This window comes from Dendrobates tinctorius, unplaced genomic scaffold, assembly GCF_039654945.1.
Source record: "Dendrobates tinctorius isolate UK_male_01 unplaced genomic scaffold, ASM3965494v1 ptg000022l, whole genome shotgun sequence".
Taxonomy (NCBI): domain Eukaryota; kingdom Metazoa; phylum Chordata; class Amphibia; order Anura; family Dendrobatidae; genus Dendrobates; species Dendrobates tinctorius.
Genome location: NW_027361690.1, coordinates 70,078,764 through 70,222,942, shown reverse-complemented (window position 1 = coordinate 70,222,942; position 144,179 = coordinate 70,078,764). Strand labels below are relative to the sequence as shown.

The 144,179-nt window shown below is 45.3% G+C and overlaps 1 long non-coding RNA gene across 1 annotated transcript; it reads right to left on the bottom strand.

Annotated features, from left to right (window-relative positions):
• Positions 1–26,157: 26,157 nt before the first annotated feature.
• On the bottom strand, positions 26,158–134,537 carry LOC141083973 (uncharacterized). The gene is made up of 3 exons (XR_012230878.1): positions 134,419–134,537; positions 67,271–67,375; positions 26,158–26,342 (listed from the first exon to the last, which is right to left on the bottom strand). It is a non-coding gene; the product is annotated as an uncharacterized lncRNA (long non-coding RNA).
• Positions 134,538–144,179: the final 9,642 nt, after the last annotated feature.

Here is a 144,179-nt window from a genome sequence, read left to right as displayed (position 1 = left end):
GTTTAAGCATACTAACAGACGCGGATTCTTTACTGTACGAGCAGTGAGACAATGGAACTCTCTGCCATATGATGTTGTAATGAGTGATTCCCTACTAAAATTTAAGAAGGGACTGGATGCCTTTCTTGAAAAGTATTATATTACAGGGTATATACACTAGCTTCCTTAATATTGCGTTGATCCAGGGAGCTAGTCTGATTGCCGTATGTGGAGTCGGGAAGGAATTTTTTTCCCCAATGTGAAGCTTACTGTTTGCCACATGGGGTTTTTTTGCCTTCCTCTGGATCAAAATGTTAGGGCAAGTTAGGATAGGATATGGGTTGAACTAGATGGACTTAAAGTCTCCCTTCAACCTTAATTACTATGTTACTATGTTACTATGTTACTATTTAGTGTTGGATCATATAATATGTGATCTCAGTATTACCTACACACCTACTTCTGTGCCTCAGCATGTCGATCACTCTTTTGCTGCTTCACAGTTCTTTGTTTTCTGATCTTTGCTTCTGCACACTATGTTATATTAGTCCTATCATCATCCTGTCCTTTGATGAGGGCATTGCATTTGCCATACCCTTCATGGACGCTCCTTTATTCATTCAAATTTTAGCTTTTCAAGCATTCAGTTATTTTTGGTGTGTAGTCTTAGTATTTTGCTATGTATGTGCATGCACTCTTTCCTGTTTATAGCGCCTTCTCACCATATTGTCCCAATAAAGGTGTTTTACTTTTCCATCTAAGTCTTGGTATCATTACTCCTGGCCACATATTTGGATTTCTCGCTCTTGGTTCTATTGCCCTAACCCAAATTGTCTGCCATTCTCTTCCATGCACGTATATATCACTATCACCAATGCTATATATATAAAATTATTAGATTATATATATGCATTGCTTTGGTCATGTATGTATCTGTTTCTCACCAGGGCAAGTAGAGAAAGATGGGCAAAGTTTCAGAATTGGCGCATCTAATAGATGCGCCTTTCCTTGTGTGGCTGGGAACTGCAATTTTTAGGATGGAGAGAGCCTATATCCTTGGCCCCTTCTCAGTCTGAGACTGCCAGCCCCCAACTATCTGCTTTAGTTTGGCTAGTTGTCAAAAATGGGGGGTTCTAATGCCATTTTTTTAATTATTTCTTCAAATAATTAAAAAAATGGCGTAGAGAATAGAGACCCTTCTATTTTTGATATCCAGCCAAGATAAAGCTGACAGCTGAGGGCTGCGCAGCAGTCAGCTTTAACAGCGCTGGTTATAAAAAATAGAGGGGACCCTACACCATTTTTAAAATTATTTATTTATTTCTTAAAAAACATGTACTGAAAAATACACCCGCACTGCACTGAAGTTCAGGGTCTGTATTGGACGCCTAGTTTGCAGTACCGAACCCGAACACGGACTTCACACAGGATGTGTATCGGCTGTGCCTAATAAAGCTTGGTGGAAGGCTGCATTGCAGTCAATCATCAAGCTTTATGACTGTGGGCACTTCCTGCTCCATCACAGCCATGACAAGTATTGACATGGCTGTGATTGGGTGGCGCAACACATAAGACAGTCAGTAAAAAAAATGAGTTGAGCCGCCATTCTCAGCATTGTGTGAAAGGAGAATAGAATGCAGTACAGCCTAGTGCATACAGTCACTGTTTTCTGTTTTTACAACCTGATTACAGTGTAGTGCACAATAAATACCAGCCTTGTGTATTTTGCCAACCAGCCTGGTGTACAGTGCAATACCAGCGTCATGTATAGTGCCTGTCCAGCCTGGTGCACAGTGCACTTCCAGCATCATATATAGTGCCTGTACAACCTTGCACACAGTCCATTTCTAGCGTGGTGTATAGTGCCCGTCCAACCAGGTGTACTGTGCGCTTCCAGTATGGCTTATTGCTCCCATCCAGCCTGGTGCACAATCCACCTCCACTTGGTGTTTTGTGTCCGTACATCCTAGTCTACTTCCGGCGTGGTGAACAGTGTCTGTCCAGTCTTGCGCACAGTCCGCTTCCAGCATTGTGTATAGTGACCGTAAATAGGAGGAGATCATCAAATAAGGATGTAGTCGTGGTGCTGCTGATTGTAACGGTGGAGTTCCTGCAGGGAGAAGCCATGATTGTTTGGTGCCTTCTGAGTGCCCAAGTGACAAAACACCTTCCTTTGGTGCACGCAGGCACCGGGACATTTGGCATCTTTTTGTAGGCTCGAGTAAAGCAGGCAAAATAGTGAGGCCCCAAGATGCTAAAAAGGTGGTAGGTTGGATGTTTGACAGGGGCTCCAGTTCCTTGGTATTGTCTTCCACCCATTCCCCTGCAGAAAGCACAGATTTGGCACCTAAGGACCATCATCATCATTATTTCAATTTACGCCCTTAGAAAGCAACAACACTGTCTGAACCCAAAGTGTTGTGAGTTCATTTTCCCCTTCACTACTTAGGCCCGAGGAACTCCCTCTTCTGGTGAAGAAAGGTAGTGAGCCTGATTATCAAACACCTGAGCCTGATGATGATGACTGGCTGAGTGGAGTTACTGACTGGATATAAGGGTGCCGACGCCCTTCTGCCCTGCGGGTGATTTCTCTGTGGGATCCTTGGAGACCAGTCTGAATTCCTGCTCTTCTAAAGCTAAATTTTCTACTCGGCTTTTTGCATTTGTGCTTTGACTTTGTTTTGCTTTGTTTTTCTGGATTTCTGCCATTCCCTGCTGGGGTGAGCTGAATTCCTTTAGCTCTGTCTTCTGAAAATACCTGAGTGCTGATTTAGTTTTTGAAGCCTAGCTGCTTCAGGGTCTTTTCCATATCAGCTTGTTGGCTTATGTCTTTGATAGGGTTTTGGCAGATTGCAGACAGCAACCTTCCTTTCCTGTTCTGTTTAGTTAGCTTGGGCCCCATCATTTGCTCAGCCTATCTTTCTATCTGTGTGAGTGTTTTTTCATCTTGCTTCACTGTCATTATATGTTGGAGGCTGCCTTTTTACTTTGGGGTCTGCTCTGGGGCAGTTTAGATATCCTTTTCTGTCTTTAGGCTATTTAGCTCTCCGGCTGTGATCGAGGGGTCTAGGGCACCGTAGGAACCCCCCATGGCTACTGCTAGTTGTGTTGATAGGTTCAGGGGTTTGCAATCTGATAGTTGCCAACTTCTCTGGTTTTCTGGACGTAGCTTCTATTTTTGTGTCTGCCTCCTACGGTGACTCAATCATAACACCAAAGTCTTGCACCAATCTCTTCTGCTATTTAATGACTCTGCTGTTTTGGGTTCTGCGGCCCACCACCTGGCCCTGCTCCACAAGTGGAAGAGACTGAGCGCACAGATGGCCAACCACTTATTGTAATGGAGGATGAGTACATGGGAGGGACCAGTGTACATGGTCTGCAGACCACTGCAGCACATATCTGAGGATAATGAAACTCAGTTGACAACTGCTGCAGATTCCTGCAGTGTGCTGACCTGCAAGAAGGGCAGGGTTGTGGTATGGGCAGAAGATGATGGGGAGGATGATGAAGTCCTAGTCCCCACATAGTGATGTGCTTTGCTTGGAGAAAGAGAAGGTGGTCACCCTGCCCCATCAACACATCAAAAAAGGAAGCATGGTGGAAATGCATAGGAACCAGCTCCTAGAGCAACAGGTTCTTTTCATGCTGTGCATTCAGAGCCTGAAGCAAGGGGTAAATCTTTTGAACCTGAGCACCACCTGCATGCTGAGGCAACTGAAATCTAAGCATGAGTTGCATTAGAGTATACATCTTAAAAAGCATGACAGATGTAAGCCTCCTCCTCCCTCTTCTGCTGGGGTCTCAGCCTCTTCCTCCCACTCATGATCAACAGGGCAACCTGTCTCCCTGCAAAAAAGAGGATGAGACACCCCCACAACCTTTGTCACTGAGCATCTGCACTCCATCTCATGGAAGTGTTCACATCTCCATCCCTCAAACACTCAAAAGAAAGAGGAGAAACCCACCTAGCCACCCACAAGCCATGGTCCTGAATGATAGCATTTCAAAATTACTTGCCTTCAAAATGCTGACTGGTGGAGGCGGACGGTTTCAAATAACTGATGGCAGCATACGTGATTACATAATTGCATATGTGCCGTCACCAGTGCATTACATAAGAGGTTGGAGTGACGCCCTTGGAGCTGCACGGCTGTTCCATGCAGCTCCAGGAAGGCTCCCTACCCTGGCACACAATGCTTTATTATACCTTGGGGCCCTGTGATTAGACCAGGCCCCACACAACAGTAAGGGCAGTAATGTGCTTATTGTGGTGCTGCTAGCACATAAAAATGTTTTACTTTAAAGATAGGTCCATCCTGATTTTGTACACCTTGTTGTGGTGGGATGACTTATATTGCTCTTTGATCGAAACAATATCAACCAAATAACCTATGTTATTTACATGTACTATTACTATTTTCTTATTTACTTATTGCAGCGTATTTATTCATTTTGTTTTTATATTATGTTATTTTTGTTAATGTCCACAGTGTAAATGTGTACCTACACATTGCACTTATATCAAAATGTGTTCCAGTTCAGGTCTTTTGGTGTTACAAAACTAAGTGTATAAGGTAAATTTAGTGGAATATTAAGAATTATTATTATTATTATTATTTATTCCATTGATTCCATGGTGCTGTACATGAGAAGGGGTTACATACAAATTACAGATATCACTTACAGTAAACAAACTAACAAACACAGACTGATACAGAGGGGAGAGGACCCTGCCCTTTCGGGCTTAAATGCTACAGGATGGTGAGGAAGGAGACAGTAGGTTGGTTGGTTGCAGCAGTTTCGGTGTTGGTTGAGGTGATATCACCGGTAGTGGTGAGAGAGAAGGAGGTAGCGGGGTCATTGCAGGTTGTAGGCTTTCTTGAAGAGGTGGGTTTTCAGGTTCCGTCTGAAAGATCCAAATGTGGTTGATAGTCGGACGTGTTGGGGCAAAGAATTCCAGAGAATAGGGGCAGTTCGGGAGAAGTCTTGGAGGCGGTTGGGTGAGGAGCAAATAAGTGTGGAGGAGAGAAGGAGGTCTTGGGAGGACCGGAGATTACGTGAGGGAAGGTATCGGGAGATTAGTTCAGAGACATATGGGGGAGACAGGTTATAGATGGCCTTGTAGGTCAGTATTAGTAATTTGAACTGGATTTCTCTGAGGGAATGGGAGCCAGTGAAGAGATTTGTGGAGGAGTAGCGAGGAGAGAGATGAATTAGTCGGGCAGCAGAGTTAAGGATGGACTGGAGAGGTGCGAGGGTGTTAGCAAGGAGACCACAGAAAAGGATGTTGCAGTAGTCGAGGCGGGAGATGATGAGGGCATGCACAAGCATTTTAGTAGATTGAGGGTTGACGAAAGGACGGATTCTGGAAATGTTTTTGAGCTGGAGGCGACAGGAGGTAGAAAGAGCTTGGATATGCGGTTTGAAGGACAGGGCAGAGTCAAAGGTTACTCCGAGGCAGCGGACTTCCGGTACTGGGGAAAGCGTGATGTCATTAATTGTTATAGCTAGGTCAGGTAAGGAAGATCTGTGAGATGGAGGAAAGATGATGAGTTCAGATTTGTCCACATTGAGTTTGAGGAAGCGAGAGGAGAAGAAGGAAGATATGGCTGATAGACACTCTGGGATTCTAGACATGTCAAATATGTCAATGTCTAATATTGAGCTTTGGAGATATATCTCATGGCTCCAGCTATCTTCTTAAATATGTCAACATATCCAATATAACTAATGATTGTAAAAAAAATTGCAATAATGGTAAAGTTTATTATTATGTAGTAGAAGTTGCGACAGAATTGAAAAAGGAAAGAATAATGCTCTGTAGTCTTGTCGTGGGCAGCCAACGGGAAACAATTTGTTTGCAATAATTTATCACTGATCGGAATCATCTGGCGATTCCTATTACAGCTTTCTCTCTAGATAGGGTTATAATTTCATTTATTTCCAACTTTTTGAATAATTAATTTTCCACCAGAAAATTGCCTGTTGTGTTGCATGAGCCATATCTATAGCCAAAGCTGCTCTTCCAAGAAATGAGCGACTATGTCTTCCTATTGATAACAACACCGTCCGTCTGTCAGCTGTAAATGGGATAATTGTTTCTCGTACTGTATGCTGCCTTTTATAGGCCATCTACTGTAAGTATATGTTGCTAACCTGATCACTTAGAAATGTGACAACTGCATTCTTCAAACCACCATAGTTTTCTATGAGCGGGCACTACGTCTTTCTTTTTAAGAAGATATGTGTAATATCCCAAAAGTAATATAAAATGATCTGCCTCCAGAAACACCGATACTTTATCCCTGATGGATTTTCTCTCACTTCTTCATAGCTAGAAACATTGGGACTCATATCTTGTATCTGTATCATAGTTTAGAGAATTTATGAGGTGAAGAAGCCTTAAGGACTTCTATTAAACTATATTCACCATTGATGACATTCCTGCAGGTTATGCACATGGTGTAGCTATCACTGAAATGGCAGTTTTTAGCTCTTTCAAGCTTATTTTCTTCCTTTAATGAGATTTATGAGAAACCTGTGAATGTTCAAAGAAACACATGTAGCTATAGGGTGTGCAGGGGTAGCAGATGAGAGATGCAAAGGCCATGTAATATGACATTAGAAAAATATACAACACATTTTCATTAATTTCTTTTTTTAAATAATATATAAATTATCCTCTTCTTGGGTCTGTAATTTCCATATGTTGTTAATAGCAGAGTCACAGTTTACTATGAAATTGGCTAATGTGTCACTCACTGTCAGAGTGACAGGCACACACACACATACACCACCGCAGAGCCCCCTGCACAGGCTCACAGACCCCCCCGCACAGCCCGATGACCGCCGCACAGGCCCACAGATCCCCCACACAGCCCCGGCAGACCCCATGCACAGCCCGATGACCCCCCCATGGGCCCGCAGAACCCCGCAAGACCCCGTACAGTCCCGGCAACCACCACACAGGCCCGCAGACACCCCGCACAGCCCTGGCAGAGCCCACGCACAGCCCGATGACCCCCGCACAGGCCCGCAAACCCCCCCCACACACACATAGGCCCATACACGCACACAGTCACCGCCCACACATCATACATGCACATAGTCACCACCCACACACCAGACACGCACACAGTCACCGCCCACACTCCACCCATGCTCTTCCCCCTCCTGATCTGCAGCATTTCATCTGCAGCAAAACCGCAGATCTTTTTTAGACCTGCGGTTTTGCTGCCGATCAATGCAAGTCAATGGGTGCAGAAACGCTGCAGATCCGCACAAAGAATTGACATGCTGTGGAAATGAGAGAGAGAGAGCGAGAGAGAATGAATATGAATTGTTTATATGTCCCGGACCATACAATGCAGCTGCGGTTCTGCAAAAAAGAAGTGACATGCTGCGGAAAATAAACCGCAGCGAATCTGCGCGGAATTTTCCACAGCATGTGCACAGCGGATTTGGTTTTCCATAGGTTTACATGGAACTGTAAACCTCATAGAAACTGCTGCGGATCCCCAGTACCAAATCCGTTGCGGATCTGCAGCAAAAACTGCAACGTGTGCATACACCGTAAAGCCACCAGAGCTGACAATCAGATAAACGAGGATCAGAGATGGATGCAAAACACGTTGAGAAGGTACATTGAACTTTTCGGTCGCACCACGGGTGCACTGAGCATGTGTGTTTGTTCTGAACAGTCATTTTGTGCTGACCGTAAAAATAAAATACAAAGAAGAAAACAGCAATTTTAATTACATGATTCATCCATGAAATGATGCACTATGACAAAAGGTAACCTATGCAGAAAATGTTCATATATATCATATGAGCCAAGGGAAAGGAAGCCATCATAAAACTCTTTCGAAATGATATAGAAAAATTTTCAAAAATGAGTCCTTAGGTTGCTGTAAAACACTTTGGATTATGCTACATATACACAGCATCATGAAAAATAGAAACTGTGGCATAAAACATAAGGTATGATAACTGTCACTAGCTGATTATTACAAGAAATGGATGTAGCAGGGTGACTGAATTTGGGCCCGGCACCACAAGACGGCTCGTGTTACCATCCATCTCTGCATAAATGAATTCCAGTATGTCACCAGCAGACACGACACGGCTGACAATGAAGATTCCAGGCAGACACTTTCCTCCTGAGAGATTAATAAACATTGCTTAATCTGGGGAATCTGGCAGAAATAGCCTTCAATTTACCCATTATGCATTTTCCATTTGCTGTTACAGATGACGGCTGCAAACGTTTTAATATTTCTGTTTTTTCTTTTCTCTGTAAATAAGAAGCCATCTGTCCATCACCAATGATCATTTTGTGCAGCTTTTTGGCATCACTTTCTTAATTTACGTTCATTAAATATTTATATTTTCCATTGTTGGAAAAGTTATTAATATTTTTTTATACTTGGGTTAGAAAATTAATATACTACGATGCTGCTTGCTTCCATTTTTGAAACTTTCTTTAGGGAAAAAAAGTACACAATTTAATTTATATTTTATGTTTAACTTATTGTCTTCATTTGATGATTGAATGTAAATGTCCTTTATGGCTCAATATGAATGAAATCTGTCAGTAGGATCAACTATCCTAAGCCGACTATATGGGCGCCCAGGTCATAGAAAGTCGTTACCCTGATATCTGTTACAGGTAATGATGGCATTAATATTACATTATTATTACTATTATTACTGATGTACAGCGATCAACCAGTGCACTGAGATATCACAACCATAAATTATGTAGTTGATATATTGAAGAGCACATGATGCATATTAATCTCCGATCATTTGATTGAAATGTAAATTATTATTTAGTGCCCTGGTATTGACAGTAGTGTAACTAGACAATTCATCAAAGTGAAACACACAAGGCCTAAAGCAAACTTTTCAAGTTTTCAACTAATGACATTTTGTTTTACAAGCGTAATTATTTCTCTGATATAAAACAAGGCAAAAAAAAACAACAGAAAGAACATAAATCGCGAACAGAACCCATTGCCAGTTGTCATTCATACTGTACAAATGCTTCCATTAAGCTTTCATTGTCTTCTCGGGTCCAGCCCAGGACAAATGTGATTATGTTATAAAATACACACACCTCAGGCTTTCTTGAAAGGCTAAAAACTTCTTTATTAACATCCATTATCTAACAAATTAAATAATGCATAACATTTACTAATAATAGTATTCCATACTCAAAATAATGACATATTTACTAAGGCAACTTTACCTCTAGTTTGTGCATCCAGGAACCCACATGATGCCTTAGTATATATGTCATTATTTTGAGTATATGGGATACTATTATTAGTAAATTGTATGCATTATTTAATTAGTGACACAGTCTGTCATTATGATATATGAGGCCTATGAGTGGGTTTTATATTGTCACCATTTGTTTGTATATATATATATAGAGTGCATCATATAAGTGCATCACAGAAGTGTGTGGAGTTATGGAAGAATTAATCCAGAATTCAATATGACGTATACAGACTGTAACCTGCCATCTGCCACCATCGCACTCCAATCAACATGTCCATTTCTCTATTCTTCCTACAGGTACCTTACCCAGCTTTTACACATTGACTTTCCCATACCTCAGCATCTTGCAAACAATTTGGCACATTACGCAGCTTTTCCACATTGATTTTCCCATACCTCAGCCTCCCTCTTGCAAAGAATTTTGGTATGCTTTTCAGCTAACTCTTGCTTTACTCCAATGTTATTTATGACCTTGTTTACTTTGGCATGATCATATTCATCTGGCTCACACTTAATTATCTGACCAAGGTGAGCACAGAAAACTCCCCTCTGCTTCACACCTGAATGCACTTTGTAGCAAATATATTGCAAATCATACATCTGTAAGACGTCAGTCTGCAGAGTGCATCATAGAAGTGCATCATAGAAGTGTGTGGCATTATGGGAGAATTCATCCAGAATTGAAACAGAAGGGAACTGAAGGTAACTGGATACAGTCACTATAAACAATGTTTCTATTTGTCTTCACTCTGACCCCTATAATCCTTCACTTTCTGCTAATCCCCCTAATCCCTACACCTAGTAAGGAACTGTCTGTCTCTCCCTCCATCTTAACCATCAAACTCCCCTCCTCCTAAGAACTTTTCCTCAACATACAATCCTCTGTCTCCAAACACAGACAGCCACCTCATGCCCTCTCCTGCTTCCATCTGCTAAAACTTTCTCTGCTCCTCCTCACTGACGGTGATATCTCACCAAATCCTGGCCCTCCTCACCACATCCTCATAGTCATTTCTACCTCCCATCCATGCTCTATCACAAATTTCCGTAACATCTCTAATGTTATATCCATTTGCCCAGCTCCCGCTTCCCCAGTCCCACTAACAGGAGCTTTATGGAACGCTCACTCTGTCTGCAACATATTTTCCTACATCCATGATATTTTCATTACTAGCAAACTTTCCTTCCTTGCTATCACCGAAACCTGGCTCACCCTATCTGACACAGCCTCTCCATCTGCACTTTCATATGGTGGATTCCACCTTTCCCACACTCCCCGCCACAGCAGCAAGCATGGCGTAGGAGTTGGCTTTCTCCTGTCAGATAACTGCTCCTTCACCCCAATCCCACTGCCACAATCTGTTACTCTACCTTCCTTTGAGGTCTACTCTGTGCACATCTACTCCCCCACCAACCTCCAACTGGCTGTCATTTACCGCCCTCCAGGGCCAGCCAACAACTTCTTCGACCACTTCACTTCCTGGCTACTTAATTTCCTCTCTGCTGACATCCCCAATATCATCATGGGTGACTTTAACACCCCCATTGACACTTCCCTCTCAGCTGCCACTAAACTTCTATCTCTCACATCCTCCTTTGGCCTTGCTCAATGGTCTTCAGCAGTTACTCACAAAGATGGCCACACACTGGATTTCATCTTCACCCGCCTCTGCTTCCTATCTAACCTCTCTAACTCACAAATACCTCTTTCTCACCACAACCTGCTTACATTATCTTCCCTCTTCTCTTCAGGTCGACAATCTCCACCCCACAAACTTGCACACCCTTGCAAAAATCTCAAACACCTAGATCTACACTCACTCTCTGAATCTCTTCTCTCTCTTACAAGCATAAGATCCTTACACAATTCGGATGCCGCTGCCGCTTTGTATAACACCATAATAGCTGAAGCTCTTGAATCGGTCGCCCCTCTCACACATACCAAATATCCCAAAATCAACAGACAACCCTGGCACACCTGCCTGACCAAAGAACTGAGGCAGGCTTCCAGGGTTGCAGATTGGAGATAGAAAAGATCACACTCCGATGAGGACTTCACCGCATTCAAACAGTCGCTCACTACTTTCAAGGCCACACTCGCTGCAGCGAAACAAATCTACTTCTCATCTCTCTTACCTCCCTGTCTCACAACCCTAAACAGCTATTCAACACCTTCAATTCTCTCCTCCGTCCCCCAGTACCTCCTTCCTCTCCACTCATCTCAGTTGAAGACTTTGCCTCATTCTTCAAACAGAAGATTGATAACATCGGAGAAAGCTTTTGCCTACAATCCCAACTACCGCTCTTCATAACTACTCAGCCCTCCTCCAAAATCAGCTTCTCCACCATTATAGAAGACCAACTTTCGGCCCTACTCTTGAGATCACATCTCACCACCTGTGCACTTGACCCGATCCCATCCCACTTCATCCCAAACCTCACCACAGACTTCATCCCAACTCTAACCCATCTATTCAACCAATCAATAACAACTGGTGTTTTCCCCTCATGCTTCAAACCTGCGTCAATCACACCCATCCTCATAAAGTCCTCTCTTGACACATCCTCTGTCTAGCTGTCGCCCCATATCACTTCTCCCCTTTGCCTCAAAACTACTGGAACAACATATCCATTTCATATCCTCCCACCTCCCTTCCTGCTCCCTCTTTGACCGCTTACAATTTGGCTTGCAGCTGCATCACGCTACTGAAACTGCCCTAACTAAAGTCATCAATAACCTGCTGACTACCAAAGCCAACTGACACTACTCTGTCCTTTTTCTCCTGGACCTGTCCTCTGCCTTTGACATAGTAGATCGCTCCCTATTACTACAGACGCTCTCATCTCTTGGCATCACAGAATTGGCCTTATCTTGGATCGCATCATACCTAAAAGACCTGACATTCAATGTCTCTCACTCTCACACTCCTCATCTCGCCCCCTATCTGTCAGAGTCCCGCAAGGTTCAGTCTAGGGCCCCTGCTCTTCTCAATTTATACCTTCGGACTGTGACAGCACATAGAATCTCACGGCTTGCAGTATCACCTCTATGCTGATGACACGCAGATCTACCTCTCTGGACCAGATATCACCTCCGTACTAAGCAAAATCCCAATATGTCTGTCCGCTATTTTATCCTTCTTCTCTCCTAGATTTCTAAAACTTAACATGGACAAAACAGAATTCATCATCTCTCCCCATCTCACTCGACTCTCCCAACAAACCTATCCATTAAAGTAAACGGCTGCTCACTCTCCCCAGTCCCACAAGCTCGCTACCTTGGTGTAATCCTTGACTCTGATCTGTCTATTTCAAATCACATATCCAAGCCCTTTCCACCTCTTGCCGACTTCAACTCGAAAACTTTCCACGGATCTGTACATTCCTCAACCTAGAATCTGCAAAAACTCTAGTGCATGCCCTCATTATCTCCTGCCTTGACTACTGCAACCTCCTGCTCTGAGTCCTCCCCTCTAACACTCTCAAGACCCTCCAATCTATCTTAAACTCTGCTGCCTGTCTAATCCACCTATCCCCTGCTACTCCCGCTCTCTCCTCTCTGTCAATCCCTTCACTGGCTCCCCATTACCCAGAGACTCCAGTTCAAAACCCTAACCATTGCCTACAAAACCATCCACAACCTGTCTCCTCCATATATCTGTGACCTAGTCTCCCAATACCTACCAGCACGCAAACTCCGATCCTCACAAGATCTCCTTCTTAACTCCCTTCTTATCTCTTCATTCTACAATCGCATACAAGATTTCTCTCACACACTCCCCATCCTCTGGACCTCTCCACCCCAAGATATCAGACTTTCACATACTGTAGAAACCTTCAAAAGGAACCTGAAGACCTACGTCTTCCGACAAGTCTACAACTTTCAGCAACCACCGATCCACAAAATTGCTGCAGAACCAGCTCTACCCTCACCTACTGTATCCTCACCAATCCCTTGTAGTTTGTGAGCCCTCATGGGCAGGGTCCTCTCTCCTGTACCAGTCGTAACTTGCATTGATTAAGATTATTGTACTTGTTTTTTATTATGTATACCCCTCCTCACATGTAAAGCGCCATGGAATAAATGGCGCTATAATAATAAATAATAATAATATTTATATGTGAAATCACATCTCTGTATATGATAAATACTTTTATATATTTTTATATCTTACACCTACTTATTTATACCATCTAAAAATTTTATTTGCAACACTTATTTAGGATTACTACCAAACAATATTGTATTACCGTACATTATCCTCCACGAACACCCACCTTTAGCCTTATCTGTACTGTCCCATTTTTATCTACTTATATACTGTTTCACACACACATACTGTATATATTTAATATTGGATGTTGATAAAGATGTTTTTAGCATTTCAAGAAAGCCTCATTTCTTTAGATGTGTGTTTATGGTATGGTTTTAGGCTTAAAATTACAAGAATTGAGGGAATTGGTGTTTTTACATTCTAAAAAAAAGTTTTACATACATTTCAAGGATTTGCGGTACTCTATTAACCCCTTTGTGACATACGCCTAACTAGTACGGCGCATGTTGCATCTCGCCCTTTGATGTGGGCTCCGGTAGTGAGCCCACATCTTTCCCGGGACATGTCAGCTGTTTTGAACAGCAGAAATGTGCCCGCAATAGCTGGGGATGAAATCATGATCCAACCTTGGCTATTAACCGGTTAAATGCCGCTGTCAAAGGCTGACAGTGGCATTTAAAGCACGCTTCTGGCCACTAGGCCAGAAATACGCTCACCAGTGACCCCCGTCATGTGATTGCGAGTCTCTGGTGAGTTGGCATGACAACCAAAGGTCTACTGGAGGCCTCTATAGTTGTCGGTGCTGGCATGGCGTGAGCGCCACCCGGTGGTCGGTGCTCATAGCAAGTTACTACTTCAGCTATTCTGAGGCGATCTGATTATCGCCTCTATGTAGCAGAACCAATCAGGTTGTGGCAGCTTCTAGTCTCCCATGGAGCCTATTGAAGCATGCCAAATTTTAAAAAAAAAGTTTTACAAATATTAAAAAGATAGAAAAATACAAAAGTTCAAATCACCCCCTTTCGCCACATTTAAAATAAAATAATTAAAAAAAAAATCAAACAGACATATTTGGTATTGCCGCATTCATAATCGCCCAATCAATAAAAGAATGGATTAACCTGATCGGTAAATAGTGTAGCGAGAAAAAAAGTTAAAATGCCAGAATTAAGTTTTATTGGTAACCATGACACTGCGTTAAAACGCAACAAGTGGCGATCAAAAGATCGTGTCTGCACCAAAATGGTATCATTAAAAAGTCAGCTCGGTGCACAAAAAAATAAGCCCTCACTTAACATGAGATCACGAAAAATAAAGACACTACGGGTATCAGAAAATGGTGCAATTTTTTTTCACAACTTAGATAAAAAAGAACCTAGACATATTTGATGTCTATGAACTCGTAATGACCTAGAGAATCATAATGGCAGGTCAGTTTTAGCATTTGGTGAACATGGTGAAAAAAAAGCAAGTGTGGGATTGCACTTTTTGCAATTTCACCGCACTTGGAATTTTTTTCACATTTTTGAGTACCCAATATGATAAAACCAATGGTGTTCTTCAAAAGTACAACTCGTCCCACAAAAAACAAGCCCTCACACGGCCATATTGACGGAAAGATAAAAATGTTATGGCTCTGGGAAGAAGGGGAGCAACAAAAAGAAACGCAAAGACAAAAATGGGCAGCGGGCCGAAGGGGTTAATCCTATTATTACCATGTTGTTAAACTGGCATTATTGGAATACTTTCACAGAATCATACTGTATATCTTGCTTTGGAAACATATAATTTTTTTTCCCAATGCACACTGATAACTATGTCCAATTTTTCCAACCCACTTCAAAACTTTTTAAAAGAAAATTTCTCATTTCTTTTTATCAACATTAACCAAACAAGTTATTGAGGTTTCTATGGAGTCTCTGGGCATCAGCTTATGATTTTTCAATTGTTCTTCTGCCCTTGCACTTACTCCAATGTGCCATTGGAAACAGAGCCTTAAAGTGGTTTCTACAAAATTATAAGTTTTCCATATGATAGGGGATAACTTGCTGATCACTGGGGTCTGACCTCTGGGACCCCAAATATTCTGAAAATGGTGCTCTAGAACCCTGAGAATGAGGCTTTGCAAAACCCAGTCTTGAAATAAGTAGGGTTATACATGCTCAATCTCTGTTGCATTCATTGTTAATGGGAATCCCAGAAATAGTCTAGTTCTGAATTCAGCTTCTCCCGCAGTCCCAGAAAACAAATGGGGCTGAGATTGAGCATGTTTACCTATGAATATTTTCTATTTGTTTCTTGGTATTGCTTGCGGAATGAGATCTAATTGCTTTGCCTGATATGCTCTGTGTGACTGTTTTTAAGAACTTTCATAAAAAAAAACAAATAATAGGTGGTATATATAAATACAATGTAGGTATGAATTTAAAAAAAAGTCCTCATCTTTTCTTAACTTCTTACCTCTGTTGCCTAAATTACCCTTGAAACAGATAACTTATTTCTAGTATGGAAGACATTGTTCTAGGTTTCACCAATATTATATGAGTCCATAAAGTATATGAAAAGGATTCTGCAACAAATATGTCTAGATTATTTATTGCCCCTGTAAGGCAAAGTTAGCTTTATGTATGTCTTCAAAAATTCAAGGACAGGTGAAGATTACTGTAGCAATTGCCATATTTGAGTGAAGTAAATATATGGCCTTTACTGCTTTCAGCTGTTTGAACAAAGTCCATACAAACGAAGGGGAAATTAATTCAGCTATAGCACTTACATGGAAAGGCTTTTTATTGTCCCATATGGATGCATGTTCGGTTATAACCTGTGGCTCAATCTGGGAAACTATAAATTCTCACAGTAGGACGTGACACAACATAGATCCGTTCTGCAGGTCAGCACTCCTAGCCAAGCAACACTCATCTTCCAGCTCCTTGAATGAATTGAAATGAAACATGCATAAAGTTAAGGGTTCTGTTAATATTGATTTAGCTTGCCATGTCACATGCTGCACATCTTATTCACCCCAAAAACTGTTGCAAGCAGGCCATTTCTTAAACACTTCGTGGTGACACATGGCAAATAGCTGTCTGGGATGAGCAGTGATTGAAAGATGAGAAACTGCATATGAGGTTTGTATTTGTACTTGAGAGAACCAGGTGGCCAGAAATACATTGTACCAATATAAAAATTAAAGTGATTTCACTGCCAGACGTGCCCATGTAATTGTTAACAGTTAATGTCTATGAAGTATGGAAACTACTTAAAAAATACCATCTGCTAGTAATTGCTTATGCATACTAAGTTGGTTACACTGGTTACAGCAAATATGTTTTCATTGACAACTTATTCTAGTCTAATCCTCCTTCCCTTTAAATAGGGCAACTATAATGCAATAAGAAAACAAATTATTGCGTACACCACTGTTACTCACTATTGCCCAATTTAGCCCCATATCCCTGAATGCTTTTGATGGTTGTACCATTTTGCTAGCTATCCAACTTTTGCACTTTGCATCGCAGGCAGTATCTTGGTCTATCACAAGTTGGATGTCATGGATTTTACTCAATTCCATCCAAGGTCTGTTCCTGGTTTCATCTTAGGGTTGTTCCTTGATGCTCTTTTTTGTATCTCCTAGTCCATCCAAAGTATGGTCCTGGTTATTGCTTGCGATATTTCCAGCTTTCTTCTGAGGTCTGTTTCTAGCCACTGGTACTGGTATCTCCTGGATTCAATTAAAGCCTGCTCCTTTTTGCTTCTCTTTTTATATTCTGTCTTTTTCTCTGACCTGTTGTCATAAACTGAGCTTGGTATTACCTAGTTCTGACCTGTCCTGTCTGTGGATCCTGTCTGTAGTACCAGGTGCCTGTCTTGTGACAACATTGCATTTTGTCATATTTAGAAAACTTTTATTGGATAATCCTTAAAAAATTCAAAGTGACAAAACAGACATCTCAGATGGCTCAGATTGTAACCAGTGTTCAAGAGCCGTGTTGCTCGAAACGCGTATGGTCTCATTACACACCACCCCCTGTCATTGCTGTGCTTTCTGAGTTGTCTGTTTTGTCACTTTGAACTTTTTAAGGATTATCCAATAAAAGTTTTCTAATTTTTAAATAAGCCTTGTGAGTGAGCTGGATCCACTTCTGTTTTTCCTATTGCCTTGGACGCTGTGCAGCAGTGAGGAAGCCGTGCTCCTTCTTGTGCTTGGAATTACATCTCAGGGGTGACCTGAAATGTTCTCTCTTTTTTTTTGCTTATGTTGTCTTTTTTCCATGTTATAGCTTACTCAGTGACTATCTTGACTCTATAACTAGGCTGCAAGTATGGAGCTCTTGAGATACCATTTCAATGGATGTCTGTATGGACTACTACTTACACAAAGTGATTTCATCAGATAGTTTATCTTGACTGCAGTGGGCACTTATGAAGATTCAAGAAGATTTATTGTGAAACTGAACTCTTGTATCATGCAATTCCAGGAGGAAAAATACAATTCTGAACCAGAGCTGCATGCATATTATACTAGCAAGATGGATGACAAACACTGACTGAGGGAGAAGGGAGGGGTCAGTGACATCAGAGCTTGGGAAACAGACTGGGAGAGACACAGGACATCTCTAAAAAGCAAACCTGATAGCATAGCAGTGAAACAACAAAATACAATGACATTATAATACAATACTGTATATTTCCAAGTCATGGGAATCACACAGTATTTTGAGAAAGCAGCCTCATGCTTCCGCAAAACGCACGTCGGGGTACATCATCCGACCTCTCTCCTCCTCATATACTGACTGGTAAGCCCTGATTGTTTTTTACCATCTACTATGGCATTATGCTTATGGAGCTGATTGATATGATTCTTCATGGCTATGTGACTTATTTGTATTGATCCTTATGGGCTTACTGGGAGTCTGTTATTACCCCTTCACTAGTCACTTGCCTTATATTATTATATGGGTTTTTTTCATATGAGGTGATCAGAAGGGGTGGGGGGTTAACTATTCTGCATTGAATTGGCACTTTTCACAATGATGTGATGTGATTTGTAATTTTTTTGTAATCTTTTATATTTATACAGTGACAAATAAAATTGACTTTTGATCTTACTATATGTCATCATTATGCTTCTAGTTCTCCTATTGTCTTCCCATGTATTTTGGAGCTGGTGTCATGTGCTTGGGGGCTGACGCTACCATTGGTCACCACCCTGGTCTTTAAATATGTATTTGATATTTCTGTTGCCACAATACGTAGTTGCAGCAGTTGACCACATTATTTTTTCTTTGGGTGAAAAAAATTACTATATTGTCATCAAAAGAGTATTGCGTTCTTTGTTGTACATTTCGGTGTTATCCAAGTGAAGAAAAGATAGCGCAAATGAAAATTGCACACACCATGAGTTGTAAGTGAAAAAAGACTTTATTGGGAACAAGTTGTGCCAAAAAACACTGAAACCATTTAAAATATAATTATAAAAACATGCAGACATGAGAAGACTCACGATATGAGTACAAGTGAACAGGCTTAATGGGGCAAATAACCCCTAAACAGATATAACTCCAATGTATATAAAAAATGAGTGGCAAGCACAGAGTAAATATGTTGGATCAGCAACTCTCATATGAAAGCCCCCACTAATGAGGTATATCCTAAAAGATTATGGACAGAGAGCTGAGACTCAAATTCTCTTATACAAAAATACCATATAAAATGATTAAATGATGAAAATAATTTAACCACTAAATTGTAATATTGGCTATATAATAAAGCATCACAGAAAGTGCAGAGCTTAATAAATAATCACATATTGATCCATGTTGCCATAAGGAGAAAGGTATACAAAATGAGACAGTTAAGTGACAGCAAGTCTGTCACAAATACTTACCACCACATGGAGTATAAAGGAGCCTGTTAGTCTCAACACGTATCACTAGTCCATGTAGCTTCATCAGGGAAAGTCAGAGTATGGTCAGTTATGTGAAGTATATATACAGGTAAGTGCACTTTACTAATATGCCCATGATCGCAAACACTAATGTAGTTACGGGGATTGTTCATTTAACAACCGACTTGTGGACAAGCGCTTATGGCCAAAGATGTTACATTTCCCTGATGGTACATTGGTTGAACATTGTGGAGGTCAGGGCAGAGTACCAACCTGGCACGGCACATGTGCTACCGACTCAGAGGATTGCTGACCCTACAGTACTTCTTTCAGAGCTTTCTCCACCTCCTCCACCAGTTTCTGCACCCCTTCCTGCTCCTCCTCATCCTCCATCTCTGATGTGCTATCACAGAGCAATTTTTGTCTATATCAGCCGCAAGCTGGAATCTCTGCAACCCTTTCTCAGCAAAGCAGTAACAGGCTTTGCTGAAGCCAATTTCTCTAGCAGACAAACCGCACACTGCAGCAGAGTTATTGAAAGGAATAACAAGCCAGACAGATCTATGGCTCTCACCGCTAAACCTCCAACCAGGCATAGTTGTGTGTGATAATTGCTGCCTATGAAGCTTAGAAAGGTCTCACTTGTACCAACTTTACCCACGTGCTCAACTTGGTAGCTCAGCAGTTTCTTAAAACCAACCAGGTTTTCTACAGCTTCTGGTCATGGTACGCTGAGTCAGCGCACATTTCCGCAAGTTAGCTACAGCTGCCGACGCTCTGTCATTACTGCAGCAGCACATGCATCTGCCAGCTCACCAACTGGTGTGCGACATCACCACAGACTTGAACTCCACACTGCACATGCTGGCAAGGCTTTATGGGCAGCAGAGGCAAGTTTTGTAATATCAGCTCCAACATGCCTGTTGGTATTCTGGTCAGCCTTTGCACATAACAACTGAAGAATGGGGATGGATGTCTGACATTTGTGCAGTTCTCCATGACTTTGAGTACTTCACAAGGGATGGTAATTGGCGATGATGCAATAATCAGCACATGGATCCCACTTCTGTGCCTACTTAAACAGTTGTTGCTGATAAAGAAAAATGAAGCTTTGCATGCTATCCAGGTGGGGATGGAGGAAGACATGAGACAGAGAGATACTACCCAGCCCAGCCTCTGAGGAAGAGGAGGAAGAACGGGTGCTGGCTGATAGAGCAAAAGAGGCTAGTACACGCAAAAGCTTAGTCTCGTCTCTCCTACGTGGATTCGCTGATGAGGACAAAGAGATGGAGGAGGAGATGGTGCACAATCATAATGGAGGAGATGGGGAAGTTTTGGCTGTAGGGACCTTAGCACATCTGGCAGACTTTATGTACCATTGTCTTTTCTGAGATCATCTTTGCCGAAAAAGAGTACTGTTTGTTCACCCTGCTAGACCCACGCTATAAGGAGAACATTGTATCTCTTCTTCCTGAGATGGAGAGGTCTACTAAAATGAAGTTAGAGCAGAAGGCTCTTGTGGAAGATATGTTAAAAGCATTCCCATCAGACAATGCTAGTGACAAGGGGCAGGCTTCCTTTCCCAACCAAGGAGGAGAGGTGAGGGAGACACACACCAGGTACAACAGAGTGAGGGGTACACTGTCAAAGGCCAGTGGCTGATAACTGGGTATTTTTGACAAGGAGGGAAAAGTTTTAAAAGATAGTCAAGCAATACCTGGCCAACAAAACCAGCATACTCCCTAATTCCTCTGCGACCTCCAGCTATTGGGTCTCAAAGCTGGACTCTTGGCATGAGCTGTCCCTCTATGCCTTAGAGGTGTCGCGCCCTGCCACTAGCATCTTGTCTGAGCAGGATTTTAGTGCCATCGGGGTTGGTCAAAACAGACAGGTGCTTTCAACTGTCAAAAGAAAATGCTGACAGGCTAACTCTGATAAAAATGAACAAAGAGGAATTAGCCTCAATGCTTCCACCCCACCAGATGACTGCAGCTTATAAAGTATTTTTAATGTTCAATATTTGAATGAGGTCTACCAGTTGTTGTCTTTAAGGGACTATGGAAGACTAGATAACCATACTTTAATTTTTTTTCCTGGCTTTGCACTGTGTGAAGAGCCTTTATGAGTGTAAACATGCCACAACTACACTTTCTTAATTTTTTTATAAGGCATGCAAGTTGATTCATTCAATGGTGTATGGATGAATCTGCTTGTAATTTTTGGCAGGCGTTGCAATGTCTGCAGACCTTTTATGACCGTAAAAGCATCAAAATCACACTTTGTTTACAATATTTGAAAGAGGGACTACAGTTGGTGCTTTCAAGGGTTTATGGATGACCTTGATTGCAATTTTTGGAGGCTTTCCACTTAGGGCATACCCTTTATGAGTCTAGAAGTATCACTATATAACAATTTGAACAGAATATGTATGAGGTCCTCCTTTATGTCTAATACAGGATGAATCTGAGTCCCTTTTCCATCATATTTTTGGCAATTCTTGCTTCCTTCAAAAGTTATACTGACATTTCTATTGTTTTAATAAAAATTTAAATTTTGATTGGCTTAAAATATTTTTTTAAAATCATTTTTAAATTTTGCCTTATATACAAGTCATTATAGAGGAAAGAATGTTTTTTAACACCTTTTTTAAGTAAACTCCAATTTCTTGTTGATTTTGAATGTTTTATTGTCAGTCCTTAAGGTGGAGTAAAAATGTGACACCATTGTTCTCAGTAGCTATCTGTGAGTCAAAGATACTTCCAGGAGTTGTTCTCCTTCCATTCAGCACTTTTTTCATCGAATTCAACATTTTCAATGGCCCCAAGATTTCTTTGCAGGGTCTTCTTGAAAAACGCTCGGATTTCCCATTAACTTCAATACACTTTTTAATCGAATTGAGCATCCGAGCATAAGGAATTGCTTGGTTCGAGTAACGAGCATTTTAGTGCTCGCTCATTTCTATTAACCCCTTTGTGACAATGGATGTACTATTCCTCCCATGTGCCCTGGGATTTAGTGCCCATGGACGAATAGGACGCCATATATGGGATCGCGCCTGATCGCAGAGCCAGATGTCAGCTGATTCTCACAGCTGACACCCGGCACTAAGTGCCAGGAGTGGTCAACGACCGCTCCCGGCGCTTTAACCCCTGGAACACTGTGATCAAACATGATCGCAGCATTCTGGGAGCAGACAGAGGAGCTGTCAGCTGTGATGGCCCCTATGCCTTTGGATCGGAGACCCCGTGGCATGAAGAGGGGTCCCGCTCGCTCTCATGGTAGCCCAATGTCGTCATGATGACATCCGGGTTACCAGAGCTCAGAGACTTCCTGTCATGCTCAGTGCATGTTAGGAAGTCTCTAAGGTCAGTGTGTACAGCATGCAGCGCTGACAGCTTATATGCATGCAGATCTGCATGCCATATAAGCGATCAGCCTGCACAAAATTAGTGTCCCATAGTGGGACACAATATAAAACATAGAATGAAATAAAAAAGATTAAAATAATTGTAAAAATATAAAAAAAGAATAAAAATAATAATAAAAAAATCAATATTTAGTCTATCATTAAATTAATCTTTGAATAAAAAAATAAAAGTACACATATTTAGTATTGCCACATCTGTAACGACCTGACCTATAAAACCATCCCAGTAGTTAACCCCCTTAGTGAACACCATTAAAAAAACAAGGCAAAAAACAATGCTTTATCACCATACCGCCGAAAAAGTGGAATAGCACGCGATCAAAAAGACGGATATAAATAAACGTGGTACCGCTGAAAATGTCATCTTGTCCCACAAAGAACAAGCTGCCATATAACTCCATCACCGGAAAAATAAAAAAGTTATAGCTCTCAGAATAACGCAATGCAAATATAATTATTTTTTCTATAAAATAGTTTTTATTATATAAAAGCGCCAAAGCATAAAAAAATATAAATGAGGTATCGCTGTCATTGTATTGACCTGAAGAATAAAACTGCTTTATGAATTTTACCACACGCAGAACGGTATAAACACCCCTCCCCAAAAGAAATTCATGACTTGCTGGTTTTTGTTCATTCTGCCTCCCAAAAACCAGAATAAAAAGCGATCAAAAAATGTCATGTGTCTGAAAATGGAAACAATAATAACATCAACTCATCCTGCAAAAAACAAGACCTCACATGACTATGTGGGCCAAAATATGGAAAAACTATAGCTCTCAAAATGTGGTGATGCAAAAACTATTTTTTGCAATAAAAAGCATCTTTCAGTGTGTGACAGCTGCCAAACATAAAAAACGGCTTTAAAACCCAGCTATAAATAATAAATCAACCCCCCTTTATCACCTTCTTAATTAGGAAAAATAATAAAATAAATACATTTATTTATTTCCATTTTCCCATTAGGGTTAGGGTTGGGGTTGGGAATAGATTTGGGGATAGGGTTAGGGTTAGGGTTGGGGCTAAAGTTAGGCTTAGGGTTGGGGCTAAAGTTAAGGTTAGGGTTGGGGCTAAAATTAGAGTTAGGGTTGGGGCTAAAGTTAGGGTTAGGGTTGGGGCTAAATTTAGAGTTATGGTTGGGATTAAGGTTAGGGTTGGGATTAGGGTTAGGGTTGGGATTAGGGTTGTGTTAGGGTTAGGTTTGTGGTTACAGTTATTGTTAGGGTTGTGATTAGGGTTAGGAGTGTGTTGGGGCTAGGGTTGGAGTTAAAATTGGGGGGTCCACTGTTTAGGCACATCAGGGACTCTCCAAACGCGACATGCGTCTGATCTCAATTCCAGCCAATTCTGCGTTGAAAAAGTCAAATGGTACTCCTTCCCTTCCAAGCCCTGCCATGCGCCCAAACAGTGGTTTACGCCTACATATTGGGTATCAGCATACACAGGGCAAACTGCACAACAACTTTTGGGGTCCAATTTCTCCTGTTACCCTTGGCAAAATAAAAAATTGGGGATGCAGTTTTTAGAATGGTGTCACTTTTGGGTATTTTCTATTGTATAGACCCCTCAAAGGGACTTCAAATGTGATGTGGTCCCTAAAACAATGGTGTTGTAAAAATGAGAAATCGCTGGTCATCTTTTAACCCTTATAACTTCCTAACAAGAGAAAATTTTGGTTCCGAAATTGGGCTGATGTAAAGTAGACATGTGGGAAATATAATTTATTAACTATTTTTTTGCGACATATTTCTCTGTTTTAAGGGCATGAAAATAAACGCAAGTCATATCAAAGAAATTTTACCACTACCATGAAGTACAATATGTCCCGAGAAAACGTTGTCAGAATCACCGGCTTCCAATGAAGTGTTCCAGAGTTATAACCTCACAAAGGGACAGTGGTCAGAATTGTAAAAATTGGCCTAGTCCTTAACATGCAAACTACCTTTGGAGGTAAAGAGGTTAAGGATAAAAACCAGGGTATCTCTTAAGCCCCTGTCACACATAGCGATCTCTCTAGCGAGTTCACTGCTGAGTCACAAGTTTTGTGACGCAACAGCGATCTCACCAGCGAGATCGCTGTGTGTGACACTTCTCAGCGACCGGCACCCCTGCTGGGTATCGCTGATCGTCTTGGAATGGCCAGGACATTTTTTTGATCGCTGGTCTCCTGCTGGCCAGCACGCATTGCTGCATGTGACAGGCGGGAGACCAGCGATCAGCGAGCTGCTGCTGGTAACTAAGGTAAACATCGGATTTATAAGCGGCGGTTACCAGCTCCCTGCACCAGCGCACAGGTAACTAAGGTACACAGTGGGTAACTAAGCGACGTGCGTCGCTTGTTACCCACGTGTTGCTGGTGCTGATCGCTGGTGAAGCTGCCTGTTTGGCAGCGATCATGTAGCGACACACCAGCGATCCTGACAAGGTAATATCGTTGTCGGGATCGCTGGTGCGTCGCTATGTGTGACGGGGGCCCTTAGACTCTGCACTCCAGTCTAATCAGGCCTAAAATGAGTTTGACCAATTTACTTTCTCAAGGAGCATAATGTAAAACTAATTGCTGTGATAGCTCCTAACAACTATCTTTCAATGATTTTTGGAATACTTGTATAGAATTTGATTTATCTTATTCACTACTTAATTTTGGCAAAACTAAAACTATCTATGCACATTTGATTGAAATTGCATTTGGCCCATTGGATTCTGAGCATTCACATAAACTATCAGTTCATTATTATGACAAATGGACTGTATCAAGGATCATTTTTCATATTTCATACATATATGAAGTTCTAACACAAGTCTGACACTCTCATTGGATTTCCCACTAGACGCTGAATATTCAACATTTTTTAGTTATATTGGATAGAGACTGTAATCATTATAGTTGTATGACAGATAATTGGCCCATATGGCATCCATAGAAAGCTGAATGTGTCTGTATGGTTATTGTTCGCAAAGATCACATCAGAGGAGTTGATGGAGTTCTTAGAACAATACATCATTTGAAAAAGTGATGTTCACACATAATACATAACAACGTATGGTAAAGTTTGATCGAAACAGACTTACTTTTTACACATGGCTATTCTTGGATGGAGTAAAAATGACATAACATTTGGGGATGTAATCAGGAGTGTTACTTGCTGCATCTGGCAAATTCTAGGGAAAATACAGTTCAAAGTCAACTGAATGGATGGTTTCCTTTGGAGCTCATGTCATTATTATGCAATGAAATGGAATTACAAGCTCTGACTACAGCCAGAAAAGATCATTGTCCTCGTAAGTATAAAACCTGTTGGTTTCTTAAATTACACCCCCACCGGACAGTTTTCCGCTCAAAAAACAATGACAATACAGGATTATTTATTTTATTCAATAAGTAAAAGGGAGGGATGAGACAGCAAACATTGTATATTACTGAAACAGCCAAATAGATTAAAAAGACAATTACTTTGAGTTAGATCAGGGAAAACATTCAGTCCATTAATGAGCATCTGTCTATGACTCTATTATCCATGTGTTTCTTTGCTGATAAACTTCTGCGAGGATTAACATTGCCAAGAGTAAAATAAAGGAACAATCAGCTGTGCAATTATAGTACTATATCTGTCCCTGGTGAGAGGTTTATTTTATGTTTGCGATTAATAATAATACAAATTTAGTTTTGGTAAAGTTTTGGTTCCCTCCTCTTCCATTTAGCATTCTGTAGACAATAAGAAATAGGACATTTGCATACAAGAGTTTAAAACATAGATAAGTACAGTACAGTTGTCTCTATACTCTATACTAGTGTAAGGGTCCACGGGCCGAGGTGTTCTGTTGCGATCATAAGCCCAGTGACATACCGCTAATAGCGCACCACCAATAGTGGCAGACCATGCAGCCGCTATGAGACCTGTGAGTCTGTGGGTCCTGGATATAGATACAGGTGAAAGCAATGATGGAGGAGGGAGCATCAGCTGGCGCTCCCTCCTCCACCTTTCTTCCTGTGCATTGCAACCACTGAGCCAAGCATTGCAGGCCACACGCTGCAGAGCATGATTAAAAGGAGGAGCAGAGAGAGGTGAGTATTTTTTTAATCAATGAGTATTTGGTAGGGGTCGTCATGCTGCAACATGTTTCTGAGAAGCTTCCTCTCCTTCATCAGGGATAGTTTATGTGTTTACCGTCTCCATATAAAGACGTACTTCCTGAATGAGTAGTTGGTTAATTTGGATAACTAATTTAGATGTACAGATTACAATAGATTACATATAGATTACATACAATAGATTACAATACATATTCTGCTTTACCCCATCAGCAATTAATAAACATTTAAAATTAAAACAATTACTAAAATGCAAATAATTCCCTCTCATTATTTAACCTATGAAAATTCAGCATGTCCAATTCAAAAATCCTTTTGATTTCTATATGGGGCATACTTTTTATATAGTCACCTCCTCTCCAATGGGCTTTTACCGATTATACAGCCCATACCTCCGTTCCTGAAAATTGGCCTTGGTGTTTATTGTATAATGCTTAGACAATGGGTGACTAAATAATTTTTTTTTACATATTATTAACATGTTTAGTTAATCAAAAAAATGTCCACAGGACCAGGGAAGAAATATCAAAAGTGCAATCATATAATCCCGTTAAAAACATGAAACTTTAATAAATTGAGGTAAAAAACACCCCCCTAGTGCAATAACACAATTAGCAAACTCTATACATAAATAACCTATGATAGCCCTATGCTAGCCTGCTATCCCTTCCTGACAGTGGAGGTTGGTACCCTAAAAGATACAATTATTTGGCACCCCCACCCTGTGGCGGCTGTCCCAGACTCACCCTAAATGACCCTTATAAACTACAGGTGGGAAAACAATAAGCAAATAAAAGAGATGAAAAAGATAATGCTTAATATAATATACAGGCTATTAATGTACAATATATAAAAGACAGGCTATTACATGTAAACATAGAGAAACCTCTTGTATAACCAATAGATAGTAGCAAGTAGGGATGAGCGACTTTGCCTTTTTTAGGGTCGAGTCGGGTTTCATGAAACCCGACTTTCTCAAAAGTCGAGTCGAACTAAATCGGCCGACTATCGTGAAAAGTCGGAGGTCCGACTTAAACACGAATCCCAATGCAAGTCAATGGGGAAGCAAAGTCGTCAGGGAGTGGAGGACAGTAAACACACCTACAGTGCCCATTTCAATGCCAATGACACCAATTCTTATTACTTAAGCTTGTCAACCTTAATTTACTTTATAATAATAGTTACACATTGAAAACTGGGGGTTATTTGGCTACAGTTGTGAGGGGGTAGGGCTGGCTGCAGGTTTTCGTGTGCCCCGGGCGAAAGAGTGTCAGTGGGCCCCTTTAACACATAACACAATTCATGATGCTCCGATACGGCAGAGAAATAGTGGTATCGTGCAATGAAAAATACTTCATTTCTTACATGACATGACTGATATCTATTTTAAATTCTACAATAGCTCAAAAACCGGACAGTATATTGCTCCATACAGTATTATGGCCACCACATAGTGTGCCATACAGAATAATGAGCCCCATATATTGCTCCATACAGAATAATTGGTCCCAAATAATATTCCATACAGTATTTGATGAGCTCCACATAATGCTACAGTATATGATGGTCCCCATATAATGTGTCATACAGTATAGGACGGTCCCCATAGAGTAGAATGAGCCCAACATATTGCTCCATACAGTATAATGAGTCGCATATAAAGCTCCATACAGTATATGATGGGCCCCATATATTGCTCCATACAGAATGGGCTCCATACCCTATATGATGCCCCATAAATAATGAACCCCATATGATGCTCCAGTATATGATGGGCCCCATGGATGATGCTCCATTGTATGATGGGCCTATATAATGCTCCATATATAATGGGCCCCATATGCTGCTCTAGTATATGATGGACCCCATATGATGCTCCAGTGTATGATGGACCTATACACTGTGTGCACAATTCTAAGACAAATGAGTATTTTGATTACATCATCCTTTTTATACATGTTGTCCTACTCCAAGCTGTATAGGCTTGAAAGCCAACTGCCAATTATGTAAATCAGGTGATTTGCATCTCTGTAATGAGGAGGGGTGTGGTCTAATGACATAAACACCCTATATAAGGTGTGCTTAATTATTAGGTAACTTCCTTTCCTTTGGCAAAATGGGTCAGAAGAGAGATTTGACGGACTCTGCAAATTCAAAAATTGTGCGATGTCTTGCAGAGGGATGCAGCAGTCTTGAAATTGCAAAACTTTTGAAGCGTGATCACTGAACAATCAAGCGTTTCATGGCAAATAGCTAGCAAGGTTGCAAGAAGCGTGTTGATAAAAAAAGGCTCAAAATAACTGCCCATGAATTGAGGAAAATCAAGCGTGAAATTGCCAAGATGCCATTTGATATCAGTTTTGTCATATTTCAGAGCTGCCACGTTACTGGAGTATCAAAAAGCACAATGTGTGCCATACTCAGGGATATGGCCAAGGTAAGGAAGGCTGGAAAACAACCACCTTTGAACAAGAAACATAAGATAAAATGTCAAGACTAGGCCAAGAAATATGTTAAGACAGATTTTTTTAAGGTTTTATGGACTGATGAAATGAGAGTGACTCTTGGTGGGCCAGATCGATGGGCCCGAGGCTGGATCAGTAAAGGCCAGAGAGCTCCACTGTGACTCAGACACCAGCAAGGTGGAGGTGGGGTACTGGTATGGGCTGGTATCATCAAAGATGAACTTGTGGGACCTTTTTGGGTTGAGGATGGATTGAAGCTCAACTCCCAGACCTACTGGCAGTTTCTGGAAGACACCTTCTTCAAGCAGTGTTACAGGAAGAAGTTGGTATCGTTAAAGAAAAACATGATTTTCCTGCAGGACAATGCTCCATCACATGCATCCAAATACTCCACAGAGTGGCTGGCCATTAAATGTCTAAAAGAAGAAAAAATAATGACATGGCTCCGTTGTTCACCTGATATGAACCCCATAGAGAACCTGTGGTCCCTCCTAAAATGTGAGATCTACAGGGAGTGAAAACATTACACCTCTCGGAAAAGTGTCAGGGAGGCTATGGTGGCTGCTGCACGCAATGTTGATCGTAAACAGATCAAGCAACTGACAGAATCTATGGATGGAAGGATTTTGAGTGACATCGTAAAGAAAGCTGACTAAGTTGGTCCCTTTTTTTGGGTTTTGAATGTCAGAAATTTCTAAATTTTGTGTTGTTATATTGGTTTACCTGGTGAAAACAAACAAGTGAGATGGGTATATATTTGGTTTTTATTAAGTTGCTTAATAATTATGCACAGTAATAGTTACCTGCACAAACAGATATCCTTCTAAGGTAGCCAAATCTAAAAAACCCCACTCCAACTTCCAAAAATAGGAAGCTTTGAAATTTATGATAATTTTTTCGGTTGATTGACAACATAGTTGTTGTTCAATAATAAAAAGAATCCTCTCAAATACAACTTGCCTAATAATAATTATGCAAATAGTGTGTAATGCTCCATGTATAATGGGCCCCATTTATAATGCTCAAGTTTATAATGGGCCCCGTATATGATGCTCCAATGTATGATGTGCACCATGGATGATGCTCCAGTGTATGATGGGCCCCATTTTTAATGCTCCAGTGTATGATGGGTCCATATAATGCTCTATATGTAATGGACCTCATACGATGCTCCAGTGCATAATGGGCCCTATCTATGATGCTCAAGTGTATGATGGGCACCATATATAATTCTCCAGTGTATAATGCTCCCCATGTATTGCTCCAAACATTAAAAAAGTGAAATACCTCTCCTCGTTAGGCACTGCTCTACTCTAGACTCCTCAGCGTCGCTATCTTACAGCTCTGTGCACTTGTACTGTTCAGGCAGAGGGCGTACAGACGTGACATCATTGTGCTCTCTGACCTGAATGTCACTGTCAGGAAACGCGGAAGAGGTCACAGCGGTGGAGCAGGGAGAGGTAAGTATTGCAAATTGCAAGTGCTGGAGCCCTGAGCAAGCAGGGGGGCCCACTTGTGGGCGATCGCGCTGGCACAGGGCCCCTCATAGTACGACGGTGTCTGTAACGGCGAGTGGGCCCCCCACCGTCAGAGACACTGGACTACTGTGCCCCTGTGCCAGTGCCGTTGCACACAAGTGGTCCTCCCCACCTGCTCAGGGCCCCGGCACTTGCCTGGGTGCGCCAGGTGCTAACTCTGGCCCTAGGGGGGACAGCCCAGTTAGGGAGGTGGAAAAACTGGCATATGTTGAGGTGTAGGCTCTGATGTTCAGCAGCTGCAAATGGAGGAATTGGATAAGTCCGAGGAAGAGGAGGACAAAGCGAGCCATTTTGCTGGCAACCTATGTGTCATCAGGGGAAGGTGGGACAAAATCCTTTGAAACCCATGCATGGTTCATTTTAATGAAGGTGAGATTATCAACAGTTTGGGTCGACAGCCGGGTCCTTCTTTCTGTCAGGATTGCCCCAGCAGCACTGAAGACTCTTTCTGATAGCACACTACCAGCAGGGCAGGTGAGCTCCTGTAAGGCATATTGTGCCAATACAGACCAGGTGTCCAGTTTATAGGCCCAGTAGTCAAAGGGGAATGAACTGTGAGGGAGAACATCGATAGGGGAGGAGAGGTAATTTTGAACCATAGTTTACAACTGCTGTCTCCTGTCTGTTGCAATCGTTTCAGTATTATCAGTCGTGTGAGTGGTCCTCAAATCAGTCCACAACATGGTCATGAGACCCCTGCCTCCAATGCCAGTTCGGCTGTGTGCACCACGAACACCTCTTCCATTTGGCCCAGTACAGCTCGTGGTAGAACCTGCAACGCTGCTGTGTGCTGGGAATGCCTCTAACAAACAGCTCACCAGAGTTGCTTGTTTGCTCACCAATAATAGCTCTAGGTTCTCCTGTGGCATGATGTTCTGTAATTTGCCTTTACAGTCGTGGCCAAAAGTATTGACACCCCTGCAATTCTGTTAGATAATACTCAGTTTCTTCCTGAAAATGATTGCAAACACAAATTCTTTGGTATTATTATCTTCATTTAATTTGTCTTAAATGAAAAAACACAAAAAGAATTGTCCTAAAGCCAAATTGGATATAATTCCACACCAAACATAAAAAGAGGGTGGACAAAAGTATTGGCACTGTTCGAAAAATCATGTGATGCTTCTCTAATTTGTGCAATTAACAGCACCTGTAACTTACCTGTGGCACCTAACAGGTGTTGGCAATAACTAAATCACACTTGCAGCCAGTTGACATGTTTTAAAGTTGACTCAACCTCTGTCCTGTGTCCTTGTGTGTACCACATTGAGCATGGAGAAAAGAAAGAAGACCAAAGAACTGTCTGAGGACTTGAGAAACCAAATTGTGTGGAAGCATGAGCAATCTCAAGGCTACAAGTCCATCTCCAAAGACCTGAATGTTCCTGTGTCTACCGTGCGCAGTGTCATCAAGAAGTTTAAAGCCCATGGCACTGTGGCTAACCTCCCTAGATGTGGACGGAAAAGAAAAATTGACAAGAGATTTCAACCAAGATTGTGCAGATGTTGGATAAAGAACCTCGACTAACATCCAAACAAGTTCAAGCTACCCTGCAGTCCGAGAGTACAACAGTGTCAATCCGTACTATCCGTCGGCGTCTGAATGAAAAGGGACTGTATGGTAGGAGACCCAGGAAGACCCCACTTCTTACCCCGAGACATAAAAAAGCCAGGCTGGAGTTTGCCAAAATTTACCTGAAAAAGCCTAAAGCGTTTTGGAAGAATGTCTCAGATGAGACAAAAAAAGAGAGCTTTTGGGGCAAAGGCATCAACATAGAGTTTACAGGAGAAAAAAAGAGGCTTTCAAAGAAAAGAACACGGTCCCTACAGTCAAACATGGCAGAGGTTCCCTGATGTTTTGGGGTTGCTTTGCTGCCTCTGGCACTGGACTGCTTGACTGTGTGCATGGCATTATGAAGTCAGAAGACTACCAACAAATTTTGCAGCATAATGTAGGGCCCAGTGTGAGAAAGCTTGGTCTCCCTCAGAGGTCATGGGTCTTCCAGCCAGACAATGACACAAAAACACACTTCAAAAAGCACTAGAAAATGGTTTGAGAGAAAGCACTGGAGACTTCTAAGGTGACCAGCAATGAGTCCAGACCTGAATCACATAGAACACCTGTGGAGAGATCTAAAAATGGCAGTTTGGAGAAGGCACCCTTCAAATATCAGGGACCTGGAGCAGTTTGCCAAAGAAGAATAGTCTAAAATTCCAGCAGAGCATTGTAAGAAACTCATTGATGGTTACCGGAAGTGGTTGGTCACAGTTATTTTGGCTAAAGATTGTACAACCAAGTATTAGGCTGAGGGTGCTAATACTTTTGTCCGGCCCAGTTTTGGAGCTTTGTGTGAAATGATCAATGTTTTCCTTTTTTGCTTCATTCTCTTTTGTGTTTTTAAGACAAATTAAATGAAGATAATAATACCAAAGAATTTGTGTTTGCAATCATTTTCAGGAAGAAACTGAGTATTATCTGACGGAATTGCAGGGGTGTCAATACTTTTGGCCACAACTGTATATCATGGATCGACGATGCTGGCCAACCAGTAGTCGTCATCCTTCATAATTCTGACAATGCGGGGGTCCCTTTTTAGGATCTGCAAGAGATAATCACACATGTGGGCCAATGTTCCAGGTGTCAATGATGCACTGACAGTGGTGGGTGGAGGACCACTTTCTATCAAATCCACATCCCTCCAGTCATGCACAAACCCTGTACCTGACCTTGGCAAGCCAACATTTTCTCTTGCCCCCCGAGAAGCATTCTCCTCCCCAAAATAATCATCCCCCTCATCCTCCTCCTCTTCCTCTTCCTCCTCCACCTCATCCAGGACAGTTCCCTGAGCAGACAATAGCTAACTGTCATCAAGGCTACCCTCTTCCTCCTCCTCCTCCTCCTCCGCTGCAGATGCCTGATCCTTAATGTGCAACAAAGTTTGCACGAGCAGACGCATAAGTGGGATGCTCATGCTTATCATGGCGTTGTCTGCGCTTACCAGCCATGTGCATTCCTCAAAACACTGAAGGACTTTACGAAGGTCTTTCAGCTTTGACCACTGCACACCCGACAACTCGATGTCTGCCCTTAAACTGCCTGCCCATGTATCCTCCCACAAATGCATTAAAGCCTGCCTCTATTCGCACAGCCTCTCAACCATGTGCATGGTGGAGTTCCACCTTGTTGCAACGTCTATGATTAGGCGGTGCTTGGGGAGGTTGCAGCCTCTGCATACGACTGGAGTCTACAGGTGAGCGACGGATGTGCAAGCACAGTCTTCGCACCTTATGGAGCAGGGCTGTTAACTCCGGATAATTATTTAGGAAGCACTGCACCACCAGGTTCAAGGTGTGAGCCAGGCAAGGCATGTGTCTGAGTTTTGCAAGGGCTATGGCCGCCACAAAATTACGGCCGTCATCACTGACTACCTTGCCTGGCTCAAGATGTAGACTGCCCAGCCATGACTCAGTTTCTCGCAGCAAGTAGTCGGCCAGTACCTCCACGGTGTGTCTGTTGTCGCCCAAAGACATCATCTTTATAACAGTCTGCTGACGCCTACCACTATCTGTTCGATAGTGGGACACCTCGTGTGCAACACTGGCAGCTGCGGATGGAGTGCTCGTGCGACTGGGCTCTGTCGACGAGCTTTCGCTTCTGGAGGAGGAGGGTCGAATGCCTACAGCCAACTGTTTCCTATACCCTGGGCTAGGCAGCACTGTTCCACCGCCGCTGTCCCCTGTGAAGACTGCATCCACCACATTAACCCAGTGCGCAGTGATGGACACGTAACGGCCCTGGCCATGCCTACTGGCCTGTGCATCTGTTGTGAGGTGCACCTTTCCACTCACTGATTGTTGAGTGCATGGACAATGCGGTCTTTCACATGCAGGTATAGGGCAGGGATGGCTTTTCGAGAAAAGAAGTGCCGACTGGGTAGATCATAGCATGGGACAGCATAGGCCATGAGCTCTCGGAATGCTGTGCTTTCAACCAAACGGTAGGGCATCATCTCTAATGAGATCAGTTTGGCAATGTAGGCGTTCAAAGCCAGTGTGCGAGGATGAAAGGATGAGTACTTTCTTGTCCTACTCAGAGTCTCTGCTAGGGTGAGCTGGACTTGAGAGCTGCATATGGTGGAACTAGCGGAAGACATGGCGGATTGAGAGGGGGTTGGTGATGGTGATGGTGGTGGTGGTGGTGATGGCCTAGATGCAGTCTTTCATTGGAAAAACATTGTGATTCCCTGACTACTTTGGCCTTGCGATGACACCTCAACATTTCTTGCTGGTGGTGTGCTAACCGGTGGGATTGCAGTGGCGGAAGTGATGTAGCGTTGCTGGCTACCTTCAGTTGGAGCAGGTGCACGTGTGCTACCTGAGGTTTTGTAGTCCATCCATGCTTGCAAGTGCATGTTGATTAAATGTCTAAGCATGCAACTGGTATTCAAATTTTGGAGATTTTTCCCTCGGCTAAAGGTCCTTCCGCACTTCTTACAGGTAACCTTTGCCACACTGCACTCTTCCTACTATGGTATACATTTTCTGGCCTTGTACACTGTTCTAAGTTGACCGTCTGGCCAAGCTGTCCTGCAACTCTTTTAGTTTTTGGTCCACATTTTGGACAACTACGGGCCTGCCAGATAACTGCTGCTGCAATGTCAATGCCTGCTGCGGATCCTTCTCCTTATCTGAACTATTGCCAGCGCCACCCTCCTCCCCCAATGGATGCCATCAATAGGATTTTGGTCAAAAAAGTGCCACACTGCACTCTTCCTACTATGGTATAAATTTTCAGGGCTTGCACGCTGTGCTAATTTGACCGTCTGGGCAAGCTGTCCTGCAACTCTTTTTGTTTTTTACCACGTTTTTGGACAGCTACGTTCCTGCCAGATAACCGCTGCTGCGATGTCGATGCCTGCTGCGGATCCTTCTCTTTTGAGCTGTTTCCAGCGGCACCCTCTTCCCCCAATGGATGCCAATCCGGGTAAACAATTGGGTCATCCTTCACCTCCACTTCAATTTCAGCTGCACCTTCTTCTGTGTCACCGTGTAAGGTGGCATAGTATGCGGGAAGGGGCACCTGAGTTTCATCAGCATCAGATTCTGGCTCAGTAGACTGAGAGGGCAATGTAGTGCTCTGGGTCAATGAACCAGCAGAATCATCTAGCAGTGGCTGTGCATCAGTGCACTCCATGTCAAATTCATCTTGGACTAGGGAATTCAGGACTTGACTTGGTAACCCAGGCCTGGTATGTGAAAAGAGCTCCATGGAGTAATCAGAAGTGTGGCCTGCCGCATCCTTCAATTTTAGTGCGGGTGAAGGACACAAGGAAAGGTGTTGCTCCTGACCAGAAGCCTGCACTGACAACTCGGTGCTTGCATTTTTGGACACTTCAGAAGAGGAGGCGATAGAGCTGGAGGCTGTTTCTGCAATGTAAGCCAAAACCTGTTCCTGATGTTCTGGTTTTAAAAGCGGTTTACCTACTCCCAGAAAAGGGAACCTTGCAGGCCTTCTTGAGCCAGACGATGATGCAGGATCAACACCTCCTGCCTTAGCTGCTATTATGCTTTTGGCATAACCAGCAGATGCACAGCCACCACCATCAGTACCAGCTGCCCCCCCGCCCACGTCCACGGCCTCTTCCACCAAACTTCCTCATGTTTGGGAAAATGTACCAAAAATACCAGCAGATATATGGTACTGTATGAGGAGCGTACAGCTGTATACAGTGTAGGGGAAAATTTAAATGTTGGTATTTATTTCCGTAGTCACACCCAGACGCTCTCCCAGTATATATTTGACCGCAATCCAAACAGCAGATATACGGTACTGTATCAGATACGTACAGCTGTGTAAAGTGTAGGGGAAAATTTAAATCTCCTTTTATATATTCCCTTAGTCACATCCAGACGCTCTCCCAGTATGTATTTGACCGTAATCCAAACAGCAGATATACAGTACTGTATCATAAACGTATAGCTGTATAAAGTGTAGGGGAAAATTTAAATCTCCGTATATTTATTTCCAGAGTCACACACAGATAGTTAGCATGTATTTGTCCGTGATACCAGCCAGAACACGGTAGTGTGAGAGGAGCGTACAGCTCTATACGGTGTATGGAAAAGTTTAAATCTCCGTATATATTTCTGGTGTCACACACAGATGCTGTCTCAGTATGGATATGACCGCAATCCAAACAGCAGATATACAGTACTGTATCAGAAGCGGACAGCTGAATACGGTGTAGGGGAAATTTTAAATCTCTGTATATTTATTTCCGTTGTCACACACAGATGCTGTCTCAGTATGGATTTGACCGTAAACCAAACAGCAGATATACGGTACTGTATCAGAAGCGGACAGCTGAATATGGTGTAGGGGAAAATTAAAATTTCCGTATATTTATTTCCGGAGGCACACACACACAGACGCTGTATCAGTATGGATTTGACCGTGATCCAAACAGCAGATATGCGGTACTGTATCAGAAGCGGACAGCTGAATACGGTGTAGGGGAAAATTTAAATCTCGGTATATTTATTTCCGGAGGCACACACAGATAGTCAGCATGTATATGTCTGTGATACCAGCCCATACACCGTAGTGTTTGAGGAGCGTACAGCTCTATACGGTGTGGGAAAAAATGAACGCTCTGTAACTGTGCAGAAAAAAAGAATAAAAGTATGAGTGCTGTGTAAAAAGTTATCAGGCAGCCTAATAACCAGCGCTGCTGCACACAAAAAAATCCTCCCCTTTCACTGCACACTAACTGTACAGCACAATTGCTATCAGCAGAAGCACATATTCTTTTTTCTTTCCTGCCTATCTTTTTTCTTTCCTGCCTAACACTCTCCCTATTGAGAAACAGCAGCAGCAACCTCTCCCTATGATAAGATCGGCAGAAGTAAAATGGCGGTCGGCGGTCAGGGCTTTTATAGCCACTGTGACGCAACACAAAGCAAGCCAATCACTGCAATGCCCTTCTCTAAGGTGGTGGTGGCCGCTGCCTATGTCATCGCGTTGCCCACAGTGTGCGTCCTTGCTCATTGGCTGAGAAAAGGCGCCTGTAAGCATTATGGGAAACGTGATTTTGGCGCTCGGGTCGCCGACCGCATGGCCGACCTCACGCTATGGTCGGGTTTCTCGGCGAAACCCAACTTTGGGGAAAGTCGGCGACTTTTGAATCTGACTGACCTGTTTCGCTCAACTCTAGTAGCAAGTTTTGTCTTTTTGGGTATTATAGGAACCAATATGGATACAATTCTGATGTTTCTTTATTGAACAACGCTATTTTTTACCTCTTGTTTGTGCTTGTCTGATTTACTGCAGAGATATTGTTTTTGGCTCTATCTAATAATGTATTTGGAATCTATGTTTTCTGTAGTCTAGTAATACCCAAAAATACAAGCTTGCTACTATCTACTGGTAGCTTATGGAATCTATATTTTCTCTGGTCTATTAATACCCACGACTCTGGAGGTAGTATCGATCCCTGAAAGTAAAAAAAATTATGTGTAAGGATGAATCGCAAGAGCCTCAACACCAGACCCCTCACCTCCACATCAATATTGCTGGATTCCAGAATGAAAGAGACAGCCTCCAGTCCATCATCATGGCGGATGGAGGCATACAATGCCTCAACATCCGCCATGACAAGAAGCATGTCAGGCTCAAGGCTAAGACCATCCAAAGGTCTCAGGACGTCAGTAGTGTCTCTGACATAGGAGGGCAGTATCTCAACCTGTGATCTAAGGTAATAATCAATGAACTTACAAATGGGATCACACAGCCCTCCTATGCCAGAGGCCCCTTCTTTTTCCCTTATATAAGATGGTGTCTCCAGCGCGTGCACATGCTCAGTGCGGCAGAGTCTTTGATGCATTTTCCCGGCTGCTGACAGTGACACGGGAGGCCTGTGACATCATGAGGGATTTACCTCTGCCTTCCGGTCACATGAGCGGCTGTGGGCGATGTATTATATGTGCCTGCTATGCAATGCGCATGCGCTGATAATGGCACTGGTAATTTACAACCGCTTGTTCTCCAGCAGAAAAACACACAAATTTCACACACAGGCACAGCCCCCCAAGGAAGCCCACGCGAAACGTGCGTCGGGGCTGCTTTTTGAACACGCTCACTGGCAGATACATATGGGTAAGAAATGCGTCCCTTCTCTAATTGTTATTTTTACATGATAGGTTTATAATATACATTGATATCTTCATTTTTTCGCACTTGGAGATAAAGTTAGGGTTGCCCACTATTGACATTCACTATGCAATTTTTTCAGGTCACTATGATTAATTATTGGAGGTAACTCTGTATAGGGTATGGCTATCATTATCTATACTGCTACAATAGTGTTGCTGTGTCCCTCACACTTGAGCTTTGTATAGTGCTTTGTCTTTTATCTGTATATCACATGTAACTTTTTCTACATTATATAATAAAAGCATTGTGTTTTATATAGTTCGTACTATTTGCTCAGTTGTTTTTTGTAGGATTTATGCTGTATTGGAGTGTCTATAGTTATACTATGTCTAGTGGATTGGTCTTTTGACCCTGTATTTTGTTGATATGTATCAGTGGATCTTGTTCATAGGCGAGGAGACGTCCAGCACAGAGAAGACGACCACTGAGAAGAAGGTACAGCTCGCATCCCGCCTTAAAGAGACACCTTCTTCACCGACACGGTACTGCACAGACTATCCGGAGTCAGAAGTGTCTTACAGGTATGGTGATGCACCACACACTAGACATGACTATAACACACCGGCTCGTGCCAGCACTGACCGAGCCACCATGGATCTTACATAGTTCCTTGCCTGCCGAGAACTGGTTACAAAGGGACTTGTAAAGTTCACTGATAAACCCGAGAACTATCGGTCATGGCGAGCCTTGTTCCAGAACGCCATTCATGGTCTGGACCTTTCTTGTAGTGAGGAGTTAGATCTCCTGGTAAAGTGGCTCAGAAGTGAGTCAGTCGAGCATGCCAAAAGACTGAGAGACATTAATGTAAAGCATCCTCGCACAGCCCTACATAAAATGTGTGGGAAAGACTTGATGAATGCTATGGGACAGTAGAAGTCATAGAGAATGCTTTATGTAAAAGATTTGATGATTTTCCTAAGATAGGACCTAAAGGTTATCTAAAGCCTAGAGAACTGAGAGATTTATTTAATGAGTTGCAGGTTGCCCAGCAGGAAGTTACCTTGCCCGGATTGGCATTCTTAGACACCGCTAAGGGTGTCAATCCGATAGTACAGAAACTTCCTTACAACCTACAAGAAAAGTGGATTACATGTGGTTCACAGTATAAATGAAATCATAATGTATCATTCCCTCCTTTCATTGTATTTGTTGATTTTGTCACCAAACAATCTAAGATCAGAAACGACTCTAGTTTTGACTTTACTCTGTCATGTTCCACTGCCCCTGGTGTCAAACTCGGTAAGACACCCGTGGCAGTCCACAAAACTAACATTGTTTCCACAGGCTCTCCTCTCAAGGTGAATAAACCCCCTCCAGATGAGAGCAAGCCTCGGGATGTCAGTAAATATTGTCCTCTACATGAGAAACCACATCATCTACTAAAATGCAGAGCCTTCAGGGAGAAGACTTTGGAGGATTGCAAAGGTTTCCTCAAGGAGAACAACATCTGCTTCAAATGTTGTGCCACAACCTCTCACTTCACCAGGAACTGTAAAGCTAGTGTGAAATGTGCAGAATGCAGCAGCACGGATCACAAAACAGACTTGCACCCTGGATCACCTCCATGAGCATTGTCGCAAGCAGAGGAGCAAGATGGAAAGCAGGAGGACAATGACGAAGACACCCCTGTGGTCAGCTCTCAATGTATGGAGATCTGTAAGGAACTCACAGGAGGAAGGTCCTGTTAAAAAATCTGCCTTGTCCGAGTCTATTCTGCAGGCCTTCAAGATTTATGCAATCCTGGATGACCAAAGTAACAGGTGTCTAGCCAGGTCCATCTTCTTTGACAACTTCAGCATTGTAAGCCCTGGTTCTCCCTACACCCTGAGGACGTGTTCAGGTACCGTTGAGACGGCGGGGAGAAAAGCAACCGGATACAAAGTGGAGTCCATAGATGGCCAAACCTGCCTATCATTACCGACCATCCTTGAGTGCAACCAGATTCCTGACAACATGTCAGAAATGCCTTCATGAGAGGTGGCGAGACATCACTCCCATCTAAAGCGTATAGCCCACCTGATACCTGAGATGGATCCAGGAACCCCAATAGCTCTACTCCTGGGAAGAGATATACTATGAGTCCACAAGACTAGCGAATGTTTAAACGACTCTGGGAACGCTCTGTACGCACAGAGACACAACCTTGGATGGGTCATCATAGGAGACGTCTGTCTAGGAGGAGCACACAAGCCGGCCTCAGTCAACAGTATGCTTACCAGCACACTAGAAAATGGATGTCCATCTCTCTTCCGGCCTGCCACAATAGTCTGCTGGTAAAGGAATTGCCAAACAGCACTCCACTACCTTGCCCTTTCTCAGCACCTACCAATGAAGACCACACCTGTGAAGGTGAACAAGACCACATGGGAGGTACAGTCTTCCACAGGGCAAAGAAGATAAGATGTTCCTTGACATTATGGGTACACAAATAGTCAAAGACAACCTCAACAAGGGACAACCTATTCCTGGAGACAGCATGCTAAAGAAGCTCAATTCAATTGTTGACCAAGATGGGCTGCTGAGAGTAGGTGGCCGTCTTCAAGAAGCTGAGGTAGAAGTTTCAGAGAAACACCCGGTAATAATCCTTGGACGTCATCACCTCACAACCCTGGTCATTCAGCATCATCATGACTTAGTGAGATACCAAGGCCATTTGTTCACCGAAGGGAATCTGCGGATGGCTGGTCTATGGATAGTCGGTGGAAAAGAAGCGTGAGCAAACTCATCTTCAACTGCATTACGTGTCGCAAACTCTGTGGCTCGTTCCAAAATCCGAAGATGACCAATCTTCCATCCGACAGACTCAGTACCGAACCCCCCCTTCACCAATGTTGGACTAGACGTATTCGGTCCTTGGTTTGTGGCTACTTGACGCACAAGGAAATCCAATACTGAAGCAAAGTGTTGGGCAGTTCTATTCACTTGTCTTTCCATCAGAGCTGTTCATATTGAAGTAATCGAGTCTATGGACACTTCAAGTTTCATAAATGTGTTTTGACGCTTCACCGCAATCAGAGGCTTTGTGAAGCATATTCGCTCTGACATAGGCACGAATTTCATTGGATCGGCAAGAGAACTCCAAATTCCTTCCAATTTGGACATTGTTAATGTTGAAAGGCACGCAAGATACTAGACTCTATCTTCCTCCAAGCGAACACCAGACTCACACTTGAGAGTTTAACTACGTTCTTGGCTGAGGTATCGGCTATCATCAATGCCAGGCCACTGTCAGCACTTTCCAGCGATTCCAGAGATACGAAGTTCATACTCCGGCAATGCTACTCATGCAGAAAACCAGTGTCCCGAGAGCTCCACTCGGAGAATTCAACGATAAAGATCTCTTCAGATGCCAGTGGAGGCAAGTGCAAAGCGTGTCCAATGTCTTCTGGGACAGAAGGAAGAAGCAATATCGCTTCACTCTACAATCCAGGACAAAGTGGCAAAAAGACCTCCCAAACATCCAACCAGGCGATGTAGTACTTGTCAAAGACACTCAGTCACATCGTAATGAGTGGCCACTCGGTCTAGTCACCAAGCCTCTTCCCAGCAAAGATGGGAAAGTGCGCAAGATAGAGGTCAAAGTGAGCAAACTTGGGGAGAACAAACTGTTCTTCAATCCAGTTACTGAACTTGTATTGTTATTATCCCCCAAAGTGCCAAATAGTAGCATCCGTTGATGCCAAGCAGGGAGTGTTCTGCCGATTCTGTGCAGCTAGATATTTTTAAGTGCTGTTACAGCTATAGCCATTAGGTGCCATATGTTGCCCTTCTCTTTTATTCATGTGTTTGGAATTTTCTGTTCCCCAAATGGTTATTTGTTCAGAACCGCCCATTCTTTCTGCCCTGGTCAACAACATGTAACCATTCTCCAGCCATCTCCTGAGTAGCTCATATCTGCTCAGCTCAGCTCTGCAAAACCATTGCTATACCTCTTCAAGAAAGCCTATAGCCTGCAATGACCCCACTACCTCCTCACCACTACCGGAGATATCACCTCAACCAACACCGGAACTGCTGCAACCCACGAACCTACTGTCTCCTTCCCCACATCCTGTAGCATGTAAGCCCGAAAGGGCAGGGTCCTCTCCCCTCTGTATCAGTTGTAAGTTTGTTTACTGTAAGTGTTATCTGTAATTTGTATGTAACCCCTTCTTATGTACAGCACCATGGAATCAACGGTGCTATATAAATAAATAATAACAATAATAATTAGTTATGCATCTGTGTTAGCAGCCATAATGCATCCCCCCATGATGTTTGCAATGCATACTCAGCTCCTGTGATGTTATTTCACTGCATGTTTGTTATAAGCATCCTCTAGTTAAGCATCCTCTGTTCAGTCAATGCAAGCTTGCAACCCTTAGGTGTTTTAGACATCTTTCTCTTCGCTGCTGGGATTGTTATATTGCTCAGCTCTTATATAATGCATGATAACATCATCCTGTGTCATTGCTACTGTTGTGATAATACCCTGCATTGCTATTACTTGCCAGTATTTGTGTATTGTATACTGAATACCAGTACTGACATGCTGTATGATCTGTCTCTTGTAGTTTTTACCTGAATCATCCACGTTTTGTACAACAATCTACTGAATCATCCACATTGTGTACAACAATCAACTGAGTCATCCATATCTGTGTTCAGCAACCTCTGATCTCATCTACTACGGTATTCTACTATACCATCTGTTATAATCTCCCATTGTTGTCCATATCATCCCACTAATTAATAGACTTAAGTATTAGAGATGAGCGACTTTGCCTTTATTAGGGTCGAGTTGGGTTTCATGAAACCCGACTTTCTCAAAAGTCGGGTCGAAAGAAATCGGCCAACTATAGGGAAAAGACGGAGGCCGACTGAAACACAAAACCCAATGAAAATCAATGGGGAAGCAAAGTCGGCAGGGAGTGGAGGACAGTAAACACACCTACAGTGCCCATTTCAATGCCAAGAACATCAATTCTTATTACTGAAGCTTGTCAACCTTAATTTACGTCATAATAATAGTTAGTTACGCATTGAAAGCAGGGGGTTATTTGGCTAAAGTTGTGAGGGGGTAGGGCTGGCTCCAGGTTTTTTGTGTGCCCTGGACCAAAGAGTGTCAGTGCACCACTTTAACACATACCACATCTCATGATGCTCCGATACGGCACAGAAATATAGGTATAGTATAATGACAAATACTTCACTGCTTACATGACATGACTGATCTATATTAACCCCTTCACCCCCAAGGGTGGTTTGCACGTTCATGACCGGGCCAATTTTTACAATTCTGACCACTGTACCTTTATGAGGTCATAACTCTGGAACGCTTCTATGGATCCCGGTGATTCTGACACTGTTTTCTCATGACATATTGTACTTCATGTTAGTGGTAAAATTTCATTCAAATAACTTGCGTTTATTTGTGAAAAAAATGGAAATTTGGCAAAAATTTTGAAAATTTCGCAATTTTCCAACTTTGAATTTTTATGCTCTTAAATCACAGAGATACGGCACACAAAAAACTTGATAACTAACATTTCCCACATGTTTACTTTACATCAGCACAATTTTGGAACCAAAATTTTTTTTTGTTAGGAAGTTATAAGGGTTAAAAGTTGACCAGCGATTTCTCATTTTTACAACACCATTTTATTTTTAGGACCACCTCATATTTGAAGCCACTTTGAGGGGTCTATGTGATAGAAAATACTCAAAAGTGACACCATTCTAAAAACTGCACCCCTTAAGGTGCTCAAAACCACATTCAAGAAGTTTATTAACCCTTTAGGTGCGTCACAGGAATTTTTTTGAATATTTAAAAAAAAATGAACATCTAACTTTTTTTCACAAAAAAAATACTTCAGGTTCAATTTTTTTTATTTTACCAAGGGTAACAGGAGAAATTGGACTGCAAAAGTTATTGTGCAATTTGTCCTGAGTACGCTGATACCTGATTTGTGGGGGGAACGACTGTTTCGGCGCATGGCAGAGCTCAGAATGGAAGGAGCGCCGTTTGACTTTTTCAATGCAAAATTGGCTGGAATTCAGATCGGACGCCATGTCACGTTTGGAGAGTCCCTGATGTACCTAAACAGTGGAAACCCCCTACAAGTGACCCCATTTTGGAAACTAGACCCCCCAAGGAACTTATCTAGATATGTGGTGAGAACTTTGAACCCACAAGGGCTTTACAGAAGTTTATAACGTACAGCGGTACAATTAAAAAATCATATTTTTTCCACAAAAATGATCTTTTCACCCCAATTTTTATTTTCCCAAGGGTAACAGGACCCTAAAAGTTATTGTGCAATTTGTCCTGAGTATGCTGATACCCCACATGTGGGGGTAAACCACTATTTGGGCGCATGGCAGAGCTCGGAAGGGAAGCAGCGCCATTTGACGTTTTTGGCTGGAATTGAGATCGGACATCATGTCGCGATTGGAAAACCCCTGATGTACCAAAACAGTGGAAACCCCCCACAAATGACACCATTTTCGAAACTAGACCCCCTAAGGAACTTATCTAGATGTGTGGTGAGAACTTTGAACCCCCAAGGGCTTCACAGAAGTTTATAACATAAAGCCGTACAATTAAAAAATCATATTTTTTCCACAAAAATGATTTTTTTCACCCCAATTTTTATTTTTCCAAGGGTAACAGCACCCTAAAAGTTATTGTGCAATTTGTCCTGAGTACGCTGATACCCCACATGTGGGGGTAAACCACTATTTGGGCGCATGGCAGAGCTCAGAAGGGAAGCAGCGCCATTTGACGTTTTTGGCTGGAATTGAGATCGGACACCATGTCACGATTGGAAAACCCCTGATGTACCTAAACAGTGGAAACCCCCCACAAATGACACCATTTTGGAAACTAGACCCCCCAAGGAACTTATCTAGATGTGTGGTGAGCACTTTGAACCCCCCAGTGCTTCACAGAAGTTTATAACGCCCGGGCGTGAAAATAAAAAAATCATATTTTTTCCACAAACATGATCTTTTAGTCACCATTTTTTTTATTTTCCCAAGGGTAACAGGAGAAATTGAACCCCAAAAGTTGTTGTCCAATTTGTCCTGAGTAAGCTGACACCCCATATGTGGGAGAAAACTACTGTATGGACACACGTCAGGGCTCGGAAGGGAAGTAGTGACGTTTTGGAATGCAGACATGGAAGGAATGGTCTGCGGGTGTCATGTTGCCTTTGGAGAGCCCCTAATGTACCTAAACAGTGGAAACCCCCCACAAATGACCCCATTTTGAAAACTAGACCCCCTAAGGAACTTATCTAGATGTGAGGTGAGCACTTTGAACCCCCAAGGGCTTCACAGAAGTTTATAAAGCCAGGGCATGAAAATAAAAAAATCGTATTTTTTCCACAAACATGATCAATTAGTCCTCAATTTTTTTATTTTCCCAAGGGTAACAGGAGAAATTGAACCCCAAAAGTTGTTGTCCAATTTGTCCTGAGTACGCTGACACCCCATATGTGGGAGAAAACTACTGTATGGACACACGTCAGGGCTCGGAAGGGAAGTAGTGACGTTTTGGAATGCAGACATGGAAGGAATGGTCTGCGGGTGTCATGTTGCCTTTGGAGAGCCCCTAATGTACCTAAACAGTGGAAACCCCCCACAAATGACCCCATTTTGAAAACTAGACCCCCTAAGGAACTTATCTAGATGTGAGGTGAGCACTTTGAACCCCCAAGGGCTTCACAGAAGTTTATAATGCCAGGGCATGAAAATAAAAAAATCGTATTTTTTCCACAAACATGATCAATTAGTCCCCAATTTTTTTATTTTCCCAAGGGTAACAGGAGAAATTGAACCCCAAAAGTTGTTGTCCAATTTGTCCTGAGTATGCTGACACGCCATTTGTGGGAGAAAACTACTGTATGGACACACGTCAGGGCTCGGAAGGGAAGTAGTGACGTTTTGGAATGCAGACATGGATGGAATGGTCTGCGGGTGTCATGTTGCCTTTGGAGAGCCCCTAATGTACCTAAACAGTGGAAACCCCCCACAAATGACCCCATTTTGAAAACTAGACCCCCTAAGGAACTTATCTAGATGTGAGGTGAGCACTTTGAACCCCCAAGTGCTTCACAGAAGTTTATAATGCTCGGACGTGAAAATAAAAAAATCATTTTTTTCCACAAAAATGATATTTTTGCCCCCAATTTTTTATTTTCCTAAGGGTAACAGGAGAAATTGGACCCCAAAAATTGTTTTGCAATTTGTCCTGAGTAGGCTGATACCCTACATGTGGGGGTAAAACACTGTTTGGGCGCATGGCAGAGCTTGGAAGGGAAGGAGCACCATATGACTTTTTCAACTCAAAATTGGCTGGAATTGAGATCAGACGCAATGTTGCATTTGGAGAGCCCCTGATGTGCCCAAACAGTGGAAACCCCCAATTCTAACTCCAACCCGAACCCCAACACACCCCTAACCCTAATCTCAGCCCTAACCCTAGCCCTAACCCTAACCCTAATCTCAGCCCTAACCCAAGCCCTAACCCTAGCCCTAACCCTAGCCCTAACCCTAGCCCTAACCCTAGCCCTAATGGAAAAATGGAAATAAATACATTTTTTTAATTTTATTATTTTTCCCTAACTAAGGGGGTGATAACGGGGGGTTTGATTTACTATTTATGGTGGTTTTTATTTTTGGCAGCTGTCGCACGCTAAAAGACGCTTTTTATTGTAAAAATAGTTTTTGCATCACCACATATTGAGAGCTATAATTTTTCCGTATTTTGACGCACCGAGTCATGTGAGGTCTTATTTTTTGCGGGACGAGTTGATGTTTTTATTGGTACCATTTTTGGGCGCGTGACATTTTTTGATCGCTTTTTATTCTGATTTTTGTGACGCAGAATGAACAAAAACCAGCGTTTCATGAATTTCTTTTGGGGGAGTGCGTTTACACCGTTCCGCGTGCGGTAAAATTGATAAAGCGGTTTTATTCTTCAGGTCAGTACGGTTACAGCAATATCTCATTTAGGTCGTTTTTTTATGTTTTGTCGGTTTTATGCAATGAAAACTATTTTATATAAAAAATAATTATTTTTGCATCGCTTTATTCTGCGAGTTATAACTTTTTTATTTTTTTGCTGATGATGCTGTGTGGCAGCTCGTTTTTTGCGGGACAAGATGACGTTTTCAGCGGTACCATGGATATTTATATGCGTCTTTTTGATCGCGTGTTATTGCACTTTTTGTTTGGCGGTATGATAATAAATCATTATTTTTTGCTTCGTTTTTTATTTTTATTTTTTAAGGGGTTCGCTAAATGGGTGAACTAATGGGACAGTTTTATAGGGCGGGTCGTTACGGACGCGGTGATACCTAATATGTGTACTTTTATTGTTTTGGTTTTTTTTTATTTTCAAAAAATGAATTTATTGGGGAATATTTTTTTTTTTTTTACTAATTTATTTGGCGATTTTTTTAAAATTATTTTTACACTTTTTTTAATTTTTTTTTACTTTATTACATAGTCCCAGGTGGGACATCACTGTCCTGTGACAGGTCGCTGATCTGTCACATCACAGATCACTGTGACAGATCAGCAATCTGTCCCAGGCAGTGCACAAGGCTTCCTCATGCCTGCGCTTTGCAGGCACTGAGGAAGCCAGCTTCCTCCAGGCCCCCGAAGGCCCCCGTCGCCATCATGGATCCGGGGGAAGGAGGAAAGGAGTCCCCCGCAGCAGCGCTGCACATTGCGCTGCCGTGGGGGGCTCAGGGAAGCACGGAGGGAGCCCCCTCCCTGCCGATGCTTCCCTTTAACTCCCGGCACACCGCGATCATGTTTGATCACGGTGTGCAAGGGGTTAACGTGTCGGGGGCGGTCCGTGACCACCCCTGACACATAGTGCCGGGTGTCAGCTGTGATAATCAGCTGACACCCGGCCGCGATCAGCGGCGCTCACCACGTGGGCGCCGCTGATCGCGCTAGACGTACTATCCCGTCCATGGGCATAGGGGCCCGGCTCCCATGGACGGGATAGTACGTCTGATGTCAGGAAGGGGTTAAATTGTACAACAGCTCAAAAAAGGACAGTATATTACTCCATACAGTATTATGGCCACCACATTGTGCGCCATACAGAATAATGAGCCCCATATATTTCTCCATACAGAATAATTGGCCACATATATTGTTCCATACAGTATATGATGAGCTCCACATAATGCTACAGTATATGATGGTCTCCATGGACGATGCTCCAGTGTGTTATGGGCCCAAATAATGCTCCACATATAATGGGCTCCATTTCTAATTCTCCAGTATATAACGGGCCCTGTAAATGCTGCTCCAGTGTCTGATGTCCCCAATCTGGAATGCTCCAGTATATGATGGGCCTCATGGATGATGCTCCTGTGTATGATGGGCTCCAATAATGCTCAATATATTATGGGCTCCATTTGTAATGCTCCATTGCATAAAGGGCCCCGTAAATGCTTCTCCAGTGTCTGATGTCCCCCATTTGGAATGCTCCAGTGTATCATGTGCCCCATAGATGCTGCTCCAGTGTCTGATCTGCCCCATTTGGAATGCTCCAGTATATGATGGGCCTCATGGATGATGCTCCAGTGTCTTATGGGCCCTAATAATGCTCCATATATAATGGGCCCCATTTCTAATGCTCCAGTGTATCATGTGCCCCATAGATGCTGCTCCAGTGTCTGATCTGCCCCATTTGGAATTCTCCAGTAAATGATGGGCCTCATGGATGATGCTCCAATGTCAGATGTCCCCCATTTGGAATGTTCCAGTATATTATGAGCCCCATAGATGCTGCTCCAGTGTCTGATCTGCCCCATTTAGAATGCTCCATATATGATGTGCCTCATGGATGATGCTCCAGTGTCAGTTGTCCCCCATTTTGATTGCTCCAGCATATGATGGGCCCTATTTTTAATTAACCCAGGAATGGTATGTGAATAGAGCTCCATAGAGTAATCTGAAGTGTGTGCTGCTGCATTCTTCACTTTTGGTGTGGGTAAAGGACACAAGGAAAGTGGTTGCTCCTGACCAGAAGCCTGCACTTATGACTTGCTTGCATTTTTCAAAACTTCTGAAGAGGAGGCGATAGAGCTGGAGGCTGTTTCAGCAATGTAAGCCAAAAACAGTTCCTGATGCTCCGGCTTTAAAAGCAGTCTACCTACTCCCAGAAAAGTGAGCCTTACAGGAGTTCCGGAGCTACACCATGACGCAGGCTCAATACCTCCTGCCTTAGCTGCTATTGTGCTTTTGGCACTACCAGCAGATGCACCACCACCACCATCAGTACCAGGTAGCCCCCCATGCCCACGTCCACATCCTCTTCCACCATACTTCCTCATGTTTTAGAAAATTGACCCAAAATACCAGCAGATATATGGTACTGTATCAGAAGTGTACAGCTCTATACAGTCTAGAGATAACAGTAAATCTCCGTATATATTTCATGAGTCATACACAGACGCTCACAGGCTCAGTATGGATTACCCAATAAAATAAAGTTGAAAAAGAGTACAGTATCACCAGATACAAGGTATATATAGTATAGTGTAAACATTCTGAATCTCCGTATACATTTCAGAAGGCAGACACAAATGCTCTCAGGCCCAGTATGGATTACACAAGAATATGAAAAGCTGTAAATGGGTAATGTAACACAAGCGTACAGCTGTATACAGTGTTGGCCAAATTTGAAATCTCGGTATACATTTCCAGAGTCACCCTCAGACGCTCACTCAGTTTTGGTTTGACCATAAAAAAACAATGTTGTAAAAAAGGTACTGGATAACAAGATAGCAAGTATATATGTTATAGGGTACAATTGAAATCTCCATATACATAGTCCCGTAGTCAGTCTCAGACGCTTACTCAGTATGGATTTGACCGTAATACTAAATGTCGAACAAAGGTACTGTATAACAAGATACAAGCTGTATCGAGTATAGGGTAAAAATTGGTATCTCCAGTTCACCATATAAATAGAAGGCATAAACAACACACGCTCACCCACTATGGATGATACCGTAATACAAAATTTGGAACAAAGGTACTGTATCAGCACATACCAGGTGTATCCAGTCTAGGGGTAATTGTAAATTTCTGTCTACACTTCCGGAGTCAGACACAGACACTCACAGGCTCAGTATATATTACACCAGAATTTAACAAGTAGAAAAAGGGAAAGGTAGTCGAAGCATACAACAATATACAGTGTTGTGGTACTTTTACATCTTCATATATATTTCAATCTCAGTAAGCCAGTTCAGACCCTCCACTACTGGAAACTACATGGATACAAGTACAGACGGAAAGTCGAGTGTTAGCAGAAATTTGGGAATTACTCATCGCGGGAAAACCTCCCAGAAGATGTTGCAGAGGCGATGCAGACCCTCAATTACTGTGTCTGTGGAGACAGCGAAAACGGTCCTTTGTGAAGAAAGGATTGCTTTAGCGCAGTCGCGTGGATCACATCACCGTTACTCGTCTCAATCAAACTGTGATCACAGGGAGAGATGTAGACATGGTCCTCACTGCCTATCATGATGTGTGTGGTTATTTTGGAGTGCCAAAGACAGAAGGCACAGGCCGTAGGCGATTCTATTGAATTGGCATGAGAGGAGTCATTGAAAAATGGTGTGAGGAATGTCACACGTCTGTGACTATCACAACTGTGAAAGGTGATCATAAAGCACCACTGCATCTGCTTGTAAGTTTTCGTCCATTACAAATGGTAGCCATTGATCATCTGAAGGTAGAGGCCAGCAGGAAAGGGCATAGCTACATCTTAACCATCATCAATCAATACACCAAATTTATAGTGGCCGCCACTGTGAGGGATTTAACTGCCCAGACTACAAAGCGGTGGAGCATGGAGAGGTAAGTATTGCAACTTGCAAGTGCTGTGGCCATGACCAAGCAGGGGGGCACACTCGTGGTCGACGGTACTGGCACAGGGCCCCTCATAGTACGCTGGTGTGTCTGACAGCGAGTGGGCCCCCCCACCGTCAGAGACACTGTATTGTACTACGAGGGGCCCAGTGCCAGTGCCAGCGTTCAGAGCAATGGAACTTGCCCAGGTGCACCAGGTGTTAACCCCAGCCATTGGGGGGGTGGGAAGACCACTTAGGGAGGTTTAAAAAATGGCATATGTTGATGTGTTGGCTGGACATTCAGCTACTGCAAAGGTCGGAATTGGGCAAGTCCGAGGAAGAGGAAGCGAAGCAGTTTTCTGGGAACCTATGTGTCATCAGGGGAATGGGACAAAATGCTTTACAAACCATGCATGGTTCATTTTAATGAAGATTAGATCATCAACATTTTGGGTTGACAGATGGGTCCTTTTTTCTGTCAGGATTGATCGAGCAGCACTGAAGACTCTTTCAGATAGCACACTACCAGCAGGGCAAGCGAGCTTCTGTAAGGCATATTGTGCCAATTCAGGCCAGGTGTCCAGTTTAGAGGCCCAATAGTCAAAGGGGAATGACTTGTGAGGGAGAACATCGTTATGGGAGGAGAAGTAGTTTGTAACCATAGTCGACAACTGCTGTCTCCTATCACTTTTAATCGATGCAGTATTAGCAGTCATGAGAGCGGTACTTGAGAAATCATTGCACAACATGGTCATTAAACCCCTGTCTCCAAAACCACTTCGGCTGTGTGCACCACGAACACCTCTTCCATTGTGCCCACTACGGCTCATGGGAGAAACAGCACCACTGATGTGTCGTGGGAAAGTCTCAAACAACCTGTTTACCAGAGTTGCTTGTTTGTTAGCCAATATTATCTCTAGGTTCTCCAATGGCATGATGTTGTGTAATTTGCCTTTGTAGCGTCGATCGAGGATGCTGGCCAGCCAGTAGTCATCATTAGAGTTGAGCAAAACGGGTCGAAAAAATTCAAAAGTCGCCGACTTTTGGCAAAGTCGGGTTTCATGAAACGAAACCCGACCCTAGGATGAGGTCGGCCACGAGGTCGGTGACTTACGCGCCAAAGTCGCGTTTCAAAAGTTTGTTTTGCGCTCTTTTTCAGCCAATCAGGATCCACGGACACTGTGGGCAACGTGATGACATAGGCACGGGTCACCACCATCTTTCAGAAGGGCATGCAAGTGATTGGCTTGCTTTGGTGGGCGTCACAGGGGGTATAAAAGGGCGTGCACACCGACCGCCATCTTACTTCTGCCGATCTTAGTATAGGGAGAGGTTGCTGCTAATTCTGTAGGGAGAGCGTTAGGCAGGGAAGAAGACAAAAAAACTGCTTCTGCTGCTAGCGATTTGGCCTGCACAACACACCAGTCACTGTGTGTGCAGTGCAAGGGGAGGCTATATAGTGGTGTATCAGTGGTGTTGGTTGTTGGGCTGCCTTCTAAGGCTTCCTGACATTCCTGCATTGCTGTTTACCCACTGATCCGCAAACTGCTTTTTTAAAAGCAATCCCAATTTTTTTTTTTTGTCCTGCTGAGAAGAAAAAAAAACTGCTTCTGCTGCTAGCAATTTGGCCTGCACAACACACCAGTCACTGTGTGTGCAGTGCAAGGGGAGGCTATATAGTGATGTATCAGTGGTGTTGGTTGTTGGGCTGCCTTCTAAGGCTTCCTGACATTCCTGCATTGCTGTTTACCCACTGCTCCGCAAACTGCTTTTTTAAAAGCAATCCAATCTTCCTTATCCTCTAGTCATTTTTGTCACAGCTGTGCCATCGAGCCTGTCACATAGCGCTCAGATATTCATTGGGCCTCACACAATCCAAAAGTGTCCAATGTCAAAAAGTGTGTGCAGAGATTCAAAATCTCCCTTATCCTCTAGTCACTTTTGTCACAGCTGTGCCATCGAGCCTGTCACATAGCGCTCAGATATCAGTGGGCCTCACACAATCCAAAAGTGTCCATCCAGTGTCCAAAAGTGTGTGCAGAGATTCAAAATCTCCCTTATCCTCTAGTCACTTTGGTCACAGCTGTGCCATCGAGCCTGTCACATAGCGCTCAGATATCAGTGGGCCTCACACAATCCAAAAGTGTCCAGTGTCCAAAAGTGTGTGCAGAGATTCAAAATCTCCCTTATCCTCTAGTCACTTTTGTCACAGCTGTGCCATCGAGCCTGTCACATAGCGCTCAGATATTCATTGGGCCTCACACAATCCAAAAGTGTCCATCCAGTGTCCAAAAGTGTGTGCAGAGATTCAAAATCTCCCTTATCCTCTAGCCACTTTGGTCACAGCTGTGCCATCGAGCCTGTCACATAGCGCTCAGATATCAGTGGGCCTCCCACAATCCAAAAGTGTCCATCCAGTGTCCAAAAGTGTGTGCAGAGATTCAAAATCTCCCTTATCCTCTAGTCACTTTGGTCACAGCTGTGCCATCAAGCCTGTCACATAGCGCTCAGATATCAGTGGGCCTCACACAATCCAAAAGTGTCCATCCAGTGTCCAAAAGTGTGTGCAGAGATTCAAAATCTCCCTTATCCTCTAGTCACTTTGGTCACAGCTGTGCCATTGAGCCTGTCACATAGCGCTCAGATATCAGTGGGCCTCACACAATCCAAAAGTGTCCATCCAGTGTCCAAAAGTGTGTGCAGAGATTCAAAATCTCCCTTATCCTCTGGTCACTTTTGTCACAGCTGTGCCATCAAGCCTGTCACATAGCGCTCAGATATTCATTGGGCCTCACACAATCCAAAAGTGTCCAGTGTCAAAAAGTGTGTGCAGAGATTCAAAATCTCCCTTATCCTCTAGTCACTTTGGTCACAGCTGTGCCATCGAGCCTGTCACATAGCGCTCAGATATCAGTGGGCCTCACACAATCCAAAAGTGTCCAGTGTCCACAAATGTCTGCAGAAATTCAAAATCTCCCCTGTCCTATAGACACCTTGTACCTTGTTTTACATTACTATATAGTTTGTTGGAATTTGTTTACCTTTCTACCAAAAATGAGGAAGGCTGGTGGAAGAGGCCGTGGAATTGGGCGGGGGTTGGCAGCTGGTAATGTTGGTGTTGGTGGTGGATCTGATGGTAGTGGCAAGAGCAAAATAGGACCGAATGCAGGAGGTGCTGACCCTGCGTCATCGTCTGGCTACATAAGGCCTCGAACGCTTAGTTTTCTAGGAGTTGGCAAACCGCTTTTAAAGCCAGAGCATCAGGAAAAAGTTTTGTCTTACATTGCTGACTCAGCCTCCAGCTCTATCGCCTCCTCTTCTTCAGTTGTAAAAAGTAAAAGCTCTGAGTCGTCATTGGAGGCTCATGTTCATGAACCACACCTTTCCTTGTGTCCTTCACCCCAACCACGATTGAAGGATGACGCAGGCCATACTACTGATTACTCCATGGAGCTGTTTTCACATACCATGCTTGGATTATCAAGTGAAATGGTGAATTACCCAGGCCAAGATGAATCTGACATGGAGTGCACTGATGCACAGCCGCTGATGGATGATTCTGCTGGTACATTCACTCAGAGCACTACATTGTCCTCGCAGTGTACAGAGCCAGATTCTGACCCTGATGAGACTCAGGTGCCCCTTCCCGCACACTATACCACCATACACGGTGACACAGAGGAAAGTGCACATGACATAGAAGAGGAGGTGATGGATGACCCTGTTGTTGACCCAGATTGGCATCCATTGGGGGAAGAGGGTGCTGCTTCCAATAGCTCAGATGAGGAGCATCCACAGCAGACATCGACATCGCAACAGCTGTTATCTGGCAACCCGGAGCACTCCAAAGACAGGTTCCAAACATCAAAAGAGTTGCTGGACAGCTTGTCCAGAGGGTCAAAAGATCACAGCGTGCTAGGCCGCAAAATGTCTGCCAAAGTAGGAAGAGTGCAGTGTGGCACTTTTTTGACCAAAATCCTCACGATCAGGCCAAGGTTATCTGTAAGAAGTGCGCAAAGACCTTTAGCCGAGGGAAAAATCTGAAAAATTTGAATACCAGTTGCATGCTTAGACATTTAACCAGCATGCACTTGCAAGCGTGGACACAACACCAAACCTCAAGTGCCACATGTGCAACTGATCACAACGAAGGTAGTCAGCAACGCTACATTGTTTCCCCCACTGTAAGCCCACCGGTTAGCACAGCAGCAAATGTTGAGGTGTCGTTGCAAGACCACAGCAGTCAGGGAATCCCACTGTTATATAAATGAAAGACTGATTCTAGGCCATCAGAAAGAACACCAACTCCATCACCATCATCAACCCTCTCTCAGTCCGCCCTGTCCACCGCTACTTCCACCATATGCAGCTCTCAAGTCCAGCTCACCCTCCCAGACACTATGAGTAGGTCAAGAAAGTACTCAGTCTCTCATCCGCGTACACTGGGTTTGAACGCCCACATTGCCAAACTAATCTCGTTTGAGATGATGCCCTTTCGGTTGGTGGAAAGCACAGCTTTCCGCGAACTCATGGCCTATGCAGTACCACGCTATGACCTACCCAGTCGCCACTTCTTCTCTCGCAAAGCCATCCCAGCCCTCCACCATCATGTGAAAGACCGCATTGTCCATGCACTCAAGCAGTCAGTGAGCGGAAAGGTGCACCTCACAACTGATGCATGGTCCAGTCGGCATGGCCAGGGCCGTTACGTGTCCATCACTGTGCACTGGGTTAATGTGGTGGATGCAGGGTCCACAGGGGACAGCGGTGGTGGGACAATGCTGCCTAGCCCACGGTATAGGAAACAGTTGGCTGTAGGCGTTCGACCCTCCTCCTCCTCCAGAAGCGAAAGATCGTCCACAGAGCGCAGTCGTACGAGTACTCCATCTGCAGCTGCCACTGTTGCACACGATGTGTCCCCCTATCGAGCAGCTAGAGGAAAGCGTCAGCAGGCTGTGTTGCAGATGATGTGTTTGGGCGACAGACACACCGCCGAGGTGCTGGCTGAGTACTTGAAGCGACAAACTGAGTCATGGCTGGGCAGTGTACATCTTGAGGCAGGCAAGGTAGTTAGTGATAACGGCCGTAATTTTGTGGCAGCCATAGCCCTTTCAAAACTCAGCCACATACCTTGCTTGGCTCACACCTTGAACCTGGTGGTGCAGTGCTTCCTCAAAAATTATCCGGAGTTAACAGCCCTGCTCCAGAAGGTGCGAAGACTGTGCGCACATCCGCCGGTCGCCTGTACACTCCGTTCGTATGCAGAAGCTGCAGCGATTGCTCCACCTTCCCAACCACCGCCTCATTATCGACATTGCAACAAGGTGGAACTCCACCCTGCACATGGTGGAGCGGCTGTGCGAGCAGAGGCAGGCCATAATGCATTTGTGGGAGGATACACGGCCAGGCACTTTGAGAGCAGACATGGAGTTGACAGGTGTGCAGTGGTCGAAGCTGAAAGACCTTTGTAAAGTCCTTCAGTGTTTTGAGGAATGCACACGGCTGGTAAGCGCAGACGACGCCATCCTAAGCATGAGCATCCCACTTATGCGTCTGCTCATGCAAACTTTGACGCACCTTAAGGAGCAGGAGTCTGCAGCCAATGTTGATGAGGAGGAAGAGGAGGAGGGAATCCTTGATGACATTCAGCCATTGTCTGCTCAGGGACCTCTCCTGGACGAGGTGGAGGAAGAAGAGGAGGAGGAGGATGATGATGGGGATGATTACTTAGGGGAGGAGGATGCATCTCGTGGGGCAAGTGAAAATGTTGGCGTGGCAAGGTCTGGTACAGGGTTTGTGCATGACTGGAGGGATGTGGATTTGCCAGAAAGTGCTCCTCCAACCAGCACTCGCACTGCATCATTGACACCGGGAACATTGGCCCACATGTCAGATTATGCCTTGCGGATCCTAAAAAGGGACCCCCGCATTGCCAAAATGATGAACGATGACGACTACTGGTTGGCCAGCATCCTGGATCCACGCTGTAAAGGCAAATTCCCTATCATCATGCCACAGGAGAACCTTGACCTAATATTGGCTAATAAACAAGCAACTCTGGTAAATCGGTTGCTTGAGGCATTCCCAGCACACAGCAGCGGTGATGGTTCTCACACGAGCCGTACGGGCCGGGGGCAGCTTGGCAGAGGTGTTCGTGGTGCACACAGCAGAAGTGGCGTTGGAGACAGGGGTTTCATGACAATGTTGTGGACTGATTTTTCAAATACCGCTCACACAACTGGTAATACTGCATCGATGGAAAGTGACAGGAGACAACAGTTGTCAACTATGGTTACAAACTACTTTTCCTCCCATATCGATGTTCTCCCACACAGGTCATTCCCCTTTGACTATTGGGCCGCTAAACTGGACACCTGGCCTGAATTGGCCCAATATGCCTTACAGGAGCTCGCTTGCCCAGCTGCAAGTGTGCTATCGGAAAGAGTCTTCAGTGCAGCTGGATGAATCCTGACAGAAAAAAGGACCCGTCTGTCAACCCAAAATGTGGATGATCTAACCTTCATTAAAATGAACCACGCATGGGTTTCCAAGGATTTTGTCCCACCTTCCCCTGATGACACATAGGGTGACAGAAAAATGGCTTGCTTTGGTCCACCTCTTCCTGGTACTTCACCTATTTCGCCTTTTGCATCAGCTGAATGTCCAACATCAACATATGCCACTTTCTAAAACTCCCTAACTGTGCTGCCTCCCCCCCCATGGCCGGGGTCACCACCTAGCGCACGACACCGTGCGAGTGCCGTTGCCCTGGACAGGTGGGTAGGCCGACTCTTGGGCGCGGGCACTGGCACAGGGTCCCTCATAGTGCAATCAAGTGTCTCTGACGGTGGTGGTGCACACCCGCCGTCAGACACACCGCTGTACTATGAGGGGCCCAGTGCCAGTACCGACGCCCACGAGTGGGCCCCCCTTGCTTGGGCAGGGCCCCAGCATTTGCAAACTCTCCCTGCTCCTCCGCTGTGTAATCTGGGCCGTCAAATCCATACTGTGCCTGACACCGTCTGAGCCTGCCTCCTGAGACATATATTTTGAATGTGTACGCTATCCATACATGTTATCTGGGGATACGGTACCCTTTCTAACCTTTGTGCAATCACGTGCAATCCATACTGGGCCTAACACCGTCTGAGCCTGCCTCCTGAGACATATATTTTGAATGTGTACGCTATCCATACATGTTATCCGGGGATACGGTACCCTTTCTAACCTTTGTGCAATCACGTGCAATCCATACTGGGCCTAACACCGTCTGAGCCTGCCTCCTGAGACATATATTTTGAATGTGTACGCTATCCATACATGTTATCCGGGGAAACGGTACCCTTTCTAACCTTTGTGCAATCACGTGCAATCCATACTGGGCCTAACTCCGTCTGAGCCTGCCTCCTGAGACATATTTTGAATGTGTACGCTATCCATACATGTTATCCGGGGATGCGGTACCCTTTCTAACCTTTGTGCAATCACGTGCAATCCATACTGGGCCTAACACCGTCTGAGCCTGCCTCCTGAGACATATATTTTGAATGTGTACGCTATCCATACATGTTATCTGGGGATACGGTACCCTTTCTAACCTTTGTGCAATCACGTGCAATCCATACTGGGCCTAACACCGTCTGAGCCTGCCTCCTGAGACATATATTTTGAATGTGTACGCTATCCATACATGTTATCCGGGGATACGGTACCCTTTCTAACCTTTGTGCAATCACGTGCAATCCATACTGGGCCTAACACCGTCTGAGCCTGCCTCCTGAGACATATATTTTGAATGTGTACCCTATCCATACATGTTATCCGGGGATACGGTACCCTTTCTAACCTTTGTGCAATCACGTGCAATCCATACTGGGCCTAACACCGTCTGAGCCTGCCTCCTGAGACATATATTTTGAATGTGTACGCTATCCATACATGTTATCCGGGGATACGGTACCCTTTCTAACCTTTGTGCAATCACGTGCAATCCATACTGGGCCTAACACCGTCTGAGCCTGCCTCCTGAGACATATATTTTGAATGTGTACCCTATCCATACATGTTATCTGGGGATACGGTACGCTTTCTAACCTTTGTGCAATCACGTGCAATCCATACTGGGCCTAACACCGTCTGAGCCTGCCTCCTGATGTATAGACATATATTTTGAATGTGTACGCTATCCATACATGTTATCTGGGGATACGGTACCCTTTCTAACCTTTGTGCAATCACGTGCAATCCATACTGGGCCTAACACCATCTGAGCCTGCCTCCTGAGACATATATTTTGAATGTGTACGCTATCCATACATGTTATCCGGGGATACAGTACCCTTTCTAACCTTTGTGCAATCACGTGCAATCCATACTGGGCCTAACACCATCTGAGCCTGCCTCCTGATGTATAGACATATATTTTGAATGTGTACGCTATCCATACATGTTATCTGGGGATACGGTACCCTTTCTCACCTTTGTGCAATCACGTGTAATCCATACTGGGCGTGAGAACGGCTGGCGAGCTGTTAAGCAAGTTACAGCACCTGTGGTTTGCATACGTAAGTTTTTCATTTTTTCAGGAATGACGGTTAGGCCTAATTCCGGAACTGCGGTTGACCTGCACTTACTGGGAAATCATTGTTCGCGGGTAATAATTGTAATCATTGATCCCCATCACTAACGTTGTTCAGCGGGTTATCTGCACCTGTAAGCGACAAATGCTGGCCTTTTCAGTGTAGCGCACATGCAGCCACGGACATGTAAGGGCATGACACACCAGTTATTGGCCAATCTCATGTGCCAGAGCCTCACGTGTCCCTCTAGTAAGCCGGACTCGGACCGCGGGGCATGACGGAGTCTCGTTCGTTAACGGAATTAAGCTTGCAATGTGTGCATCTGTTCTGTAGCTGGCATGGTTGAGGTTTCCCAGGTGGAGTCGAATTTAACCATAGGCTCCACTCCTGGTGGTGCCCTTCTGGACATTCCTTTAAGGTTCAGCTTTGCAACCATACTGCCCACGTAAAACAAACACTTTGCCTTCATGAACGCTGTTTGGAGGGTCATGACTTGTGGGAATAACGCCGCCCAATCAGTTAACCTGCTAGAGAGATCCTTCGTTGCTCCCAAGCATGACATCACACTCCCTAGGAAGAAGGTAATGCCACTGTGGCGACCGTACTCCTGGGGGCGACACAAGTGCACTGATGCCCAGCCACTGCTCGATGAATCTGCTGGTACATTGACCCAGACCACTACATTCCCCTCGCACGCTACACGACCTGAATCTGACCCTGATGAAACTCAGGTTACCCTTCCCATATACAGTTCCATCTTACACGGTGACAAAGAGGAAGCTGCAGATGAAAGTGCAGGTTCGGCCCACCCGCCATCAGACACACCACCGTACTATCAGGGGCCCTGTGCCAGTGCCGTCGCCAACGAGTGGGCCCCCCCTGCTTGCCCAGGATCACAGCACTTGCAAAGTTGAAATACTGTGCAGTGAGATGGAAGATGGGGACGACGAGGAGTCCAGACAAGTACAGGGATTCCCTAGCGAGGAGACTTATTTGATTGTTTTCAATGTTGGGACACCATTTTTTGGGGAGCACTATTCTCTGGAGAATGATAGATGGGGCCCACCATACACTGGAACATTCCAAAGGTGGACATCAGACACTGGAGCAGCATTTACAGGGCCCATTATACACTAGAGCATTAGAAATGGGGCCCATTATGTTTGGAGCATTATTTGGGCCCATAAGACAGTGGAGCTTCATCCATGGGGACCAACATATACTGTAGCATTATGTGGAGCTCATCATATACTGTTTCAAACATTATATGGGACCAATGATTCTGTATGGAGAAATAGATGGGCCTCGTCATGAGATGTAAAAAGTGAGGTATTTTTCATTGTACTATACCGCTATTTCTCTGCCGTATCGGAGCATGATGAGTTGTGGTATGTGTTAAAGGGGCGCTCTTTCGCCCAGGGCACATGAAAACCTGGAGCCAGCCCTCCCCCCCCACAGTCTGTAGCCAAATAACCCCCATTTTTTAGTGCGTAACTTGTATTATGAAGTTAATTAAGGTTGACAAGCTTAAGTAAGAAGAATTGATGCTTTTGGCATTCAAATGGGCACTGTTGGTGTGTTTCCTGTCCTCCTCTCACTGCCGACTTTTATTCCCCATTGACTTACATTGGGTTTTGTGTTTCAGGACGACCCCGACTTTTCCCTATAATCGGACGATCTTGCTCGACCCGACTTTTGGAAAAGTCGGGTTTCACGAAACGAAACGCGACCCTAAAAAACCAAAAGTCGCTCAACTCTAGTCATCATCTCTCATCATTTTGGCAATGCGGGGATCCAATTTTAGGATCCGCAAGGCATAACCGCACATGTGAGCCAGTGTTCCAGGTGACAATGATGCACTGCTACTGCTGGGTGGAGGAGCTGTTTCTGTCAAATCCACATCCCTACAGTCACACACAAACACTGTACCTGACCTTGGAACACCAACATTTTCTCTTGCCCCCTGAGAAGCATCCTCCAGCCCAAAATAGTCATCACCCTCATCCTCCTCCTCCTCCTCTTCTTCCTCCACCTCATCCAGGAAAGTTCCCTGACCAGACAATGGCTGACTGTCATCAAGGCTTCCCTCCTCCTCCTCCTCCGCTGCAGACGCCTGATCCTTAATGTGCGTCAAACTTTGCATGAGCTGACGCATAAGTGGGATGCTCATGCTTATGATGGAGTCGTATGCACTTACCAGCCATGTGCATTCCTCAAAACACTGAAGGACTTTACAGAGGTCTTTCAGCTTTGACCACTGCACACCCGACAATTCCATGTCTTCCCTCCAACTGCCTTCCCGTGTATCCTCCCACAAATGCACTACAGCCTGCCTCTGTTCACACAGCCTCTCAACCATGTGCATGGTGGAGTTCCACCTTGTTGCAACGTCTATGATTAGGCGGTGCTTGGGGAGGTGGAGCAATCGCTGCAGCTTCTGCATGCAACTGGAGTGTATGGCCGAGCGACGGATGTGCGAGCACAGTCTTCGCACCTTATGTAGCAGGGATGTTAACTCCAGATAATTATTAAGGAAGCACTGCACCACCAGGTTCAAAGTGTGAGTCAGGTAAGATATGTGTGTGTGTTTTGCATGGGCTGCCACAAAATTATGGCCGTTATCACTGACTACCTTGCCTGCTTCAAGATGTAGACTGCCCAGCCATGACTCTGTTTGTCGCTGCAAGTAGTCGGCCAGTACCTCCGCGGTGTGTCTGTTGTCGCCCAAAGACATCATCTTTAACACAGCCTGCTGATTCTTACCACTAGCTGTTTCATAGTGGGACACCTCGTGTGCAACACTGCCAGCTGCGGATGGATTGCTCATGCGACTGCGCTCTGTGGACCAGCTTTTGCTGATAGAGGAGGAGGAGGAGGATCGAAAGGCTACAGACAACTTTTTCCTATGCCATGGGCTAGGCAGCACTGTTCTACCGCCGCTGTCCCCAGTGGAGCCTGCATCCACCACATTAACCCAGTGCGCAGTGATGGACATGTAACGGCCCTGGCCATGCCTACTGGTCCATGCATCTGTTGTGAGGTGCACCATTCCACTCACTGACTGTTTTAGTGCATGGATAATGCGGTCTTTCACATGCTGGTGGAGGGCAGGGATGGCTTTTTGAGAAAAGAAGTGCCGACTGGGTAGGTCATAGCATGGGACAGCTTCGCTTTCAACCAAACGGTAGGGCATCATCTCTAATGCGATTAGTTTGGCAATGTAGGCGTTCAAACAAAGTGTATGCGGATGAGAGGATGAGTACTTTCTTGTCCTACTCAGAGTGTCTGATAGGGTGAGCTGGACTTGAGAGCTGCATATGGGGGAAGTAGTGGTGGACCGGACGGAGTGAGAGGGGGTTGGTGATGGTATTGGTGGTGATGGCCTAGATTCAATGTTGTGTTGCAAAACCATTGTGATTCCCTGAGTGCTTTGGCCTTGCGACGACACCTCCACATTTAGTGCTAGTGGGGTGCTTAATGGTAACAGTGGTCTTACAGTGGGGGAAGCGATGGAGCGTTGCTGGCTACCTTGACTTGGAACAGGTGCACACGTGCTACCTGAGGTTTTGTAGTACATCCACGCTTGCAAGTGCATGTTGATTAAATGTCTAAGCATGCAACTGGTATTCAAATTTCTGAGTTGTTTACCTCGGCTAAAGGTCATTCCACACTTCTTACAGGTAACCTTTGCCACACTGCACTCTTCCTACTATGGTATACATTTTCTGGCCTTGCACACTGTTCTAAGTTGACCGTCTGGCCAAGCTGTCCTGCAACTCTTTTAGTTTTTGGTCCACGTTTTTGGACAACTACGGGCCTGCCAGATAACCGCTGCTGCAATGTCAATGCCTGCTGTGGATCCTTCTCCTTATCTGAACTATTGCCAGCGCCACCCTCCTCCCCCAATGGATGCCAATCCGGGTCAAGAACTGGATCATCCATCACATCCTCTTTAAAGTTATCTGTACCTTCCTCTTTACCTTCCTCTGTATCACCATGTAAGGCGGTATAGTATGCGGGAAGGGGCACCTGAGCTTCATCAGGGTCAGATTCTGGCTCAATAGACTGCGAGGGCAATGTAGTGCTCTGGATCGATGTACCAGCAGAATCATCTAGCAGTGGCTGTGCATCAGTGCACTCCATGTCAGATTCATCTTGTACTGGGGAATTCTGGATTTGACTGGATAGCCCAGGCATGGTATGTGAAAAGAGCTCCATAGAATAATCTGAAGTGTGGGCTGCCGCATCCTTTACTTTTATGGGGGTGAAGGACACAAGGAAAGATATTTTTCCTGACCAGAACCCTGCACTGACGACTCCGTGTTTGCAGGATTTGAACCTTCCGAAGAGGAGGCAATAGAGCTGGTGGCTATTTCGGCAATGTACGCCAAAACCTGTTCCTGATGCTCCGGCTTTAAAAGCGGTTTTCCTACTCCAAGAAAAGGCAACCTTACAGGCCTTCTTGAGCCAGAGGATGACGTAGGCTCAACACCTCCTGCCTTAGCTGATATTGTGCTTTTGTCAGAACCAGCCGATGCACCACCACCATCAGTACCAGCTGCGCCCCCTGCCCACGTCCGCGGACTTTTCCACCATACTTCCTCATGTTTGGGAAAATGTGCCAAAATGCCAGCAGAGAGATGGTACTCTATGAGGAGCATCCAACTGTGTAAGGTGTAGTAAAAAAATTAAATCTACATATATATTTTGTTAGTCACAGACGCTCTCACAGCATGTATTGGACAGTAATCCAACAAGCAGATATGCGGAACTGTATCAGAAGTGTACTGTACAGCTGTGTACGTTTTTTATGAAACTAACAATCTCCGTATATGTATTTACGGAGTGTCACACACACACGCTGACTCTGTATAGATGTGACTGTAATGCGAACGGCAGATATACAATACCGTTTGCGAATCAGACAGCTCTATATGGTGTGTGTATTGAAAATTGTCTATCTCCATCTTTTTGTATAGGGAGTGAAACACGCTGTCTTTGCCTAGTTTTGACTGTGATCAAACAGCAGATATACAAACCTGTTTGAAAAGCATACAGCACTCTAAGGTGTAGGTCTGGAAATACTCCTCGGCTTTTTTTTCCAGAGTCACACACAGATAGCTTCTATTTGTCCATAATACCAGCCGGTACACGGTAGTGTGTGAGGAGCGTACACCGCTATACGGTGTCTGTTTGGAAAATTGTCAATCTCCGTCTATTTGTATAGGGACTGACACACGCTGTCTCTGTCTAGTTTTGACCGTGATCAAACAGCAGATATACGAAACTGTTTGAAAAACGGACAGCACTCTAAGGTGTAGGTCTGGAAAAACGGCCAAACTCCTCGGCTTTTTCTTCCAGAGTCACACCCAGATAGCTTCTATTTGTCCGTGATACCAGCCAGTACACGGAAGTGTGTGAGGAGCGTACACCCATTATACGGTGTGTGAAAAAATGAACGCTCAGTAACTCACCAGGACAAAATAATAAAAGTTGGAGTGCTTTGAAAAAAGCAGTTTGAACAGTAGTGTGCACACAGCAATGCAGCTAGTAGGTAGCCTTAAAAAGCAGCCTAATCACCACCAGGGCTGCTGCACAAAAGCAAAAATCCTCCCCTTTCACTGCACACTAACTGTACAGTGAAAAGCGCTATCAGCAGAAGCAGTTTTTTTTTCTCCTTCCCTGCCTAACGCTCTCCCTTATTCAGAATCAGCAGCAGCAACCTCTCCCTATGCTAAGATCGGCAGAAGTAAGATGGCGGTCACAGCCTTTTATACCCACTGTGATGCCACACAAAGCCAGCCAATCACTTCAATGCCCTTCTCTAAGATTGTGGTGGCCGCTGCCCATGTCATCGCGTTGCCCACAGTGTGCGTCCTCCATCACTGGCTGAGAAAAGGCGCTGGAAGCATTATTTGAAACGCGACTTTGGCGCTCTGATCGGCGACCTCATGGCCGACCTCACACTATGGTCAGGTTTCGATCGGCGAAACCCAACTTTAGCGAAAGTCGGCTATTTTTGAATTTGACCGACCCGTTTCGCTCAACTCTATTAAGCACCCATAAGGTCTTGTTTCTGGGAGTGGATGAGTGGTTAAGCCTTATGCTGGAATCCACACACCACCATAAGTGGAAGAAGGCAGAACACTATTTGATCAGCTCTAGGTGACACTCAAAAATACACAGCAGTTGTAAACTATTATACCACTGCATTGTGACAGAGAAGAAGAAAGAAGTAATCAATCCTAGAATGAGTATGATGAAGGGTAGAATAGAAAGAGAAGCTTCTATCCCCGGGGTGATCTATTCCCCACAAATCAAATAAGGAGTTAGCCCTAATAAATTTTCTAAAATCCCTTGCTAATCTAATCCGATTTTGTGATGGGGGTTTGTTATTAATAGAGTGTCTATCAGATATTTCTGAAAAGGGAATGTTAAAATTGCCACCCACCAGTAAAGCTGTTGAAGGAAGTTTATGAATCAGGGAAAAAGCCTTTCTTAAAAACGTGATCTGACCAGAGTTTGGTGCACATAAATTGCATAGGATTATAGATCTGCCCCTCAAAGAAGCCTCCAAAATGACATATCTACCCGTAGGATCAATGTATGATTTATTTACTTGTAAAGGACAACCTGTTGTAATCAAGATGGCCACTCCCCCTCTTTTATGATTGGTAAAAGCAGTATAAGAGAAAGGGAAAGAGTTGAGGGTAAACCTGAAAGTACCTGTCCCAAGGTAATGTTTCTCCTGAAGGAAGGCAATGTCGGCCTTCTGGGACTTCAGCTCCTGGAGATTAAACCTCCTTTTTCTAGGGAAATTAAGCCCCTTAACGTTCAAAGGTATTATGCTCGTCATTTTGCATTATTTAGTTTACTCACACACATATGATCCCCAGAGGCTATCACCCTTTTCAGTTCTTCTAGGATAGAGCAATTAACCATCTCTTCTGGGATAATCTGTATTTGTTGTCCTTGCTGATACACCTGGATAAATGGAAGGCAAAGAAACATTAGGAAGAGGGAGAGACAAGGACAAAAAATAACATATAACTTCAAGAAGAAGAAGCACCATAATTCACAGGAATAGAGAGCTTGGTCCGTGGCAAAAATCTGTGGAATATTGCAAACACATAAGGAAAAAGCCAAAAAAAAAAAAATAAAAAAGAATCACAGCCACAGAGAAAGAAGTTTTTCAGGGGGACAAGGCCCAGTACCTAGTCCGGACAGAGGAAAAACAACAACAGAAAAAGTATCCCCTGTCACAAAACAAGCTAGGGCTCCCCGGGCACATAACATTAATATTCTGCGGGATTTCCAGCCTACATACAAAGAAAATAAAACGGTTTCTAAGCAATTATGAAATGTTATAAAGATGAGCCCACACTGGCTAATAGTTATTAGTATACTTATACAACTTTTTAAAAATTAAGTCTTACAGTAAGAAATAGAGAGAAAATGGACAACATTTTATTGGGTTCAATCTGGGATGTCAGTGAAGGCACGTTGTTCCTCTCTATCCATCCCTGCCACTGTAACATTCTTTTCTTCATTTCTGAGTCCAAACCAGGGGGTGGTGGCGGATCCACGAGGATAGGGATATTCCAATCTGTTATCTTAGGGACTTGGATCTCCAATATTGCACAGAAGACTGGAATATCCTCAAGGTAGCACAGGGCCATCGAAACACCATCTCTCCGGACTGTCAAGGCAAAGGGAAACCCCCACCTATAAGGGATTTTGACGTCCTCCAGGAAAGACATCAAGGGTCAGAGGAGCCTCCTTTTTTGTAAAATTATGCGAGACAAGCCCGGGAATAATTGAATGGTAGCATCCTGAAATTTGATCTCCTCCAAAGACCTGGCCTTCCCCATAATTCTTTCTTTGGTTTCAAAATCATGTAAGCAGCAAATAATGTCTCTTGGAAATGGTGTAGCTCCCTTAGGCTGCAGGGCCCAATGTGCCCGATCAAACTTAATGGGCGTAGAGACTGGATCCTCTAGTATGGAGGTGAAAATTTCCTGCAGAATTAGTTTAGTATTTTCCTCTCCTTTTGATTCCGGGACTCCTCTTACTCTAATGTTACATCTCCGGCCTTTATTGTCCAAGTCCTCTAGTTGAACTTGAAGATCTTTAAGCATTTTCTGCTGCATATTAGATGACTGGTGCAGCTCAGATATGTGAGACCTGGTTACATCATGTTCCCCTTCCAAGGAGTCAATTCAGAAGCTACAAATCCTGCCTCACACATGCAATTTCTGACTTGTACAGTATGTGTCTTTAACCTATGTTATTAGTGCTTTGGAGTCTTCTTTTGAGGGAAAATGAGAAAAAAACCTTAACCATTGTGTGGGAAAGTGCTCATCAAATTGCTCTCCTTCCTCTTCAGAGGACCCCTATAAATAATTGCTCTTATCTTCCTCATGGGAGATACTAGGGGTTAATCTGGGTGGGGGGGTCTTTATGGTAATTTAGTACCCCTTTTTTCTCCAATCCACTTTTCCTCTTTATAAGGGTCATTGTGTGATTTTGATTTAGCACAGTCTCTGCAACCTGGTCTAGATCAAGGGAGGGGGAAGATGGCCTCCATCTCCTGTCTGCTGAGGGCAAGAATTAGCAGAATTATGGTGGGTTTGCTGAGTCAGTGTCTATACATCTTCCACAATATCAGACACTCCCTGGGTCTCATCTCTTTCTGCCCCATGTCCTTTCCCCCTGGAGACCCAGCATCTGCTGGACCCGGGTGCAGCTGTCCCTAATATCCAGCTTCAGACACTGTGGCTTCCTTATGCCGCAAGATGGCACCCGTGACATTGCAGTTTCCCGATCCTGCAGGAGAAAAGCATCCAGTGCAGTTGCAGGGCCGGTCAGCGGAGCTTCAGGATGCCCAGGAATATGCCAAGTTGAAAACATAGATATTGGCACTCTCAGGGGTCACTATGTTATCTGTCAGAGCACAAAGGGTTCAGCACTGGTCATACTGTGGTGACAAACTTCCTTGTTCACAAATGTTTGACTTATTGCATTTTGTCCAGAAATGGTTGCAGCCGGAGTACTCCACTCCATCCCAGATGATTGAGCGGGTGGTCATGGACCAGTTTATTCACTCCCTCCTCATGCGGGTACAGACCTGGGTTGCTCAGGGAGACCCCCAGAATGCGGATGACCTGGTGTGCCTCTTAGAAAGTTACATCTCCATACTGTGGTACCCAGCAAGAGCCGATTCCCAAAAGAGGGGTAACAGAGCTACCACTGAGTTCGAGGTCCCCAGAAGCCGATGAGGGGTTACCAAAGGTTGCTGCTAAAGACCTGATCTGCTGGCACGCTTCATGACACATAGTGGCCCGTTGTCCTATGTTTTCTGAGCAGATGGATTGCAGCCTTGGCAGGCGCAGCTCGTGTTATGCCTACCCAGCCTGCAGTGTGGACTATCAGCCCAGAGAGGGCCACAGTTATGTCCCATGACCATAAACGGAGTACAGGTGTCAGGATTCTTGGACACCGGGAGCATGGTGACCCTCATAAGGGCCATACTTCCCCTCCAGTTGATCACAGGGAAACATGTGGACATCTGCTGTATCCATGGGGATGCCAAAGACTACCCTGTTGAGTGTTGATTAAAACGAACCGTGGTGCGGAGTTCTACAAGGTCGGGGTAGTCAGAGACTTACTACACCCTGTGATAATCGGGCAGGACTTCAGCCTGTTCTGGGACTTGTGGGGAAAAGCAGGAGTGCCCAGTGTCTCAGGCAGGAGCCAGCGCAACCCCGTTGAATCCCCATTGTAGTTGGAGGTTGAAGAGTTTCCCTTCTGTGTCCTAGCTGGTGATGAAGATGAACCGGTGGCCAGCAAGGCCGAAGTTCCTGAGCTGGGAGTGTGTGGGGAAAATTTCAGGACTGCTCAAATATGGGATTTGAAAATATGTCTGAGATCAATTGGGTTGCTCAAGAGTCGGGGGCTGATACACACCCACACTTTGCATTCAATAGCGAATTGTTGTATTGAGTGACTACACTGAGGGGAGGTGAAATAGTAGAGCAGCTGTTGGTTCCAGGGCCATACTGGTGGAGGGTTCTAGGCATGTCACATTTGCAGTCAAGAGTATGTAACCGATCAGCGACGCTGAGGCAGTTCCAGCCCGCATGCTAGTGCTTACCCTAGCCAAGTGGAAAGGCCCATACAAGGTGGTGTAAAACTGGATGAAGTTAATTAGAAAGTACGCCTGCCGGGACGAAGGAAGCTGCACCAGGTCTATCACGTGAACTTGCTCAAGCCCTTGCGAGACCGAGAACTGCTGGACACCCTTTGCCTGGGAGCTAGTTCCAAAGTTGCAGTAGATGATGTCACCATTGCAGAGACTATGACACCGGCCCAGAGGCAACATTGTTGGGAGCTGTTGTAGTGGGAGTGGGACCTATTCACAGAGTTGACAGGGAAAACACAGTTGGTCGAGCATGATGTGTTGATGGAACCACATGTAAGGGTGAACGTCAAGCCTTATAGACTTCTGGAACCACGGAGAGAGGTGATATCAAATGAGGTGAAGAGGATGTTAGATCTCAGAGTGATAGAGGAGTTGAAAAGTGGATGGTCGAGTCTCACCATCCTCGTACCAAAGCCTGACTGTGAGTGGCGGCTTTACAATGACTACAGCAAACTCAATGAAGTCTCCAATTTAAACACTTACCGATGCCTCGTGTGGATGAACTCATTGAGAAACTTGGACCTGCGAGATACATTACAACCCTGGATCTGACAAAGGGCTATTGGCAGACCCCCATGCCCCAGATTGCCAAGGAGAAGACAGACTTCTCAATGCCTGATCATGGTTTTCAATACACCAGGATGCCCTTCGGTCTGAAGGGCGCCTCGGACACCTTCCAGAGGGCGATGCATAGGATCCTGGCTCCGCATAATAAGTATGCTGCAGCATATCTCGTTGACATAGTGGTCTTTAGCCCTGACTGGGTTAGTCATTTGCCAAAGGTACAAAGTGCAGCGGGGTCACCATAAATTTGAAAAAGTGTGCCATAGGGAAGGAAGAGGACAAGTACCTGGGCAGTGTTGTCGGAAGGGGCAAAATTAAACCGCATATAAACAAGATCGAGGCAATTCAAAAGTGGTCGCAACCACTTACCGAGAAGCAAGTGAGGGCGTTTCTTGGAATTGTGGGCTATTATCAGTGGTTCATCCCAAGTTTTGCTATAATCGCCACATAATTGACGTATCTTTTTAAATGTACCAAGTCAACCATAGTTAAACGGACTGCTGACGCAGAGATGATGTTCCAGGACCTGAAGCAGACTCTGTGTAAATATACGGTTCTGGTCGCACCAGACTTCAGCAAGGAGTTTGTGATCCAGGCGGATGTCTCAGAAGTTGGGTTGGGAGCCGTGTTGTCTCAGGAGATAAAAGGGAAGGAGCATCCCATCGTGTATCTGAGCCGGAAGTTCTCATCATGTGAGAAAAATTGCGCCATTGTGGAGAAAGAATGTCTGGCCATAAAATGGGCAGTGGATACCCTGAGGTATTATCTACTAGGCTAGAGGTTCAAACTCGTGTCCGATCATGCCCCTCTGAGATGGTTAAGGGAGAAACAGGGTAAGAATGCCCGGGTGACGAGATGGTTCTTAGGTCTCCAGGATTTCAAATTCCAAGTAGAACATAGGCCCAGGAAGCTATATGTGAATGCAGATGCCCTCTCCTAAATTCCCTGCTTGGTGTCCGAAGGTGCCAAAGCCCCCGGCTTTTGGCAGCGGGGGGAATATGTGACAGGGTCACTGGTGTTGTGCATGAGGGGAGATATGTGTCACAAAGATTGCTTTCCTGTGTGATGTAAAAGCCATAAGTGTTTTCTCCAGCTTAACATGTGCTGAGAGCCATCCAGTTGCCATATGGGCATGCCTTTCATGGTGGGTAAGTCAGAGATGGGAGGCACACCTACCCACCTTGTCTCCACCTACAGGGTGTGACTGGAGAGAGTTAAATGTACAGCCATTTTTTTTCTTCAGCTGTGATGTGTGGAGAAAGGAATTCTCCATACTGAAGCTCATGTGAAAGCTGCCATAGGTGTTGTTCCAGAAGTACTGGACAGGACTGTATATGAACTTTTTACTTTCTTTTTGAGCCAGACAGGCTATTTTCTGTTACCATTTTGGATTCTAGTTTTTTGATGCAATTAACCACCCTGAGTCTTACACCAAACGTGGTCCGATGTCTACCTCGAGGAGCAGCTAAGTGTGTCAACCCCCCACATAATTTACAATTGCAACATAAAATATTCAACACCATTCAACATCCTCAGCGGTTCTTGTTCGGACTCAGTTTACTATCTAATAATTTACTCCAGTGTGAAGAGTTACATAAACATTCATAACGTCATCAGGAAGATTTTCATTTCTAACTGAAAATAAGGTCTGCAAGATATTGAGAGGCAGACACAGAAGTATTTGACTTGTTTCATGGAGCATTGCAGTATTTTATGCTCCCTAGCACCAGGATACAATCATTAATCTCTATTTAGAATCCATCTGTAGGCATTTTTAAAAGCTTTACAGCATTGATCAATAATATTAAACGTTGTAGGTTTTTTGCTGTGGGTGCACAAATTTGGTTGCACGCTTAATTAACCTTTATTTTGAAAATGTTAGTTACAACATCATGAACTATGGATTGTAAAATCTCTGGCAGAGCAATACCTATATAAATCACATAAGCTATTTGCAAACATTACTTAAGTGATGCTGGTCTGGACTTCCTACGTTTTTTTGAGAAACATTTATTCCAATTCAAAAGTTGCCCACTTGGAAACATCACCGCAACACCCATCCCCCCCAAAAAAAAACCCCAAAACGCTATAATACTTACTCCCTAGATTTGTGCCATTCTTCTAATGTCAGCACTGTGTCTCCTAGTGGATACATACCGTTGTATATATCACGTGCCCCGTGCAGTCACTCATCAACTGCTGATCAGCTGCTGGATTCACTATTAAGTCAGGGCAGATTTCTGCTCTAATGGAACAGTCAAGGCTGCAACCCCTTTCATTCCACTTGAAGCTTCCAATATTAATATCGTCTCCATAACATGATAGTTCATTGATTAGCATTATTGCTTTGCAATGCGAAGGTTCTGGGTTGAAATTGGTTTATTAACAACATTTGTATAGCATTTGTAGGATCTTCCCATGTTTACAAGTTGTTTTTCCTGCTACCTTGGTTCACTTTCACACTCCAAAGACATACTGATTTTAGTATCTAAGATTGTGAGTCGGTGAGTGATGTCGATACCTGTAAAGCCTTGCAGAATATGTTAGTGCTATATAAGCAACAGAAATAAATAATCTTCAATGTCTCTCAAATACAGTTAGCTAGGGCTCATAGACATAAGCTACACAAAAAGATGGGCCTTACATAAAACCACCATGACAACAACACTGTTTTTTTTTTGTTATTGCACTTGTTAAATTTTTGTGAAATCTATTGAGTAGAGGTCAAACAATGGAGAATTGGCTAACAATCTCATGTGTGTAAGCCTGATAGATGCCAGGCAAAAGAGTGACCTAGCATGTTAAATTCCAACTTGCCCCATCCTTTGTTTTGGCACATAAAACCATACTGCCAGAACAATCTGCCAGTGGCTTATTTACCTCTCTCGCTGAGATAAACATGCATGCTTGGCAAAGCTGAACATGCCTATTTATAGTCGGGAAATAAATGCCAGCATTTGGAGGAAAGCAATCTCATGTGAATTCAGTTCACCATACCCATCAGTTAGTTGCTGGCTGTAAAGGCTGATTTTGCATTAATTAGGCTATGTTATTTTGTGCATACAATTTTGACTAATCATGGTAATATTTTCAGCCAGTGGTTGGCCAAAACCAAACTATGGTCAATTAAATTAAAAGCTTAATTGACATATACAAAAGGATTATTTTTCCTTCTTCCTATCGCACCTGGTAATTCTTGTGATGTTTGTTAATTTCAAAAGTAGTATTTGGAAAATATACAATTACCGTATATACTCGTGTAATAAGCCAACCCGTGTATAAGCTGACCCCCTTAATTTTGCCACAAAAAAACTGGGAAAACTTATTGACTCATGTATAAGCCTAGGGTGGAAAATGCAGCAGCTACTGGTAAATTTCAAAAATAAAAATTGATACCAACAAAAGTAAAATTAATTGAGACTTCAGTAGGTTAAATGTTTTTTGAATAGCCATATTGAATCAGGAGCTCCTTATAATGCTGCACAAAGGATAATAATGGCCCCATAAGATGCTCCATAGAATAATATGCCCCACATGCTGCTCCACAAAGGTTAAGGCCCCCCATAAGATGTTCCATAGATTATGCCCCATCTGCTGCCCCATAAGATTCTCCATAGAATAGGCCCCATAAGATACTCCATAGAATATGCCCCCATATGCTGCCCCCATAAGATGCACCATTGAATATGCCACCATATGCTACCCCATAAGATGCTCCATTGACTATGCCCCCATATGCTGCCCCCATAAGATGCTCCATTGAATATGCCCCCATATGCTGCCCCCATTAAATGATCCATTGAATATGCCCACATATGCTGCCCCCATAAGATGCTAAGTTGAATATGCCCCATATGCTGCCCCCTTAAGATGCTCCATTGAATATGCCCCCATAAGATGCTCCATTGAATATACCCCCATATACTGCCTCCATAAGATGCTCCATTGAATGTTCCTCCATATGCTGCCCCCATAAGATGCTCCATTGAATATACCCACATATGCTGCCCCATAAGATTCTCCATTGAATATGCCCCCATATGCTGCCCCCATAAGATGCTCCATTGAATATGCACCCATATGCTGCCCCTTAAGATGCTCCATTGAGTATGCCCCCATATGCTGCCCCCATAAGATGCTCCATTGACTATGCCCCCATATGCTGCCCCCATAAGATACGCCATTGAATATGCCCCCATATCCTGCCCCCATAAGCTGCTCAATTGAATATGCCCCCATAAGATGCTCCATTGAATATACCCCCATATGCTGCATCATCGAACCCTCTGCTGCCTGAACATCACTGACAGAGAGACCCGGCGGGCAGACAGCAGCGAGCAGCATTGGAACTGAGACAGGTGATTATAGCATATACTTACCCCCTCGGTGTGTCTCTGCAGCCCCTTTCTCCAACGGTCTCCCTTCCTTCAGAGGTTACGTGGTATCGCTCATTAAAGTCATAAATATGTGCATATTCATGACTTTAATGAGCAGTACCATGTGACCGCTGAAGGAAGGAAGGGAGACCGTGGGACGAGGTGGGCTGCAGAGACACGCCAGGGGGGTCAATATGATCTGACACCCCCGCTCCCCCTTCCTCACCCACCCCCTGCCTATATGACTCGCATATAAGTCAAGATGGGGACTTTCAGCCCCAAAAAATGGAGCTGAAAATCACGGCTTATACGCGAGTATATACGGTATATAAACGATTAGCCATCAATCTGTAGGCAATATAAAATCTCATACCTAAAGCTCTGTAATGGACTTATCCTCCTCGCATAAACATTATATCAGGATCAATCATGTTAGAAGAAATTAGAACCTCATGCAGGGAGTCCATTCCTCGGTGGGGGCTAATAAAATTATCAATGAACATTACAGGATTGTATACTAGTAATGAGTGAATGTGCTCGGTGATAATACTCAAATAACACTCGAGTATCTGGGAGTTTGAATATGCTTGGCACTCGGTGAGCATTGGCTGGTGCCCAAATTGGATGCTCGAATTCCTGCCTTGCATGTTTGATGCCTGTAACACAGCCAATAAACATGCAGAGGCATTGCCTGCCAGTCACTGTAATGCCATAGCCATCTTGGTAATGGCATTACTCTGATTGGCTGGCCGCATTACCTCATCAGTGGTTATGACAAAACTGGAGCCACCACACTAGGCTCAATGATGCCATTGCACAGCTCAGGGACAGTTGTGATTGGAGGAAGAGAGTAGTTGTCCAGGCCTGTGTGTACGGTTTTTTAAATTAGAGTCCTGTAGTGATGCTACTGTTTTGCTAATTCTGAACCATCATACTAAAAGTCCTTCTTAGGGCTAATCTTTTTCTTTTCCTGTTTGTATGTGATGCATTCTGCATTTAGCCTAGGGAAAACTGCTGAAAAAAATAGAGCAGAGATGGCGTTCCAGGACCTGAAGCAGACTCTGTGTAAATATCCGGTTCTTGTCGCACCAGACTTCAGCAAGAAGTTTGTGATCTGGGCGGATGTCTCAGAAGTTGGGTTGGCATTACTCTGATTGGCTGGCCGCATTAACTCATCAGTAGTGTTGAGCATTCCGATACCGCAAGTATCGGGTATCGGCCGATACTTGCTGTATCGGAATTCCGATACCGTCATCCGATATTTTTTCAATATCGGATGTCGGTATCGGAATCGGAAGTTCAAAGTTGATTGACAGCCTGACGTCATCATGATGCGCGGTGTGTGCGCACCATGATGCGCCGTCATTTCGGGCCTTCCGGGGGTCTCTGCCGGCCTGCCGGGGGGCTGTGCAGGCTCCGGTGGTCTGTGCCGGCCTGCCGTGCCGGCCTGTCGGTGGTCTGTGCAGGCTCCGGGGGGCTGTGCCGGCCTGCCGGGGGGCTGTGCCGGCCTGTCGGTGGTCTGTGCAGGCTTCGGGGGTCTGTGCAGGCATCGTCCGATGGGACTACAAGTCCCATCGGGCGATGCCTGCTACCATGACAGTGATTGACACATTAGCCAATGATGGGACATCATGTTATATGTACTGTATGTCTATGTATGTATTGTATGAATGTATTGTATGTAGCATGCATGTAGTATATATGTAGTATGTATGTAGCATGTAGTATGTATGTAGCATGCATGTAGTATATATGTAGTATGTATGTAGTATGTATGTAGCATGTAGTATGTATGTAGCATGCATGTAGTATGTATGTAGCATGCATGTAGTATGTATGTAGTATATATGTAGTATGTATGTAGCATGCATGTAGTATATATGTAGTATGTATGTAGTATGTATGTAGCATGTAGTATGTATGTAGCATGCATGTAGTATGTATGTAGCATGCATGTAGTATGTATGTAGTATATATGTAGTATGTATGTAGCATGCATGTAGTATATATGTAGTATGTATGTAGCATGTAATATGTATGTAGCATGCATGTAGTATATATGTGGTATGTATGTAGCATGTAGTATGTATGTAGCATGCATGTAGTATGTATGTAGCATGCATGTAGCATGCATGTAGCATGCATGTAGTATGTAGCATGTATGTAGTATGCATGTAGTATATATGTAGTATGTATGTTACATGTAGTATATATGTAGTATGCATGTTGCATGCATGTAGTATATATGTAGTATGTATGTTGCATGCATGTAGTATATATGTAGTATGTATGTTGCATGCATGTAGTATATATGTAGTATGAATGTAGCATGTATGTAGTATGTAGCATGTATGTAGCATGCATGTAGTATGCATGTAGTATATATGTAGTATATATGTAGTATGTATGTTACATGTAGTATGCATGTTGTATGTATGTAGCATGTATGTAGCATGTAATTTTTTTTTTTTTTTTTTTACATTCAACACATTAGCCGGATGATGGGACTACTACTGTCCCATCATTGGCTAATGTGTCAATCACTGTCATGGTAGCAGGCATCGCCCGATGGGACTTGTAGTCCCATCGGACGATGCCTGCACAGACCCCCGAAGCCTGCACAGCCCCCCGGCAGGCCGGCACAGCCCCCCGGAGCCTGCACAGACCACCGGCAGGCCGGCACAGCCCCCGGCAGGCCGGCACAGACCACCGGAGCCTGCACAGCCCCCCCGGCAGGCCGTCACAGCCCCCCGGCAGGCCGGCACAGACCACCGGAGCCTGCACAGACCCCCTGGCAGGCCGGCACAGCCCCCCAAAAGGCCCGTACAGACCCCAGAGAGGCTGTACAAGGCAAAAATAGGGTTTTTCTTATTCCGATACCGGAAGTCCCATAGACTTGAATGGGACTTCCGGTATCGGAATCGGCGATACCGATACTTTTTTTTAAGATCGGCCGATCCATTCCGATCCGATACTTTGAAGTATCGGACGGTATCGCTCAACTCTACTCATCAGTGGTTATGACAAAACTGGCACCACCACACTAGGCTCAATGATGCCATTGCACAGCTCAGGGACAGTTGTGATTGGAGGAAGAGAGTAGTTGTCCAGGCCTGTGTGTACGTTTTTTTAAATTAGAGTCCTGTCAAGGGCAGCCCATTCTCCAGACCTGAACCCCATTGAAAACCTCTGGAATGTAATCAAGAGGATAATGGATAGTCACAAGCCATCAAACAAGGAGGAACTGCATAAATTGTTGCATCAGAAGCAGCGTGAAAGACTGGTGGCAAGCATGCCAAGACGCATGAAAGCTGTGATTAAAATCATAGTTATTCCACAAAATATTGATTTCTGAACTCTTCCTGAGTTAAAACATCAGTATTGTTGTTCCTAAATGATTAAGAACTTGTTCTCTTTGCATTATTTGAGGTCTGAAAGCACTGTTATTTTTAATTTTGACCATTTCTCCTTTTCAGAAAAAGAAAACAAAATTTATTGCTTGGAACTTCAGATACATGTTGTCAGAAGTTTGTAGACTGAAAGAACAATTTACATTTTACTCAAAAATATACCTATAAGGCCGGGATCACACATTCGAATCTTGCATGTTAATACCTGGCACTGCCGCTGGCACGTGGATCGGCTGCATAGCAATACATGCAGCTGCAAGCTCTGGTCCCGAGTGCCGTCGGCAGTGCCAGGTATTAACATGCGAGACTCGGCTGTGTTTCTCGCATGTGTGATCCTGGCCTAAAGAGAAAAATCAGACAAACTGAACATTTTTTAAGTGGTCTCCTAATTTTTGCCAGAGCTGTATAGCTGCTGCAGGTGACCACATTTTTTTGTGAAAAAATTGAATATATTCTCATCCATACAGTTTAGTAGCTTTTGTGTAAAATGATGTTGCTTCAAAATTTTTAAAAACTGCTTGTCCTGCTACAATTCACAAAATTTTTTGTTCCAAAAATTAACTATTTTTCCACACAGTTTAACATGCTTTGTGTAAAATTACAGTGCTTTAAAATTTGCAAAAACTGCTTGGCCTACTACAGTTGATTGTAGGGACCCTTGTAAAAGCTGCGGCGAAATGCACGTTGGGCACAGCAGTCTGAGCTGTAAGCAGTCTTTTTTACTATCTATGCTCCGGTCACTTTAAACCATTTGTTTGCTATATTATTATTGTGGCTGTGTTGGTGCTTGCATACACTCCAGTTATCAGGCTGTTTTTTCCCTCTTGTCTGCAACATCAGCGGTAATCACTGAGGCTGCGCAGACTCCCCGCCTGACCCGCGGTGAACTGACAGCGTGGAAAAATGTTCAGAAACTTTTCCACGCTAACCAGTTCATCTCCGTTCAGGCGGGGTGGCTGAGCAGGCAGCTTTTCATTCATTCCTCTGAGGTTTACAGCCAGGCCAGTCGCATTAGCACCGCTTCTGGTTGTAAACTATTTAACCCCTTAAGATGGACTGCGGCATGGGACTTGACTGTACGGCGGACAGGTATGGGATATTGTTGCTTTTTTTTATTTTGGATTTTTTACAGGAGAACGAAGGCTTCGCTTGGATTGGGAGTTAAATAAAGATGGAAAAAATGTGTGTTTATTTATTTCATTAAAAGTCTTATTTCTTAAAGTGTGTGTGTTTTTTTAACCCCTTTCAGACTAGTGTATTAATAATGGAGAGGTGTCTTATTGACACCTCTCCATTATTAACCAGGCTTAATGTCACCTTACAATAGCAAGGTGACATTAACCCCTTATTACCCCATATGCCACCCGCTACAGGGCAATGGGAATAGAGAGGGTAATTGCCGGATTTGGCGCATCTTACAGGTATGCCATTTCTGGGGTGGCTGAGGGCAGATTTTTTAGCCAGGGGGCCCAAAAACAATGGTCGCTCTCTAGGCTATTAATTTTTGCCCTCAGTCACTGGCTTGCCCTCTCTGGCAGAGAAAATTGCGCGTGAGCCCTCGACAGTTTTTTCCATGAATAAATCCTTTAATTTAACACCTACAGCTCCAAAATGTTACACAAATACACTACTAACATTATTAGTGAGGGACATATATATATATAAATCTAACGGATATGCAATGGTTTACCGTATGTAAACCATTTCTCATGTCCTGTCAGGTTCTGTAGTGATTTTAAAGATGCCGACAACTGATTTTTCACCTATTCTGCTATCTATTTCTCTATGAAATATATATATATATATATTGTGAGGTAGCGCTGTCAGATCCGGCACAGGTTTTCCATAATCCAGTATAGTCCATGCGGTTTATTAAACATCATAAACCATGACCAGCATATATAAACGGCATAGCGTTCTTGACAGAGCTTCACTCTGTTAGCAATGTCCAATACGCAGGCTTTTCAGCCTCACAGTTATATCTCATCCCATCAGGGTTCTCTCATGGCTGCTTCTCCATACTGCAGACATTCATTCCCTCCAGGGAACTCTCAGGCACTTGCAGCCATTACTCACAGCGCCCACACGTGCTGTCAGGCAGGAAGCCCCATCTCAGCGGGACCTTCCACACTGGACCAACCGGGTCCAAGCATTCACCACATGTGACCTACCCTGGCCACATTATATGGTTCATAGCCACGCCCACCGGGTCTCATGACTCTGACCTCATCACAGGTCCTTCAAGCACTTACACACTCTTTACAACAGTGTTCTTTAAACACACCCCCTGGGTAGGTTTGTAGGTAACTGGCCCGCTCATCTCCCTAGTTACCTGGAGACTTCTCCCTGCCACATTAAAGCAGCACCTCAGCAGTATCACTGCTGATCAACACATAAGTCTCCATCTCAAAGCCACCCACTTTGAGATACATAATGGCCATTCAGTATTCTGCCATTGATTCTTTCTCCTGGGACATCCACACAGTGCCCCCCTAGTGGACACAGTGGTTACTACACCACTATATATATATATATATATATATATATATATATATATACACACACAGTGCCTTACGAAAGTATTCGGCCCCCTGGAGCTTTTCAATCTTTTCCCACATATCATGTTTCAAACATAAAGATACCAAATGCAAATTTTTGGTGAAGAATCAACAATAAGTGGAACACAATTGTGAAGTTGAATGAAATGTATTGGTTGCTAGCTGAAGAGCCTGGCGCTTCCCAGGCATAGTAACTAACTGTGGCTAGTTATAACAAATTATAATTATCCTCCATCCCATAGTCTCATGCCCATATACCCATCATACATATCCACGATCCAATAGGCCCATGCCCATATACCCATCATACATATCCTCCATCCCATAGTCGAGTGCCCATATACCCATCACACATCCTCCATCCCATAGTTCCATGCCCATATACCCATCATACATATCCTCCATTCCATAGTCCAGTGCCCATATACCCATCACATATCCTCCATCTCATAGTCAACCATTATGACATCATAATGAGCGGCGGGGCTTGCAACCTATGGTGACATCAGCGTCGCCATGGCAACCATTGTGACATCATAATGAGGGGCGGGGCTTGATACGCACACACTGTTTCCCAATCATCCATCCCGTAGTCCCATGCCCATATACCCATCATACATATTCTCCATCCCATAGTCCCGTGCCCATATACCCGTCATACATATTCGCCATCCCATAGTCGAGTGCCCATATACCCATCACACATCCTCCATCCCATAGTCCAGTGCCCATATACCCATCACACATCCTCCATCCCATAGTTCCGTGCCCATTTACCCATCACACATCCTTCATCCCATAGTCCCGTGCCCATATACCCGTCATACATATCCACCGTCCCATAGGCCCGTGCCCATATACCCATCATACATATCCTCCATCCCACAGTCCAGTGCCCATATACCCATCACACATCCTCCATCTCATAGTCAACCATTATGACATCATAATGAGCGGCGGGGCTTGCAACCTATGATGACATCAGCGTCGCCATGGCAACCATTGTGACATCATAATGAGGGGTGGGGCTTGTTACACACACACTGTTTCCCCATTATGTAGATAGGGGCATTATGACATCATAATGAGGGGCGGGGCTTGACGTGCACACACTTTTTCCCCAGTATGTAGATAGGGGCAAAATTGTTTGGTGAATTGGATCGTGCGAGGTTAAAATTTCGCCTCACAACATAGCATAGGACGCTCTCGGGGTCCAAACGTGTGACTGTGCCAAATTTTGTGGCTGTAGCTGCAATGGTGCGGATGCCTATCCCGGACATATACACACACACATACACACACACATACATACATACACACTTTGAGCTTTATATATTAGATTTTACATTTTTGTGGAAATTCAAAACGAGAAATGGGGCGTGTAATATTATTCGGCCCCTTTAACTTAATACTTTGCTGCCCCACCTTTTGCTGCAATTACAGTTGCAAGTTGTATGGGGTATGTCTCTATCAGTTTTGTACATCCAGAGACTGACATTCTTGCCCATTCTTCCTTGGCAAACAGCTCGAGATCAGTGAGGTTTGATGGAGATCGTTTGTGAACAGCAGTTTTCAGCTCTTTCCACAGATTCTCGATTAGATGCAGGTCTGGACTTTGATTTGGCCATTGTAACACCTGGATACATTTATTTGTGAACCATTCCATTGTAAATTTTGCTTTATGTTTGGGATCATTGTCTTGTTGGAAGACAAATCTCCGTCCCAGTCTCAGGTCTTTTGCAGACTCCAACAGGTTTTCTTCAAGAATGGTCCTGTATTTGGCTCCATCCATCTTCCCATCAATTAAACCAGAGAGGTGTCTGGGCAGAGCAGAGCCTGGGGTGGCAGAGTGCCTTGACAGGGGACCGTTGACTGAGTACCTCTCAGATACCACTGTCCCAGCCGACATCACTGCCATCACTGAGACCGCTGACACAGCCGACAACGCTGCCACAGCCGCCCCCGTTGACAGTACTGACCTTGATGGACACAGTTTGTGAACGGGTCTTAGGCGTGTGTCGGTTTGGCACAGAGAACCGGGCTTCCAATTGTAAACTGTGTTTGGGCAGTACTGCAAGTCTCCGTAGTGTTGGGACAGTCACCGCTGAGGATAAGGACGTATCCCTCTTCATCACCTCATCTACTGGACCCAAGACCCGCATTAAGATACCGAGGATTCACCGCCATCATCAGGACCACGGGAGGACACTGCCAAGGTCAAAAGTTACTACATCATTTGCCTCAGGATTGTGACAGACCCCCACTACGACGCAATCTAGGCAGCACCAGTCACAGGCACAAGTTCAACCGTGACTGGCGCCTGAGTGATTAGTTATATTTTATTGTATTGTCGGCTTTACTTGTCCCTGTTCCTTAAGTTATCCCCATTAGCCTTTTGATGTATTAGGGAATATTATCCCTCCATTTTCTCCCTGTGTGGAGTTTCTACTGTATAATAAACCCCTTTCAACCTTGGTCTGTGTACAGTCCGTTACTGCATCATACGTGCCTGCAGTCTCCTCACAGTAGATGGCACACACTAAATATACACGAATGGTAAATAATTATGATTTGTTAATTATTACACTATTTAAGGCGCAGATTGGATGTATTCTAACCACTTTTGATGAAGCTCCTTTAAGTCGTGAAACTCATGTTATTACACCTCTTGTTTTCTCCATCCCACCTATTCCAAATTATGTGCATATGACAATGATTGCTTTTGTCCTTTATTATCTTTTGCAGAATTGTTTTATTCTTTGCATAGCCCTTTCATGTATTTTTGATATTCATTCTGCATTTGCACTTTGATTGCTGTGATTCTTTTGTCGTCAATTTTTCTGCATGCTGAAGCTTTTGCAGCACCTGTTTGTTAATTTAGAGAATAAATGAGCTGGGGTTAAAGACTTACTTTTGTAACTTTACCTTGTTAGTTTGTAGACCGTCAGTGTTCTTTGAAACATTGTAACCTACAAAAGTGAGTTTTTGCGTCAATAAAATTATTTGAAGAATCCTCAGCACTTTGTACACTGATGTACCTGCTTTAAAAATTCATGTCATAATGACTGTAGCATCCGGACATTAAATTGAACATTTTATGAATCCTGCTAGATCTAAAGGATGATATAGAAATATTTGCATGGATTTTCAAAGTAATTACACCAGCCTAATCGGTCCAAATAAATCTATTTAAAAACTTATGCAGTTAATGGTGTCCAGTAGAGATGGGTGAATCCGAAGAGTAAAGTTTAGCGTCCACATTGAACACCTACTGTATGGGCACGGACACTGAACACGGACTTCACCAAGAAGTCCATGTTACTGTTTGGGTTCGGCCCCCCGAACACCGGGTGTTTGTAGCGCGATCATGTGCATGACAGCGCGGCAAACACTACTTCTGATCGGTGAGTATAACTGTGTTTGTTACCTAATATATAAGCTTTATTGGCACAACAGGTATAAAAAACAATTAAAACCTAAAACCACATCTGCTCAGGAAAATAGCAAAGGCCCAATATATACAAAATGCATGACATGTACCCTCAAGGGGAAATAAATCCTAAACCTAATGGCTCATGAGGCATATAATATGCACAGGTGCGCTCCCCTCATTGTATGCAGCCTCCGCCTCTGGATATAGCCTACAGCACACTGGGTGGATTGACTATCTTTGACACACCAGCAGACTATTAGGTAATTTACTATGGTCTATTTAAAGTACAGGCAGGGCTTGGTTTCTTCACTTTCCCTGATGAAGCCCTGCTTGTCAGTGCGATACGCGTGGGGCCACGGTTCTGGTCTGCTCAGAGCTCTGATTCAGGGGGTATGGGCCCTCTTTCATATACTGCATGGTCGGTAACTAAACCTTTATTTTCTTCAGGCTTATATGGGGTGTTCATCATTCTTATATTTTTTCTTTAGCATCTCCAGCTATTGTGCTGGTATGCTGTCTCCTTTTTGGAGGGGTTAACTCTTTATTGTGAGGGATTTCCCTCTTGATCATTTGGATTAACCAAGATGCTTTTTTTTTCATATTTTCCTGGTATTTTGGACATATTATATGCCTCATGAGTAGTGTTGAGCATTCCGATACCGCAAGTATCGGGTATCGGCCGATATTAGCTGTATCGGAATTCCAATACTTAGTTCCGATACTTTTTTCAAATCGAATACCGGAATCGGAAGTTCCCATAATGCTAGGAGCCCGCTCGATTTTATTCAGCCAATGGGGATCCTCAGAAGTGTGGGCACATCCTGTTAGGCATGTAGGCATGTTAACTACTGGCATGGCTGTGATTGGCTGCTGAAATGATGTCATGATGCACTATAAAAACCGCTGCAGCCACCATTTCTGGTCACTCTGCTGTGAATTCAGTTAGGGACAGGCTGCTGTTGAAGACTGTGAGGGACAGTTAGAAATAGCGATCATCCAAAATATCTATTGGTCTACCCAGGCTACATAATCCGCCACTGTAGCATTTTTGTAGCCCAGCAGCGCTGTTTTAATAGCTGTCTGCAAGGGCTGTGTGAGTGCAGACCCACGCTGTGTAGTGTGTCCTGCAGGCACGTCTGCTTGTACGCAGCCCAGCGTGTGTCTCTGCCTCATACACATTTTTCTTTTATTGCTGCTTTTTTTTTCTCCTGTATAGTGTGCTTCCATACGTATCCATATACGTTGGTTGCAAACACTAAAGGAGTGGACAGCGGAGCCTTTCAGCAGCCTTTCAGTGCTATAGCCCATTTCTCTGCACTGTTTTTGGCTGTCTGATAGGTCTCTCTGTGTGTGAGTGCAGCTCACGTTGCAGTGTGTTCTACAGCCACCGCTAGCTGTAGTCCGCTCAGCGTGCGTCACTGCCTCATACATAGTCCTTTTTTTGCAGCTAATTTAGCCAGATTTTTGCTCCTATATTAGTGTGCTTCCAACCGCATCCATTGTCATTGGTTGGTTGCAAACACTATATAGGATTAGATAGAGGAGCCTTTTTTGCTGGCTTGTGCCCTTCAGGGCCAGCCAGACTAGTATCACCCTATTTTTTGGAGCCTCATCAATTGCATTGCAGGTTAGATTCCTGCATTGTAATCGCTCCAAAAAGTTTGTGATACTATAGCTTTCAAACTTTGGTCACATCCTTTTCTTTCCCCCCCCAAAAAAAAAAGGAAATAAAGTTCACCAAACACTCCACTTTACAGTTGTCTAGGCCACATTAGATCATATTAAAGTGTAGTACACACACTCTTAGCCAAATTAGTGTTTCTTATACTGGTTAGCAGGTGTTCAGGAATAAGAACACTAAGCCACCCCTTTTTTACTTTTCTGCCTATCTTTATCAGTCTACCAAGATGAAGAAGGCAGGGAGTAAGGCATGTGGTCGTGGCCGTGGAGTTTCAGCAGGGAGAGGACGGGGGGATTCAGCAGAGAGAGGACGTGGGGATTCGGTGTCTGCTGCGGCCACCAGTTACCCGGCATCCCCCACTTTTACCAGGCAACAGTCCTTCATGCGCAGCTTTGTAGGACCTCGCCGTACCCCACTGCTTCGTGACGAACAAATTGAAGCCGTTGTCGGATGGATGGCAGCTAACGCATCCACTTCAATGACTTCCGCATCCTCCCAAGGCCAGAGCGCTGAAGAGCAACCATCTGTCGCTTCACCACCTGCCAAATTGCCCAGGCAGTCTGAGAGCCCTGGACAGGAGCCATCTCAATCTTAACTTCTGTTCTCAGAATCTGTTGGCTTGGAAAGAGGTGGCCAGCCAAGCAGCATTCTAGAGCGTGAAGAAGAGGGAGTATGCAGTGATGCGCAACTGCTTTGTCCCTCTGAATCTGAAGAGGCGGGTGGGCCAGTGCCTATTGTCAGCACACCTCAGTGCTCATCTGATGATGATGAGACTCAGTTGCCAATTTCTGGTGCGTACGGTGCTGGCGAGACAACCCAGGACCAGCCGGTGCTTGAAGAGGGGAGTGGAGATGATGAGGTCCTTGACCCATTATGGCGTCAGCCACAGGAAGGTGGTGGGAGCAGCTCTGAGGAAGAGATTCCCCGAACGGCCAAAAGAGGAGGGAGAGGGCGGGGGCAGACTTGGTTGCCTGTAGCCTCCACTTTGGCACCCGTGAGGAGCAATCCTCTTCCAAAACACAAAACGGGCGCTCCCAGGACTTGCAGTGCGTGGTCTTTTTTTGACACAGTTGCAGATGACATTTGCTTTGTCAAATGCAAGCTGTGTCATCAGAAAGTGAAACGAGGGAAAAATGTGACCAACCTCAATACCACAAATATGTGGAAACATGTGCGTATCAAGCACGAGGTGGAGTTACACAGACACACTGAAGATGTAGGCCAAGCTTCAGCAGCACCTACCACCTCTTCAGCTCGTGTTGGGGCCTCTTCCTCCAGCTCACACACAGCTGGTTCGGCATCCTCACTGGAACGCCATGGAAGAACCACTGCCACTGTTGTCCAGAGACCCAGTGAAATTCCACCCATTGAACCACGTTCGCAGTCATCATCACACTCCTAGGCCACTCACCAGCAATCGGTAGCACAGGCATGGGAGAAAAAGCGGCCATACTCGGCAAACCATCCCCGACCACTAGCTCTGAATGCCGGCATTGCCAAACTACTGGCCCTTGAGATGCTGTCATTCAGGCTGGTGGAGACTGACACCTTCCGGAAGTTTATGTCATAGGCAGTTCCACAATACAATGTGCCCAGCCACTTTTATTTCAGCAGGCAAGCCGTCCCTGCCCTGCAAAAGCATGTGGAGGGAAAAATTAAAAATGCGCTACTAAATGCCGTCAGTAGCAAGGTCCACCTGACCACCGATGCGTGGACCAGTAGCCATGGACAGGGACGATACCTTTCCCTCACTGCCCATTGGGTCAATGTTGTGGAGCCGGGTACAGATCTGGAGAGTGGCTCTGTACGTATTCTGCCAACTCCAAGGATTGCAGGAATGCAGTCTGTACATATTGAGTCCTCCTCCTACTCTAGTTCTTCGGAATCAGCACTGCGTGAGCCTGTTAGGCCAGATATGAGCACAGGTGTGGCCAAACGTCAACAGGCCGTCCTTAAATTAATTTCTTTGGGGAATCGGAGCCACACAGCACAGGAGCTCTGGAATGCCATCAAGCAGGAGAGCGATGTGTGGTTTGTGCCAGCGAATCTCCAGCCAGGTTTGGTAGTGAGTGACAATGGCCGAAATCTAGTGGCAGCTCTGTGCCTAGGCAACCTCACTCACATACCATGTCTGGCACACATGCTCAATTTGGTCGTGCAGAGCTTTCTGAGGGACTATCCGGATCTTGATGCACTGCTGCACAAGGTTCGCCTAGAGTGTGCTCACTTGCGGCGTTCCAGCATGGCAAGATCGCTCATTGCATCTCTGCAACGCCGATTCCGCCTGCCAGAACATCGCATCATATGTGACCTCCCCACCAGGTGGAATTCAACGTTACATATGTTGGAGCGGTTGTGTGAGCAGCAGGCAGCAGTAATGGAGTACCAGCTGTATCAGGCGCAAACAAGTCGCACTGTGCGCCGGACACACTTCACCACCACTGAGTGGGCCACTATGAGGGACATCTGCCAAGTTTTGCGTGCCTTCGATGACTCCACGCGGATGGCCAGTGCAGATGATGCACTAATCAGCATGAAAATAGGGGGGGGAAGCCAGCACTGCTTAAGGTTAGAACGCATAAATTGAAGTGCATATGCACATAATATCCAGCTGTATTCAAAAATGAGATATTTGGCACAAAAATTGATCAATTCAATTGAGCCACCCCGCCGCGCCAAGGCAATCTCATGTGGGGGGTCCTACTCTACATTTATAATAAATACTGTGCCATTACGGCCTCCTAAGAGCATGACCACATCAAGTGCAATCTGTACCTGAACATTGTTGAATCGCTCCCATGTAGCCAGATGAAGCAAGTGCAGATGAAGGCCAACCAGGTCTGAACACAGACATATCAAGATTGACCTCCACACATTGCCCAACCAGGAAACATAGATGAAGGGCTATATTGGCCCGGACACAGGTGCACAATTAAATAAAGCTTGGGGCAGGGTGGGGCTGCCGTGTGTGTGCACAGCAGCCTAGATCCATCATAATGAACACAGAAAAATTTATAGCGGACATAGCCAAGCGTGCACGGCAGAAGTAGGGGTGAGCCACAAACCAACAACAAGAAAATAGGGGGGGGAAGCCAGCACTGCTTAAGGTTAGAACGCATAAATTGAAGTGCATATGCACATAATATCCAGCTGTATTCAAAAATGAGATATTTGGCAAAAAAATTGATCAATTCAATTGAGCCACCCCGCCGCGCCAAGGCAATCTCATGTGGGGGGTCCTACTCTACATTTATAATAAATACTGTGCCATTACGGCCTCCTAAGAGCATGACCACATCAAGTGCAATCTGTACCTGAACATTGCTGAATCGCTCCCATGAAGCCAGATGAAGGCCAACCAGGTCTGAACACAGACATATCAAGATTGACCTCCACACATTGCCCAACCAGGAAACATAGATGAAGGGCGATATTGGCCCGGACACAGGTGCACAATTAAATAAAGCTTGGGGCAGGGCGGGGCTGCCGTGTGTGTGCACAGCAGCCTAGATCCATCATAATGAACACAGAAAAATTTATAGCGGACATAGCCAAGTGTGCACGGCAGCAGTGGTGGTGAGCCACAAACCAACAACAAGAAAATAGGGGGGGAAGCCAGCACTGCTTAAGGTTAGAACTAGAGTTGAGCGACTTTTGGTTTTTTAGGGTCGCGTTTCGTTTCGTGAAACCCGACTTTTCCAAAAGTCGTCGGGTCGAGCAAGATCGTCCGATTATAGGGAAAAGTCGGGGTCGTCCCGAAACACGAAACCCAATGTAAGTCAATGGGGAATAAAAGTCGGCAGTGAGAGGAGGACAGGAAACACACCTACAGTGCCCATTTGAATGCCAAAAGCATCAATTCTTCTTACTTAAGCTTGTCAACCTTAATTAACTTCATAATACAAGTTACGCACTGAAAAATGGGGGTTATTTGGCTAAAGTTGTGGGGGGGTAGGGCTGGCTCCAGGTTTTCATGTGCCCTGGGCGAAAGAGCGCCCCTTTAACACATACCACAACTCATCATGCTCCGATACGGCAGAGAAATAGCGGTATAGTACAATGAAAAATACTTCACTTTTTACATCTCATGACGAGGCCCATCTATTTCTCCATACAGAATCATTGGTCCCATATAATGTTTGAAACAGTATATGATGAGCTCCACATAATGCTACAGTATATGTTGGTCCCCATGGATGAAGCTCCACTGTCTTATGGGCCCAAATAATGCTCCAAACATAATGGGCCCCATTTCAAATGCTCTAGTGTATAATGGGCCCTGTAAATGCTGCTCCAGTGTCTGATGTCCACCTTTGGAATGTTCCAGTGTATGGTGGGAACCATCTATCATTCTCCAGAGTATAGTGCTCCCCAAAAATTGCTGTCCCAACATTGAAAACAATCAAATAAGTCTCCTCACTAGGGAATCCCTGTACTTGTCTGGACTCCTCGTCGTCCCCATCTTCCATCTCACTGCACAGTATTTCAACTTTGCAAGTGCTATGATCCTGAGCAAGCAGGGGGGGCCCACTCGTTGGCGACGGCACTGGCACAGGGCCCCTGATAGTACGGTGGTGTGTCTGATGGCGGGTGGGCCGAACCTGCACTTTCATCTGCAGCTTCCTCTTTGTCACCGTGTAAGATGGAACTGTATATGGGAAGGGTAACCTGAGTTTCATCAGGGTCAGATTCAGGCCGTGTAGCGTGCGAGGGGAATATAGTGGTCTGGGTCAATGTACCAGCAGATTCATCGAGCAGTGGCTGGGCATCAGTGCACTTGTGTCGCCCCCAGGAGTACGGTCGCCACAGTGGCATTACCTTCTTCCTAGGGAGTGTGATGTCATGCTTGGGAGCAACGAACGATCTCTCTAGCAGGTTAACTGATTGGGCGGCGTTATTCCCACAAGTCATGACCCTCCAAACAGCGTTCATGAAGGCAAAGTGTTTGTTTTACGTGGGCAGTATGGTTGCAAAGCTGAACCTTAAAGGAATGTCCAGAAGGGCACCACCAGGAGTGGAGCCTACGGTTAAATTCGACTCCACCTGGGAAACCTCAACCATGCCAGCTACAGAACAGATGCACACATTGCAAGCATAATTCCGTTAACGAACGAGACTCCGTCATGCCCCGCGGTCCGAGTCCGGCTTACTAGTGGGACACGTGAGGCTCTGGCACATGAGATTGGCTAATAACTGGTGTGTCATGCCATTACATGTCCGTGGCTGCATGTGCGCTACACTGAAAAGGCCAGCGTTTGTCGCTTACAGGTGCAGATAACCCGCTGAACAACGTTAGTGATGGGGATCACTGATGACAATTATTACCCGCGAACAATGATTTCCCAATAAGTGCAGGTCAACCGCAGTTCCGGAATTAGGCCTAACCGTCATTCCTGAAAAAATGAAAAACTTACGTGTGCAAACCACAGGTGATATAGCTTGCTTAACAGCTCGCCAGCCGTTCTCACGCCCAGTATGGATTGCACGTGATTGCACAAAGGTTAGAAAGGGTACCGTATCCCCGGATAACATGTATGGATAGCGTACACATTCAAAATATATGTCTGTACATCAGGAGGCAGGCTCAGACGGTGTTAGGCCCAGTATGGATTGCACGTGATTGCACAAAGGTTAGAAAGGGTACCGTATCCCCGGATAACATGTATGGATAGCGTACACATTCAAAATATATGTCTTTACATCAGGAGGCAGGCTCAGACGGTGTTAGGCCCAGTATGGATTGTACGTGATTGCACAAAGGTTAGAAAGGGTACCGTATCCCCGGATAACATGTATGGATAGCGTACACATTCAAAATATATGTCTATACATCAGGAGGCAGGCTCAGACGGTGTTAGGCCCAGTATGGATTGCACATGATTGCACAAAGGTTAGAAAGGGTATCGTATCCCCGGATAACATGTATGGATAGCGTACACATTCAAAATATATGTCTATACATCAGGAGGCAGGCTCAGACGGTGTTAGGCCCAGTATGGATTGCACGTGATTGCACAAAGGTTAGAAAGGGTACCGTATCCCCGGATAACATGTATGGATAGCGTACACATTCAAAATATATGTCTGTACATCAGGAGGCAGGCTCAGACGATGTTAGGCCCAGTATGGATTGCAAGTGATTGCACAAAGGTTAGAAAGGGTACCGTATCCCCAGATAACATGTATGGATAGCGTACACATTCAAAATATATGTCTGGACATCAGGAGGCAGGCTCAGACGGTGTTAGGCCCAGTATGGATTGCACGTGATTGCACAAAGGTTAGAAAGGGTACCGTATCCCCGGATAACATGTATCGATAGTGTACACATTCAAAATATATGTCTATACATCAGGAGGCAGGCTCAGACGGTGTTAGGCCCAGTATGGATTGCACAAAGGTTAGAAAGTGTACCGTATCCCCGGATAACATGTATGGATAGCGTACACATTCAAAATATATGTCTGTACATCAGGAGACAGGCTCAGACGGTGTCAGGCACAGTATGGATTTGACGGCCCAGATTACACAGCGGAGGAGCAGGGAGAGGTAAAGATTGCAAATGCTGGGGCCCTGCCCAAGCAAGGGGGGCCCACTCGTGGACGTCGGTACTGACACTGGGCCCCTCATAGTACGGCGGTGTGTCTGACGGCGGGTGTGCACCACCACCGTCAGAGACACTTGATTGCACTATGAGGGACCCTGTGCCAGTGCCCGCACCCAAGAGTCGGCCTACCCACCTGTCCAGGGCAACGGCACTCGCACGGTGTCGTGCGCTAGGTGGTGACCCCGGCCATGGGGGGGGGAGGCAGCACAGTTAGGGAGTTTTAGAAAGTGGCATATGTTGATGTTGGACATTCAGCTGATGCAAAAGGCGAAATAGGTGAAGTCCCAGGAAGAGGTGGACCAAAGCAAGCCATTTTTCTGTCACCCTATGTGTCATCAGGGGAAGGTGGGACAAAATCCTTGGAAACCCATGCATGGTTCATTTTAATGAAGGTTAGATCATCCACATTTTGGGTTGACAGACGGGTCCTTTTTTCTGTCAGGATTGATCCAGCTGCACTGAAGACTCTTTCCGATAGCACACTTGCAGCTGGGCAAGCGAGCTCCTGTAAGGCATATTGGGCCAATTCAGGCCAGATGTCCAGTTTAGCGGCCCAATATTCAAAGGGGAATGACCTGTGTGGGAGAACATCGATATGGGAGGAAAAGTAGTTTGTAACCATAGTTGACAACTGCTGTCTCATGTCACTTTCCATCGATGCAGTATTACCAGTTGTGTGAGCGGTATTTGAAAAATCAGTCCACAACATTGTCATGAAACCCCTGTCTCCAACGCCACTTCTGCTGTGTGCACCACGAACACCTCTGCCAAGCTGCCCCCGGCCCGTACGGCTCGTGTGAGAACCATCACCGCTGCTGTGTGCTGGGAATGCCTCAAGCAACCGATTTACCAGAGTTGCTTGTTTATTAGCCAATATTAGGTCAAGGTTCTCCTGTGGCATGATGTTTTGTAATTTGCCTTTATAGCGTGGATCCAGGATGCTGGCCAACCAGTAGTCGTCATCGTTCATCATTTTGGCAATGCGTGGGTCCCTTTTTAGGATCTGCAAGGCATAATCTGACATGTGGGCCAATGTTCCCGGTGTCAATGATGCACTGCGAGTGCTGGTTGGAGGAGCACTTTCTGGCAAATCCACATCCCTCCAGTCACGCACAAACCCTGTACAAGACCTTGCCACGCCAACATTTTCACTTGCCCCACGAGATGCATCCTCCTCCCCTAAGTAATCATCCCCATCATCATCCTCCTCCTCCTCTTCTTCCTCCACCTCGTCCAGGAGAGGTCCCTGAACAGACAATGGCTGAATGTCATCAAGGATTCCCTCCTCCTCTTCCTCCTTATCAACATTGGCTGCAGACGCCTGCTCCTTAAGGTGCGTCAAAGTTTGCATGAGCAGACGCATAAGTGGGATGCTCATGCTTAGGATGGCGTCGTCTGTGCTTACCAGCCATGTGCATTCCTCAAAACACTGAAGGACTTTACAGAGGTCTTTCAGCTTCGACCACTGCACACCTGTCCACTCCATGTCTGCTCTCAAAGTGCCTGGCCGTGTATCCTCCCACAAATGCATTATGGCCTGCCTCTGCTCGCACAGCCGCTCCACCATGTGCAGGGTGGAGTTCCACCTTGTTGCAATGTCGATAATGAGGCGGTGGTTGGGAAGGTGGAGCAATCGCTGCAGCTTCTGCATACGAATGGAGTGTACAGGCGACCGGCGGATGTGCGCGCACAGTCTTCGCACCTTCTGGAGCAGGGCTGTTAACTCAGGATAATTTTTGAGGAAGCACTGCACCACCAGGTTCAAGGTGTGAGCCAAGCAAGGTATATGGCTGAGTTTTGAAAGGGCAATGGCTGCCACAAAATTACGGCTGTTATCACTAACTACCTTGCCTGCCTCAAGATGTACACTGCCCAGCCATGACTCAGTTTGTCGCTTCAAGTACTTGGCCAGCACCTCGGCGGTGTGTCTGTTGCCCAAACACATCATCTGCAAAACAGCCTGCTGACGCTTTCCACTAGCTGCTCGATAGGGGGACACATCGTGTGCAACAGTGGCAGCTGCAGATGGAGTGCTCGTACGACTGCACTCTGTGGACGAGCTTTCGCTTCTGGAGGAGGAGGAGGGTCGAACGCCTACAGCCAACTGTTTCCTATACCGTGGGCTAGGCAGCACTGTCCCACCACCACTGTCCCCTGTGGACCCTGCATCCACCACATTAACCCAGTGCGCAGTGATGGACACGTAACGGCCCTGGCCATGCCGACTGGACCATGCATCAGTTGTGAGGTGCACCTTTCCGCTCACTGACTGCTTGAGTGCATGGACAATGCGGTCTTTCACATGATGGTGGAGGGCTGGGATGGCTTTGCGAGAGAAGAAGTGGCGACTGGGTAGGTCATAGCGTGGTACTGCATAGGCCATGAGTTCGCGGAAAGCTGCGCTTTCTACCAACCGAAAGGGCATCATCTCAAACGAGATTAGTTTGGCAATGTGGGCGTTCAAACCCAGTGTACGCGGATGAGAGACTGAGTACTTTCTTGACCTACTCATAATGTCTGGGAGGGTGAGCTGGACTTGAGAGCTGCATATGGTGGAAGTAGCGGTGGACAGGGCGGACTGAGAGAGGGTTGATGATGGTGATGGAGTTGATGTTCTTTCTGATGGCCTAGAATCAGTCTTTCGTTGATATAACAGTGGGATTCCCTGACTGCTGTGGCCTTGCAACGACACCTCAACATTTGCTGCTGTGCTAACCGGTGGGCTTACAGTGGGGGAAACAATGTAGCGTTGCTGACTACCTTCGTTGTGATCAGTTGCACATGTGGCACTTGAGGTTTGGTGTTGTGTCCACGCTTGCAAGTGCATGCTGGTTAAATGTCTAAGCATGCAACTGGTATTCAAATTTTTCAGATTTTTCCCTCGGCTAAATGTCTTTGCGCACTTCTTACAGATAACCTTGGCCTGATCATGAGGATTTTGGTCAAAAAAGTGCCACACTGCACTCTTCCTACTTTGGAAGACATTTTGCGGCCTAGCACGCTGTGATCTTTTGACCCTCTGGACAAGCTGTCCAGCAACTCTTTTGATGTTTGGAACCTGTCTTTGGAGTGCTCCGGGCCTGCCAGATAACAGCTGTTGCGATGTCAATGTCTGCTGTGGATGCTCCTCATCTGAGCTATTGGAAGCAGCACCCTCTTCCCCCAATGGATGCCAATCTGGGTCAACAACTGGGTCATCCATCACCTCCTCTTCTATGTCATGTGCACCTTCCTCTGTGTCACCGTGTATGGTGGTATAGTGTGCGGGAAGGGGCACCTGAGTCTCATCAGGGTCAGAATCTGGCTCTGTACACTGCGAGGACAATGTAGTGCTCTGAGTGAATGTACCAGCAGAATCATCCATCAGCGGCTGTGCATCAGTGCACTCCATGTCAGATTCATCTTGGCCTGGGTAATTCACCATTTGACTTGATAATCCAGGCATGGTATGTGAAAACAGCTCCATGGAGTAACCAGTAGTATGGCCTGCGTCATCCTTCAATCTTGGTTGGGGTGAAGGACACAAGGAAAGGTGTGGTTCATGAACATGAGCCTCCAATGACGACTCAGTGCTTTTACTTTTTACAACTGAAGAAGAGTAGGCGATAGAGCTGGAGGCTGAGTCAGCAATGTAAGACAAAACTTTTTCCTGATGCTCTGGCTTTAAAAGCGGTTTGCCAACTCCTAGAAAACTAAGCGTTCGAGGCCTTATATAGCCAGACGATGACGCAGGCTCAACACCTCCTGCATTCGGTCCTATTTTGCTCTTGCCACTACCATCAGATCCACCACCAACACCATCACTACCAGCTGCCAACCCCCACCCAATTCCACGGCCTCTTCCACCAGCCTTCCTCATTTTTGGTAGAAATGTAGACAAAATCCAACAAACTATATAGTAATGTAAAACAAGGTACAAGGTGTCTATAGGACAGGGGAGATTTTGAATTTCTGCAGACACTTGTGGACACTGGACACTTTTGGATTGTGTGAGGCCCACTGATATCTGAGCGCTATGTCACAGGCTCGATGGCACAGCTGTGACAAAAGTGACGAGAGGATAAGGGAGATTTTGAATTTCTGCAGACACTTGTGGACACTGGACACTTTTGGATTGTGTGAGGGCCACTGATATCTGAGCGCTATGTCACAGGCTCGATGGCACAGCTGTGACAAAAGTGACGAGAGGATAAGGGAGATTTTGAATTTCTGCAGACACTTGTGGACACTGGACACTTTTGGATTGTGTGAGGCCCACTGATATCTGAGCGCTATGTCACAGGCTCGATGGCACAGCTGTGACAAAAGTGACGAGAGGATAAGGGAGATTTTGAATTTTTGCAGACACTTGTGGACACTGGACACTTTTGGATTGTGTGAGGCCCACTGATATCTGAGCGCTATGTCACAGGCTCGATGGCACAGCTGTGACAAAAGTGACGAGAGGATAAGGGAGATTTTGAATTTCTGCAGACACTTGTGGACACTGGACACTTTTGGATTGTGTGAGGCCCACTGATATCTGAGCGCTATGTCACAGGCTCGATGGCACAGCTGTGACAAAAGTGACTAGAGGAAAAGGGAGATTGGCTTGCTTTTAAAAAAGCAGTTTGCAGAGCAGTGGGTAAACAGCAATGCCAGCATGTCAGGAAGCCTTAAAAGGCAGCCCAACAACCAACACCACTGATACACCACAATATAGCCTACCCTTGCACTGCACACACAGTGACTGGTGTGTTGTGCAGGCCAACTCGCTAGCAGCAGAAGCAGTTTTTTTTTCTTCTCAGCAGGACAAAAAAAAAAAATTGGGATTGCTTTTAAAAAAGCAGTTTGCGGAGCAGTGGGTAAACAGCAATGCAGGAATGTCAGGAAGCCTTAGAAGGCAGCCCAACAACCAACACCACTGATACACCACTATATAGCCTCCCCTTGCACTGCACACACAGTGACTGGTGTGTTGTACAGGCCAAATCGCTAGCAGCAGAAGCAGTTTTTTTTTCTTCTCAGCAGGACAAAAAAAAAAAAATTGGGATTGCTTTTAAAAAAGCAGTTTGCAGAGCAGTGGGTAAACAGCAATGCTGGAATGTCAGGAAGCCTTAGAAGGCAGCCCAACAACCAACACTACTGATACACCACTATATAGCCTCCCCTTGCACTGCACACACAGAGACTGGTGTGTTGTGCAGGCCAAATCGCTAGCAGCAGAAGCAGTTTTTTTGTCTTCTTCCCTGCCTAATGCTCTCCCTACAGAATCAGCAGCAACCTCTCCCTATACTGAGATCGGCAGAAGTAAGATGGCGGTCGGCGTGCACGCCCTTTTATGCCCCCTGTGACGCCCACCAAAGCAAGCCAATCACTTGCATGCCCTTCTGAAAGATGGTGATGACCCCTGCCTATGTCATCACGTTGCCCACAGTGTCCGTGGATCCTGATTGGCTGAAAAAGAGCGCAAAACAAACTTTTGAAACGCAACTTTGGCGCGTAAGTCGGCGACCTCGTGGCCGACCTCATCCTAGGGACGGGTTTCGTTTCATGAAACCCGACTTTGCCAAAAGTCGTCGACTTTTGAAATTTTTCGACCCGTTTCGCTCAACTCTAGTTAGAACGCATAAATTGAAGTGCATATGCACATAATATCCAGCTGTATTCAAAAATGAGATATTTGGCAAAAAAATTGATCAATTCAATTGAGCCACCCCGCCGCTCCAAGGCAATCTCATGTGGGGGGTCCTACTCTACATTTATAATAAATACTGTGCCATTACGGCCTCCTAAGAGCATGACCACATCAAGTGCAATCTGTACCTGAACATTGCTTTATCGCTCCCATGAAGCCAGATGAAGCAAGTGCAGATGAAGGCCAACCAGGTCTGAACACAGACATATCAAGATTGACCTCCACACATTGCCCAACCAGGAAACATAGATGAAGGGCGATATTGGCCCGGACACAGGTGCACAATTAAATAAAGCTTGGGGCAGGGCGGGGCTGCCGTGTGTGTGCACAGAAGCCTAGATCCATCATAATGAACACAGAAAAACTCATAGCGGACATAGCCAAGCGTGCACGGCAGCAGTGGTGGTGAGCCACAAACCAACAACAAGAAAATAGGGGGGGAAGCCAGCACTGCTTAAGGTTAGAACGCATAAATTGAAGTGCATATGCACATAATATCCAGCTGTATTCAAAAATGAGATATTTGGCAAAAAGATTGATCAATTCAATTGAGCCACCCCGCCGCGCTAAGGCAATCTCATGTGGGGGGTCCTACTCTACATTTATAATAAATACTGTGCCATTACGGCCTCCTAAGAGCATGACCACATCAAGTGCAATCTGCACCTGAACATTGCTGAATCGCTCCCATGAAGCCAGATGAAGCAAGTGCAGATGAAGGCCAACCAGGTCTGAACACAGACATATCAGGATTGACCTCCACACATTGCCCAAATGTAGAGTAGGACCCCCCACATGAGATTGCCTTGGCGCGGCGGGGTGGCTCAATTGAATTGATCAATTTTTTTGCCAAATATCTCATTTTTGAATACAGCTGGATATTATGTGCATATGCACTTCAATTTATGCGTTCTAACCTTAAGCATTGCTGGCTTCCCCCCCTATTTTCTTGTTGTTGGTTTGTGGCTCACCACCACTGCTGCCGTGCACGCTTGGCTATGTCCGCCTTAAATTATTCTGTGTTCATTATGATGGATCTAGGCTGCTGTGCACACACACGGCAGCCCTGCCCTGCCCCAAGCTTTATTTAATTGTGCACCTGTGTCCGGGCCAATATCGCCCTTCATCTATGTTTCCTGGTTGGGCAATGTGTGGAGATCAATCCTGATATGTCTGTGTTCAGACCTGGTAGGCCTTCATCTGCACTTGCTTCATCTGGCTTCATGGGAACGATCCAGCAATGTTCAGGTACAGATTGCACTTGATGTGGTCATGCTCTTAGGAGGCCGTAATGGCACAGTATTTATTATAAATGTAGAGTAGGACCCCCCACTTGAGATTGCCTTGGCGCGGCGGGGTGGCTCAATTGAATTGATCAATTTTTTTGCTAAATATCTCATTTTTGAATACAGCTGGATATTATGTGCATATGCACTTCAATTTATGCGTTCTAACCTTAAGCAGTGCTGGCTTCCCCCCCTATTTACTGATCAGCATGACTGTCCCTCTCATCTGTCTGCTTCAAAAAACCTTACAAGCACTAAGTGAGGAGGTTTTTGAAGAGGTCGAGGATGAGCAGTCAGAAATGCCATCTGCTTCTGGCAAGTCTGCGCAACGTGCTTCCACACAAAGGCCCAGGCAGGGGACACTTAGTGAGGAGGATGACGAGGAGTCAATGGAGGAGGAGGAACACATGTCTCCAGAGGAGTGAGGTACACAAGGCTCTAGTAGTCAGTGTGTACAGCGAGGGTGGGGTGATGCTGAGCAGGCAGAGATGCTGCCTCAAGCTGGGGACAGCGTTTCCGGTCCAGTTGGCAGTCTGCAGCACATGGTTGATTTCATGCTGCAGTGCTTGTTAAATGACCGCCGCATCGCCAACATTCTCCACACGGCTGACTATTGGGTGTACACCCTCCTAGATCCTCGCTACCGGGACAACTTACAAAGCCTCATACCACAGTTGAACCGGGAGCGAAAAATGCGGGAGTACCAAGAAACACTTGTGCAGGCCATCATGTTCTCCATTCCCCCCGCAAGTGTTGCTGGTAGTGCTTTGCAAAGCAGCCATGTGGGTAGAGGCAGTGGAGGAAGCTCTGCACAAAGAGGTAGCAGAGGCAGTGCCGCAGGACAAGGCAAGGCCAGTATGGCCCAAATGTGGAAAAGTTTTGTGGGACCGCCACAAACAGCTACACCATCACAGACGGCTCCAGTCAGCAGGAGGCAACGTTTCCGTCAGATGGTGACAGACTACTTGTCGTGCCCTGTTAGTGTTCTCCCAGACGGCTCTTCCCCGTTCAAGTATTGGGTCTCTAAGCTGGATACATGGCCAGAGCTTAGCCAGTATGCATTGGAGGTGCTGGCTTGCCCTGCTGCCAGTGTATTATCGGAACGTGTCTTTAGTGCTGCAGGTGGTGTGGTAACAGACCGTCGCACGCGACTATCCGCCGATAATGTTGACCGGCTTACTTTTCTGAAAATGAACAAGGCCTGGCTCTCACCTGAATTTGCCAGTCCTCTTCCAGAATAAATAATTGGCTGGCAACAGGACCCAGGTCTCCTGTTGTGTTCATGTTTCTATGACCTGAACTTTATTTCCTGGGCTACAGCAACGCCCGTTGTTGCTCAGAAGTGCTGTCCACACAGACAAAACACTCGCTCATGTGTAAGTGGGGTTCGGTAACGTCAGCTGATCCCCTGCTGTGTGTACGGCAAACTCTCCTGCTGCCTACAACTTCTGACTACCTCTGATTTAATATGTTCTCTGATTTGCCCTCTGTCTCCACTCTGTTTTGAGTATTTCCTCCGGCCTACAACACCGCCTGTTTCTGCTCTCAAGTGCCATCTGCACAATCCACACTTGTTCCTGTGTTACCTGGGTCCTGTAACATCTGCTCATCTCCAGAGGTGAGCACGGCAATGTCTCCTGCTTTGTCTACATTCCCACTACTTGTAGTGGAAATGTGGACAGAGCAGGAGACATTGCCTGACTCACCTCTAGGGAGAAGCTGCTGTTACAGAACCCCAGTAACACAGGAACAAGTGTGGGTTGTGCAGACGGCATTTCAGAGCAGCAACTGGCGTGGTTGGAAGCCAGAGGAAATGCTCGAAACAGAGTGAAGACAGAGGCCTAATTGGAGTACGTTGACAGTTAGTAGTAGTCTAGAAACAATCGCAAATTGCCACCAAGTAGGCCTCGGCCTACTACCTGATTTTCCCTGGGCTCCGACACCGCCAGTTGGTGCTCAGAAGTGCTGTCTGCACAGACAAAACACTCGCTCATGTGTAAGTGGGGTTCGGTAACGTCAGCTGATCCCTTGCTGTGTGTACGGCAAACTCTCCTGCTGCCTACAACTTCTGACTACCTCTGATTTAATATGTTCTCTGATTTGCCCTCTGTCTCCACTCTGTTTTGAGTATTTCCTCCGGCCTACAACAACGCCTGTTTCTGCTTTCAAGTGCCGTCTGCACAATCCACACTTGTTCCTGTGTTACCTGGGTCCTGTAACAACTGCTCATCTCCAGAGGTGAGCACGGCAATGTCTCCTGCTTTGTCTACATTCCCACTACTTGTAGTGGAAATGTGGACAGAGCAGGAGACATTGCCTGACTCACCTCTAGGGAGAAGCTGCTGTTACAGAACCCCAGTAACACAGGAACAAGTGTGGGTTGTGCAGACGGCATTTCAGAGCAGCAACTGGTGTGGTTGGAAGCCAGAGGAAATACTCGAAACAGAGTGAAGACAGAGGCCTAATTGGAGTACGTTGACAGTTAGTAGTAGTCTAGAAACAATCGCAAACTGCCACTAAGTAGGCCTCGGTCTACTACCTGATTTTCCCTGGGCTCCAACAACGCTAGTTGGTGCTCGGAAGTGCTGTCCACACAGAAAAACACACTCGTTCACGTGAAAGTGGGGTTCGGTAACGTCAGCTGATCCCCTGCTGTGTGGAGGGCAAACTGCTGCTGCCTCCAAATTCAAACAACGTCTTATCTTAAACTGCCTCCAAGTAGGCCTCAGCCTACAAAATGACTATCCCTGGGCTCCAACATCATCAGTTGTTGCTCAGAAGTGCTGTCCACAAAGAAAAAAACACTTGTTCATGTGAAAGTGGGGGTCGGTAACGTCAGCTGATCCCCTGCTGTGTGGAGGGCAAACTGCTGCTGCCGCCAAATGGTAACTACTTCAGATTTAAACATTCTCTGATTTGGCCTCTGTCTCCACTCTGTCTCTAGTATTTCCCCTGACCTCCAACACCGCCAGTTCCTGCTCACAGTTGCCGTCCACGCATTCCACACGTGTTCCTGTGTTACTGGGGTTCTGTAACGTCAGCAGATCCCCCAATATGTGTCTGCCACTGTCTCCAGCGCTGTCCACCTTCCCACTGCAAGCGGTGGGAATGTGGACAGAGCAGGAGACAGTGGCAGACACTCATCAGGGGATCTGCTCACATTACAGAACCCCAGTAACCCAGGAACACGTGTGGATTGGGTAGACGGCTGCTGTACGCATAAACTGGCGGTGTTGGTGGTCACGTGAAATCCTGTAAACAGAGTGGAGACAGATGCCTAATTGGAGCACGATGACAGTCTGTTGTAGCCTACAAACAAGCTAAAACTGCCACCAAGTAGGCCTCGGCCTACACCATGATTGTCCCTGGGCTCCAACAACGCCAGTTGGTGCTCGGAAGTGCTGTCCGCACAGAATAAAACACTTGTTCATGTGAAAGTGGGGTTCGGTAACGTCAGCTGATCCCCTGCTGTGTGGAGGGCAAAGTGTCCTGCTCCCTCCAAAGTCAAAATACCTCCGATTTACACCTGGCTCCTTGTAGGCCTGGGCCTGCACCATGATTGTCCCTGGACTCCAACAACGCCAGTTGGTGCTCGGAAATGCTGTCCACAAAGAAAAAAACACTCGTTCATGTGAAAGTGGGGTTCGGTAACGTCAGCTGATCCCCTGCTGTGTGGAGGGCAAACTGCTGCTGCCTCCAAATTGTAACTACTTCAGATTTAAACATTCTCTGATTTGGCCTCTGTCTCCACTCTGTCTCTAGTATTTCCCCTGACCTCCAACACCGCCAGTTCCTGCTCACAGTTGCCGTCCACGCATTCCACACTTGTTCCTGTGTTCCTGGTGTTCTGTAACGTGAGCTGATCCCCCAATGTGTGTCCGGCACTGTCTCCTGCGCTGTCCACCTTCCCACTGCAAGTGGTGGGAATGTGGACAGAGCTGGAGACATTGGCAGACAAACATCAGGGGATCTGCTGACATTACAGAACACCAGTAACACAGGAACACGTGTGGATTGGGCAGACGGCTACTGTACGCATAAACTGGCGGTGTTGGTGGTCACGTGAAATCCTGGAAACAGAGTGGAGACAGATGCCTAATTGGAGCACGTTGACAGTCTGTTGTAGCCTACAAACAATCTAAAACTACCACCAAGTAGGCCTCGGCCTACACCATGATTGTCCCTGGGCTCCAACAACGCCAGTTGGTGCTCGGCAGTGTCTTTGGCACGGGTACTCCCTGCTGCCCAGCCTGGTTCCAGCATGCCTGCTGTTTCCGGGTAGTGTCAAGGTCACTATGCCACCAATCCGTTGTCCTGTCGTCTTGTGGCCGGGTTTGCCGACTCTACGGTGCCTGCAGTTTAGGTGACTCCTATGTGGGCTGCGGGAACTGGCACTGAAGGCTTGATCCGTAGCGCCAATGGGACATGGACCCCCTGTAGGACTGTGGGTTTCGGTAACTGCGGCCGGCTTGCGGCCTGGCTACTTTGCTTTGAATGGGTACCTTCTGCTACCCACCCGGGTTCAAGCACTGTCTGCTGGTTCTCGCCAGAGCCTTTGGCCTAGGTGCCTCCATCTCGGTATCCGAGGTCCAGCACCGTCTGCTGGTCCTTGGTAGTGCTTTTTAGCACAGGTACCTTCTGCTTAGTAACCGTGGTCCAGCACCGTCAGTTGGTCCTCGGTAGTGCCATTGGCTCTTGTTCCTTCTGCTGCCACTACGGGTTCCAGTACTGTCAGCTGGTTCTCGCCAGAGCCTTTGGCCTAGGTGCCTCCATCTCGGTATCCGAGGTCCAGCACCGTCTGCTGGTCCTTGGTAGTGCTTTTTAGCACAGGTACCTTCTGCTTAGTAACCGTGGTCCAGCACCGTCAGTTGGTCCTCGGTAGTGCCATTGGCTCTTGTTCCTTCTGCTACCCATCCGGGTGCCAGCACTGTCAGCTGGTTCTTGCCAGAGCCTTTGGCCTAGGTGCCTCCATCTCGGTATCCGAGGTCCAGCACCGTCAGCTGGTCCTTGGTAGTGCTTTCTAGCACAGGTACCTCCTGCCTAGTAACCGTGGTCCAGCACCGTCAGCTGTTCTTCGGTAGTGCCATTGGCTCTTGTAGCTTTTGCTACCCATCTGGGTTCCAGCACCGTCAGCTGGTTCTCGGCAGTGTCTTTGGCACGGGTACTCCCTGTTGCCCAGCCTGTTTTCAGCACGCCTGCTGTTTCCGGGTAGTGTCAAGGTCACTATGCCACCAATCCGTTGTCCTGTCGTCTTGCGGCCGGGTTAGCCGACTCTACGGTGCCTGCAGTTTAGGTGATTCCTATGTGGGCTGCGGGAACTGGCACTGAAGGCTTGATCCGTAGTGCCAATGGGACATGGACCCCCTGTAGGACTGTGGGTTTCGGGAACTGCGGCGGGCTTGTGGCCTGGCTACTTTGCTTTGAATGGGTACCTTCTGCTACCCACCCGGGTTCCAGCACTGTCAGCTGGTTCTCGCCAGAGCCTTTGGCCTAGGTGCCTCCATCTCGGTATCCGAGGTCCAGCACCGTCTGCTGGTCCTTGGTAGTGCTTTTTAGCACAGGTACCTTCTGCTTAGTAACCGTGGTCCAGCACCGTCAGTTGGTCCTCGGGAGTGCCATTGGCTCTTGTTCCTTCTGCTACCCATCCGGGTGCCAGCACTGTCAGCTGGTTCTCGCCAGAGCCTTTGGCCTAGGTGCCTCCTTCTCGGTATCCGAGGTCCAGCACCGTCAGCTGGTCCTTGGTAGTGCTTTTTAGCACAGGTACCTTCTGCTTATTAACCGTGGTCCAGCACCGTCAGTTGTTCCTCGGTAGTGCCATTGGCTCTTGTTCCTTCTGCTGCCACTACGGGTTCCAGTACTGTCAGCTGGTTCTTGCCAGTTTCTCAGCCTTCTTGTACCTTCTGCTACATTTCCAAGATCAAGCTTTTTGAAATTGTCTTTGGTAATCCTTATTGATCTCCATGACGACGACCCTGATGACGACGACCCTGAAGACCACACCAAAGAAGACCAGAAATATGACCCTAAATAATATGACCAAGAGGACAAAGAACATGAAGACAACCACCAAGATACAGAACAAAAGACAGAAGAACAAGAAGCAGAAGAAGCAAAAGCAGAAGAACAGAAAGCAGAAGAACATTAAGCATAAGACTAAAAATCAGCATAGAAGAAATCAAAATTATAAGCAGAAGAAGACTAAGCAGTAAATGGGGGTGAGTCCGTTCCTCCTCGTGGTGCCCCTGGAAAATGCCTGATGCTGCAGGTCAAACTGAACGCGGACAAATCCTGTTGTAAATCTTTTGTGACAGGCAAAACGTAAGGTGTTATCTTATAACTTTTATAGATAAGTACTACAGGAATGCCTGTCACCATAAGAAAATGAAGAAAAAGAAGAATAGGAAGAAGATGAAGAAATAGCATATGAAAATTAATAATAGCTGAATAAGAAGAATATGAAGAATGGAAAAAAAAAAATAATGGGAAGAAGGTGAAGAAGAATAAAGTGAAGAAAAAGTTCATGAAGGAGAAAGTGTGGGAGAAGTACAAAAGAAGGTGAAGAGCATGGAAGTTGTGAAACATACATATCTGACAAAATATAAAAAAGGTTAACATAGTCAATATTAGAGTTGAGCGACTTTTGGTTTTTTAGGGTCGCGTTTCGTTTCGTGAAACCCGACTTTTCCAAAAGTCGGGTCGAGCAAGATCGTCCGATTATAGGGAAAAGTGGGGGTTGTCCCGAAACACGAAACCCAATGTAAGTCAATGGGGAATAAAAGTCGGCAGTGAGAGGAGGACAGGAAACACACCAACAGTGCCCATTTGAATGCCAAAAGCATCAATTCTTCTTACTTAGGCTACTTTCACACATCAGGTTTTCGGCGTCAGGCGCGATCCGGCATCGTGCCGGAATGCCGGATCCGGCAAATATTTTGTAAAACCTGATGTGCCGGATCCGGTTTTCTGCCGGATCCGTCTTGTTCTTGACAGACAAAACCGGATCCGTCTCATCTGGTTCATCCGTTTTTCTATCCGTTTTTCTACGGATTACGCCGAATCCGGTTTTTAAAATTGACCCTTGTGGCCTTCCGAACGGGATTGGCTACTGGAAAACTATATATAGCATGTTCCTACAGCCCTTCTTTGACAGGTTGTAGAGGAGAAAGTGCAGGTTGGAGAGAAGAGCAAGTTACTGGCGAAGATGGATGTTGTCATTGGAAATATTACCACTAGAAGTTCTGTGACGGTTTCAGTAATGAGGGACAATTTTGCACTATACTTTATGTCACCTCAAGGCAGAGTACACTGGCAGGATGACAGAGTGTGAAAGATTTGTGCCCTAACCAAACTTGTGTACCTTCTGGACCAACAGTATATACCTTTGCCAACCAAAGTTGGCTATCTTGTCATGGTCTTACTATTTTTAGCTTTAGGCCACAGGCGTGTACCTGGTTGTGTTTTATGCAAAGTATTTCACCTTTTAACAAAAGTTGTGTACATTGTTAGGAAATCACCAACAATAAACACAACTTTTCAGGTGAAATACTTTGCTTCAAACACAACCAGGAACACAACTGTGGCAAAAAGCTAAAATTTACCCACAGTTATATACCTGGTTTTGAATACCTTTTTACCTTTTAAATACCCTGTATTTAACCTTTTTTTAAACATATTTCGCCGCAGAAAGAAATGACAGACAACCAGTGTAAACAATAATTTAACTTTTATTTAAAATATTTTTTTTTGTGTAAACTGTTTTTAAAGTTAAAAAAACTTTTTTAATAAAGGTTTGAAACCAACCAAATGGGCATTTTTATTACAAAAAAAAACATTATAACTCGGTGTAGTGTGGGGTGGAAATACTGCTGGAGGGGCTGCGGGACACTTCGACAATGGGAGTGTGGAGAGAGGACTGGGATCGTGGTGGGGAAGGAACAGTTAGAGGTGATGGTGTGGAAAAAGCTACAGAATGGGTGGACATGTGGGAGGCAGAAGAGGTGGTGGGCGGTGGAGTGGAGGGTTGGGCAGGGACTGTAGGAGCAGATGATGTTGATGGAAAGTTGTATGGGGAAGGAGTTTGGTACGGGGAAGGAGTTTGGTATGGGGAAGGAGTTTGGTACGGGGCAGGTTGCTGGAAGTGGGGAGATGTCTGGTACTGGGGAGGTTGCTGGTACTGGGAAGGTTGCTGGTACTGTTGAGGTTGCTGGTATGTAATAGGAGGGGGAGGATGGAAAGTGGCTGGAGGGGGTGCAGATGTAATAGGAGGGGGAGGATGGAAAGTGGCTGGAGGGGGTGCAGATGTAATAGGAGGGGGAGGATGGAAAGTGGCTGGAGGGGGTGCAGGTGGAGGAACTACAGTGGTGGGAGGTGGAGGTTGGGAGGTAACCTGCTGTAGAGCACCGTGGCACGAATGCATTACATGCATCTGCTGGGTAGGAGATAGTGTTGCCATGCGCTCCACAACAGACCTGAAAAAGGTGTGGTTTGGCGAAGATCTTGCTTCTGAATGCATGGTTTGCAGAAGTGTCTTCACCTCCAGAATGCTGGAGTTGATCTGCTGAAAGCCTGCGGAGATTTGCTCTGACAAGACTTTTAGACAGTTCTGGAAAGATGCATTCAGATGCAAGAACTCTGGCGCATAACTCTTTTCCTGACCCCTCTGCCGCTGCCGCCCAGTACCCGCAGGTGTACTAGAGGTGGCAGGGGCAGAAGGGTGGGGTAAAGGGAAAGCGATCTCCTCACCAGCAGCTTCATGTAATGTAGGCGGCCACGATGCTCCTGTGCTGGTGGATGGGACAGATGGGTCGAATGTGTGGGAAGGCTGGGAAGGTGCAGATGTACCGGGGCGGTCGAAGTGTGCCTCGGTGCCGGTCTCTTCAGGGATCGCCTCAGAAGGGTCCAATCGTGCAGGCTCCCGAGTGCTGCTCACTGTGCTGTGGAATAAAGAGAAAAAAAAACAATTAAAATACTGACATGGTATGGCCCTGGCTGAAAAAAAAAAGTTACATCTAACATTTTTTTTCACATGTGGTGTGTAATATTTACCTTCTAGTGTCCATTGTTTCCCGGAGGAACGACAGGGCTTGTGCGTACTTGTACTTGCTCCTGCGTCCTCCAGATCCACTCGGGGCCTGCATCTCTTTATTGAACTCCTTCTTGAAACGATCCCTCACAGACCGCCACCGATTCACAATTCTGTTCCCTGAAACGAGAAAGGAGTGGTTAGAATACAACATCAGTGTTTCACAAACTCCAGTCCTCATGGTCCCCAGGGGTCATGTTTTCAGGATTTCCATAGTAAATAGAAATCCTGAACACGTGATCCGTGGGGACCACGAGGACTGGAGTTTGGGAAACACTGGTTTACATCAAGCAACCGGTACTGTATATACTTACGCTCTTTAATCTGGGCCCGAACATCGAGGTCCTCCCAGCGGCCCACAAGGAGCGAACAGATTTCCTCCCAGAGTCATCGGGTAACGATAAGGTCAGCGTGGCGGCGGTCAACCATATTCCAGAGCGGCTCCCTTTCTCTGACGAGATCGATGAGGTGGTCCACATCGAGTCCTCCATCCTCACCGTCAGAGTCGGGAGCACGCTGTGAAGGCTGTTAAAGAAAAAGACAAAAATAACATAATTAGCCTCCACAAAAGAAATGAAATAAAAAGTGCAAAAAAAAAAGCAAAAATATTTATACTTACACGCTGGTGACTGCCGCGTTGCTGTCGCCGACGACCCTGGGAGGCACTGCGAGGACCTCTTGGCCGAGCACCAGATTGGGAAGACTAGAGAAGAAAACAAAAAATGTTATGTCTTTGGATGTAGGCATTTGTTTGCTGTGTGTGGTCTGCAGAACATTGTTTTCTATGTGTTGTGTGTAGTGTGATGTTGTGTTTCTGCGTTTGATGCAAAAAACTTACCAATTGTGAGCCCACTCCAAGTGTCTGTCCACCCCTTCCTTCTTCTTCTGGGAGCTCCTCTTCATCTTGTGAATCCTGTTTTGAAATAAAAGGCAATGAATAGACATATATTACAGAGATGATGGATTTTGGAAATAAAAACTTACCGTCAAACGCTGACGATGCGAGGGAGGGCTCCCAGAAGATGATGTGCTGTCTTCCTGGTGGCCACACTCCATGCCTGTGGGTGGTGTTCCAGCTGCTGCCATTGCTGCTGCTGCTGCTGCTGCATCTATTGGGCGGCTGTTGAATAAAGAGAAACAAAGGGCCAATGAATATCTTGATATTCAATAGCCCTAGTTTGGAGGAATGGGGGATTTGATAATTACCGTCTCTCATCTGCTGCTGGCCTCCCCTCCTCAGCATGTTCCATTTGCTGCTCCATTTGGGGTGGTGGTGCTGATGGTGCTGCAGTGGTCTCCTGCCTTCTCCTGCTGCGCTTGGTTGCTTTCTTGGGTGGCATGTTGGGTGTGGCTGTGGGTCCCACTGTCTTGCTTTTATATATGTCTTGTGGGCAGAGCTACTGAGCATGCTCAGACCAAAAAAACCGGATCCGGCCACCGGATCCGGCTTTCGCTGGATCAGGCGCATTGCGGCGCTCATAGGCTTTCATTGTGTGAAAAAGCCGGACGCGCCAGATCCGGCGTGTCCGGCTTTTTCGCCGGAGACAAAAAACGTTACAGTAGCCGTTTTTTCCAGACGCCGGATCGCGACACATTGCCGGATCCGGCGAAAACCGGATGAAACGCATGGCCATCCGGCGCGATCCGGCGCAAATGCAAGTCAATGGGGGGGAAACCGGATCCGGCATTGCATTTCGCCGGATCCGGTTTCTGTCAAAAGCGCCGGATCGCGCCTGACGGCGAAAACCTGATGTGTGAAAGAGGCCTTAAGCTTGTCAACCTTAATTAACTTCATAATACAAGTTACGCACTGAAAAATGGGGGTTATTTGGCTACAGACTGTGGGGGGGGAGGGCTGTCTCCAGGTTTTCATGTGCCCTGGGCGAAAGAGCGCCCCTTTAACACATACCACAACTCATCATGCTCCGATATGGCAGAGAAATAGCGGTATAGTACAATGAAAAATACCTCACTTTTTACATCTCATGACGAGGCCCATCTATTTCTCCATACAGAATCATTGGTCCCATATAATGTTTGAAACAGTATATGATGAGCTCCACATAATGCTACAGTATATGTTGGTCCCCATGGATGAAGCTCTACTGTCTTATGGGCCCAAATAATGCTCCAAACATAATGGGCCCCATTTCTAATGCTCTAGTGTATAATGGGCCCTGTAAATGCTGCTCCAGTGTCTGATGTCCACCTTTGGAATGTTCCAGTGTATGGTGGGCCCCATCTATCATTCTCAGACGGTGTTAGGCCCAGTATGGATTGCACGTGATTGCACAAAGGTTAGAAAGGGTACCGTATCCCCAGATAACATGTATGGATAGCGTACACATTCAAAATATATGTCTCAGGAGGCAGGCTCAGACGGTGTTAGGCCCAGTATGGATTGCACGTGATTGCACAAAGGTTAGAAAGGGTACCGTATCCCCGGATAACATGTAAGGATAGCGTACACATTCAAAATATATGTCTCAGGAGGCAGGCTCAGACGGTGTTAGGCCCAGTATGGATTGCACGTGATTGCACAAAGGTTAGAAAGGGTACCATATCCCCGGATAACATGTATGGATAGCGTACACATTCAAAATATATGTCTCAGGAGGCAGGCTCAGACGGTGTTAGGCCCAGTATGGATTGCACGTGATTGCACAAAGGTTAGAAAGGGTACCGTATCCCCAGATAACATGTATGGATAGCATACACATTCAAAATATATGTCTCAGGAGGCAGGCTCAGACGGTGTTAGGCCCAGTATGGATTGCACGTGATTGCACAAAGGTTAGAAAGGGTACCGTATCCCCAGATAACATGTATGGATAGCGTACACATTCAAAATATATGTCTCAGGAGGCAGGCTCAGACGGTGTTAGGCCCAGTATGGATTGCACGTGATTGCACAAAGGTTAGAAAGGGTACCGTATCCCCGGATAACATGTATGGATAGCGTACACATTCAAAATATATGTCTCAGGAGGCAGGCTCAAACGGTGTTAGGCCCAGTATGGATTGCACGTGATTGCACAAAGGTTAGAAAGGGTACCGTATCCCCAGATAACATGTATGGATAGCGTACACATTCAAAATATATGTCTCAGGAGGCAGGCTCAGACGGTGTTAGGCCCAGTATGGATTGCACGTGATTGCACAAAGGTTAGAAAGGGTACCGTATCCCCGGATAACATGTATGGATAGCGTACACATTCAAAATATATGTCTCAGGAGGCAGGCTCAGACGGTGTTAGGCCCAGTATGGATTGCACGTGATTGCACAAAGGTTAGAAAGGGTACCGTATCCCCAGATAACCAGGGGAAGTGTCTTGAGGAGATCATTTGCAAATTCCCAGTGCCTTCTGGGATAAGTGAAGAGTCTCCGCGAGCTCTACGATCACGATCTACGAACTACTTATACGATGGACTACTTGCTAGAGATGGGGTGCACCTTACGAAGACTGGAAAGCATGTATTTGGAAGTCGCCTTGCTACACTTGTAAGGAGAGCTTTAAACTAGAACAACATGGGAAGGGAAGCAAAAGACCAGAAAAAGCCATACACCTGACAAATGCTATTGAGAACTCTGCTAATAGAAGTGGAAAGGAAGAACAAAGACGAAAGAATCTAATTAATAAAAATATTGGAGAAAGAGAAACCAATCACAAACTAAAATGTTTCTATACTAATGCACAAAGCATGGGCAACAAACAAGGAGAATTGGAACTACTAACACAGGAAAAGAAATATGATGTCATTGGAATCACTGAAACTTGGTGGGACGATACACATGATTGGAATACAAGACTAGAAGGATACAACTTATTTGCAAGAAACAGACTTGATAAACGAGGAGGAGGTGTTGCATTGTATGTTAGAAACGCGTATATCTGCACAGAGATTGAAGCTTCAGAGACTGGGAGTTCTGTGGAAACTGTTTGGGTAAGAATACAAGGACAGAACAATGGAAAGGACACCATTGTAGGCATTTACTACAGGCCGCCTGTGCAAGCTGAAGATATGGATGAACTCTTTATGCATCAAATGGCCAAGTTCTCCAAAAAATATGACATAGTTGTCATGGGAGATTTCAACTATCCAGACATTTGTTGGGAATCTCTCTCAGGCAAAACTAACAGGTCAAGGAAATTCTTATCCTCTCTTGCTGACAACTTTATCTTCCAAAAGGTAGGGGAGAAAACAAGGGGAACTGCTACCTTGGATCTAATCCTTATAAACAGGGAGGAAATGGTTGAGGAGGTAAAAGTGGCTGGAACCCTAGGAGGTAGCGACCATGCTATTTTAGAATTTTGGATAACTAGAGGCGGAAGACCTGTGAAGACTCAGACGTCAAGGTTAGATTTCAGAAAGGCAGATTTTAAGGGATTCAGAAAGATAATTGGAGGGATCCAATGGCTGGATATCCTTAAAGACAAAAATGTCCAGGAAGGATGGGAAATCTTGAAAAATGAAATTCTCAAAGCACAGTTGTTAACAATTCCGAAAAGAGGGAAGAATAGGAAGCATTTAAGGAAACCAGGATGGGTGAACACAGAACTTAAGCACATGCTAAAAAGGAAGAAAAAAATGTTTATAAAATGGAAAGAGGGAGGCATATCTAAAGAAGAATATAATGCTGTCTGCAGAATCTGCAGGGCACAAATCAGATTATCTAAAGCTGAAAATGAATTGAGGCTTGCAAGAGATGTCAAAAGCAATAATAAAGGATTTTGGGGATATGTCAAAAGTAAAAGAAAAGTCAAAGATGCTATAGGATTTTTACAGGATGAAAATGATGAAATGGTAAGACAGGATGTTGAGAAGGCTGAACTTTTAAATTCCTATTTTGCATCTGTTTTCTCTCAGAAAGGAAATGTAACACCAACTGTTATTCACTGTCCTATTAAGGGAATAGAAGAATCCAGGATATCTATAAACAGAAAGATAGTGAGGAAACACTTAGCTAACCTAAATGAATTCAAGTCTCCAGGTCCAGATGAATTACACCCCAGAGTACTGAAGGAGATAGAAGAAGAAATTTCTGAACCACTCTCCATAATCTTTGAAAATTCTTGGAGAACAGGAGAAGTGCCAGAAGACTGGAGAAGAGCAAATGTTGTTCCTATCTTCAAAAAGGGGAAGAAGGTGGACCCAGGCAACTATAGGCCGGTGAGTCTGACTTCTATACCAGGAAAGATCTTTGAACAAATTATTAAACAACATGTAAGTCAATACCTGGATAAGAATGAAGTGATCAAACAGAGTCAGCATGGGTTTGTAACTAATAAGTCATGTCAGACTAACTTAATTTCCTTCTATGACGGTATCACTGATTGGGTGGATCAAGGAAATGCTGTAGATATAGTATATCTTGACTTCAGCAAAGCATTTGACAAAGTCTCTCATACAATCCTTATTGAAAAAATGACTAAGTATGGAATGGACAAGGCAACTGTTAGGTGGATTCATAGCTGGCTTAGTGATCGGACCCAAAGAGTGGTCGTAAATGGCTGCACATCCAGTTGGAAGAATGTCTCAAGTGGGGTACCACAGGGCTCTGTCCTGGGCCCTGTATTGTTCAACATCTTTATCAACGATTTAGATGAAGGAATTGAGGGTAAACTGATTAAATTTGCTGATGACACAAAGCTAGGAGGGATAGCTAATACTAGAGAAGAGAGAGAGAGGATTCAAAAAGATTTAAATAAACTAGAGAAGTGGGCAGTAACTAACAGAATGGTTTTTAACAGGGAGAAATGCAAAGTACTACATCTGGGCAATAAAAATGAAAAAAGCATATATAGAATGGGAGGAATAGGGCTAAGTGACAGCACATGTGAAAAAGACTTGGGTATACTAATAGATCACAGACTGAATATGAGTCAACAGTGTGATGCAGCAGCAAAAAAGGCAAATGCAGTTCTAGGATGTATTAACAGAAGCATACAGTCTAGATCACGTGAAGTCATTATTTCCCTCTACTCCTCTTTGGTCAGACCTCATCTGGAATATTGTGTCCAGTTTTGGGCACCACATTTTAAAAAAGACATCAACAAACTGGAGCAAGTTCAGAAAAGAGCGACCAGAATGGTGACCGGTCTGCAAACCCTGTCTTATGAGGAAAGGTTGCAGGATTTGGGAATGTTTAGTTTGCAAAAGAGAAGACTGAGAGGAGACTTAATTGCTGTCTACAAATATCTAAAGGGCTGTCACATTGTAGAAGGATCAACTTTATTCTCATTTGCACAAGGAAAGACTAGAAGCAATGGGATGAAACTGAATGGGAGGAGACACAGATTAGATATTAGAAAAAACTTTTTGACAGTTAGAGTGATCAATGAGTGGAACAGGCTGCCACGAGAAGTGGTGAGTTCTCCTTCAATGGAAGTCTTCAAACAGAGGCTGGACAGACATCTGACTGGGATGATTTAGCGAATCCTGCTTTGAGCAGGGGGTTGGACCAGATGGCCCAGGAGGTCCCTTCCAACTCTACGATTCTATGATTCTATGATTCTATGATTCTATGTATGGATAGCGTACACATTCAAAATATATGTCTCAGGAGGCAGGCTCAGACGGTGTTAGGCCCAGTATGGATTGCACGTGATTGCACAAAGGTTAGAAAGGGTACCGTATCCCCAGATAACATGTATGGATAGCGTACACATTCAAAATATATGTCTCAGGAGGCAGGCTCAGACGGTGTTAGGCCCAGTATGGATTGCACGTGATTGCACAAAGGTTAGAAAGGGTACCGTATCCCCAGATAACATGTATGGATAGCGTACACATTCAAAATATATGTCTCAGGAGGCAGGCTCAGACGGTGTTAGGCCCAGTATGGATTGCACGTGATTGCACAAAGGTTAGAAAGGGTACCGTATCCCCGGATAACATGTATGGATAGCGTACACATTCAAAATATATGTCTCAGGAGGCAGGCTCAGACGGTGTTAGGCCCAGTATGGATTGCACGTTATTGCACAAAGGTTAGAAAGGGTATCGTATCCCCGGATAACATGTATGGATAGCGTACACATTCAAAATATATGTCTAAGGAGGCAGGCTCAGATGGTGTTAGGCCCAGTATGGATTGCACGTGATTGCACAAAGGTTAGAAAGGGTACCGTATCCCCAGATAACATGTATGGATAGCGTACACATTCAAAATATATGTCTCAGGAGGCAGGCTCAGACGGTGTCAGGCACAGTATGGATTTGACGGCCCAGATTACACAGCGGAGGAGCAGGGAGAGATTGCAAATGCTGGGGCCCTGCCCAAGCAAGGGGTCCCACTCGTGGGCGTCGGTACTGGCACTGGGCCCCTCATAGTACAGCGGTGTGTCTGATGGCGGGTGTGCACCACCACCGTCAGAGACACTTGATTGCACTATGAGGGACCCTGTGCCAGTGCCCGCGCCCAAGAGTCGGCCTACCCACCTGTCCAGGGCAACAGCACTCGCACGGTGTCGTGCGCTAGGTGGTGACCCCGGCCATGAGGGGGAGGCAGCACAGTTAGGGAGTTTTAGAAAGTGGCATATGTTGATGTTGGACATTCAGCTGATGCAAAAGGCGAAATAGGTGAAGTACCAGGAAGAGGTGGACCAAAGCAAGCCATTTTTCTGTCACCCTGTGTGTCATCAGGGAAAGGTGGGACAAAATCCTTGGAAACCCATGCGTGGTTCATTTTAATGAAGGTTAGATCATCCACATTTTGGGTTGACAGACGGGTCCTTTTTTCTGTCAGGATTCATCCAGCTGCACTGAAGACTCTTTCCGATAGCACACTTGCAGCTGGGCAAGCGAGCTCCTGTAAGGCATATTGGGCCAATTCAGGCCAGGTGTCCAGTTTAGCGGCCCAATAGTCAAAGGGGAATGACCTGTGTGGGAGAACATCGATATGGGAGGAAAAGTAGTTTGTAACCATAGTTGACAACTGCTGTCTCCTGTCACTTTCCATCGATGCAGTATTACCAGTTGTGTGAGCGGTATTTGAAAAATCAGTCCACAACATTGTCATGAAACCCCTGTCTCCAACGCCACTTCTGCTGTGTGCACCACGAACACCTCTGCCAAGCTGCCCCCGGCCCGTACGGCTCGTGTGAGAACCATCACCGCTGCTGTGTGCTGGGAATGCCTCAAGCAACCGATTTACCAGAGTTGCTTGTTTATTAGCCAATATTAGGTCAAGGTTCTCCTGTGGCATGATGTTTTGTAATTTGCCTTTATAGCGTGGATCCAGGATGCTGGCCAACCAGTAGTTGTCATCGTTCATGATTTTGGCAATGCGGGGGTCCCTTTTTAGGATCCGCAAGGCATAATCTGACATGTGGGCCAATGTTCCCGGTGTCAATGATGCACTGCGAGTGCTGGGTGGAGGAGCACTTTCTGGCAAATCCACATCCCTCCAGTCAAGCACAAACCCTGTACCAGACCTTGCCACGCCAACATTTTCACTTGCCCCACGAGGTGCATCCTCCTCCCCTAAGTAATCATCCCCATCATCATCCTCCTCCTCCTCTTCTTCCTCCACCTCGTCCAGGAGAGGTCCGTGAGCAGACAATGGCTGAATATCATCAAGGATTCCCTCCTCCTCTTCCTCCTCATCAACATTGGCTGCAGACGCCTGCTCCTTAAGGTGCGTCAAAGTTTGCATGAGCAGACGCATAAGTGGGATGCTCATGCTTAGGATGGCGTCGTCTGCGCTTACCAGCCGTGTGCATTCCTCAAAACACTGAAGGACTTTACAAAGGTCTTTCAGCTTCAACCACTGCACACCTGTCAACTCCATGTATGCTCTCAAAGTGCCTGGCCGTGTATCCTCCCACAAATGCATTATGGCCTGCCTCTGCCCGCACAGCCGCTCCACCATGTGCAGGGTGGAGTTCCACCTTGTTGCAATGTCGATAATGAGGCGGTGGTTGGGAAGGTGGAGCACTCGCTGCAGCTTCTGCATACGAACGGAGTGTACAGGCGACCGGCGGATGTGCGCGCACAGTCTTCGCACCTTCTGGAGCAGGGCTATTAACTCCGGATAATTTTTGAGGAAGCACTGCACCACCAGGTTCAAGGTGTGAGCCAAGCAAGGTATGTGGCTGAGTTTTTAAAGGGCTATGGCTGCCACAAAATTACGGCCATTATCACTAACTACCTTGCCTGCCTTAAGATGTACACTGCCCAGCCATGACTCAGTTTGTCGCTTCAAGTACTCGGCCAGCACCTCGGCGGTGTGTCTGTCGCCCAAACACATCATCTGCAACACAGCCTGCTGACGCTTTCCACTAGCTGCTCGATAGGGGGACACATCGTGTGCAACAGTGGCAGCTGCAGATGGAGTGCTCGTACGACTGTGCTCTGTGGACGAGCTTTCGCTTCTGGAGGAGGAGAAGGAGGAGGGTCGAACTCCTACAGCCAACTGTTTCCTATACTGTGGGCTAGGCAGCACTGTCCCACCACCGCTGTCCCCTGTGGACCCTGCATCCACCACATTAACCCAGTGCGCAGTGATGGACACGTAACGGCCCTGGCCATGCCGACTGGACCATGCATCAGTTGTGAGGTGCACCTTTCCGCTCACTGACTGCTTGAGTGCATGGACAATGCGGTCTTTCACATGATGGTGGAGGGCTGGGATGGCTTTGCGAGAGAAGAAGTAGGGACTGGGTAGGTCATAGCGTGGTACTGCATAGGCCATGAGTTCGCGGAAAGCTGTGCTTTCCACCAACCGAAAGGGCATCATCTCAAACGAGATTAGTTTGGCAATGTGGGCGTTCAAACCCAGTGTACGCGGATGAGAGACTGAGTACTTTCTTGACCTACTCATAGTGTCTGGGAGGGTGAGCTGGACTTGAGAGCTGCATATGGTGGAAGTAGCGGTGGACAGGGCGGACTGAGAGAGGGTTGATGATGGTGATGGAGTTGGTGTTCTTTCTGATGGCCTAGAATCAGTCTTTCGTTGATATAACAGTGGGATTCCCTGACTGCTGTGGTCTTGCAACGACACCTCAACATTTGCCGCTGTGCTAACCGGTGGGCTTACAGTGGGGGAAACAATGTAGCGTTGCTGACTACCTTCGTTGTGATCAGTTGCACATGTGGCACTTGAGGTTTGGTGTTGTGTCCACGCTTGCAAGTGCATGCTGGTTAAATGTCTAAGCATGCAACTGGTATTCAAATTTTTCAGATTTTTCCCTCGGCTAAAGGTCTTTGCGCACTTCTTACAGATAACCTTGGCCTGATCATGAGGATTTTGTTCAAAAAAGTGCCACACTGCACTCTTCCTACTTTGGCAGACATTTTGCGGCCTAGCACGCTGTGATCTTTTGACCCTCTGGACAAGCTGTCCAGCAACTCTTTTGATGTTTGGAACCTGTCTTTGGAGTGCTCCGGGCCTGCCAGATAACAGCTGTTGCGATGTCGATGTCTGCTGTGGATGCTCCTCATCTGAGCTATTGGAAGCAGCACCCTCTTCCCCCAATGGATGCCAATCTGGGTCAACAACTGGGTCATCCATCACCTCCTCTTCTATGTCATGTGCACCTTCCTCTGTGTCACCGTGTATGGTGGTATAGTGTGCGGGAAGGGGCACCTGAGTCTCATCAGGGTCAGAATCTGGCTCTGTACACTGCGAGGACAATGTAGTGCTCTGAGTGAATGTACCAGCAGAATCATCCATCAGCGGCTGTGCATCAGTGCACTCCATGTCAGATTCATCTTGGCCTGGGTAATTCACCATTTCACTTGATAATCCAGGCATGGTATGTGAAAACAGCTCCATGGAGTAATCAGTGGTATGGCCTGCGTCATCCTTCAATCTTGGTTGGGGTGAAGGACACAAGGAAAGGTGTGGTTCATGAACATGAGCCTCCAATGACGACTCAGTGCTTTTACTTTTTACAACTGAAGAAGAGGAGGCGATAGAGCTGGAGGCTGAGTCAGCAATGTAAGACAAAACTTTTTCCTGATGCTCTGGCTTTAAAAGCGGTTTGCCAACTCCTAGAAAACTAAGCGTTCAAGGCCTTATGTAGCCAGACGATGACGCAGGGTCAGCACCTCCTGCATTCGGTCCTATTTTGCTCTTGCCACTACCATCAGATCCACCACCAACACCATCATTACCAGCTGCCAACCCCCGCCCAATTCCACGGCCTCTTCCACCAGCCTTCCTCATTTTTGGTAGAAATGTAGACAAAATCCAACAAACTATATAGTAATGTAAAACAAGGTACAAGGTGTCTATAGGACAGGGGAGATTTTGAATTTCTGCAGACACTTGTGGACACTGGACACTTTTGGATTGTGTGAGGCCCACTGATATCTGAGCGCTATGTGACAGGCTCGATGGCACAGCTGTGACCAAAGTGACTAGAGGATAAGGGAGATTTTGTATCTCTGCACACACTTTTGGACACTGGACACTTTTGGATTGTGTGAGGCCCAATGAATATCTGAGCGCTATGTGACAGGCTCGATGGCACAGCTGTGACAAAAGTGACTAGAGGATAAGGGAGATTTTGAATCTCTGCACACACTTTTGGACAATGGACACTTTTGGATTGTGTGAGGCCCACTGATATCTGAGCGCTATGTGACAGGCTCGATGGCACAGCTGTGACCAAAGTGACTAGAGGATAAGGGAGATTTTGAATCTCTGCACACACTTTTGGACACTGGACACTTTTGGATTGTGTGAGGCCCAATGAATATCTGAGCGCTATGTGATAGGCTCGATGGCACAGCTGTGACAAAAGTGACTAGAGGATAAGGGAGATTTTGAATCTCTGCACACACTTTTGGACACTGGACACTTTTGGATTGTGTGAGGCCCACTGATATCTGAGCGCTATGTGACAGGCTCGATGGCACAGCTGTGACCAAAGTGACTAGAGGATAAGGGAGATTTTGAATCTCTGCACACACTTTTGGACACTGGACACTTTTGGATTGTGTGAGGCCCAATGAATATCTGAGCGCTATGTGACAGGCTCGATGGCACAGCTGTGACAAAAGTGACTAGAGGATAAGGGAGATTTTGAATCTCTGCACACACTTTTGGACACTGGACACTTTTGGATTGTGTGAGGCCCACTGATATCTGAGCGCTATGTGACAGGCTCGATGGCACAGCTGTGACCAAAGTGACTAGAGGATAAGGGAGATTTTGAATCTCTGCACACACTTTTGGACACTGGACACTTTTGGATTGTGTGAGGCCCAATGAATATCTGAGCGCTATGTGACAGGCTCGATGGCACAGCTGTGACAAAAGTGACTAGAGGATAAGGGAGATTTTGAATCTCTGCACACACTTTTGGACACTGGACACTTTTGGATTGTGTGAGGCCCACTGATATCTGAGCGCTATGTGACAGGCTCGATGGCACAGCTGTGACCAAAGTGACTAGAGGATAAGGGAGATTTTGAATCTCTGCACACACTTTTGGACACTGGACACTTTTGGATTGTGTGAGGCCCAATGAATATCTGAGCGCTATGTGACAGGCTCGATGGCACAGCTGTGACAAAAGTGACTAGAGGATAAGGGAGATTTTGAATCTCTGCACACACTTTTGGACACTGGACACTTTTGGATTGTGTGAGGCCCAATGAATATCTGAGCGCTATGTGACTGGCTCGATGGCACAGCTGTGACAAAAGTGACTAGAGGATAAGGGAGATTTTGAATCTCTGCACACACTTTTGGACACTGGACACTTTTGGATTGTGTGAGGCCACTGATATCTGAGCGCTATGTGACAGGCTCGATGGCACAGCTGTGACCAAAGTGACTAGAGGATAAGGGAGATTTTGAATCTCTGCACACACTTTTGGACACTGGACACTTTTGGATTGTGTGAGGCCCAATGAATATCTGAGCGCTATGTGACAGGCTCGATGGCACAGCTGTGACAAAAGTGACTAGAGGATAAGGGAGATTTTGAATCTCTGCACACACTTTTGGACACTGGACACTTTTGGATTGTGTGAGGCCCACTGATATCTGAGCGCTATGTGACAGGCTCAATGGCACAGCTGTGACCAAAGTGACTAGAGGATAAGGGAGATTTTGAATCTCTGCACACACTTTTGGACACTGGACACTTTTGGATTGTGTGAGGCCCAATGAATATCTGAGCGCTATGTGACAGGCTCGATGGCACAGCTGTGACAAAAGTGACTAGAGGATAAGGGAGATTTTGAATCTCTGCACACACTTTTGGACACTGGACACTTTTGGATTGTGTGAGGCCCAATGAATATCTGAGCGCTATGTGACAGGCTCGATGGCACAGCTGTGACCAAAGTGACTAGAGGATAAGGGAGATTTTGAATCTCTGCACACACTTTTGGACACTGGACACTTTTGGATTGTGTGAGGCCCAATGAATATCTGAGCGCTATGTGACAGGCTCGATGGCACAGCTGTGACAAAAGTGACTAGAGGATAAGGGAGATTGGATTGCTTTTAAAAAAGCAGTTTGCGGAGCAGTGGGTAAACAGCAATGCAGGAATGTCAGGAAGCCTTAGAAGGCAGCCCAACAACCAACACCACTGATACACCACTATATAGCCTCCCCTTGCACTGCACACACAGTGACTGGTGTGTTGTGCAGGCCAAATTGCTAGCAGCAGAAGCAGTTTTTTTGTCTTCTCAGCAGGACAAAAAAAAAAAATTGGGATTGCTTTTAAAAAAGCAGTTTGCGGAGCAGTGGGTAAACAGCAATGCAGGAATGTCAGGAAGCCTTAGAAGGCAGCCCAACAACCAACACCACTGATACACCACTATATAGCCTCCCCTTGCACTGCACACACAGTGACTGGTGTGTTGTGCAGGCCAAATCGCTAGCAGCAGAAGCAGTTTTTTTGTCTTCTTCCCTGCCTAACGCTCTCCCTACAGAATCAGCAGCAACCTCTCCCTATACTAAGATCGGCAGAAGTAAGATGGCGGTCGGCGTGCACGCCCTTTTATACCCCCTGTGACGCCCACCAAAGCAAGCCAATCACTTGCATACCCTTCTGAAAGATGGTGGTGACCCGTGCCTATGTCATCACGCTGCCCACAGTGTCCGTGAATCCTGATTGGCTGAAAAAGAGAGCAAAACAAACTTTTGAAATGCGACTTTGGCGCGTAAGTCGCCGACCTCGTGGCCGACCTCATCCTAGGGTCGGGTTTCGTTTCATGAAACCCGACTTTGCCAAAAGTCGGCGACTTTTGAATTTTTTCGACTCGTTTCGCTTAACTCTAGTCAATATCTTTTTAACTCCGAACGTCTTGAAAAAAAAAATTGGAATTAATGCTATGCCATGTGATTTGAATAAACCACTATGCCTTTAATGTCTCCTCCACCTCCCACAATACATTCTACATGATTCTTATTTGTTTTCAATTATGTAGAATTAGCCAACAAGGAAATAAAGGGCTTTTTTTAATTCCGATACCAGAAGTCCCATTGACTTGAATGGGACTTCCGGTATCGGAATCGGCGATACCCGATATTTTTTTCGTATCGGGTGATACCATCCGATACAATATTTTTGGGTATCGAACGGTATCGCTCAACACTACTCATGAGCCATTAGGTTTAGGATTTATTTCCCCTTGTGGGTACATGTCATGCGTTTTGTACATATTGGGCCTTTGCTATTTTCCTGAGCAAATGTGGTTTTTGGTTTTAATTGTTTTTTTATACCTGTTGTGCCAATAAAGCTTGTATTACTATTATGTTTTAAATAAATTCATGTTCATGAGGTGAAATTTTAACCCCGCGCGTTCCAATTCACTAAACAATTTGGCCTATTATTCTTATCATTTCTATGGTGCTATCATCCTTCTGTAAAGCTGGAAATAACACACTTTATTACCGTGCCAACACAGAACACCCTCTGACACAGACTGCAGGGGGAGCCCAGTATCACACAGGATAGGATTAGATACACGGCTCAGCAGTCAGTATCACACAGGATAGGATTTGATGCACAACTCAGCAGTCAGTATCACACAGGAAAGGATGAGACACATGGCTCAGCAGTCAGTATCACACAGGATAGGATTAGACACACAGCTCAGCAGTCAGTACCACACAGGATATGATTTGATACACAACTCAGCAGTCAGTATCACACAGGAAAGGATTAGACACATGGCTCAGCAGTTAGTATCACACAGGATAGGATTAGATACACAGCTCAGCAGTCAGTATCACACAGGATAGGATTAGATACACAGCTCAGCAGTCAGTACCACACAGGATAGGATTAGATACACAACTCAGCAGTCAGTATCACACAAGATAGGAGTAGATACATGGCTCAGCAGAAAGTATCACACAGGATAGGATTAGATAAACAGTTCAGCACACAGTATCGCACAGAATAGGATTAGATACAGAGCTCAGCAGTCAGTATCACACAGGATAGGATTAGATACACGGCTCAGCAGTCAGTATCACACAGGATAGGATTAGATACACGGCTGAGAAGTCAGTATCACACAGGATAGGATTAGATACACGGCTCAGCAGTCAGTATCATACATGATAGGATTAGGTACATGGCTCAGCAGTCAGTATCACAGAGGATAGGGTTAGATACACGGCTCAGCAGACGGTATCACACAGGATAGGATTAGATACACTGCTCAGCAGTCAGTATCATACAGGATAGGATTAGATATTCGGCTGAGCAGTCAGTAACACACGATAGGATTAGATACACAGATCAGCAGAAAGTATCACACATGAGAGGATTAGGTACACAGCTCAGCAAACATCACACAGGATAGGGTTAGATACACAGTTCAGAAACAGGATGTGCCAAAGGAGAGGACATTTTCATTCCAAGAATTCCACTCATTCCATCTGATTTGTTTTTTTGATTTTAAACACCTCCAATTTCCAGTTCAGCTGCTATTTGCAATGTCAATTAACAATGCTCAGGGACAGTCCTTGAAAGTAGTAGGGATCGATTTGCAATCTCCATGCTTTTCTCATGGTCAACTTTACGGGGTCTGTTCAAAAGTTGGAACTGCCAAAAATCTGTTCATCTTTGCACCAAAAGGAAAAACCAAAAATCTTGAATGAGTTGAAAATAAAATACTATCAATACTTGGGTAATCGTTTAGTTAATTTGAGTTGCAAATCTGTAGTGTTGAATATATGATGTGAAATGTTTTTATGTGCAATATAATCAATATAATTTGTTATAACTAACCACAGTTGGTTACTATGCCAAGGCAACGCCGGGTTCTTCAGCTAGTTTGTAAATAAAAGTAAAAGTGTGTTTTGTTTTATTTCAAATAAAAGACTTTATTCTGTGTCTTTACCTTATAACTATAGGATTAGTAATGGATAGGTGTCTCATAGGCACCTCTCCATTACTTAGCCATGGGCTTTATGTCACCTGACAATACAAAGGTGACATCAATCCCAAAAATATGAACCCCACTTGCCACCCCTACAGGGCAAGTGGAAAGCACTGGGCAAGGCGCCAGAATTGGCTCATCTAATAGATGTGTCTTTTCTGCTCAGCTGGGGGCTGCTATTTTTAGGATGGGAGGGCCAATATCCATAGCCCCTTACCAGCCTGAGAATACCAGCCCCCAGCTGTCTGCTTTTAGCAAGGTTGGTGGTCAAAAATGGGGGGACCCCACACGTTTTTTAAATTATTTAAATAATTAAAAAATACCACATGGGGACCCCTCTATTCTTGGTAACCAGCCTTGCTAACGCTGACAGCTGAGGGTTGCAGCCCCCATCTGGAAGTTTTGCCTGGTTTGTTATCAAAAATACTGTTTTTTTTTAATTATTTATTTACAGCGCAGGCACCAGCTGATGAATACTCCCATCAGCCGCTCCTGGTCTCACTGTAATCAGCGGCAGCAGGTGTCAACTGATGGGAGCAGTAGTCCCATCAGCTGATACCGGTGACCAGAGGTAAAATTTATGCTTCCAATCACAGCTGCACGTTCACGCTGTCTTTTGACAGTGTGGAAACCTCGACTGTCTGACCGGTAGTGTTGAGCGATACCTTCTGATATCGGGAAATATCCGATCGGATTGGATCAGACCGATACCCCAAAAATATCGGGTATCGCCGATTCCGATACCGGAAACCCATGCAAGTCAATGGGGCACAAATTTCGGAATGAAAATAGAACCTTTCTTTCCTTGCACATCCAGTTCGGGAGGGGGCAAGAGTGTGGGCGGTGCGTGGGCAGAGACTGTGCGTGTGTGTGCAGGTGGGGTCTGTACGGGCCTCTCGGGGGTCTGTGCGGGCCTGCCGGGGGTCTGTGCGGGCCTTCCGGGGGTCTGTGCGGGCCTTCCAGGGGTCTGTGCGGGCCTGCTGGGGGTCTGTGCCGGCTGCCGGGGGTCTGTGCGGGCCTATTGAGGGTCTGTACGGGCCTGACGGGGGTCTGTGTGGGCCTGCCGGGGGAGTGTGTGGGCTGCCGGGGGTCTGTGCGGGCCTGCCGGGGGTCTGTGCGGGCTGCCGGGGGTCTGTGTGGGCCTGCCGGGGGTTGCGTTTGTGTGCAGGCATCGTCCGATGGGACTACAAGTCCCATCGGGCGATGCCTGCTACAATGACAGTGATTGACACATTAGCCAATGATGGGACAGTAGTAGTCCCATCATCCGTCTAATGTGTTGAATGTAAAAAAAAAAAACATACATACTACATACATGCAACATTCATACAACTTACATACATACTACATACTACATACATACTTCATATATACTACATTCATACAACATACATGCATACTACATAAATACTACATACATACTACATATATACTACATTCATACAACATACATACATACTACATATATACTACATTCATACAATATACATACATATATACTACATACATACTACATATATACTACATTCATACAACATACATACATACTACATAATACATACATACTTCATATATACTACATTCATACAACATACATGCATACTACATAAATAATACATACATACTACATATATACTACATTCATACAACATACATACATACTACATATATACTACATTCATACAATATACATACATACATACTACATATATACTACATTCATACAACATACATGCATACTGCGGGAGTTGGAAGTTTCGCCCTCAGCAGTTCGCCCCCAGCATTTCGCCCCCAGCAGTTCGCCTCCAGCAGTTCGCCCCCAGGTACACTTCGCCCCCGAACATTTCGCCCCCAGCATTTCGCCCCCAGGTTGTTTCGCCCCCGCACATTTCGCCCCCGGATGTTTCGCCCCCAGCAGTTTGCCCCCAGCAGTTCGCCCCCGGATGTTTCGCCCCCGGATGTTTCGCCCCCGGATGTTTCGCCCCCAGCAGTTCGCCCCCAACAGTTCGCCCCCAGCAGTTCGCCCCCGGATGTTTTGCCCCCAGCAGTTCGCCCCCGGATGTTTCGCCCCCAGCAGTTCCCCCACCCCAGCAGTTCGCCCCCGGATGTTTCACCCCCAGCAGTTCGCCCCCGGATTTTTCGCCCCCAGCAGTTCGCCCCCAGCAGTTCTCCCCTGGATGTTTCGCCCCCAGCAGTTCGCCCCTGGATGTTTCGCCCCCAGCAGCCCACCCCCGGATGTTTCGCCCCCAGCAGTTCGCCCCCCGGTGGTTTCGCCCCCAGCAATTCGCCCCCAGCAGTTCGCCCCCGGATGTTTCGCCCCAGCAGTTCTCCCCTGGATGTTTCACCCCCAGCAGTTCGCCCTCGGATGTTTTGCCCCCAGAAGTTCGCCCCCGGATGTTTCGCCCCCGGATGTTTCACCCCCAGCAGTTCGGCCCCGGATGTTTCGCCCCCAGCAGTTCTCCCCCGGATGTTTCACCCCGGATGTTTTGCCCCCAGCAGTTCGCCCCCTGATGTTTTGCCCCCAGCAGTTCGCCCCCAGCAGTTCGCCCCCAGTTTTAGGAAGTTTCGCCCCCAGCAGTTCGCCCCCAGCAGTTCGCCCCCAGGTACACTTCGCCCCTGAACATTTCGCCCCCAGCATTTCGCCCCCAGGTTGTTTCGCCCCCGCACATTTCGCCCCCAGCAGTTCGCCCCCGGATGTTTCGCCCCCGGATGTTTCGCCCCCAGCAGTTCGCCCCTAGATGTTTCGCCCCCAGCAGTTCGCCCCCGGATGTTTTGCCCCCAGCAGTTCGCCCCCGGATGTTTCGCCCCCAGCAGTTCGCCCCCGGCTGTTTCGCCCCCAGCAGTTCACCCCCGGCTGTTTCGCCCCCAGCAGTTCGCCCCCGGATGTTTCGCCCCCAGCAGTTCGCCCCCAGCAGTTCGCCCCCGGATGTTTCGCCCCAGATGTTTCGCCCCCAGATGTTTCGCCCCCAGCAGTTCACCCACGGATGTTTTGCCCCCTGCAGTTCGCCCCGGATGTTTCGTCCCCGGATGTTTCACCCCCAGCAGCTCACCCCCGGATGTTTTGCCCCCAGCAGTTCGTCCCCGGATATTTCGCCCCCAGCAGTTCGCCCCCAGCAGTTCGCCCCCGGATGTTTCGCCCCCAGCAGTTCACCCCCAGCAGTTCACCCCCGGATGTTTCACCCCCAGCAGTTCGCCCCCGGATGTTCGCCCCCGCATGTTTCGCCCCCGGGTGTTTCGCACCCGGATGTTTCACCCCCAGCAGTTCGCCCCCAGCATTTCCCCCCGGATGTTTTGCCCCTGGATGTTTCACCCCCAGCAGTTCGCCCCCGGATGTTTCACCCCCAGCAGTTCGCCCCCAGATGTTTGCCCCCGGATGTTTCGTCCCCAGCAATTCACCCCCGGATGTTTCGCCCCCAGCAGTTCGCCCCCAGATATTTCGCCCCCGGATGTTTCACCCCCAGCAGTTCGCCCTCAGCAGTTCGCCTCCGGATGTTTCGCCCCCGAATGTTTCACCCCCAGCAGTTCGCCCCCGGATGTTTTGCCCCCGGATGGTTCACCCCCAGCAGTTCGCCCCCGGATGTTTCGCCCCTGGATGTTTTGCCCCCAGCAGTTTGCCCCCAGAAGTTCGCCCCCGGATGTTTCGCCCCCGGATGTTTCGCCCCCAGCAGTTCGCCCCCGGATGTTTCGCCCCCCGGATGTTTCGCCCCCAGCAGTTTGCCCCCAGCAGTTCGCCCCCGGATGTTTCGCCCCCGGATGTTTCACCCCCAGCAGTTCGCCCCCAGCAGTTGGCTCCGGATGTTTCGCCCCCGGATGTTTCGCCCCTGGATGTTTTGCCCCCAGCTGTTCGCCCCCAGCAGCTTGTCCCCGGATGTTTCGCCCCCAGCAGTTCGCCCCCAGCAGTTGGCTCCGGATGTTTCGCCCCCGGATGTTTCGCCCCCGGATGTTTTGCCCCCAGCTGTTCGCCCCCAGCAGCTTGTCCCCGGATGTTTCGCCCCCAGCAGTTCGCCCCCTGCTTTTTGCCCCCAGATGTTTCGGCCCGAAATTAGGTAGGGAACTTCGGCCTTATGTTTTAGCCCTAAGACCGCTTTCACAGTAGCCACTTTCCCAAGTGCTAAGCACTGGAAAATCGCTAAGAAGATTGCCAATTTTGAATATACTAGATGTTGGACCGATTCTAACGTATCGGGTATTCTAGAAGGCACAGCCACGTGGTATGTTGCACAGGCTATGTAGTATATTGGACAGTCCACGTAGTACATTGCACACTCCACGTAGTATATAGGACAGCCGACGTAGTATTTTGGACAGTGCACGTAGTAAATTGCACAGTTCACGTAGTAAATTGCACAGCGCACGTAGTAAATTGCACAGTTCACGTAGTAAATTGCACAGCGCACATAGTATATTGGCCAGCCAACGTAGTATATTGCACTGGTCACGTAGTATATTGCACTGTCCACGTAGTCTAGGAATGTGGGCACTATATTCGTGTTTAAAAAAAAATAATAAAGATATACTCACCTCAGCCACGGGCCCTGAAGTCCTCGTGCCTCTCTGCAGTGCTGGCGGTGGCTTCCGGTCTGAGCGTAGGACCTGCGATGATGTCGCGGTCACATGACCGTGACATCATCGCAGGTCCTGGACGCATAGCATCGTTCGGACCGGAAGGCACGGCGTGCATCAGAGAGAGAGGCGTGGAGGACAGCGCGACGTTGGAGGGGGTGAGAATAACTTTTTTTTTTATTATTATTATTTTTAACATTACATCTTTTCACTATTGATGCTGCATAGGCACCATCAATAGCGAAAAGTTGGTCACACAGGGTTAATAGCAGCGTTAACGGAGTGCGGTACACTGCGATCCTTTAACGCTGGCATTAACCCTGTGTGAGTGGTGAGTGCAGGGCAGTGAAGCAGCGGCCATTTTTATGGCAGACTGTGACCATCGCTGATTGGTCATGGGCGTTTTGCCACGACCAATCAGCGACTTGGATTTACATGACAGACAGACGCCGCGACCAATGAATATACAAATAAAACGTTACAGACAGAAAGACGAAAGTGACCCTTAGACAATTATATGGTAGATAAGTCAATGGCTAGAAAAGCGAGGTGTTGTTTCGGCCAGCTCTTTTTGTTTTATTACAGGAGCTATTTTTGAGCACTTAGTGTTCATCAATAGCCTGTATCTTATGGGTCATTACCGAGAGCACTCACAAAAGCGCTCTGAAAAATGCCAGTAAAGCAAGTGCTTTGGAGTTCTAAAGCAGTGGCAGCATAAGGGTGCTTTCACACTTCCACTACATATGCACTACAGGCCGCCCGTTCGCTTCTGTAATGCCGCATTCCGCTAACCTGCAGCAGAACGAAAAGAAGAAAATGCTCTTCTTTTTGTTCTGACACTGATAGCGGAATGCGGCATTACGAAAGCGAACGGGCGGCTGCAGATCACGGAACCCAGCCGTTCACTTCTATGGGCAATGCAAGCGGAATGCCAGCATTCAGCCAGCATTGCCCCGGGGTCAGCTGGATGTCAGATCCAGAGCGGATCGACCTCTGGCGGCCACAAACACAAGTGTGAAACCACTCTAAAATTACAGTGTGCAAGAGGCCTAAAATCTAAACAATTTTAAACTTTTACCTGACCCAGCACTGACCTGCTTTGTTGCAAGTTTTGTTGCAGATGTAACAAGTAGCAGGTCACATGTCCTGCAAGTTACATTAGACTAGCTTTTATTCCATCTGTACATCAGAATATAGCAGTGTCTGAAATCTCCACAAAGAGAGAAGTGTACTGCCACAAAAAATCAGTCAGCTTCCACAGCAATTCACTTTCTACAACTATGAATTCACTTCTGTCCAAACGTGGAAGGAGCAAGTTGGTCCATGAGAATCACATTTACTTATTTTCCAAACGAACCGCTGATGATGTTCATTCCATCTGGGTATGTGAAAAACGGTCGACTTGCAAGGGACGTGTTTGAACCAATGAAGAATCTGACGAAGTTGTGAAAGTAGTCAATCTTCACAATCACGCAGCACAAGCTGCAAGACCTGAAGCAATCCGACTTGTTAATGAGGCTGTGACCAGGGCAAGGACAACACAGGAGACACCACAACAGATTCTCACAGACGTCATTTCAGGAGCCCATTCTAATGTTGCAGCACTTCTCCCAAGGAAAGCATCACTGAAGAGGACAATATGAATAGCAAGGCAACTTGGCAATATCCCAAGGTTACCTCAAACCCTTGATCAACTTGTTATCCCCCTGGAGTTCCAGGAGATCAGTATTGATGGTGTCCAGCAGCAGTTCCTTCTGCATGACTCTGGTAAGCTACTTAACCATTTAACATTGTATTAAAACAATTCCATTATGCATAATTATTGCAAAGTTTATTTTGCACAAATGTGAAAAATGCTACACTATAAGGTGCTGATATAAAATACTATGTGATTTTTGCCTTCAAGGGAAACTTTGAGGGTAATATAATGTAGTGAGGCCTACTGATTCCAACTAGTGTTGGCCGATCACTGGAAAGATAGGATCAGATCGGGCTGATCATACCGAAAGATTGGAATTAATTCAGATCCAATCTCCAGAGCTAGATATATATATGCACACTGTACGCCCGAACAGTGTGTGTGTATATATATGTATATATGTGGGTGGGTGATGGTGGTCTGGCACTTTTGGAACTTTGAAATGCAATAAAGGATTTGTATAGGACTTCAGCAGCGTGGAGGTCTTTCTTCATGGATGCATGTTAAGTACGGGCGGAAGCCAACCCCTGCTCTAGTAGCACACTGAGTCTTCAGCAACAATCTCAGTTGAGCCAGTCTTCTTCCAGCTTTCTTGCATATATATAATGGCCCCAAGCTGCGCTGTTAAAAAATAAACAAACCCAGTTATTCAACTCTTTCTCCGGTGTCCAGCGCTGTCTCCGGCGGTGCAGGGAATTCCGAAATCCCAACGCTATGCATTCTGGGTTGCGCATCACCACCTCTGCACATGTGCCAGGCTGTTCTTTGGCGTGATGTGGTGCTTTCCCAGGACCGTCTAGTGAGTGGTCCTGGGATCACTCTCCACTGTAGTTATAGTACGGCAGGCACAGAGGCGGCGATGCGCCGCCCGGATTTCGGGATTCCCTGCACTGCTGGGCTAGGAGCCGGAGCCAGTACTGGACACTGGAGAAAGAGGTGAGTAACTGGGTTTGTTTATTTTTTAACAGTGCAGCCTGGAGCCATTTACTAAAGCTAAATATGCACACATGCTGTACACCCGTCACGAACGTCCGCGCTGCCCACCCGACGACTAGCGCGCCCATCCGCCTGAATGCAACGCCCCATTCAGGCGGGCGGCCCTCCCAGTCGTTCATTTAGACGTCCAGCCGCACGCCGCGTCTGGATGCGGCTGTCAACTAGACGGCCGTTCAGCATGGCGGCGATCGGCCGTGCTGAACGGCCGTCTAGTTGAAGGGTCTAAAGGTACCCTAAAAATGTGACCTATTTCAAGTTTGGAAGTAATTTTAAACAAAAATATATAATTTTCACTGGTACAATATATGTTGTAAAAAACTATTGGTTGGCCCCTTCACACTAGATTTTGCTTCAGTTTTTTTATTATGAAATCAGAAAATCTGGAGCAAAATGTGAGTATTTAATGTGAGATATGAACAGAGGCTTCTGATTAGGATATTTTTTTTGTGAATTTATCCCAAAACTCTGTCTGCTGCTTGTTACACTTTTTCTGGTATTTCCTCTACTAATACTTTCATTTTAAATTAGGAAATGGACACAGCCGTATGTTGATATTTGGAACAAGAGACAATCTCCATCTACTGGCACAAAGTAAAGAGTGGCTTGCTGATGGCATTTTTTTCACTACACCAGCCTTGTTTAAGCAACTTTACACAATCCATGTAGTTCACAGCGGCCTTGTTGTTCCTGTAGTGTACACTAGGGTGACCGAATCTCATATGGGGGGGAAAAAATGTCAGAATCTTGTTCGTCTGGACCCCACAAAACGATTCCCCTTTCCAGATATTGAGATAGCCAAAATTTGAGCTCGATCAAACGACGTTAACCCGTACTGCTCGTCGCTCAAAGTTTGAAAAAATCCAAATTGAGGTATTTTAAGATTTAGGTATTTTGCATAGTCTGTTAGACTATAAAGAATGTGACAACAACATTGCAGAAATAGCCCTGACCAAATTTTCGAACTATTTGTGGTATTTGAATGCAGAGTTGGTGGGATTATCGTTTTTTTAATCCCACCATTACAGACAATGAAAAGTTGTTAATGGCTAATAAATTGCTCAGTAGCACAGATGAACCATCAGAGCACGCTAACCTACATGAGTTGATAATTTTACATAGTTATCTAATCTATTCTAGAGCTTTTGTTAAAGTAGTTTTTGAAACGTCAGAATATAATGCTCGGCAAGGCAAGAAGATAATAGCAGGAAATCCCATCGCTGCAAGAAACAAAAAGTATGCTGCAATTTCAGCAAGGGTTAAACGTATCGTGCAAGATTTCAATAATAGAAGCTTGATGGATTATCTGAGAGGCATTGCCTACAGCTTTGATTTTTAGTTCATGGTCACATATTGTATGTTTTGAGAGCAGTGTTTTTAGCTGTAAAATAATTCAAGTATTATAACCTGCAATTTGTATTTTCTCTTTTTCTCTAATCCTTCCCCTCTATACCTTTTTATGTTTCTTGTTAAAACAGTTTTGATATATACAGTTAAAGCATAACTCTACAAAAAACATGTTATGTTATAGTACCTGTGCCCATGATATTCATTTCCAAAGGAGACCTTCCAGCAGCTTCACTTCTGTGTGAAAAGTCTCATCCAAGTTAAAGCTCCATGTGCTGCAGGATTTCAGTGGTTGCTAAGGAGGTTGTTTCTCCTTAGTAGCAGTACTTGTGGATGGATACTAGAGGGCGTGGCTGCACAGGAGCATGCAGCTAACAATATATTCCCTATGATGTATAAAGGGCTGCTGGTTTACAGCCCTCTGCAAAGCCCCCCCTATGTGTTCCCTCCTGTAACGGCTTTACACAGGCAGGGGGGAGCCCTCCACTTGTCCAGGACAGAGCACATGAGCGGAGGGTGAAGGGGAGCTTTGCAGTGGGCTGTGAACAAGCAGCCCTGAATGTATCATAGGGAGCCAGGATCCGTTCTGCTCCCAAGGGGGCACGACCTCCTTAGTAACCCATGAAATCCTACTATTTTCCTGTCTGTTTGTAAAATTACTCATCTAGAAAACAAAGTTTGAGAATAAAAAAACTAATTTGATCAGAATTCTATATCTTAGACTCATATGGTGTATTATTAGTGATAAGCAAACCTGCCAATGTTCAGTTCAGGCAGGTCTTTCCCGGATGCGAAAGATCCAGGAGAAAATTGCTAGAGGCAAAACATCCAGGGATGAACTGCTGGGGGCGAAACACCCGGGGGTGAACATCCGGGGCGAACTGCTGGGGGTGAAACATCCGGGGGTGAACAGCTGGGGGCGAACTGCTGGGGGCGAAACATCCGGGGGCGAACTGCTGGGGGCGAAACATCCGGGGGTGAACTGCTGGGGGCGAAACATCCGTGGACGAACTGCTGGGGGTGAAACATCCGGGGGTGTGCTGCTGGGGGCGAAACATCCGGGGGCGAAACATCCGGGGGCGAACTGCTGGGGGCGAACTGCTGGGGGTGACTCATCCGGGGGCGAACTGCTGGGGGCGAAACATCCGGGGGCGAACTGCTGGGGGCGAAACATCCGGGGGCGAACTGCTGGGGGCGAAACATCTGGGGGCGAACTGCTGGGGGCGAAACATCCGGGGGCGAACTGCTGGGGGCGAAACATCCAGGGGCGAACTGCTGGGGGCGAAATGTGCGGGGGCGAAATGTGCGGGGGCGAAACAATCTGGGGGCGAAATGTTCGGGGGCGAAGTGTACCTGGGGGCGAACTGCTGGGGGCGAACTGCTGGGGGCGAAACTTCCTAAAACCGCATACTACATACATACTACATATATACTACATTCATACAACATACTTACATACTACATACATACTACATATATAATACATTCATACAACATACATACATACTACATTCATACAATATATATATATACTATTTATACTACATTCATACAACATACATACATACATACTACATACATACTACATATATACTACATTCATACAACATGCATACATACATAGTACATACTACATACATACTACATACATGTAACATACATAAACATGCTACAGACATACAACATACATACTACATACATACTACATACAACTACATACTATTATTATTATTATTATTATTTATTGTTATAGCGCCATTTATTCCATGGCGCTTTACATGTAGGGAGGGGTATACATAAAAACAAGTACAATAATGTTGAACAATACAAGTCATAGCTGGTATCCTTCCGCACTGTATTCCTCCGCCACTGTAAAAAAATAGTCCCTAGTCTGACTTTTGGCATTGCTGTGTGAGAAAGTTCCCACGCAGCTTTTGCCATAAAGTGAGACCAGTGAACTATAGTAACCTCTCAGTGATGCACTGCAGGACATCGTCGTGCGACACTAGTGGATTTCTGCGGATCAGGGAGTATATTGGTTGTTTGTTATTTTAATAGTTTTTACAGTGAGATGACACTGGCTTCGGGGATCAAAGTGACAAGTGATGGTGAGTATGTACTCTATGTTATATGTACTGTATATCTATATGTATGTATTGTATAAATGTATGAATGTATTGTATGTAGTATGGATGTAGTATGTATGTTGTATGTATGTTGTATGCATGTAGTAAGTATGTAGTATGTAGTATGTATGTATGTTTGTATGTTGTATGAATGTAGTATATATGTAGTATGTATGTAGTATATATGTATGTATGTTGTATGAATGTAGTATATATGTAGTATGTATGTATTATGTAGTATGTATGTATGTTGTATGAATGTAGTATATATGTAGTATGTATGTAGTATGTATCTATGTTGTATGAATGTAGTATATATGTTTTATGTATGTAGTATGTATGTATGTTGTATGAATGTAGTATATATGTAGTATGTATGTATTATGTAGTATGTATGTATGTTGTATGAATGTAGTATGTATGTAGTATGTAGTGTGTATGTATGTTGTATGAATGCAGTACATATGTAGTATGTATGTAGTATGTATGTATGTTGTATGAATGTAGCATATATGTAGTATGTATGTATTATGTAGTATGTATGTATGCTGTATGAATGTAGTATATATGCAGTATGTATGTAGTATGAATGTAGTATATATGAAGTATGTATGCAGTATGTATGTAAGTTGTATGAATGCTGTATATATGTAGTATGTATGTAGTATGTATTTTTTTTTTTTTTTACATTCAACACATTAGCCGGATGAATGGACTACTACTGTCCCATCATTGGCTAATGTGTCAATCACTGTCATTATAACAGGCATAGCCCGATGGGACTTGTAGTCCCATCGGACGATGTCTGTACACACACAACCCCCGGCAGGCCTGCACAGACCCCCGGCAGCCCACACAGACCCCCGGCAGTCCCGTACAGACCCCTGGCAGGCCCATATAGACCCCCGGCAGCCCACACAGACCCCCAGCAGGCCCGCACAGACCCCCAGCAGCCCGCACAGACCCCCGGCAGGCCCCTACAGACCCCCGTCAGCCCACACAAACCCCCAGCAGGCCCGCACCGACCCCCGTCAGCCCATAAAGACCCCCGGCAGGCCCGCACAGACCCCCTGCAGCCCGCACAGACCCCCGGCAGGCCCGTCCAGACCCCCGGCAGGCCGCACAGACCCCCGGCAGGCACATCCAGACCCCCGGCATGCCGCACAGACCCCCGGCAGCCCGCACAGACCCCTGGCAGGCCCACACAGACCCCCGGCAGGCCCGCACAGACCGCGCATCATGATGACATCATTTCAGCAGCCAATCACAGCCATGCCATTAGTTAACATGGCTAACCCAACTGGCTCATTGCATTATGGGAACTTCCGATTCCGGTATTCGATATTGTAAAAATATCGGAACTTGGAATCGGAACTCCGATACAGCGAATATCGGCCGATACCCGATATTTGCAGAATCGGAATGCTCAACACTACTGAACGGCGGTGATGATTATACTGCTGATCAGAAGAAGTGTTTGCTGTGCTGTCATGGTAAGCAGTGGATATTCAGGCCCCCCATTCAAGTGAATGGGGTCTCGGTCCGGGTTCAGGTCCGGGTACTGTTCTAGTAACTGAACCTGAACTTTTTCTAACTGTTCAGCCAAACCCGACGGACCCGAACATCCAGATGTCCACCCATCTCTAGTGTCTGGGTGAAACATTATATACAAGGATTCAACTGGAATAAGGTTACATACTGTTAGGATGTTAACATTGGATTTAATTCAAATGTATTTTTAATGTTAGTAGTAAGCCGGTATGTGTGCATATACTGGACAATGATTAGTTACTGTGAGCTACCACACATTTACCACTTTCAGGAACACACACATATAAATATTGTATTACACATGCGAGGAATATGGCCGGCACTGCCGCCGGCACTCGGATCGAAGTGTGCGGCCGCATAGCAATACATGCAGCTGCAGGCTCGGCCGTATTCCTCGCATGTGTGCTCCCGGCCTTTCAACCAAAACTGTTATTTATCAGTATTTCTTCGCTGGCAGTTATGTGTAAAACCCAAGTTTATGAAATTAGTCCTAGAGTAATCAAAATCTTGTTCTGGATAAAATGATGAAATTTCAGGAAACAGAATGAATCATGTCTTATAATGAAAATGCTCGCTCATCCATGGCTACCCATATTTTACCTGGCCATGTGCCACAGACATGACTTGTTCCAAGGTTGCTGTTTTACTGCCAGCCTGGATCTTTTATTGCTGTCAGGAACCAAGTAAAGCTGCTGAAATTGAGCAACTTAAAATATCACGGAGGGAACTTGATTCAAGTCAATATAGGTTAGAGTCCAAAGGGTATTGTTTCTCCTTGCAGAGAGTGACATGTCAAGCATGTCGAGATGAAGAGACTTTCAAGCCACAATGATCCTCTAGGAAATATGCAATTTGTCTCTTCAGAGAGGAAGAGGACTAAAACTCTAGTGCCACCTATAGGAAGTAGCAATCCTAGAAGTCAATGTCGACCCTTTAACAAGCCTGACGTTGACATCAGAAAACTTCAGATAACATTGAAAGAAATTATCACCAAGGCAAAGACCAAAGATTTGTTAAATAGAAATAGAATGTTGCACATTTATTGTAAATTGTATATTTTTATAGTACAGGATAATAAGATGTGAATGTTCTAAAGAACCGTTGTTTTTTAGAATTCATAAGTATGAGCCCTGGGTCTTGAACGGTTAATCACAGTTGCTGTTATTAAAGAATGTCAACCTTTCAGATTCACAAAAGTTCTACATTTGGAAATAAGATGCATTTTATGGCCGATGAATGGGTTATCTGTTCTGACACAGGAATGTATGCATATTCACACTTGACTAGCATGAAAAAGCAAAAACCTGCTTCACACCTGGAAATTCATTTCAGGCACGTTACACAAAGAAAGTCATGCATGTTTAGATGAAATGAGAAGGGACACTCAGGGGAACTGTTCTCTCCTGGAATCTTCCCATTTATAATGATAATAAACCATTCTGAATTACATAACGTACCCCCACATGGATACTAGGAAACATATTTAGCATCATATACTTACTTCAGCCATGGCGTACAAGCTCTGCGATGAAGACACTTAGCTGTGACACATTAAATGGGATCAGGCATTACGACTTACAATGATCTATTCATCTGTGTTTAAGAGAAAGAAAACTCCTAAACTTGTCATCATGGTATTTTGAAGCTGTTTATTTGCTTACACTTACACAACTGTTTTATATTCTACATCTACAACTATGCCACTGTTTTAACATCTACAGTCAAGGCTGTTGGCACTCTTAAAATTATGCCAGAAAATGAAGTATTTCTCCCAGAAAATTGTTGCAATTACACATCTTGTTACACACAAGTTTATTTCCTGTGTGGACCAATACAAAAAAAACAAAGAAAAAAGGAAAATTGGGCTTCAATTCACCCCAAAAAATTGTTGGCACCTTTCCAAAACTGACCGTAAACATCTTTGTTTCAAGCATGTGATACTCGATAAAACTCACTTATGGCAAATAACAGTGTAATGTGAGAAATACACCTGAAACCAGATAAGAAGGGGAGAAGTTGTCTCAATCTTTGCACTGTGTGTGTCTATGTGCCATACTAAGCATGGAGAACAAAAAGAGGAGAAGAGAGCAGTCTGAGGACATCAAAACCAAAATTGTTGGAAAATATCAACAAACTCAAGGCTCATCTCCAGAGATCATGATGTTCCTTTATCCAGATTGCGCAACTTAACCAAGAAGTTTACTACTCCTGGCACTGTAACTAATCTTGCTGGGGGTGGACGGCAGTGAAAAATTGATGAATTAATGCAATGCAGGATAGTTCGGAAGGTGGAAATGGAGTCACAATCAAGTTCCAAAGTAATTCAAACTATCCTGCAGGTTCAGGGTGCATCAGTGTCAGTGCCAACTATCCGTCGACATTTGAATGAAGTGAAACGCTGTGGCAGGAGACGCAGGATGACCCCATTGCTGACACAAAGACATAAAAAGCTAGACTGCAGTTTTTCTAAATATACAGGAGTAAGCAAAATTCCTTCTGGGAAAGAGTCTTGTGGGCAAATGAGACCAAGATGAAGTTTTTTTTTGGAAAGCACATAATTCTATTGTTTACTGAATACGAAAAGAGGCCTACAAAAAAAAGGACACAGTACTTACAGTCAAATATGATGGAGGTTCAAATATGCTTTGCTGCCTCTGGCACTGGATGCCTTGACTGTGTGCAAGCCATCATGAAATCTGAAGATTACCAAAGGATTTTGGGTCGCACGTAGTGCCCAGTGTCAAAAAGCTGGGTTTGAGTCCTACTTCTTACAGCAGATCAATGACCTCAAACATACTTCAAGAAGCACCTAGAAATATATGGAAGCAAAGTGTTGTAGAGTTCTGAAATGGCCAGCAATGAGTCTGGATCTAAATCCCATTGAACACCTATGGAAAGATCTTAAAATTGCTGTTGGGTGAAGGCACCCTTCAAATATGAGAAACCTGGAGAAGTTTGCAAAATGCAAAAAAAGAGTGGTCCAAAATTCCAGTTGAGAGGTGAAAAAAGCTTCTTGATTGTTATATAATGAGATTGATTGCAGTTATTTATTAAAAAGGTTGTGCAACCAAATATACACTTGAGGGTGCCAACAATCTTATCCTGACTATTTTAGGGGTTTTGTGTCAAATTATGTCCAAGTTGCCTATTTTTCTCTATTTACAGTGTTGTTTTAATACTTACAAAGGAAATAAACGTGTATAAAAAAACGTGTAATTGCAAAAATTTTCTGGTAGAAATACTTAATTATTTGGAACAATTTCAAGACTTTTAACACTTTGGGGCATGACTGAATGTATGTATCATAAATAATTAAACTGCTTTTAGACAACTATTTTAAATTAGGGTACTGGTAAAAGGGCCTTAAAATGTACATACCGTATTTTTCGGATTAGAAGATGCTCTGGATTATAAGACGCACCACAAATTTTGAGGAGAAAAATAGGACAATTTTTTTTTCTATAAAATGGTGGTGCTTCTTATAATCCATGTGTCTTATTGCTTACTAGGGGTGGTGGCTGCTGTGAAACAGGGTCCCAGGGTCGCTGCAGGAGGAGGCAAGAGTGGGGTGATGCTGCAGGCCTAAGGCTGGGATGAGAGGGTGTCCGATGTGCAGTGCACCGCTGCAGGTGTCCGGTGCTGCAGAGGAATCCGGCGTTGTGGGTGCCTGGTGTTGCTGCAGGGGTCTCCGGAGCTGCTCTGGGGGTCTCCAGTGCTGCTGCAGGGGTCTCCAGTGTTGTGGGGGGCTCTGCCGACATTTTGTGAAAGGCCAGAGCCCCCCGTAGTTCCGTGGTTTCCTGTGCGGTGGACACCGGGAAAATGGTCGCCGGGGGGCGACACATGCGCAGATGGAGAGCTCAGCATCAAAATCTTGGGAGATGAGATTTCAGTGTTGCCTCAGGACGTTTACTCTTCTTGACTGCATTATGTGTAATGGAGTAGAACATATTTTAAAAAAACATACTCATAAAAAATATGTACACCTTAAGAGCATGTTTACACTAAGTTTTTTTTTTAAAGAATGCTACAGCAGATTTTGTTCCTTTAAATACTTTTTCTCATTAAAATCGATAGAAATCATATCAATAGTGCAGACGCTACTTTTTTTAAGATTGAAAAAAAGTTTGCAGTGGCATATTCTGCGCAAAATTTCACAGATTTTGCTGACGTTTCTAATGAGAACTTCAGCATAGGAATTGCAGTAAAAATGTGTGGTAAAACTGCAAAATAAGATGACACCTTACAGGGGGGGATGAAATTTAGTAAAATCAGAAAATTATTTTAGATCTGATCTACTGTATTTGTGCATACTCAATTAGAGATTAGCGAATCTGAACTTTAAAGTTCGTGGTTCGTGCCCTGAACTCCGAACACAGATTTCTCCCGGAAGTTCGTTTTAATGTTCAGAGATCCGGTGGAAGTTTGTGAGGCGAGAGAGAAAGAGAATTGAGAAATTTCCAGCTCCAAAATTTGAGTCCTTAAGATTTCAATGTGGTTTAGGGTCATGTTCAAGTTTGGGTAAACTTCTGGCAACCGAATTGAACTTTCAATATAAAATTCGATCGAATACAAGAACCCAAACTTCTATGGTCCGCTCATCCTTATACTCAATGCTGCTCTTCATACCCTATGTAATGGTCACAATGTGAAGTGCAGTCTAAGGTCACCCGATCATCCTCCTTTTATTATATTATATCTGACAAGCTTGCGTGAGGTTCTCCACCCACGATAATATCTTTTATATTTTTCTATGTCTTCCCATGCATGTAGGAGATATTTCGACACCGAGGTAAGAATAAATATATTCACTGTGATGGTTAGAAACATAAGCTCCTCCTTCTAAGGTTTCCATTCATTGCAATAGACAGAGCCGCCATAAAGAAAGCAGCTGTAATAATAAGCTAAAACATGCATTTAGAAAATTATCTACTGCTAAAATCTTTGAAGGGGTAACTGGAAATATGCTTTAAATCACGACTCTAATTTTGATAGCTCGAATTTACTGCACATTTAAACCACAAATATAACAAATGTATCCAAATGAAAAACACTGATTTAAACACTGATGAAACCAGTTTTCCCTTCACTATGGCACTTCTTAAAAGAAACCAGATGCAGAGCCCTGTGCCATGTAGCTTCAGATGTGATGAAAGTTATTTAGCAGTCTTTTCTGGAGTATTAAGAGAGGCCAATTAATTTCCTTGCATTTTTATACGGAGTTGTCTTGAAGGACGATAGTTTGTAATATAACTTTCACACTTCCTTGATGAAATATTAGTTCAATAAAATACATGACGGCATGACAAGCGAGTTCAGTGGGGTCACACATGTGGATTACAACTCATTGTGATCTAGCTTTAAGCATTAATGTATCCCATATTAAGCAACTCATGTAGCACATACATTGTGAACAAGGAGGTGTTCAAGAAAAGTTCATATTCTCATGGGTTGGGGATGCTAATAGTAAATTACAACAGTCTTCCTGCTAAGCCTTTTTGGCCTTCTGTGGTCCCAACTTAAAAAAAAAATGTTAGAAAATTTTGAGCTGTAAGCATGAATCATATAAATGCTGCAATAAATCAGCCAGTATTAGAGGGAACTAACTGTTGATCAGTAGAAAAGACCTTTCAGCCGTGATTGCTGGGTATTGCAGACCACAGGATGCCAGTGTAATTTTCTGCATGAACCATTCTCCTAAGATGGATTATGCTGAGCCTTCTGAAGCACACAGCACAACTAATACCTCGAATCTCTTTGAATTGCTTGAATGAGAATAAGAATTGAGCTGCAGAGAAATATCTGAGTTTGCAGCCAGTACACACTCATTATTAACCAGTGGCACATACAGTACATGAAGTCAGGTTGATATTAAATTAAAGGAACTCGTTTCTTTGACCTCATTTGGGCAGCATTGTGTTCGTCACTGACCATATTGGTCTTATCTCTGTGAAATTTCCAAGTGCATGGACTTTGTATGCTGACACAAGGCAAAGTGGTGTTACATGGTGACACTGTTAGGTACTATGTTCTTTTCTAGCAGCAATGTTTCTGGGGAGAATACATCTTTAATATAATATTCAGTGCAATTGTCACAATTTTATGAATTCTTATATTATTATTATTATTATTTATTGTTATAGCGCCATTTATTCCATGGCGCTTTACATGTAAGGAGGAGTATACATAAAAACAAGTACAATAATCTTAAACAATACAAGTCATAACTGGTACAGGAGGAGAGAGGACCCTGCCCGCGAGGGCTCACAATCTT